Source organism: Octopus sinensis, linkage group LG2, assembly GCF_006345805.1.
Source record: "Octopus sinensis linkage group LG2, ASM634580v1, whole genome shotgun sequence".
Lineage (NCBI taxonomy): Eukaryota > Metazoa > Mollusca > Cephalopoda > Octopoda > Octopodidae > Octopus > Octopus sinensis.
This window is the reverse complement of record NC_042998.1, coordinates 125,326,665-125,470,843: the sequence shown is the minus strand read 5'-3', so window position 1 is coordinate 125,470,843 and position 144,179 is coordinate 125,326,665. Positions and strand designations below refer to the sequence as shown.

Sequence of the window (144,179 nt, the reverse complement as noted above, 5' to 3'; positions counted from 1 at the left end):
TGCTAACATAGGTTAAATGGTTTGACTGAAACTGGTAAGCTAGAGAGCTGCACCATGTTCCAATCTGATTTGGTATGGTTTCTACGACTGGATGCCCTTCCTAACGCCAACCACTCCAAGAGTGTAATAGGTGCTTCTTATGCGCCAGTTATGTGACACTAGCATCGACCATAACTACGATTTCACTTGGCTTGACAAGTCTTCTTACTTCTGCATATTGCCAAAGTTTGTTGTTATTAAAATTAAGATGTATGTTACATAAGGGTTCCACAATAAAATAACATCGGGATCCAAGGCACTAGAGTGTTGTACATCAACTCCAATTGTTTTAACCCCTCGTAAGTAAATTTGGGAGATCAAAATGATCCAGAAGCCCTTCGTATGTGTGAGCGCATTTGCACATCTCTGTCTCACACTGCCTGACAATCAGTATTGATTTGTTAACATCAACTTAGCAGTTCAGCCGAAAGGAACTGACAATAAAACCACCAAAATTAAAATAAGTTCTGGAGTCCATGTAAGATTTTGTTAGAACTTATGAGCAATAAATTGGTTATGCTCAAAATATTTTAACAAATCTTTTTATACAATTCCTAGTAATATTTAATTACAAAACTATAATAAGAATTTTTAAACATCGAATGACTACGAAGGACTACTCGAGTAAAACAGGAATCAAAGGAGTCCATAGGTTAAAAAAAAATGGGTGACAACCTCTGAACTAAAGCCTTTTAGGATGTGCCCCAGCATGGCCACAGTTCAATTACAGAAATCGGTAAAAGAGTTTTAAAATATATATATATAAAAATGCTCTCGAATATTTGTTGAGGAATACAATCAAAATTTGATTCTGGAAACGTTAAGGCCACTACATATCTCCAATTTTCTATCCCTGCAGTTGTTCCAGTACTAGTTAAAAGTTAATCAAACTAATGAAAACGAAAATATTGAAATAATTTTTCATTACGCATTAATCGTTATCGCATTGTCCTATCTTAAAAAATTGAAGTGTACATGTGTGTGTAATGTTCAGCAACTTAAAATGCTATTTCAACGAACAGGCAAATTCAGTTCAGTTGACTTTTCACTATTGTTTAGCCAAGGTCAACTCGATAGAGCAGAGCTTTGATTAAAAGCATTCCAGCTACGAGCATCCTATATTTTTAAAGTTATAACTAAAATTACATTATTCAACGAGTCCTTTCCTGATATAAGATAATATGGAAACTTAGCTGCTCTTTCCAGCAAACTGAATGACCATTCAGAGGTTTCTTCGTTGACTCGTATTTGTGATATATTCTGACTTCTGTTTGCATTTTCTTTTGAGTTCACGGCCATAATACAGGTGCTTAGCATAACAAGATTGATATGCTCAATTAAGACATTTAAAGATTTGTGTCCCAGCATGACTGTATTAAAGCGCCGTGAGGAAAATGCCTTGCAGTATTTGTGACGGTTGAGGTTCAAATCCCGCCGACACCAGCTTCGCTTTTTATCCGTCTGGGATCGGTAAAAAAAATGAGGGGTCATCCTTTGGGAAATGTGTTCTGTTTGACGTGTCGAAGTGGGTACCAATGTACAGAAGTCCGTCATCGACTAAGCCCTCAACCTCAAAACTGTTATTGTTCCTAAATTAGAAACAATAATCATTTTTTTAAATATGTTTTTGGAAATACCAAAATGTTCCATTCCATAACCTCCACTTTAAGTGCAAAATTTTTGTAACCAAAACGAACTTTAATCTTTATTATATTCAACTCTAGAGACACTACGCTGTAAACACCGTTTTCGCTCGTAAACGTTATTCCTGTCAAAATAAAACAGATTGTAAACAGAAAGACAAACGTTAACTGTGAGATAGAAAGAAAGACAGATAGAAGAAATCAGCTAACGAGGAAAAGAAAGCCATTAAACCTGATACCGCAAGATAGGCAAATCGAAGAGCTGCAACTCTAAAATGAATGAAACAAAAATAAAAGTAGAATAGCAGTGAAAGTGGGGGTTCCTCTTCAACAAAATATTTACGTTATATTTTGGTTTGTTTGCAGAAAAAAATGACATGAAACATAATTATTGTTAAAATCCGTAAGTATTTTATATTCACTAATAACACGAGTGCTGCTTTGTAACACGATGTGTTAAACACCGAAAATGTTTATTTCTCAATTGACAGACGACGATGTGAATGCCCGGCAGCATTTCTCTCTATATTATGGATGGAAATTTCGATTCCTTTTTTTGTTTTTAATATTTTTTCGGATTTTCTTTTCCAGTTCCAAAATTTAGACCAGTAAAACTTTAGAAATCGTCATAAACCATAACAAGGAGGAGGAAAAATAACAACAACAAAAAAAAACAATTCTAAAAATTTTTTAAAAACTGAAATTGAAAATCCAAATCGAATCGAACTTGAATGTATTGAAATTTGAATTTGAATCGATAAATTCCAGTTTTTAATTAATTTCAATTCCAGTTTAAATTTAAATCTAAAATTAGCTTTATTTTTTTCACATACTTTTAATTGTGAAAATGTTTTTAAATACCTTTTTAAATTTTCAAATTAACTAAGCTGCTTTAAAAACATGGAATGAAGAATGCAGGCTCTCTCTCTCACTCTCCCTTCCTCCTGACTCTATTAAAGAGGTCCGTCGCTAGATATATACATAAATTATATTCTTTAATTGACAGAAGCCTGTAAGTAATATTATTTCCAATCTGTTTACTTGGATTTCTTATCTGTTCTTTCATTTGCCTCTCCTCTAGCTTGCTTAATCCATAACGGAGTTGAACTGTTTATCACATATATTTGTTTGTTAGCCATTTTACTGAATTCCTCCGATATTTTCGAATATGGGGCGTCACAGAACTAATGAAGTATATTCCTACTTCACAATTGTTGGTTCTCACGAAAATGCAAAAGCGGCTTGTAATGTAATTGGTTGCACGATGGTTTTGAGACATCCTTGTGCTACTAATCTAATGAAACATCTAGAGAGACACCATAAAGCAGAATTCGAAATTCTTGCTAGAAGACGTGAAGCTGCAACGGGGAAAAGATTACTCCAGCTGGACGACAAAAAATCTCTTGATCACAGTCAAGCTAAAGTCACAAAAAATATCCATGACATATATTGTTCAACAATAAACATTCCAATGGACATAAAAACGTTTAACAATGCTATGATTGAGTTGGTGACCCTGAATGGGAGACCTTTTTTTGCAGTTGAAGATAGTGGATTATGTAAATTAATTGATCCAATTAAACGAGCACTCAATACAGTAATGAATCGGAAGACAATTTCAAATTTAGTTGATGAAAAAGCTGCAGAAATTGTGAATCAAATAAGTGGAGAACTGCAAAACAGAATGTTTTCATTGAAAATTGATATCGCATCTCATCTAGATAGATCTGTGCTGGCACTTAATGCCCAAGTTATTATTAAAGACTCTCTTCAAATAAGAACATTAGCAGTTACAGATTTCTCATCAGCTCATACTGGTGAAAATATCAAAGAAATAGTTATAAATGTGTTATCAAAATACAATTTAAGTTTAAATCAAGTATATTCTATGTCTATTGATTGTGCTAGAAACGATGAAGGTACTGAAATTGCTAGCGAAGAAAATGATATAAGCAAGGTGGAAGATATAAAAATAGGCAGTAGTTTTTTTGTGAAGTGTGCTGCTCACGCTTTACAACTTGCAGTAAAAGATGCTCTAAATGGAGAACTGTACGCAAACACGATAGCCCATGCTAGGAATATTTCTAAAAAGCTTTGCACTCCAGTTATAATGAATATTTTAAAGGTGCGTAAATATCACATGCCCATTGTAGACGTGGTGACAGGATGGTGTTCGACATATAAAATGATCAGCCGTTTAATGGAACTCCGGCCGTTTATTGAAGAGTTTGTTGAAATAATTGGAATCGATTTGAAGTTTTCTCTTCAATATTGGGTAGAGTTGCAGGAAATTATGCACGTATTAGAACCGGCTAAGAAAGCTATAGTAAGATTGCAAGAAGAAAACATGACTCCCGGGGATTTCTATAAGGTGTGGTTTGTTTGCAAAAGTGAAATTTCAAAAATCGATTGTATGTTGGCTTACAACATCATAGAAGCAATGAATGCAAGGGAAAGTGAACTTCTTAAAAATGAAATAATATTAGCATCATTATATCTAGATCCAAGATTTAGTGTTATGCTATCTGAAGCGGAAGAAGAACGTGCCATAAGTCATTTGATCAGACTTAATGGAGCTTTAAGTGCAATGCACCCCAAACCAGAACTTGAGGTAATTTCAGAACAAATGATATCTGCTACAACAGAAGATGAGTTGGAAAACATGCTTAGATTTGCTGCACAAAGCAAGAAAAATTTAAATGCCACAAAAAAATCCATCTCATCTTCTCTGAGGGATTTTTCAAATACTGAAAGAATTCCTGCAGATAGCTGTTTGATTTCTTGGTGGAACACAATGAAGATAAAGTATGAAGACTTATACAAATTAGCTATAGTTGTGCATGCTGTTCCAATGACACAAGTCAGTGTAAAACGGCTATTTTCTATTTTTGAAACTATCTTAAGTCCCCAGAGAAACAATTTAATTCATGAAAACCTTGAGAACATTTTAATAGTTCATTCTAATTTCAACATATAAACTTGTATAATATAGCCACGTAAACTGTCTTTGTGTGGTTAAATAGGAAAAACTCGAATGAACGATCCACATAAGTCTCATTCAACGCCAATTGCATCAAATCCTCAAAGTAGACCTACTTACTTTGCCAATTAAGCTAGATTCACTCATTTTTTATAAAATATTTTTCAATGAGGAAACGAGGTATTTTTTTCTTTTAAATTTTACTGGTGCAAAGTTAATGGTCACTTGGCTGTTCCATACCCTAACTATCAATCATGTGCACCCTCATCATAAATCAACTGTGAATCTTCATCATAGAATCGTGTTCATTTTACTGAGCAGTATGCACGAGCAATTTTAATGACTAATATTTATTCAGTTATCCTGGGTCTAATTCAACTTATACAGAGTAGTTTCTGAAACAACTACTCGTTTGTTAGACCCTTAACGGCGGAGGTGAAGAATACGTACACCACCCGTTTTCGGCGTAACAAATATCCAAACCCTAAACACCGGGTGTGCGTATTCTTTACTTTCGCCCGCCCTCTTAACATTTGTCATAAGTAGGGAGGGTGGAATTATCAGGCACACCGAGAAAAGATGATTGTTCCAAACATACACCTGTGAAAATACGATATCGAATTACCCTCTCCATACATACATATATTTTTGTTAGGCATTTCCTCCTCCATATTTTTAAGAGGTCTTGGACCAACGGGTTTTTTGGGTCTGACGATACGCCATAAAGCTAAACCCTTTATGGACGGGAAACCTAAGGTAATCCCATAAACCTGTCTTCCTCATTTTTAATAAATACTGCTCTACATCTTAGACTGTGCTTCTTTCAGATCTATGTTTTTTACAGACGATATATATATATATATGGAGAGGGGAAAATAATACCAATGAACCACCAAGTACTTCAATTGGTCACACATCACGAGAGTCAACGAAACCTACGGGAGTAAGTCGTCACGCAACATTACCACAGGCGATCTGGAAATTAAAAATTAGAATCGAATTAATAAAAAAAATCTATACACAGAATTAAAGCTTAAATTAAAACTGAAATCGTTTTTCGCGGTTCAAGTCGAAAATTCAAATTTCAATTTCTAGTTCCTGTCAGTGGTTTGTTAATGTTTTAGAAACAAAACACCTTTTTTTTTTCTGAACACTGAATCAAAACCGTAAAAGGCGGTTGATGCAGGAACATGCTTAATCGAAACTTTTAATCCAGTACTTTTGGTTAGAATAAACAGGAGTCTTTTGAAGATTTCGGTTCAGTTCTTTTGAAAAATCTTGGCTCGGTTTCGTAAATGATACCCCGAGCCTCTGAGCTAGCGTACAAATGAATTGTACATAGCTTAATCCAACTGTAATAGTTATGTTGATGTTTTCGTATTTGATGTATCAAAAAGCAAATTGGAAATAATTATGCAATGAAAAAAAGACATTAGACAAGTACGTGAAACAGCTCATGTTTAGGTTTTATTTGACCTCCTCAGTTATTCGTATTCACCGAAATGATGAGAATCACTAAGTCAATATGCAATTTTTAACACGAGCAGACGTCAAAAATTAGCATGAGATTATTAAAATAATACAAGTGATTAAGCTAATATCTTTCCTCTCCACATACTTATTTCTAATTAGCTTTTTCATGTTCATTAGATTGAAAATGTTGACAATAAATCAAATGTTTTTCATACGGAAGGTGTCTCAGTGATATGTTTTACAAATTTGTATTAAAGCAAACAGTGTCATTCCTCAAAGGTTATTCCCAGTGTTTCCATGTAGCAATGCTACAAACATTACTGAAGAAAAAAAATTAGTTTAAAATAGTAAATATTGTGCATGTTTAATAACCCGTGCATGTTTTGATAACCCACATTGTTAAGTTCAGATATCGGATCCCTGGTGAATTTTGTTTAAGAGTTACGTCCCTTATGGCATTTAACATAACTTCCTGGAAACGGTTTTTTGTAATTGAAAAAGAATTTTTAAAATGATCCGGAAGTGATATTCTTTATTTGAAAATAGTTTTCCTCAGCATTTCTTTTGTTAAATTTCTCAAAAATGAATGGCTACTCTGGTTGAGTATGACCCACAAATGTTACAATATATATATATTCTATGCCTTCGTTTTCTTGAGAGCCACTCTACATCCTCCAACATGCTGTGGTTTATTGGTAGAAAGTACTGTAGCAGTGTTGGTACCGTTACTGTTTCTTAGCTGCTTACTTTATTTTTACATGTCAGTGTCCCTGTGTGGTCTTAGAAGAGACATGTCAGATGGTTCTAGTCGAAATGAATAGTTGTTCTGTGCATGTTTCAGATTGTCTACATCCCAATAAAATGCTTGGGGACAACGATGCTACCTAAGCTGCAGTTATTTTAGTGAATAAATTTATTTTAGAAATTGTATAGTTTCTTTGGGTTTAAAAGAATGATTTCATTGCAATCATTTTCAGAATACCTCTACCAAAACTATTGCATGTCTGTTTCAGTAAAAGATGGTTATATTCTGAGTGACTTAAAAAACAAGATAACTGGATAGTCATCTCAAAATATTTGTATCCTAATTGCTATACCAAATGCATCTGTTTCTAAGTTGCTGTAGCTTCTCTGGCATTGGTTATTAATGAAAGCTGATTTTTTTTAAAAAAGATAGTTTTCTTGGAGTTTTATTCTATTTCAGTTATTAACCACACGTTAAGTCTTGTATTCAAAGAATCTCAAAACTCGTTGAAATTGAGGCCTAATGACTTGAAGTAGATGGTCCTTAAGTAGCTTTAATCAAATAGGATCGAGTTTTATCATTTTGCATTCAATTATATAACCAAAATGACAAATTGATGTTATTTCTGCTGTTTTCCCAGATTCTCAAGTTTGTACATTTTCTAGTATTTGTACTTCCAAACGATTATATTGTAAATCAAAATGATACTGTTGATTTCAAGCATGCTTAGGATTCTATCCTACTTGTATATTGGTAGTCTTAAAGAAAAAATATTCATCTGCAGCCTTATTGAGGATATTTCAAAGATCAGAAAATATATACTTTTCAAATAATCAAGCAAGGAGAACTGGATTCTAAATTTAGTAACCTTTTGTTTCTTCTTCAATAACTCTATGTCTGATTGGTGGATTAAAGGATTTAGTTTGGTTATGAGCTAATACACAGAGGGTTTGCAAGCGTGCACACATACACACAAATACGATTTAAACATGAATACTTACATTATTGTCACTATCTTGTCACAGTCTGAGTCATTTATCTGGAGTTACTGCCTTTCTAGTTGGATCAGAAGACCATGTCTTGGTTTATTTTCTATGGCTAGATACCCTTCCTATTACCAACCACTTTTCAGTTTGTACTGGGTATATTTTATCATTGCATCAGCACAAGTGAGGTTGCATTAAACTAAAGAGTCCTCATGCTCTAGAGTATATTATTTGTTCACTCAAAATATATGATCAAGAGAGTGAATAGAAGACCAGGGTGGGTGAATGGATACAGCAAAAGTATGATAGTATAAACTAAGTGATTATGGCAAAAAGGTGGTAGAGAGTGAGTAATAATAATAGAGATGGACAATAGTAAATTTAAGTGATGAGTGCCAATAACAAGTGGTTCAGGAAGGAAAGAGATAAGACAGGCAGTACAGAAAGGTTGATGATAGAGAATACCAGGTATTGCCAACTGTACTAACATCAGCAGCATATTACAGTGACTCGAAGCGTGGATAAGTAAAGAGAATGGAAGAAGGAGTAGAGAGATTAATGATAGCAAGATAAGTGGTTGGAGGAATTAGTAGATATCAAAGAGGTGGAAAGGTAACTGGATGTAAACTTTGCAATGTCACATTGGATGAGTAACCTAAATGTGTACACACACACACACATGTACTTTCCAGCCTCCATCACTACCAACATATATTAATGTTTCTTCACAAATTTAAGTTATTCTACTTTTTTGTTGATGTTGTTCCAATTAAACAACAATTTATACTTCCATATCACTGGTCATTGAAAATGGAGTAACAAAGTATAATCATTATTATAATTATTGCGAAATCTGTCTGTAATATAACTCCCAGTTTAGTTTGCAACTCACTTTCTCCTTTCTCTGTATGTATGTACACATGAACACACACACGCAATCATTAAAATCACTAAACTACCATTTATGAAAAAAAAGAAGTTTATCACAAAACGAAAAGAAAATGACGAATCTTCATTCTTTAAATTTCTCTTTAGAAAACTTACAAATGAATACCTGTTTTTCTGTTAAATTTTAATAAGTTACTTTCTTTACAATAAGAAATGCCATGTATTTATCTGACTGTCTATCTTTTACTGTTTTTACATTAATCTCTCACACAATATACACATAACCTAGGTAACTCACTAGCACTGTTTTTTCCTCATTTCCTCTGATAAACATGTAATTTCTTGAAAATAAGCAGCGATGCTGTGACAGCATTCTATCACAGTCTTTAACCCTTTAGTGTTTAAACTGGCCATACTGGCTAAAATATCCTACCTGCTTTCTATTGGAACTGGCCAGATCTGGCCCCTCACACCTATCCTACAATGTTAATCTAAAAATAAATTATTCCACCATAAAAAGCTCAAAGCTACAAAATAATGCATGATTAATTCAAAACAATTGTTTAAATAAGCATTACATCTAACAGAATAATTTGAATGCTAAAGGGTTAACCTCAATTTCTCACCCTCTGCTTTGATTTGTCTGTCTGTCTGTATGCATGCATGCTAGTATGTATGTACACAGACATATATATATTTATCAATATAATTGTTAAAGACATTAAGTTACTACTTTCAAAAATAAAAAAAATTTCTTCTTTTAAAAGAAATTTGTTACAAAATGAAAAGGGAAAGGTTAACTCTCTATTCTTTAAATTTCTCTCAAAGAAACTGTTGGATAAAGATTTTTCCTCTGTTAAATTTTAATAAGTTTTTTTTTACAGTAAGCAATCCCGTCTCTCTCTATCTCTCACTCACTGTGTAATATATATATATATATACATACATCACTATTTTTATTTTGGTCTTTCACTCAATTCACAAATAACCTAGACAACTCACAGGCACTATCCAGTTCAGTTTCTCTCATTTCATCATTTCAGAAAACACTTGTATTATTATTTTCTTACAGCCATTTTGAAATTAATTTTATTATTAAACAGTTTGTCAGGAATGAAGAACATATACAAGAGGATCGCACGGACATCTCGATTATGGAAATGTTAACATTGTACCGACAGAGATTGTTTGATTGTATAATTTCCTGCCTGTGATTTGTTGTATATAGAAATAAAAGCAGTAAAAACTAATATATGTATTTTGATTTGTTAAATGTTTCTTTTATTTCAATAGTTTTACTTCTTTACTTAACGCTTTCTTGAATTTCAATGAAACAAAAGTATTACTTATTCTAATGCTCTTGTCATGTGATAAAATCTATTAGCAAATCTTTTTCTTCTTTTTTTTTTGTTATAAGTTTACAACCACTAAGCTAACTACTGATAACTGCAGTGTTAAATATGCATGACCTTGACTTTCAATCTAATTATAGCTACACCACACCATATCATTTAATCATTGGTTTATATATGCTAGAGTGTATTTCTGCTTGGCATACTTGGTGACTTGTTGCAAGTTAAACAACGGATGATTTGAAAGACCAATATGTTTGTGTGAAATTCTGTTTCAAACTTTAATGAAAACTCTTCTAATGTTGCAACAAGCCCATAAGGAGGATTATTTAAGCCTTATTGAATGTCATGAATAGTAATTAACATTTCAAATTATAATTAACATCCATCTAAGCCAATTCCTAATGTGGAGGACTTCCACATCAATGGACAATGATGACATGAAAAAATGTGCTGTAAAGTTGTTGCCTGCCTGTCTTGGAAGTTTTTGAAGGGGTAGGCATCTTTAAAAGTTCATACTGTCCTATTTTAAAAGAAAAATCGATAATAGTGTGGGAGTGTGGTAAGAAATTTACTTCTCAAACACATAGTTCTGGGCTTAGTCCCACCGCACAGCCACGTGAGTGAATTTGGTAGGTGCAAATTGAAAGAATCCTGTTATATATATATATATATATATAAATGAAAAATGCATTAAATACTTCAAAATATACATGTAGGACAGACACCAGAACCCTAATACTTCATCAGTTATTGACTGAAAACTACTAATACCTAGTTTCATGCCTTTAACAATAAGACTAGGAACTTTGAGGAGTATTAGGACTCAAGCAAACAAAATAATACAGGGTGGATGTACAAAAGTAAACAACTGTAATTTGAAACAATAGATGGAGACAATAAATAAATATAGCCTTGGGGCCAAACACAAGAATGATGGATTAATGCCTGGGAGAAATCCTCAAATGGATATAAAGAAAAGAATTGGGAAGAGAAAAACAAGAACAGAATTGAGAAGAGAAAAAAGATTGACCAGCATGCTAGGCATTCAGCAGCAAGAAGGCAGAAGATAGAAAAACAGTCAGTGATCACATGTAGGTAGCAGATAGAAGGGAAGGAGGAAGAAAGAGTGGCATAGAGAGAGAGAGAGAACAGGGGAAAGAAGGGAGAAAGTCTACAATTAAGTGTAAGAAGACAAAAGAGAAGAAGTAGAGTTGCTAGAAATGAGGATGAGAGAAAAAGAAGGAAAGAGTCGCAAAAAATGTATACAAACTTACTGTTAACAAAAGTCAGGATGTGTGGCATTCAGTTATTCCATAAATTAAAAATGCATTAAATACTACAAAATGTAGACATAAAACAGACACCAGAACCCTAATACTTCATCAGTTATTGACCGAAAAATACTAATACCTAGTTTCATGCCTTTAAAGTATGACTAGGGACTTCATATATCGGTAGCATGAAATCAAATATATGTCCGGTCATAGAGTGATCAATGGTTTCACATCCCTAAAGCGTTTAGCTTTATAGACAACTTGTCAGACTTCAATGGCCAGGGGCATATAATCTTTCTTCAAACTGGAAGGAAAAAACCATGACAGTCAGTTAATTTGTAAACAAATGAATAATATACACTGTTAGAGCCTTAAATAGGACAAGTTATTGCCCTAAGACTTGCCCAGTCAGCAAATCTTATGGACTTAAAGGGTGAACAGGAAATCTCTACCCTTAAGCTGGTTTTGGTCTGCAAATACTTTTTACAGCCTTAATTGACAAACAGGGAATTCCATGCATGCAACAGGTAGTGTTTAAAATGGCAGCAGGGACTATTGTAAAACTTGCATCATCTGTTCCAGTTTATATTGAACCCCAGCTGCTCTATGAACCTCCATTAAGAGCAGCCGAGGTCCTGTATAAAAGGATGCGAACGATGCAAGCTTTGCAATGCATAGCAGAGTGGGCAAAGATCCTTAAAGACTTGCTGGACCCGAGGTATCTCTTAAACTCAAGACATGAGATCTATAGCTCCTGCCTCCATTTCAAACACTACCTACTGCAGGCATGGAATTACCCATTTGTTGATGAAGGCTGTAAAAAGTATTAATAGACCAGAACCAACCTAAGGGTAGAGATTCCCCATTTGCCCTTTAGTTCCATACGATTTGCTGACTGAACCAGTCTTCGGGGCAATAACCTGTCCTATTTAAGTATCCATGTAAATCTAGCAATGAACAAATTTCTCTGGCAGAGTGAAAGGCAAACTGTATGATGCTTGTGTGCGAATGGCAATACTCTATGGTAGCGAGACATGAGCTCTGAATGCAGAAGACTTGTAGACTGGAGAGAATTGAAGGTAGTATGCACTGTTGGATGTACAATAAAATGAAAATGTATTGAGAGAAAAGTTGGGCATAAGAGGAATCAAATGTAGCATGCACAAAAGAAGACTGTTGGTTTGGATATGTGATGCATATGAAGGAGTACAGCTGCATAAAGAACTGCCGATCACTGACAGTGGATGGTGCCTGTGGAAGAGGGAGACCCAGGAAGACATGGGATGAAGTGGTAAGGACCAATCTCAGGATGTTGGGCCTCACAGAGGAAATAACAATGAGCCAAGATGTCTGGTGATATGAGGTTCTTGAAAAGACCCACCCACGTCAGCAAAGCTGAGTTCTAGAAGTGTTGTGTGTTATATCCACACATAACAAGAGAACTTCTCACATACTCTACCACAACAAACCAAACTACATCTCTATATAACTTCTCTTCCTCACATTTCCACTTCATGCATTATGCTTACCTCCCACTCCCCAATCCTGTCTCACTGTATCATTGTTATCCACTAACCCCCAATAAGAAAACTTTTCACATATCCTACACTGACAAACCAATCTACATCTCTACATTTCTTCTCTTCTTCATGTCACCTTCATGCACTATGCCTACCTCTCCTGACCTCACAGCCCTGTTTCTCTGTATTATTGCTATCCAGTATCCACCCCAACTCTATATACCCAGGTTTTCATCACTCTCTAATCACTTCTTTGACAATATCCTGCCACTTATATCATAATCTTCAAACCTCAAGTACTTGCCACCATCTATATCTCTCTGACTTTACTCAACCATTCCATTTATATTCTTATCCCTGTCCCTTGTGAGCCCAACACTTTGCCACCATTTCTATCCTGATGTCTCCCACTCTCTTTCTCCTTCTCCTGCACTTCCCTCAGGTTGAATAACCATGAGATCTTTACCTTTTGACCAGCAGATTTAAAAATAATTTTTTGTAACTAAACACTTTCAAACTTCGTATACTGGTAGAATGTGTCATATAACCCAAACCCTAACCCTAACCCTAAAACCTTAAAGCTAAAACCAGTACAAACGCACGAACAATGTCATAAATAACAGTGACAAATGAAATATACACCACCGATAGTTGTTATTGACAAACAACAGCAGTAATTTTATTCAGCTGAATACACGTCATTGATTGGTTGAAATTACCGAAATACAAGAACTTTAACACGAAATAACTTTGTAAACATAAACTTTTCTCAAAAATGCTATAAGTAAAAGATGTTTTATATGACACGTTCTTCCAGTATATGAAGTTTGAAGGTGTTTAGTTACAAAAAATTATTTTCTAAATCTGCTGGTCAAAAGGTAAAGATCCCCATAAGTTTCTAATTCAAACTCTTACACAAACTTTCTTTAATTATCTTTAACCGTAAGGTATCATGCCCAATATTTGGGGATGGATTACCCAGTTGTTTGGAGGGTCTCACTCTTTTATTTCCTCATTCCTATATTTTCTTTTAATTTTAGTTTTTTCCTCCTAAATTTCATAGTTCCTTCACCCTTAATCTTTAGCAATTTATTTGTGAAATTTGTTTCTAAATTTCCTTTTGAGGTGTATTAATTTCTTAACCAATATCCCTTCACATGACTTTAATCATTTCTGGCTTCATCAAGTATTGGCTTTTGTTTTTACAGGAAGTCTGCAAACAGTAAGAACAAAACAAAAAGACAATGACCTCCAAGACATTCTTCTTCCCAACTCAGACCATTCAATGGTGGCGGTGACAGAGAATACAACAAATAGCACAAAGTAACAAACAAGAATAAAGGAAAAGAGAAAGTAATATACTGACAAAAAAAGAAAAAAGCTGGAAGGCTCACACTGATGGAAGAGACACTTCCCAACAATAATGCACCAACACCCATACTCTTAACACCATCATCACCATTAGTCTCTCAAAGCACAGACATAACCAATATCACAAACACCAGCCAATCCCATTCCACACTTAAACCAAGTACAAGAGCAAAGACACATCATAAACTTTACTACCATAAATACAAACAACAAACAATTAATGATGCACATACAACAATACATAGACATTACCTAGAGTGATTTCATCACACCAATACACACAAAAAAGGATCCAAATGGCATAAAACATATACAATGCTATCAAAAACAAATATCCTGATGGAATAGGAGACTTCAGAGGAAATATCAATAAAAAGTTTATAAAGAAGGACTTGTGGAAACACCCACACCTAACCATACTTGTCTTTCTCACTTCCCTCTTTCTATCAAACATAGTCTTTCTCAGAATTGGCTGCATACATACATGTGACCTGGTATTGCCTTGAAGGAGGACCACCTGCTTAATGACCTCACATCACTAAACACAGATGTAGTGGTCATCAGTGAGATCATAATTTCTGATCTATAAGTCCATATGCTGATTTTTGGTAGCTATGAGGGTCTACCTGGGATGGTAGGAGGAGTTGCTGTGTTTTGGAAAGATTTGGATCTCACAATATGGACCATCTTCTAAGATGCAGAAGATAAATTTGTAAGAAAGTTTGAACTAGTAGCCATCTATGATCCAGCAGGGGTCAGGCAGCCTGATTTCTTTAGGCATCTAGAGTGTTTCACTGGAATGTTATGCTTCCTAGTGTTAGAGGGTGATAAGACTGGTATCTTGGATGCACACTTGGGGTGAATGGGTCTAGCCAATAGGGGATGTGTGCAAAAGCTTCATAAACCTGCTCAGACATTTCTAGCTGTCTGATAAGTACCAACTGGATGGATTTTCTAAATGTGCCAGCATGGACATAGACAAACCACATCTGGTCATCCATATCATATCTAGATACAATATTCTGTAGGCCATTAGATAGGGATGGTATAGGTTGTTCACAATTTAAAATAATCAGCTGCACCGATCACAAATCTGTTAACTGTGTTGTCAGCCTATATGTTCAGTAAGTAGGGACCTGAGCTGAATGCATCACTCCCAGCTTGCCAAGCTTACAGAGAAGCAAACTAATTGAGCATTGTATGGTACAATCATCAACAAAAACAGTAGTATGACAGAAAAAGGGCAATTGGAGTAGAATCAACAAGGTGTAGTATTGAGAAAATAGATTAGAGAGCGACCTTAGGTATAAACTGAGAAGAGGCACTTAGGAAATGTATCGCAGCTTGAGGAAAAATTGACACTTGACTAATTTTTTAACTTAAAGCGCAAAGCAGTGTTGTCAGAGCTAAGGTACGTGCTCTAAAATACGAGGGGGCGAAGAACATCTGGGGTCCGGATAAAATCCCGCCCTGGGCTATGTGAATGAGACAAAGACCATGGAGGAATTTCTGAATGGCATAGGGTACAGCAACGAACTTAAAATAAACTTCAACATTTAATGACGTTTCCAATATTATGTTTGTTTAAATTTTTCGAAGATACAGTGTTCTTTTTATTATGTTTATTCTGCTTATTTTTGTGATTGGGATTATTATATAATTAATGTAATAGTGTATATCTTAGAAAAGTGGGTACTATTTAAGAAGAGTGGTCCCGGTGCGCGCACTCGCGTAAGCTAGTCGTTCCTTACTTTGTGTTTTATTTACTTTGTTTAAAAAATTATTTACTTTGTGTAAAAAAATTATTTATTTTATGTTTTATTTACTTTGCTAGGTAGTCGTTGTAGGATCGACTAGTCACGACTAGCTAGCGCAAATGCGCGAGTGCGCGCACCGGGACCACTATTCTTAAATAGTACCAGAAAAGTGTTCATAAACTCCAAATAATAAGGATAAAAATTGCTCGGTATCTTTTCGGTTTGAACGGCAGTTTTTAAAAATAATTTCCACGTAACTAAACACTTTTAAACTTCGTATACTGGTAGAATGTGTTTATAAAACATCTTTTTCTCTTGGCTTTATTGAGAAAATTCTATTGTTTGTAAGATATTTGTTGTTGTTTTTCTTCAATTTCTGCAATTTCAACCAATCAATGACGTCTATTGAGGTGAAAACATTCTGTGCCGTATGGATATGTCCCTCGCTTAAGAAACAAATTGGGTTTATTTACATTTCTGAAGAAAAAAAGATACCCTTCCCCCTAACCCTAAAACAGACTGAAATGCAATAGATCGATACTAGGGTCATAATTATGGGTGACAATTTCATATGACACCGCTAGAAAAACTGCCGTTCAAACCGAAAAGATCCATTGCTTGTTTTCTTCTTTTTTTTTTTTGTCCTACACTGAAGCCACCTGATCTATTCAAGCAGCAGAGGTGCAGTGACAATAAAGCAAATATACTAACTACAATGGGCATGTTACTCAAACTCGAGTACATGTGTACGGCTTTTTGATAGCGCTTCGCTGAAATTTTCTATAAATACCTTTCGAATGGTGTAGATTACGATTATATCAGAATTTAATGTAAAAAAAAAAAATATCAGCGTGCACCTATACATACCGACACACATCATATATATATATCCACAAGAGGAAATTTGAAATCTTGAAAAAAATTATTTGATGTGTCAGTATGTAATATGCGAGCAACACCCAATTACATGCATTTTGGGAGAAAAAACCCTGCGTTCACATACTCCCTCCACAACACTGATATCAAGAAATCCTCTTGCGAGCGTGACCTAGGCATCACTGTCAGCAGTGATTTGCATTGGTCAAAGCATATCTCTAAGATTGTCAGGAAGGCCGAGGGTGTCTTGGCATCACTCAGCAGGTCTTTTGTTAGCCGCTCTCCAGCCATCTATTTAAAACTGTATACAGCTATGGTACGACCACACTTGGAATTCGCATCATCAGTTTGGAACCCCTATCTTGCACAGAAGATTGACCTCCTGGAATCTGTCCAGAGACGTGCAACCAAACGCATACCCTCCATCAGACACCTACCATATTCTGAGCGCCTTGTTTCCCTGGGCATGGATTCACTGAAGCTCCGGCGTTTGGCGACGGACTTGGTAAACACCCACAAAGTTATCAACCACCTCACCAACAACAACACTGAACACCTTTTTGATCTCCATGTGTCTAACACACGTGGACATGCCTACAAAGTCAGAAAACAATACAGCTCCCATGACTTTCGGAAACATTTTTTCACGCTCAGAGTTGCTGAAGCATGGAATAAACTGCCTGCGTCAGTTGTTGACTGCCATGACACTGCATCTTTTAAGGCCCTCATGCTTTCCGAAATCCGCCGAAACTACACCTGATTATATATACACTTTAGATGAGTTGTAGTGCACCTGAGCACTGTACACAATTATTATTATTATTATTATTATTATTATTATTACAGGTATATGTGTGTGTAAGTGTAAATTTACGAAACTAAGAGACGTTATGGGTAAATAGCTTTATCCGAATTTTGGCGCATCTTTCATTAAATTATGAAAATTGTTCGTTTTTCTCTTATAATGGTGACATAAGTTGTTCCTTAGGAAGATGTTATGTAACGTGTCGGGTGAATTATGTCAAAAGAAAGCGACAATGACGATCTTTGGAACTTTACACCGCTACGTCGACTGAAAACGAAGTTGTTGCATTCAAGCGTTAACAATGAAACATATTCTTGTTCTCAAAATAAAGGGAAAACTGCTAATTATTTAGGCCCGAAACTTGAAACATCCAGCTTCGGAATTAAAAAAGAAAAGAAAGGTATTGTAAAAATTGAAGCAGAAAGTTTCACGAAGAATGAGTCTTGCAAAGTATCAGGTAAACATCAGTTGTTTAACCCTTTTTGGATATCTACGAACATTACTATGTGTATTTTTTTAAGGGATACAAGGGCCCTGAAATGTTGACTTAATACATGGGGCTCAAACTAAAAAAAAAAAGAAAAAATTACGAAACGTATTTAGTTTATTGTTTTATAATTATTTTTATCATATATTACAAGAAAATGAACAGGTACTACTTAAGAAGAGTGGTACCGGTGCGCGCACTCGCGCTAGCTAGTCGATCCTACGACTACCTAGCAAAGTAAATAAAACACAAATAAATAATTTTTTTAAAAGAAAGTAAATAAAACACAAAGTAAGGATCGACTAGTCACGACTACCTAGCACGGACACGCGAGTGCGCGCACCGGGACCACTCTTCTTAAGTAGTACCAATGAACAAATATAGTGAATTTTGTAAAAAAACTAGATTAAAAACAATTAAGAATTCACAGAGGATATTGTCGGACCCCTTGTATCGTTAAGTCAATAATTCTGAACCCTTGTATTCCCCTACTACCGAATTTGGTTAATGCTGAACTACCCGTCACCAAAACAACGACAAAAAAGTGTAATAGGTGTAAAAGAGTGTATATCCCAAGCCCCAGGCACGCAGCCCTCATCCTAATCACCCGAAGGCCAGGCAGATCAGATCACCACAAGACAAAAAACGCAATAGCAAGACTCGCGATACGATACCACCGCCATGGAAGTATGTTGACAATAAGCGCAAAACTCCTAGAGGGAGACAGATAACTGATGCAGTGCAGTTGGCAGCCGCTCAACAGCGGACTTTTTTGGAAGATGCGCAGAAAATTGTGGAACAGCTGACCTGGCTTCACCAGACACCCGACATGCAAGGTACATACCAATACCTGCGTCCACCTCAAACAACAAAGGAACCGGGGTGGCCACACCTGACACCTCCACGCATGCCGGGGAAAGACTTCTGCCCGCCCCCTCCTCATTTTCTTCCAAATTTGTTTATTATTTTTTTTGCCAAAAATCCCCGTTTTCCGATACGGAGGTTCCAGAAAATTGCCAAAAATCGGCAGTGTGAAAATTCCCCCCCACCCCCCCAATTTCAATTTTAACTTTTTTCCGCAACACTAACCCTAACCCTAAAACCGTAAACGTAACCCTAACCCTAAAATCGTAACACTAACCCTAAAACCGTAACTGTAAATACAGAAATGTTTTGAAATTTTTGTCTGAATCCTGATGTCCATATTTTCCGCATATTTAGAAAAGAAAAATTTTAAAAATTTTACAAAGATTTTTGGAAATTTTTTTCAGAATTATAATCTGCGTATTTTTCCACATATTTTGAGAAAAAATAATTCTGAAAAAAAGGTAAAAATGAAGGTGGTAATTTAGAAATGTCGATTTTTGCCAATTTTTTTGCAGATTCGTATTCCCCGGAGCTGAAAAGTGGGGTTTGTATCGAAAAAAAAAAGTTGTAAAAAAGAGTGGTTTTTTGGGGCGGGGACGGGCAGAAGTCTTGCCCATGCCAGACCCATAAACACCACTGACGCCCTGCTACTCACGCCAATATTCTCTCTGAACATCAGAGGCCTTATAACACTCCACCAACGTAAAACACAATGAGAGACCTTGTGACATGTAATCAAACAATATGCGTGTCACTAACAGAAACACAACTAAATGTGGGTGTATCGGTCGCCGCGATACACATACCAGGGTGTGTCATGCTACAAACCAACAGATGAGAAAGGTCTCATGGAGGAGTGGCAATGTACATCCGAGATGATGTCATGCCCATGGTACTCTTGTCGCACTCCAACACTGTATGTGATGCTCTAGTAGTACATATTAAATAGATGAGGTTGGTAATATGTACCACGCCCACCATATGCGCCAGATCATGAGAACTCATTTGAAGAGTGCCTTCAAAAAATGAGAGATGTTTTGATGAACCTCGACAATGATCTGCACATACTTCTCTTAGGGGATTTCAATCTCCCTCATGTAAAATGGTCAGAGGGTTGTCCCCTTTCAAGTATGTCACTTCAAAATCAGAAGCAGGCAGAGTCATTGCTTGACTTCACTGACGCACTCTTTATGGAGCAGATGGTGCATTACCCCACAAGTGGAAAGAATATCCTGGACCTATGTTTCACAAACAGCTAGGCACTCATACATGACGTGAAAGTGACACCGATGCTTTTTTCGGACCATAATTTAATAGAACTAGTGATGTATGGACTACAAAAGACCATGGACATACGAAATACTAGAAATGCTCATCTCATCTCTAGCCTGAATTTTCACAAAGCTGACTGGAAGGGCATTGAGAAAGAGGTCCTGAAATGTAACTGGTCCATGGCAACCATATATGATATCTGCAGTAAGTTTACCCCAAAAAGAACACCAAATCAATGAGCGAAGAAAAATATAATACCCAAAGATAAGAGGGTACTAATGAGATGAAGAGCAAAAATCTCAAGCTGTCTAAATGGACAGCTAAAAGATTTCAAATGACTCCACCTCGAATGCACCTTGCTTGAGATTGAAAACACACTCAAACACGAAAAGGAAAGGGCAGAAAAGGAAGCCAGGGCTATCAAAAACATTAAAGCAGACCCTAAGGCCTTCTATAGATATGTGAAAGAATCTGCTTCAATGCGTTACAAAATAGGACAGCTACTAAATGAAAATGGCTCACCAACTGTGGACCCCAGAGGATCAGTGAATTACTGAATGTACAATACAAGAGTGCTTTCAACATACCGCTGGGGAAGCTACAAGTGACTGTGCTGGATAGGTTCTTTGACTCCAGAGACACGCATTGTGAAATGGCAACTATTGATAACATCAACATAGAGGAAACTGATGTGATATCAGCCATTGAAGAGCTGAGTTCGAACTCGGCTACGGGCCCTGATGGACTCCCTGCAAATCTCCTAAAGAAATGTAAAAGAGCTCTAGCTAGACCGCTTCAAATCCTTTTCCAGGAGTTCCTCAGGATGGGGAAACTCTCCAAAAAGCTAAAAGAGGGAATAATATGCCCTATCCATAAGGGAGGAAGCAGGGCAGAGACCTGTTTCTCTGACCTCCCATGTCAGTAAAGTCATGGAGCGCATTGTCAGGAAAAGACTGATTGAGTTCCTTGAGGACAATGACCTGCTCTCTGACACCCAACATGGCTTTCGCCCAGGAAGGAGCTGTCTTACACAGCTTCTGCGACACTATGACTGGGTACTGAAGCAACTAATGAACTGCTCAAAGGTGGATGTGGTATACCCCGACTTTGCGAAAGCATTTGACAAGGTTGACCATGGAATAATATGCTACAAAATACGGGGACTCGACATCACCAGTAAAGTCGGAGAATATGAAAACAAAAATTTATGCCACCGAACTGGGAGGTGAGGAGAGAACTTTTGGAAAAATCACAAGATCTGATTTTTTCCCTCATAACTTTTAGGAAAATGGATATCTTTTAATGAAATTTTGGATAAATACCTTTCAAACAGCATAGATTATAAAGAAATTTGAGAATTTGTTTCTCTCACCGTGATGCATGGGATTTTTTTTAAAACCTTTTTTTATTAATCAAACTAAAAATAAATGAATCTAAAACTTTTTGGGTATTCTTTCATTACAAACAGCATAGTTGTCAAATTCGATCATATGGGATCATATGATTGTTCGTGAATTTCCGTGAAAAATTAGAATACCAATTTTTTTTCAAACTTTTTCTATGACATTCAAGCAAAATAATTTATGAATTTCTTTCTCTGTGAAAGTCCTCAAAAATTTTCTCCACAAATTTCTTTATAATTGTAATCTATGCTGTTTAAAAGGTATTTCTGATCCATTCCAAAGTAAATAATATCCAGTATTTATGTTGACTTATTTACGTGTTTAATATTCCTAAACTGCACAATTACCCTCCTCTCCCCACCCCCTGTTCGTTGGTGCCAATTTTTGTTTTCATATTTGTTTAATACATTTTTTACACCTATTACAGGTACTTTTTGGTTATCTCACCCCCATTAAAAAATTGGGTGATCCCCTAACTAAAAAAAATTGTTTAACCTCAATAAAACAAAAATGAAAAAAATTAATAAACATGAGAAGTGTAAAGAACTTATTGAATTAGATAATATTTTTATAACAATTCACACAAAACTGAAAAAAATTAATCAACATGAAAACTGAAAAAATTAAACATCTTATTGAATCTGATAACTACTATGCCTATTGAGGAGGCCCAAAGTCAACAATGTGTTGAAGTATTGAGTCAAAAGGATCTAACCCTTTTAACCCAATCTCTTGTCACCACATAAACTCAATTTTTTAGTGGGGAGGTAATCCAATTTTTTAATGGAGGTGAGACAACCAAAAAGTACCCTATTACACTTGTTTTTATTTGTTTTGGTGTCTGGGAGTTAAAGTAAACATTAACCCTGAATTTTGTTGCTATTTTTAAGAAATTTCATGTAGATATACATATGTGACGTGTCAGCAAGTATGCGTACGTGCCCATTAAATTTATATTTTCATGTTACATTACGATATAATTGTTATCTACTCACTCTGAAAGGTATCTACAGAAAATTTCATTAAAAAATTACCAATTTTTCTAAAAGTTATGAAGAAACAAAACCGACTTGTGTGAATTTTCAGAAACTCCGCACCCCACCTTCAGAAAAAATTTTTTCACCACATATTCCGATATCATCTGAAGCGTGTATGTAAAAAATCTTTTAAATATCCATTTTCTGGAAGTGAGACAACAAAGTTAGTGGGGTAGGGATGGGGGCACACACATGTTGAAAAGCCCAACTTTAAAAGAAATTTTAAAAAAGAAAATATATGAATTTCCAAATTTACAGCATGGCAAAGAATAAAATGAATACAAAAGATAAATTTATTCAGTGCAACATTTGAAAATGTTCTGTTACAATATGTGTTAGTGTTCAGAACAAAGAAAATATTAACTATTTTTCATTAACCTAACTTTGATAAAATAAGTCATCCTTGTCGTCTTCATGTATCGTATGCTTTTGCAGCATCTTGATGACAGTACAACAAAACTCGAGCATCCCCATCGCATGAAGCCACCACGTTACATTTTTCTGTTTTTTCAGATTTGGTTTGCCAAACCTACTTACAAGGCTCTGTAGAAGACAAAGTACTGCTCAGTGTGACTGATCTTGAAACCCCGTTGCAAAACGAATTTTTAGCCACTCAACGATGCCTTTCTTTGCCTATGCAATAAAAGTTTGCTTTTAAGAAATTATTTTGTTGTGGAAAAGAACTGAATGAAATTCTCTATTGTAGATGTATTAATCTTTTTTTTTTTCTTTTCTATATTTTATAGATGATGAGTATGACTGTACCTTTGACCATTTCAGAGGATCAAGTAATTTTTCCACACCGGTTAAAAAACCCATCAGCCTTAGTCAAATATTTAACAATAGCAAAATTAAAAATCAAAATAATTCTAAGTCTTTCAAGAAATCACCAAGTAAATTTAAATCTACACCTAAAGTTAGGAAGAAATTGTCTTCACTGTCCCTGTCAACGCAAGCAACATTATCAATTGAAAATCAAAAATTGATTATTACACCTCCAAAATCACATAGTTATAACACTTCCAAACAGATTACACCTATAAAACCTTTATTAAAATCTCCTTCATGTAGTTCTGTGACTAAAACTCTACCTTATTTTCACTGTGATAACTTGTCACCTCATACAGTTCAGAAGCATCTTAACACTTCATCAAAGCTATTGAATGCACTGGACAGTGAAAAAAATTTAACATATCAAGTTGAAAAAAATACCGTTTGTTCTCCTCAAGCAGTTGGCAGTGGCATTTCATTGGGAAATGTATCTAACTCATTAAGAAGGAAAGAGTTGGGAGAACCCAGCAAAAGACAATTATTTTTGTCAGATGACAATAAGAGTGTTTCAAAACCTTCCTCACCAGCCATTTCAGATATTGCAGAAACTCAAGAATTGTTTACACCAACAGAAGACAAACTTTCAACGTCTGCATTTTCTGCACATTGTTCATCTGACACTACTGAATCATATGAAGATAGTGATTTTGTTTCCCCAATGTCAGTTCCTGACTCACCATATTCCAGTACTTCTACTATAACTTTTGATATCCAGGAAGATGATTTCTATAACATTTCTTTATCTTCATCTCCTGTTAAAGATGTTGACACAAATCTTCCTTTTTCTGATTCTGGAGTGACATGTGAGACTCTGACAAAATCACAGAAAGTAAATGAATTTTCTTCTTTAAAAGATAATGACAAAATATTCTCCCAGGTTGTTAATGCTAGTAATAAAACACCTCTAAAGAAAAAACCTTTGGTCTTTCAGAAGAGGGTAACATCTAAAAGTAAATTACAGAAAGCAAATTTCTGCTCACCAAGAAAACTTTGTTCAACTTCAAAGCAAACTAATTTGAAGAATAAATCTACGAAAACTAGTCAGTATAACCAAACTTCCCTCATGTCATTTTTTCAGTCTAATATTTCTTCTAAGGAAATTAGCAAATCCGTGTCAGTTCCATTTCAAACAACTTGTTCAAGAACAGTCAATAAGTCTTCAGTTAATGAATCTTTTCTGGTAACAGATGACACAACAGTTAAAAAATCCCTTTCTTGTTCTTCCCCAAAGGAAGAAGTATCAAAAACTGCTCTATCCCTTGACCAATTCAAGCAGTTATTTCACAAACCACCTGTAAAACAACAGGCTGTTACTACAGAAAGTTCAACCCCAACATCATCATCATTACCAACACTACCAGTCAGCGAAAACTATCAGGAGAGAAAATTTTATGTTAGTCGATGCCCATTCTACAAGAAAATACCAGGTTTTTCTTTTCATTTTCATATATGTATTTTAAAATTTGGTTATCTTTTACTTGTTTCAATTATTAGACTGTCAGTATGCAAGGGCAACATCTTGAAGAATTTTTTGTCGAATGAATTGACCCTAGTACTTTATTTTTTTAAAGCTTGGTACTTATTCTATTGGTCTCTTTTGCCGAACCATTAACTTGGTGTAAACACACCAACAGTGGTTGTCCTGATTGTCAAGCACTGGTAGGGGACAAATACAGACACACAGACATATATAATGGGCTTTCAGTTTCTGCCTACCAAATCTACATATAACACTTTGGTCAACCTGAGGCTGTAATAGAACATACTTGCCCAGGTGCCATGCAATGAGACTGAATATAGAACTATGTAGTTGGGAAGTAAGCTTATTACAGAGCCATGTCTATATCTGTTTTCCATACTAACAAAAATTGACCTTTATTAGTGAATGGATAAAACTGTTTGGTTGGTTGAATTTATTGATTCAGACATTTGATAGTGTTGTTTCACTGGTTACTTTGATAATGCCAATCACTGCTCTCTTCTGTTGAAGAGACTATAGCTTATGTGAATATGTTTGTGCTTCAATATAGTCAATCTTGTAATTTCTTATGTTACTGTTCTTATTGTTGTATTGTAGATGTGTTACATCATTATTGAGTGTCTGTTATGTTTATACGTGATATTGATGTAAACATTGTATTATTACTTAGTCCAGTGTCTCATTGTTCTGAGTTCAAATCCTGCTGAAGTCAATGTTTCCTTTCACCCTTCCAGTTTTGATGAAATAGAGTACCAGTCAAGTACTGGAATTGATTAAGTGACATATTCTCTCCCCTGAGATTTTAGGTTTTGTGTCTTAATCAGAAATAATTATTATTATGATAATATATAGGCAGAATTGCTGGAGCATTGGAAGAATATCTTGTGTTATTTGTTCTACTTCTTTACATTCTGAGTACAAATCTGGCCAAACTTGACTTTGCTTTTCATCCTTGTGGGTCAATAAAATAAGGTACTGGTCAATACTGGAGCCAATGACCTAACACCCTCCCCTTAAAATTGCTGGCTTTGTGCTTAAATTAGAAACTGTGGCCAATAAAAGAATTAATTATTATTATTGAGTGGGAGAGCAGCGCATGCCATCAAAGTGACACTGGGGTACAAATATACGAAGCCCAATATACCCATCACGACTACCTAACTGATAAGGGTACATCAGGCACATGCGTCACAACCACATGCACACGGCATGGTGATCTCATATCAAGATAAACAGTGCATGACCTTGCAGGTGGAGCCCAGTTGGAATTTTCTTCATGTTGAGTAGCCCATCCTGATCAAAGGGTTCTTGAATAAGGTTTGTTTAAGCATGGTGACGGAAATGCTCATGTTCCCAGAGGTGACTTATTAAAACCTCAAAGAATTCCTCTCAACACATGGCTATGATGCTCTCTCTCTCTCTACTTCTGCTCATGATCAGAGACGCACATATCAGCCACTAAGGGACATGCTCAACTGGTTAATGTCAAACAAATGACTAGCAAATATGTGGTATTGAGCAGAATATCTGCTGTGTCCCATTTTTTACGCCAAGACAAAACATGTACAGGGTAGCACTTCCAATCAGCTAAGATCAGAAGCCATGAAATCCAGTGCCTGGTATTGTATCAGGGCATTTATTACCTCTGCCATTTGTTTGTTTAAGATATCTCAAGAACCACTGGATGGATTTGGATGAAACTTTCAGGGATGTTTGGCTTCATGACTGGCACGAACTGATTAGATTTTGGGATTGATCCAGTTCCGGACAAGGATTCTGGATTATTTTTGCAGATTTTTTACTTAATTTTTGAGAGCGGTCAGGTTCATTTTTAGCATTCTCGTTTGTGAGAGCAGTCGAGTTTATTTCAGATATTCTTATTTTAAAAATCATCTCTGGCTAATCATTAGGAGGATGTTGGTGTTGCCTTGGCGGAGGTTTGCGCTCTCTGAGTGCTCTTGTTATTATCATCATCATCATTATTATCAAAGTGGCTAACTGGCAGAATTGTTAGCATGCCAGGCAAACTGCTTAGCAGCATATCATCTGTCCTTAAGTTCTGAATTCAAATTCTGCCAAGGTTGACTTAGCCTTCCATCCTTTTGGCGTCTATAAATTAAGTACCAGTGAAACACTGGAGTTGATGTAATTGACTAGTCCTCACCCCCAAAATTACAAGCCTTGTACCTTTAGTAGAAAGGGTTATTATTATTGTTGTTCAAAAGCTATTTCATGCCAATTTAATTGACATGGTTTTTATCATGAGATTTGTTAACATGTCTTCTCAAATCCCAAGAATCTTTCTTAGGATTCTTGTAGAATACAGGATGTCACTTTTCTGCAAGTCAACAATACATGTTTCAATTCCAATATCCTTCAACTTTGTAGATAGAAGTTTTGGTGTTGTGCTCCGTGCACCAATTACCACCAGGATAGTTTTTTCTTTTATCTTCAATAATCTTTTCATCTCTCTGGTTTTGTTCTGTTGTTTCTCATTTTTCTCAATTTCTTTGATATGGTATTGAAAAGTCTATGTTCTTGCACTGTTTGGTTTTTGTTCTTTATGACCATATCTTGTCTCCTTGCTTCAATATGTTCAATCCTGTAATTATTATTCACTGTCACAGCTTCTGGCTCATACCACTTTTCCATTACTTCAAATCCACAAATTTGGCTAATGCATTCTACTGACACAATCACACCTGCATTTATACTCTTTTTGTGCTAGTTTAATGCACTTGCTTAGGAGATGGTTAATACTTTCATTCCCTTTTCCACTCATTCTGTATTTATTTAACTTGTGTTGTTTATGGATTTGAAGTAATGGAAAAGTGGTATGAGCCAGAAGCTGTGATGGTGAATGACAATTACAGGAGTGAACTTATTAAAGCAAGGACTTAAAACAAACAGTGCAAATTCTAATTCTTTGTTCTTGAGAAGCCACAATTAGCAATTGATTCTCATTTCAGATTTCCATTTGTCAGCAATAGCCGACATTCTTCACTTCCCATGTCCTCAGTTTGTTGCATGAATTGGTCGTGTAATTCCTTCTATCACCAGTTATTTGTTCTATTCTTTCTCTTCTTGAATCTCTCATTGATTCAGGGAATTTGTCAATATTTCTGATTGCAGATAATATTCTTCATTCATTATGTACATCAGTTTTTCAAACCCAATATCACAGCACTGATAGTGCCTTCTGTATTTAACAAACCTCTGCCTGCTTCACTTTTTAGTAAGTAGAGCCTGTCAGTATTACTTCTGGTTTGCTTTGTTTTGAGCATCTTCCTAATCCTTCTCTTGAGCTCTATGAAGAATTTCTTTCTTACTTCTCTTTCCTTTACCTTAATGTCCTGCAGCACTCTATCTCTCAGCAATCTAATGATATCATTTTATATCTTTATACCATCAAATTATGACCTTTCTTCATAATTAAGCTGCATATTTATTCACCCCAAACTGTATACTAATATCCTTACTAAATATTCTGACTGTCTGAACCAGAGAATCCAAATCATTTTCATTTTGATGAGGTCATTCATATATAGCAGAGGTTTCGTTTCCACCCTGGTTTTAGGAAGTTCATAGGCAAGTCCAGAGTTTTTCAGTATGCTTGTCAGAAGAATTAATGCAAATATGAAAAATAATGTAGAGAGTAAGTCTCCCCAAAATCTACCCCTCCATATTTTTACACTTCCAAATGATTCATTTTTTTCATATTAGCTTTTTTTTCCCATGATCTCATCACTTTTCTAAAAGAAAAACAATCTATTAATCTTCTCATTGACCACAAGTGTCTTCATGCATTCTAAAACCAATAGTGTATTATATTCTTGTATGTGTTCTAGTATCTGTTCAGTCTACGGCTAAGTTCTTATTCATATACCATTTAGTATCATGCAATAAATATACAATGGATCAGCAGTTCTGGTTGATTTCTTTCTGCATCATCATCATCATTTAATGTCCTCCTTCCATTCTGGCACGGGTTGGACAGTTTGACAGGAGCTGGCCAGGTAGAAGACTACCATACTTCTGTGTCTGTTTTGGCACGGTTTTTTTTTTATGGCTGAATGCTGTTCCCAACACCAACCACCCCACAGAGTAGACTAAGTGCTTTTTATGAGGCACCAGTACAGGCGAGGTCAGCTAGATGCTTTTCCAAATGCCAAACACTTTACAGTGTTGACTGGATGCTTTTTAAGTGGCACCTGCACTGGCAGGGTCATCAAGTAACTTTGCAAGACAAGGAATTTTTGAGAGGGGAGGGGGAATTGGAGGAGGTAATCTTGTGCCAGATGATGAAAGGTTAGAGTGTGACATAGTGACAGAAATAGATGTCTTACTGTAGAGGAGGTACATAATTACTCAGCCAGAGAGAGAGAGAGAGATCTTTTGTTTTTCAATTCAGTTAACTGTGCCTCCCCATTTCCTATAAATTAGTGTCCACATGCCAGTGTAACAAACCATTATTTTAATTATTTCAGGTACAAACATCACTGTTGATGCCTTCAAGTATGGAGTCATTCAAGGGTGTTGTGCATATTTTCTCACACACTTTCATTATGATCACTACCAAGGTTTAACAAAGAATTTCTGTCAGCCGCTTTACTGTAGTGAAGTAAGAATCTCTTTTTTTTTCCTCTAAATATTTCTTAATTAACAAGATAAATTTCTTGCCATTTGCGTCTTTAATCATTGTTTAATTCCCAATTAGAGTTATTCTATTTTTTCTGTTTCTACAATTGGAGATGATACAAATATTGCAACTGTATTTCCTGCCTCCTATATTGTTGCTATTGTTGTTGTTTGTCATCTCTGATTTAGCAAAACTGTAATCAAAAATGTTTCAGCTATAATTCTTCTAATTTTTTTTTTCAGTTATAGTGTATCTAAGCATTTGGGCAAGGCATTAAATTGCATCTGGTGGTGAGGCTCCAGTTTGAGAATATGGAGTTACCCCATAGTCACTACTGCTCCCATATCTGCTGTGGCCCAGGAGGGGGTGATACAGTCAAGGGCCCCAATTATGGGTCACTTAGCAAAAAATGGTTCTATGGCTAAGGCATACAGAATTAGGTGAGCTGACTCTTAGATATGTGTTTCACAGGCTCACTAGTGTATGGACATGTCCAGATGTCATGTGAGTTAGTCCCTGTACCTAAGAACTAAATAGTCCTGTACCTCAAAGATAAGCTAGGAATAGCAGGAGACTAACAGAGTAAACTGTAAATAAACTTACAGGAGGCAGTGGAAGATGGCTGCTATATTTTTCCTAAGAAAAATCCACAATACTCAGACTTTTACATGGAAGTTCATGATCACTGATGCTTGCAAAACATGTATTGCACACGAGAGAGATAGAGAAGGGAGGTGGGGTAGTATTTAAGACTACATCATACAGGTGTTTTTTTTTTTTTGAGGCAATATTGGTGTTATTTGCAGTTGTTTTTTTTTCCATACTATAGCCTTTTAAAATTTGAATATGGCTAATAGAGGTCCACTCAACCACCTAGTACTACCTTTGTGGACTGGCTGGGATCTGTGAGTCTCGGGTTGAGAACTGCTGATATAGAAGCTCCTTCACTGACTTGTTGACTACAGGTTCAGGAATGAAGAAGATGGTGTTTAACCATATTCTGTGAAAAAAACAAAAGTTAGTCAAATATGTTTTGATACTGGATGCAAGATGGGCAGGTTTTTATAGTTTGATCATATGTATACCCTAATGCGTTATATTTCAGATGAAAATCACTATTTTAAGTCAATTTATCTCTTCTGTTTTAGGTCACTGCTAATTTAGTGAAGCTGAAGATTGGTGTACTTAATCAGTACATTCACCCACTACCTTTATATTGTCCAGTTATTGTAGAGTCTGTTGAGGTCACTCTGATGGATGCCAATCAGTAAGTATTAAGAACACTGATTTTCATACTGATCAGTGTCTTCTATTGTAGCAGTAGGCCAACCAAAGCTTTCTGTGTGGATTTGTAGATTGAAACTAAAAGAAAGTTCATATATGCTTGACCACTTTATTTTATTTTCTCTTATTCCTTTCTGTTGAAGAGTGTAGGCTTGAAATGTAAAAGACTTTTTCACATTCCTGAGTATCTAACTAATACACCTGCTTGTTGTTCATACACCTGTCTTTGTCTTTTATTTTTCTATAAATTTCAACTTTATATATATATGTATATATATATATCATCATTATATATATATATATATACACATATATATAATGATGATTTGCCTTACTGGCACTTGTGCTGGTGGCACGTGGAAAAACATTCGAGTGAGGTCATTGCCAGTGCCGCTGGACTAGCTCCTGTGTAGGTGGCACATAAAAAGCACCATATGAGCATGGCCGTTGCCAGTACCACCTGACTAACCCTCGTGCCGGTGGCACATTAAAGCACCCACTACACTCTCGGAGTGGTTGGCATTCGGAAGGGCATACAGCTGTAGAAACTCTGCCAGATCATATTGGAGTCTGGTGCAGCCATCTGGTTTGCCAGACCTCAGTCAAATTGTCCAACCCATGTTAGCATGGAAAGCGGACGTTAAATGATGATGATGAGTGTGTGTGTTTGACATCGTGTGATAACTGTAAATGAGTGTCACTGTCACACAAGCAATGTCATTCATTTCCATTATTCTGCAAGAACATGTCTGACTATGGAAAATTTGTCTCAAATGAACTCCTGTCAGTGTCTCAAAAGACCAGTATTGAACTTGTAAATCACATCTTACTGTTTAAACAGAGCTTTCAAATATAATCTTGAGATATTTTACTATTTATATCTCATAGATGCAGGCTTGGCTGTGTGGTTAAGAACTTTGCTTTTCAACCACATGGTTTTAGGTTCAGTCCTACTGTGTAGCACTTTAGAAAAGTATCTATATCTATGGGCTGACCAAAGCTTTGTGAGTAGATTTATTTAGTACATGGAAACTAAAAGGAGCCCACTGTCTGTATGTATATATATATGTGTGTGTGTGTATGTATGTATGTATCTATATATATATTATTGCGTCTGGGGAGAGTCATTCTCTTTTAGTGCCTTATTAAAATATAAAATGGCGACAATTTACCCATTGCACCCTGTATATATATATATATATATATATATATATATATATATATATATATATATAAATACACACACATATATACATATATATACACATACATATGTGTTTGTGTGTGTGTTATCTTGACATTACATAATAATTGTAATAATTACAAGTGGTGTCATTCATTTCCAGTATTCTCTGAAAACATATCTAAGCGTAAGGAAATATTACCTTGCTTGGAAACAGGTGAAGGTTGGTGAGAGGAAGGGCATCTAACTGTAAAAAAAATACTGCCTCAATAAATTCTGTCTTGAGAAAATGGGTGTTAAAACAGTTTTAATTGGAATTCAACTCCAATTTTATGATGACATTTGCTAGTATCATGCAAGATACACTTTTGAGCTTCAGTCTTTATTTTTTCTACAACTACCATAATTAATTCTGTTTTCTTGAAATCAACTTTTATGCAATTGCAAAATATATCTATTTCAAGAACAAATTTTGTCTGCTCCTGATAAACTTCTGTACTTTATCTACATCAGTAATGGTTACATTTGTCTAAGCATACAGTTGCATGTAAGTATTTGCTACTGATGATGCTCAAAGAAACAGAAATCTGGATTTAATATTTCTACTGCTGCTGCTAGATGCTTTTTGTCTGCTACAAATATAGTTCTGTCTTTTTTTAGCATTATATGTCAATATGAACATTTTTCTTGAGATGAAGACTACATTTTCCTGGCTTTCTGCAGTATATCCATGTTAAATAAGATATACAGAATGCTATTTTAAAAAAAAAATCTGTTTTCCCTTTTTAAAAATATATTTTTTTATTTCAAGCTGTCCAGGTTCGGTTTTGATTCTTTTCAAATACTCAGACCAAAATAAGCAGAAAGTGGTTTTGCATACTGGAGACTTCCGAGCTGATTCAATCATGGAAAAATACAATGCATTGCAGAATGTCAAAATTAATCAATTATATTTGGATACAACGTAAGTTTGTGTTTACACACACACACGCAGAGTGAGAGTGTTGGACTCATGATTGCAAGATTGTGGTTTCAATTCCTGGAGTGGGTTTATGTGTTGTGTTCTTGAGCAAAACACTTCATCTCATGTTGCTTTGCAGCACATTGACACCTGATGTGTGCGTGGTATACTGTGCAAATGTGTTGATTTGCTGGGTGGGGGTATGAGTTAATGTACAGCACAAACATTTGATCACTATAAACAAGTCATTTTGTGCAAGTTGTTCAGCAAGAAATTGCAGAGCCATCTTTCTTGGACTGTGAGAGACTACTATCGTATATATATATATATATATATATATATATATATATACACACACACATTCATCAGTTCATAGAGCTCCCACCTCCTGATACATCTAAGTGATCAGTAACTCAAAAAAATACATGGACTGATAACTCATCTAACGAATGTCAGCATGGAAAGCTGCTGTATACAGCAGAGGCTTCTCCTCCTCCTCTCTTCCATCCCTTTTCTGATACTTATCTTAACATCATTTAACATTCATGTTCCATGCTGGCATTGGTTGGAAGTGATGGACCCAAGGACTGCATCATCCCTGTCTGTCTATTTTGGCATGGCTTCTACAGCTTGATATTACCAACCACTTCACAGCAATGTACTGGGTATTTTTTCTTGTTCCACCAGCACTAGTGAAGTTGACATGCAGATTGCAAAACTACAAACCCCAGGAGATGTGGATTTGTGCTTGGATATGAATGGTTAAAATATGAGAAGAAGCCAGGTAAAGAGGCTATGTGACTACTCACCTTTTTGAAGAAATGGTGGGGATGATCAGAGTGGAGAAGGGAAGAAATAAAAACAGTGTTGAGGTCGCTGGGTGGACCCTCAAGGTATGAAATGAGTAGAAATGAATAGGGGTAGAAGAACCAGGAGTATCGGTGGTTAGAAGCTGCAAGAGTGGGAAGAAGAGTGAGAGATGACAAATGGGTTAGGGGTTGGATATAATGAATGAAAAACATGTGTTGAATGGATGATAAGTAAGGATGGTAGGTAAGAGTAGGTGACAACTGCAGAGATGGAATAGGGTTGAGAGAGGGTTTAATGAATGGTGGATGAGGGGTGGGGGTGAAAAGTAGTTGAATGTAATACCCATACAATAAGCAGACAAAGCATGAGAAAGAGGTGACTAGTGACTTGGGTAGGTCGTGAGAGTGGTAGGAGAGGCATAGTGCATGGGGAGAGTGTGAGGCATGGTGGTGGGGAAGGTGAAATGATTTGCTGGCTCGGGCAGAGAGGGGTAAATGTAAAATGTGAGTGGAGGACAGTATTAAGGGTGGGAATTGATATCAGGTGAGATGATTCTGAGTAGTGAGAAAGATTAGTGATATAGAAAGCTACAGACAGAAAGATGAAAGGTAGTGGAAGTGTCTTGGAGAAAACTGGGCAAAGAGCCCAGATGTGCATTCACACAAACACAGCGCTTCTAGCTCTTAGTTTCATTGAGTTGGGTGGGTCTTCTCAACATATTGCCAGTCATCCCAGTCTCTTGTCATCTCCTTTCAGAGGTTCAAAGTCCTGAGATCACCCTTCACCACTTCATCCCATATCTTTTTTGGTCTCCCTCTTCCGCGAGCTCTACTCACATTAAGTAATCAATTTTTCTTTATACAGCTGTCCTCATCCATATGCATCTCATGTCCATACCATTGCTGTCTTCTTTCTTGCACTGTACATCTAATACCTCTTATGCTTAATTTTTTTTTTTACTGTATTTATACTGTCTTTCAGGCATACTTACATTAGACATCCAGTGGGGCATGCTCACTTCATTTTTTCCTAGTCTTCTCAAGTCCTGTGTTCAAGGCCCATGTCACAATCATGCAGTATTGCAGTTCTACCACAAGAGTCATGCACTCTGCCTGTCATGTTGTAGGAAAAGATCTTTGTTGACAGCAATAGTAGAAGTTCCCTGAACTTTCTCCAACCTGTTCTTACTCTGGCCACTATACTTTCAAAGTAACCATCTTCCATGCTAATTATCTCCTAGGTAACAAAATAGTGAGCCATCCAGGCATTTAAGAGAATCTTTTTCTTTTGGGTCACTCTCCTTACTAAGCAGGCTTGGTATGGTTGTTGGTTTAGTTGCTGACAAAGCAGAATGCGTTAGCCTAGAGTAAAAGACCAGCACACAAACCAAAATTAAGTTATAAGGGCTGTTTCAAGACCACTAGTAAAGATAAAAATTCAGAATGTAAACAGATGTAACTAAATTGGTGCAAGGCATTATAAGACTAGCTCTCTATTGATTTTACTGTCCACTACACTTCAGAGATTTTTAATAATGGCATATTTTTTAAATTCAATATTTGCAGATACTGTGATCCGAACTATATGTTTCCTGAACAGCAAGAAGTGTTGGATTTCTGTGTTTCTCTGGTGAAATCCTTTCTGAAAGAAAATCCCCAAACTTTGGTTGTTGTTGGGACTTACACAATTGGGAAGGAGAAAGTTTTCCTTGGTAATTTCATGCATGTTATTTATTTTATAAGTGTTTCTTTCCTTCATGTGAATTAAAAAAGTCAAAATGTTCAAGTGTATCAAGTGTTAAACATCCAATTTCTAGTTTGAGTGTTCCAACTTACTGCAGGTAATTTGTTGTGTTTCTAAATAGGTCACTTTTTAAGAATAGGTACTAGATCATCTATGAATATTACCTGCAATTAGTTTGCCATCATTTCCTGTGAGGTTGCCACGTTTCTCTTATTTGCATAGTATCATGAAACTAGAGCTAATCAGGAACTACTTCAGGGCTTAAGACATAGATTTAAACTTTTCTTATAATTAAGAAGAATAAAGCATTGTTATTAACAACTAAGACAAGATACCAAAATCTGAACCATTCTGGTACTGAGTTGTTGGCAGTCCAATGCCAGTTCCTCTTTCCAGTATGAATTTGATCTAATCTTTGTAAGTTAAAGAAACATTCATCAGTAACACAGTAGTTCCATTTCTTATATCTCTGACATCTCTTTATGGCATCCAAACGTGGCCGTTGCCAGCGCCGCCCCACTAGCCTCCGTGCCGGTGGCACGTAAAAAGCACCATCCAATCGTGGTTGTTGCCAGCCTCGCCTGGCACCGTGCTGGTGGCACGTAAAAAGCACCCACTACACTCACAGAGTGGTTGGCGTTAGGAAGGGCATCCAGCTGTAGAAACACTGCAGATCAGGCCCCAGTCGAACCATCCAACCCATGCTAGCATGGAAAGCGGATGTTAAATGATGATGATTTTAGAACTAGTTAACTTAGATATATTTCAACCAAAGATTGGTCCATGCCGTGTCTAACTTAATAGCACTATTAGTTTTTGCATTTGGAGTTTCTGAATGCAGAAGACTTAGCACTAGAAAACAAACAACACTAAAGTATTACTATTTTAAATTTGTTTGTATTAGAATTTTTCTAATTAACTCTAATAAACTGTCATCTAAATTATGCAAGAATGAAAATAACGTATCTCATTTTAATAGATATATTTACCAAAATTACATAAAAATATCTTGATATACTAAAAGAGTAAATTTATTCAATAAAATCGCAATTGGCTTCAACCACAGCCTCCAGACGACTTTGGAATCTCCTGCAACTCTTCTGGATGGTCTCCTTGTTTAAGTTGGTGAAATCTTGAAGCTACAAAATAATGCGGGATTAATTCAAAGCAATATGAATAAATGAGCTATACATTTGACAATCAAATCTGAATGCTAGAGGGTTAAGAATTATTGGAAGAAAGGTTGAGTAATTGATTATTCAGAAATCATTAATTAATATGCAATATTAATTGATATAACTTGCTGAAAGAGGAGTAGATTAAATGGTAGTGTAGAAGTGTCATATTTCAAAACCAAATGTAAATTCTATATTTTGTATAAGTAGATTAATGTCATGAAACACTGTTACTGTATTTTATGTATATTCCCTTATTCAGCTTTAGCTGAGGCTATTGGAAGCAAAATTGGTGTGACACAAGAAAAAAAGAAATTATTGGACTGTCTTCAGAATCTTACCATGGATAAGTTACTGACTTTAGATTTAAAAAGCTGCAGCATCCATGTTGTGAAAATGGGGAACTTGAACTACAAGGTAAATACCTTTTTATTTATCTTGACATTTTTTTGTATCTTCCATCATTGTAAATAACAGAAGGTACAAGGAATTGCATTATATTGCAGACCCAATCAACTATGTTAGCTTGATGAAGTATGGAATATTTGAATAATAATAAAAATAATAATAATAATGATGCTAGTAGGGCGCCAAGAGCACCATCTGAGCATGATAGTTGCCAGAGCAGCTAACTGGCTTCCGCGTCGGTGGCACATAAAAGGCACCATTTCAGCGTGATCGTTACCAGCGTCGCCTTACTGGCACCTGTGCTGGTGGCGTGTGTAAAAAGATTTGAGCGAGGTCGTTGCCAATACCACCTGACTGGCCCTGTGCCGGTGGCACGTAAAAAGCACCCACTTCACTCTCGGAGTGGTTGGCGTTAGGAAGGGCATCCAGCTGTAGAAACTCTGCCAGATCAAGATTGGAACCTGGTGCAGCCATCTGGTTTGCTAGCCCTCAGTTTGCATGCATGACAGCAAAAATGCCTCCCTTGTATTTATATTTGACAGCATCAGTTTTCGTCTATGATTACATCTTTTGCCAATATACTTTGGTAAAGAGATATACATATTTAGTGGGCTTCTACACAGTTTCCATTTACCAAATTCCACTCTGAGGCAATAACAAAAAATACATGGTGCTGCAGAAGCATCTGTTTGCAAAAAAACTCCTTAACTACACAACTATACTGTTTGCAGAATTCAAGTACTTTTACACTTCCACATCTGAAGCATTTGAAGAAATTAACATATTTTTTGCATGAAATGTGGCACATTTGAAGACAAGTTTTGTAATATGACAATGCTATATAAAAATATCAATACTAACATATTCATCTATTGTCAACTTTTTCTCTGTTTACTTTCTTCAAGAATCTTAATGAACATTTAAAGAGATATGCAAAATTTAACCAAATTCTCGCATTGAAACCTACTGGTTGGACTCATAGCAAAAATAGAACTTCCCTCTTTGATATTAAGCCCTCTCTGAAAACAGATAAGATTACCATATATGGTAAGTTCTTTGTTTTTAACAAAATATATGACATATTACCACAGGCTATGTAGTTTGAAGATTAGTTTGTGACCATCTGCTTCTGGTTTTGTTCTTGCACTGAGCTTTAGGCAGACATCTAGTATAGTCTTGGGTCAGTCCAAGGCTTCTTATGAATGAAACTGGGTAAACAAAAATTATTCTGAAGTGAAGTTGATGGATTGTACTTGTTTTTTAGCTGCCCAGTTTAACACTGTCACTAAGCATTTGAATGCTTTTAGTTGAATTTATTTTGTTGCAGTCATTTGAACTAAGTCCCCAATGTCTTCCTTCTTGTCTTCCATCAGTTTAGGTAGTCCTATGTAAAAATCATCAGTGCTACCTTTCCTTCTTGGACTAAAATATTGATGAAAATAAAATTTTCATTACAATTATCTTAACATTATCTTATAATTAACATTGTAAGTTATATTTTTGTAAAAATAATTAAAAGAAATAATGCTGATGTGTTGTGAGAAAGGAAATTCTAACATTGAGGGCAGAATCCTTTAGAGGTATTTAATTTGAAAGTTTAATCATATTTAATTTTGTTAAAGTAAATATGATTTAGTTTAGTCATATTTGATTTAGTTTTCTAAATAAGGTTTTAATTAAATAATTAAATTTTTAAAAAATTTCTTCTTGATTTATTTTTAGGTATACCATACAGTGAGCATAGCAGTTTTTCAGAATTAAAAAGATTTGTACAGTTTAGCCGACCTGATAACATTATACCAACTGTAAATAATGGCAAAGCTGCATCCCGGCAATTTATGCAAGATACTTTTAATTCTTGGCTTTCAGAATAATTGTGTGCACTGTGATTGGAATCAGTCCGTGGAATTGTTATCACTTTGATTTATAAAGTTAGAAACGTTTTATATATTACTTTAATATATTTTTTCGGAGGTCCCATGAAATACAAAAACATTTTTTTAAAGAATTATTTATATTTTATTACTTTATTTATTTTTTTTGTTAAGAAATCGATATACTATGGATGGTGCATTACCAGAAGTGCAAGAACCATAGTTTATGAAAGATTGTATTTTGTCATATGTCATAACATTCTGGGTTCAAATCTCACTTGTGTTAACTTGCATTTCATCTCTCCAGAATCAGTGAAACAATTGATTCAGTTGACTATATTCATCGCCGACAAGTTTTACACATATGAAATCAATTTTACCCGAAATTTTGTTTCTGCAAGAAACTTTGTTATTTTAGTTTTGTTTTAAAACTAATTATTGATTGTACACGTTTTATGTATACAGCATATACACAGTCATATGATTGTATAACACAAATTGGCAGACACTTAGAAGCTAAAATATTCACTTGAAATCTCCTTATAATTGAATAATTAGGTACACACTCATCTGTAAAAGCTATTTGTTGCTAAATTGAAAGGGAGTTGGTCAAACAACTGAAGGATTGATGGTTTGCTTCACATTGTACAGTGTCTATGACCAAGATAGGAAGTTTCTACTATTTGTTTTAAGCTCACTGTAAATAGGTTGTTGTCCCATTTTAACCAACTATAAATAGCTATATTTAAAACAAAAAAAAAACTAGTACCTGTTGAGTTACTTAGAGGTGCCATCCACATGAAAAGCAGTAGTTAAATTAGTGTTTATATATTTAATGGCAACCACTAAAAAGCTACTTAGCAATAATTATGTAGCTCAATGACTAATATTATTTAATAATTTTGGCAAGTATGGGAGATAGTTCCAGATATGTTTTAGTCTTATATAGCCTCAGCATAGTAAGACTTAACTGTATTGACCAAATAGCTTGCATGTTCACATGGTGGTGTGATTAAATTTTCAATTGTGTATCATTAAGTCGATATGGCTGTGAGGGAAGGCAGAGATTTTATGTAGATCAGACATGAAAATAGGGGTTCAATGTCTAGTGTATTTAGTGTAGAGTATAGACCAGTGGTCTCAGTCAGGGTTTATATGAACATTAGGGGTCCATGTCAGATTTTATTCAAATTGATGTGCATTAAATTGGTTATTCTACAGTACACAAGCTATTTTAGCAATTTTTAAAAATATAATTTCTTATAATATTTAATTCTAAAAATATAATAGGATTTTTTAAAGCATCAAATGGCTGTGAGGGTCCAGTAAAGTAAAAGAGGAATCAAAGAGGTCCATAAGCAAAAAAGGTTGAGAAGTACTGGTGTAGACAGTTAAGATGCAGTAATACAGATTTCCCCAGCCATATCAGGGATGCCAGATAAATGAGATGGTGAATTGAATAGGTTGTTGCACAGAAACCGTCACTCATAGCTCATAATCAGAACCTGTTTCCAGATTCAATATTCCAGCAAGCTGAGGTGGCTAGTGGACACTGATCTGAGGTAAAAGCATTGATTTCATGCCTATTTTTGACAGTTATGTGAACTGAAGCAATGCAGGATAATGTATTTTGAAATAAAGAATATAATGTTCATTCATCTATTTCTTTCTTATATAATTTCTGTTATAGTTCTTTTGGGTCCCATGTTGTGGGAATGGAGAATGTTGAAATAAAAGAAATCAATGTAAGTTGTGATTTAATCTGGCAAAATCAAGATATGATAAATCAATATTTTCTTTGAAACTGAAGATGTGTAGAATAGACAATGACTGATTCTGCTGGTTGATATTATGGTTGAAAAATGCTACCAAAAAAAAAAGGTGTTTTCTACTATAGCATGGAGCTAACCAAAGACTTGTGAATAGATTTGGTAAACAAGCTGGAAGAAGGCCATTATGTATAATATATGTGTGTATGTGTATTGTTTCCTTGTCTTGACGACATGTGAGAGTTGTAAAGAGTGTCACCATCATAGTGTGGGTTCATTTCCAATTTCCTATGAAAACATGTCTGGCCATAGGGAAAACATGTTAGGGTTTCAAACATGGAAAATGGACATTAAAATAATGATGATATATATATATATATATATATATGAATCTATTAAAAAGCCATTTTGTTTAACTCTATTTTAACTGGGTTTTTTTTTTTATAAATTATAACTGGAAATAAAATTTATACGATTTTTTAAAACATTTGTTTTTTATTGTTTTGTAACTCAACATACATCTTCACCTTTGTTTTAGGTTTATGAGAAAAATATACTGTATGTAATTGAGAGAAATTCTTGTTTCATACTTTAGTATTAACTGCAAATAGGTGAGTTGTTAAGGAGCTTGTTTCTCAATCATGAGATCCTTGGTTTGATTCCATTGTCGAACATCTTAAACAAGTTTCTTCTACCGTAGCCTTGGGTCAGCTGAAACCTTATATGTGAAATTGGGTTGCTGTTCATCCTTACATCAGTGCTAAATGAACAGACCTATGATCAGTTGAAAGCATCTCATCTTTTCCTTATGTGCAGGAAACTCAGGATCACATTCTCCAATGAGTTTTTTTAAGACAGCAAAGCAGCCAAATCCCCATAATCACACCCTAGTAATAGAAATTCTCTTGGAAAGCATGTTAAATGTACTGTACTAGTAACTCGGAAAGCCACTCTTGTCCTTGTCAGATATGGTCTTGCTGCTTGCCTGAGGAATACATTTAAGCTACATGTGTCTGTTGGATACTCAGCCTCCTAAAGTATAATATAATTCTATTGATCAAACAATATTCTCATTCATTGAAACCAACACTCATTAACTGCCAACGTCAATTAAACAACTGACTTGACCTCTCATAGTTAAAGAATACAGGCAGCATCTCTTCATCTTTGAGAACACAAATAAACTAGGAAGTAAATGCAAAAATAATTTGTTAGAATGAATCCTTGCAAGTGGGAAGAGACTAGGTTCTTTTTCTTTATTTCAAAAAGGACCCCCCTCCTTATGCCTCTGAAGAATCAATCATGTTTTGGTGACATGTCAGCCAATACCCAATGACAAAAATCAGGATTCATATAGATCAGCAAATTTTATTTTCTATGACCTTTCTATCAGTTATCCATACAAAAAGTAGCATGGGTAAAATATGTCTTCACTTTTAGAATTTTACTAATACTAATGAACATAAGATAAGTATTTTCTGATCATAGTTTCTAAACCCTTTTGTTACCATATGTTTCTTTCAATTAATTTTAAATATAACAAAGAATTTAGTAAAATAACTTAGTTATCATTAAGCTAGTGTTAAGAAAATAAATTGTGACTAAGGTTTAGTGGAAGATTTTAATTCAAAACTTATGAAAACAAGACATTTGTACTACAGAGCCAGAGCCGATTTCAACTGGGTTGATAACGAAAGGGTTAAAATTGGTAATGCATATCTTTACATCACACACGTGTGTGTGTGCTCATTACATATGGTCAGGCATTAAATCTAATGATGGCCACCTTCACTTGGGGATCTTTTGATGATTACATCCCAACCCATTACGTACAACTTCAGTCGCAGATGTGCCATGAAGAAATTTTGGGGGAGAGGTCAGGAGCAACTTGGCACATATGCATGCAATATGTGATAACTGGTAGTCTTCTACTCTGGAAGGGTGGAAATTACCCCTCTTCAGTTGGTCTTGAAGCTAGATGTAGAGAATCCTACAAAGGTAGTTACAAGCCAGAAATGCACACTATATGTCAGCTATTTCAGTTAATGTCTGTACAGATATGTTTATAGATAGACCTATTTCAACAGATGACCAAAGGATCTGAAAGTCAAGGCCCAACTCTGGTTTTAATGTGTTAGCTGTATGGAGTCAATATTGTGCACCAACACAGGAGAGTGGAAACCCTAGTGACTTCTATGCTGGTGAATAGCTGAGTTACAGGAGTTTGTTGAAAGAGTATACCAGCTCTGTGGAGTTGACAGTATATGGAATGTGGTTGGTGCTCTAGGTGATTGCAGCAGACCACATTGTTGAAGGGATGGGTGTAGTGATGGGGATGAATGTAATCAACATGCTGGGAAAGGTTAGGATTAATGAAGGAAGGGTAAAATTTGAAAGGGCACAATGTGTGGTGAGTGCAGCAGAAGAGCAAGAACTGGAATTATCACAGTGAGTCAGGAAGTGTTGGACATTCTTTGTAAGATTGAAGACAAGGATTTCTATATAGTATTTGATAGCATGTGACAGGCAATCAAATGGTTCTGGAAGGTTGAATCTCCATAAAAAAAATTTTTAAATGCCGAAGAATCAAGTAAGTTGCTACAAGGTCTCTAGGAGTGTGGGTTAGAGATAAGTATGAAAGGGAAGTGGAGAGATGTGTTAGGGAAGGTATTTTAATGTCTTTGTGGGGAAGAAGTGGAAGTTCGGTGCTGCCACAAATGATGGTTGTTCAAACCAACAAAGAATGAAGTTCAGCTAGAGATGAATTTTTGCGACTGAACTCTGTGTCAAAGATCATGGCAACAGTCCCCAAGATGATACTGAGGAAGGTAGTCAGAGTGAAAATATCCACTAAATCCTACATATATGACATGACAATGGACAAGACTGTGTTGAGGGCAGCAGAGGTTGTGGGTCATCCAAAGAGATTTGGGTTGGCTGTGAAACTACCAGAAGCTATAGTGGGAAGTGTGTTGGGATTGGAGCTGAGGAAAAGCATGTCAAGTGAGCTGGTGTTTTGGAGAGGAAATGAGACCCCAGACTTGAAGGATGATCTCATTTGTTGTGCACTGTTTTTGATCTGTGGGCGATTAGTTGGCTCCTTGCTGAATTGTTTGATAGCTCCAAATTGCAAGTAGCTACTTGAACCGGAGAGAGAAAGTTAGAGAGCAGACAGCTGGAATAATGATGGGCATCTTGGAGAGAGTGAGAAAATAGGATAAGGAGAGAGGAAAATTGTATGTTCCTACATCAAAGAAGAATGTTGGTTGGTGTTGTGCTTGTAGCTGTCCTGGAAATAGGTGAAGTTGAGGCAGAGGATGCAGCCTACCTTTGAAAGACAGCTGCAACTATATTAATGTAGCTGGACTGGAACAGCCTTTCTGAAAGAGTTCATAATATAAAATATCTAAATAGATGCATATTTGTCTGACTTCCACAACATATATAGTAATCAACAGATGGTCTCTATGTAGTCACTTGATCTGCTAGAAATAACAGCCAAAACTCCCTCAGATAACATCGTACGTTCTTAAATAAGAAAGGGACACATTGGATAATGTAGCCCTATATATCCCGAAAAAATATAGGATGGTCATAGCTTGAACGTTTTTGATCGTATGGCTAATCTGTATCTAAGCAATTTCAACTAGCAGTGGTGGTGTTTTTCTTTCCCTTGTGTACAGAAATAAAATAAAAGTATGAAACTATCTTATATTTTCGAGTTAAAAACCTTGTCAAAATAACATAAAAACAGCTTTTCCATTGACTTGCTAAAAAATTAAGTTATTTACTTGAAGGGAGTTAATTCTATAATTAGTTCCCTTTAAGCTAATTAAGGGTTTACAACTCTACACCAATACAATGTTAAGGGTATGTAACTTTTACCATCATTAAACGGTGATTGTTTTGGTAACATTCGTTTTGTTATTGTTTTCCTTTCTTGTACTAGGAAGAGTTCTGTTGATAGGTTTTATTGACAGAATAGAAAATCAAGCCTGTGATATATTTGTTTTTATTGTTTAACTCCACAGCACTCCTGATCGAGCGAATTTATGATCAAAGACATTTCGTTCGTGATTGTCCTGTCTTATGTTTTAAAATCAAATTCTATCTACCGGGTTCTTCCTTTCTTTAAAACAGATTGAGGTGCAATGCGAGGGAAATTTGGCTAATATTTCGCCGATTTAGCGGCCACTCAGAGGCACTCTCTTTGGCTCGGATGTGAGACAGTATTGTCAGTCGGCAGAGATAAAAATGCGGCTGTGTTATATTTTATGTTTTATCTGGCCTCATGTCTTTGGAACACGCTTTGTTAGAATCGATTCACGGAATTCCGGTGGACCTTTGAAACATTTCTGGCGAAGTACGGGCTTCTGGTAAGCTATTGTGTTCAGCTCTTGTTCTTGTCAATGATTGTTTTGTTGTTGTTCTGCGATCAAAAGCATTCCAGATGTGATTACTCCGTCTTTTACCTCCAACATAGCCAGAAGTACATTATCCATCAAGTCCTTTCATTTTTCTGAAACGGTAGGATATAATTTGAAGGAGATTTACCTGCTGTTTCTAGCATATCAAGTACCCATTTAGAGAATCATTGTAATTCCGTTCAGCTGGGTTGGTGACCTGACACGGTGTCTGATTTGGTACCGCTCTCCATTCCTTGAGTTTCTTTAGTACGCTTCAACGCCCAAATATCACATTTCCCCGCAGACATCGTGTCGTATATATGTTGTATTCTAAATAATTGCATTTTTTTCCAAATACCTGTTGTTGATACATAGACATTTGCAGTAAACCTTAGGCAAGAATGAAGCTTGCTTGGCCTTTCTATATGCAGAACACTTTTCAGTATGCCACTTGTATAATGTTGGTGAAAATGGTACACAACTATGACAGGCGTCTGATGATTTTAACATACACCTGATACTGAATTACCTACTTGATTCTCTGTTACTCTTGCCCTGAATTCACTGAATTAGATAAGTTGCCACTTACTGCTGTGGACTTTTTCAGTTATTGAAAAACAACATCGATTTCACTGACCACAGAAGGCTTTCAAAGATGAGGAGCATTGCTCTCCTCTCATTACTTATCAAAAACAGAAACACTTATTTTAGCCCTGAATCTTTCACCGGGTTAGTGTTTCTAACCAACAAATCTGTTTGCATTCTGACCTATGTTGATTTATGAACATGTAGTACCTATATTAAAATTCTCTAGGGAGTTCATTAAAGGAAAATTGGATGCTATTTTGAGTCAAGTGACCATGTAGGAGTCTCTCATTAGCCTGAATTGTTGATGAAGATGAATATTGTTTCTGCTGAAAGGGTTTTAAAGTTCTTACATAAAAACTACGAATTTATAGGGAAATGAGAATGAAACTGATGTTCATACTTTTTTCAAAACCTTTAACAATTAAAATAAACTGTACTGGTGTGAACTTGACATTGGAAAAATAAAAAAAAGGAGATATGTCTTGTGAGGAACTTACAGGTGTTTGGGTTAAATTTGACACTTTGAATAAAAGGAAAAAATACAAAATTCCATCCAAAAATAAAACTTTTAAAAAATTGGAACACATCAACTAGGTTATGGCTGAAAGAAGATAAGGGTTTACTCAAAGTAGCTTCTCTCAACTTCCACCATGATATCAAGAATGGCTTTGGAACCTGGTGCATACATTTCTCACTGTGTCCCTGGGAAAATGTTGGTGTTGCAGGCAGAGTGGTTGGTGTTTTTGCTATAGATTGCTTGGAGGTTGGTAAAATGGAAATATATTTCTTTCAAATTAACTCCCTTCAGGTAATTACATAGAGACCATCAGTTGATTACTGTAAGTTGAGGAAGTCAGACAAATATGCATCTATTTATATAAGAATTCTTTAACTGAAGCAAAACTCATGAACATTTAGCTGAAATATTTATTGCTGGTCATTGGGATACTTGGTGTCGACTATTTACAATTAATAACATTAATAATTACAGACTAGGAGAGAGACAATTGCTCTGAAATTACAGAAAGATATATGTGTGATGGCATGCAGTCAGCCCAAAATATACGTCAACTATGCTAACACCTGTGGTGACAGTGGTCCTTGTTTGTCTGCCTTTGGCTGTCTGTGTAAATGTCTGGAACCATCTAATATGTTTCCTTACTTAGTTGCTTCACCTGAGCTATATTTCTGCTCTTCATGGTGTTGGCTGTCCCTAAGTTTTTATTATACCAGTAGCTTATTCAGCTTGATGGGAGCTTGTGTTTATCTCCCTCTTTTGAAGAATATCCCATTCCCTATTTTGTTGTAGTTCCAAATTTTTATAATAAAATGTTAAACCTAATGAAATGGAAATGCACCTTTTAGTTTATTTGAAGCATTTTTAAATGAATATAAAAAGTCCCCAAACTACCCTAATGCTGAATAAAGATAAGAATAAATTTATTCAGAATTTTGGCCCCAACTGTAAGATATTTCAATGATTAGTATTATATTTAATGAAGCAGTATCAAACAGGATTTTATTAATTGTAAGAATTTTTTTTTTATATATATAACAGCCCTTCGAAACCACATGCAAAAGCTTATAAATATGACACGGGGTCTGACATGAATCAGAATTTGGCCTACATTGGTGCATTACCATTCACTGGCATTCAACAAGTGCGTATACACTGGTTGTTAGATCTTGTGCAAGTTACAAAGTGAGTTGAATTTTTATTATTGTCTTACATATATTTTTAATTTGTTTGCATCTATTTACTAATTTTTAAAAATTTAGAATTGTTTATATCAGAAGAGGAAAGGCCCATGCCCCTTTTCATGGCCCCCATCACTGGTGGAAGGAAAGTATTCTCAATCTGGAGATTGAGATGTTTTCAGTAGAATAGGCTCTGTTAAAGTTGCCCAAGGTATTTTGTAACCAGGCTATGGATTAAGTCCACCACCCAAGAACCATACACAAGGAAGAACAATATCTTAAAAGCCTTCTACTTGGTTTCTATCTTCCAAATTTCTCATTCAAGGCTTTGGTAGACCTGAGGCTGTGGAGAAAACTCTTGCTCAAGATGTTGCAGAGTAGGATTCAGCCTGAAACAACCAAGTTGTAAAGTGAACCTTTTAATCATGTAGATCAATATGCAACAAAATCTAACATAGGGTTTTTATAAGTTTTCTTTAAATATTACCCATAACTATCTAGCTTTCAAATAGAATTCATTCCTCTTTCACAGTTGACTGGTTAACAGTAAGAACAGCAAATGTCAGATTTTCAAAACCCTTTCTATCCACGTTAACAATGGGAACTATATGCAGGTAAAATGGTTGAGTGGATGTGGTATTGATTTAACAGTTCATCATGTTCTCTGCATTTATTTGAAATGGTTGTATATTTAACTGTATAAGATGTGTTCATTAAAGATTTCTCCTGACCCACTTTCCAAGAAGTGGGATAAATGAAACTTGACATAATTATTAGTCCTTCTATACATAGCCATCACCAATGGTGACACACTTCTTCCATTGCTTAATGCAGCTGTGAAGACTTTGTCTGTAGAAGTCAGTAGGTTGCGCTTGGAGCCAAGACTTTACCTCAGAAATAAGTTCATCATCATCTGAAAATGCTTCCCCTTCAAAAAAGACTTCATGGTTGGAAAGGGGTGGAAGTCAGAGGTGTGAGGTTGGGAGAGTAAGGGGAATGAGGAAGGATTTCATAACCACAGAAGTGTGCTTTCATCAGGGTAACATGTGCATTGTGAACTGGGGCGTTGTCTTGGAGGAGGTGGACTCCTTTGGTCAGCATTCCACGCCTCTCTGCTTTGACAGCATCCCGCAATTTCTGCAGCAGAGAAGCATAAAAAATCCATCACCACTACTTCAGAAAATCCGTCATCACTACTCTGCACTGGTCCCAAAAGACTGTGAGCATCACCTTGCCATTTGAGGGTTGGACACGAGCCTTCTTTGGAGGTGGTGAGTTATGTTTCCATTGCTTTGACTCAGGATTATAGTGATGGACCCATGTTTCATCCTGTGTGATAAGTCTGCTAAAAAATGTCCTCCCTGTTTTCTTGGCACCTTGCCGAAAAAGCCAGAAGCAGCTGACTCGTTCCTGCTTCTGAAAAGGTGTGAGCATCTGGGGAATCCATCGTGTAGACAACTTCTGCATGTGCAAATGGTAGTGAATGATTTTTTTTCCATGGATCCTACACTTACCTTCACTTCTTGGGCTAGTTGCCAAATAGTTATGTAGCAATCCTCCAAAATGGCAGCTTCCACTTTATGGATGGTGTTATCATCAATGGTGGAATGTGGATGTCCAGGAATAGGAGAAGTTTTTATCTATGTCTGACCACATTTGAACTGGCAATGCCAGAGCTTGACTGCATTGTATGATGGTGCATCATTACCATAAACTTCTTTCATCTCTCATCGAAAGTCTCTTTTGGTGTATGACTTTCAAGTATAAGAACCTGATCACTGATCTGCATTCAACTGCTTCCATAATAGCACCTTAGTCCATTTCAGCTGCCATAAAAGACAAACAAATACTAGAGACATATATGATTATACCTGTACAAGTTCCATTTCCTGCAATAACTGAAAGTGGATCTGGGGAAATCTTTAATGAACACCCCTCGTATATATATATATATATATATATATATATATATATATCTTACAGAGATGTACTTGCATAGCAAGTGACCTGATCTGAGATCGTGTGCTGAAACATAAACAAAAGGCTGCAATTGTATATATATATATATGTATGTATGTTTACCTAGCTGGGAGTGTTATCAAACTTAGATAAGCATTTTGTATAGGGTCATTTGTTTCAGATTGAGGAACCAGAGTTAAGCACTGACCCTTAGTTTCATATGTATTTTTTACAATATGGAAAAAAAAAAAGCATTAATATTTTGTTATATTGCTCTAATTGAATTTTATGTTCTGATTAAGTATCGAACTAAGTTTAGTGACTCTGCTTTATTTCGTGCATTCACCTCATGTCCTTTTAAACTTTTGACTACCTTCTAATTTGCATACTGGTTTGTTTCGTAAGAGGCGTGATACTTTTTGCATGTGGATCTTTAGGTTCTGCTTTTTTTTTAAAAATCAGCATGTATTTTTGAGTATATATTACATTGTATTTACTCACATATTGACTCCGTTATTGGCTTGCATTCGAGTAATGTAATCCAACTTAATAATTCTGTATTAGAACATAACATATTTTAAACATAAAACAATGGATGTATAAACAGTAAAAAAATTATCCACCTATTGTAGGAATCAGTATATATTTACTGAAGACAATATGTATTGGTAAATACTATTTTTCATTAATTGGCTTATATGCAAAATTTTTTTCAGACAACATCCACTACAATATGATTTCCATTGGCTTGATCAACTCATTGATAAGCTATATAAAAATGGATTAAAACCTGGGTTTGAGCTAATGGGTAGTTTGTCAAATTTTTTTACTGATTTTGAAAATAAAACTCAAGTGGTTTTCTGGCGTGATCTTGTGAAAGCTACAGCTGAAAGATACATAAGTAAGTACTAGTTATGTTTTTTTACACAAATTTAAGACAATAAATTCATTAAGAAAAGAAATGAGATTGGAAAGAGAAGTCATGTTTTCTTCAAAGCCATTGGTTGCTTAAGTGAAGTGAATTGTTTTCAACCAGGAATTGGGAGCTTGATTACAGTCTCAGCTCACCTGAGGATGATTGTTAGTCAAAAATCACCTAAGGATGATTGCTAGTCAAAAATCACCTAAGGATGATTGTTAGTCAAAAATCACCTAAGGATGATTGCTAGTCAAAAATCCAATAGTGCTGTAATTTGCCAATTAAATTATTGAATTTAATTAGTAAATTACTGTAAGAAAGTGTCAACAGAAGAGCATCAACGAATCATGATGTGGCCCAGCTCCCTTAGAGTGTCAGAAGTTAAGGGCTGAAATACTTGCTTGAGATGGGGTTTCTTCTCTGAAGCCCTTCTGCTGGTACTCATTTTATCGACCCAGTGGAATTTGAACTCAGAATGTAATGACAGATGAACTGCTGCTTAGCATTTTGCCTGGTGTACTCACAACTCTACCAGCTCACCACCTTATAGGCTACTCTAATATGACAACTCAGTAATTATTTTCTATTGTTGTACATTAATGGTTGTTAGGAACACAGTTATAGAGGAAATATTTACACTTAGATACACTTACTTGGGGGAAGATTTATGTAAAATGCCTTGAAATATGAATAACATTGTAGGGAGTGATATAGGAGACATAATCATGCATAACTTCAGAGTTAATTTGGAAGAATTTGTGATGGAACAGAAACCATGGAACTAAAACCAAACAATAACACTGAAGAACTTTTCATAATCTATGACTAAAACAAGGGAGTTTATCCATAATCGTCATCACCATTTTATACTGGCATGGGTTAGATGGTTTGACAGGGGTTGGCAAGCTGAAGAGCTGCCCAGGCTCCAGTTGTTTGTTTTGACATGGTTTCTACAGCTTGATGCACTTCCTAACACCAACCACTTTACAGAGTGTACTGGGTGCTTTTTATGTGCCACTATCCTTGAATGTTTTTATGTGGCACTGGTCCAGGTGTTTGTAGTGTAGACTCCATATATACATGCATGTGAACGTAGTAGGGACCAACTGGCCTTTGGTCGCTGTTTGGATTCCATTGTGTCCACTGCTCTGGTTGGTTGGTTTTAGCACAGTTTGTCTCCTCCTCTGTTGTACCAACTGACCATGGATAGCCAGTCAGAGATGGGATCACATGAACAACCTCTTTTAAACCCTTTCTGAGCTGACTGCTCCTTATAAAAACTCAGCTTTTTTCTTATTACATGTCTTTGGTTCCTGACCTTTTAAGGTCAAGTCACTGGTTATGTGGACACAACCAGTTCCAGTGCCGCTGCCACACAATACGCACACACATCCTGTACCCACATACACATTCTTCTCACAACAGCCTGTCTATTATTCTGTATATATGACGCACACACAGACACACGTTATTATATCAATAAATCTTCTCTTAATCATTCTATGCAGTTGTGTCTCCATATTCTCTCTGGCACTTATATGTACTATTCAATATATATTTATTGTATCGACTGTGTGATGTACTAAAGAGCTATTCTCGTCCCCATGCATACGTGGTCCTTACATGCTTTTCTTGTGACACTGGCATGGGGGGTTCTTACGTAGCATAGATACTTTTGTTAGTACACTAGCACTAACAAATTTTATTAACACAAAGGTTGTTTTCTACATTAAAAACTATTTTCTGAGTGTGAGGTTATTTCTTCATCTTGTTTAGTAGAAATAACACTTTTACTTTTTACAGATTTTTCATTTTTTCTTTTCTTTTAATAAGAAATATTATATGATTTTTGTATTGGTCAGTGGTTCCAAACTATTTACCATCACAACCCATTGTGGTAAATCAGCAATCCTCCATAGTGGATTTTAATATTTACATATAAATTTTAAAAAATTTAGATAAAAAACAGTTTTCAAAAACGTTTATGAATTTGTTAAAATAAGGACAATAATAATGAGTGGAGAACGAATATATAGTGCATGTGTTTATTTGGCAAGAAAAAAAAAAGTGACCATCCTGAAACATAACAATAATTTTCCCAAATTCTATTAAAGATTAACATGTAATACTTTTCTTGGGGAAATATTTCTGAGCTTTTGTTTGCAGCTAAAATTGTGTTGTAGACCTTGTATAACAAAGACATTTTACACTTTATCAAATATTTCAAAAGTAAATGGTTTTATTTTTGCAACTGTTATACTGCATTCCAATTTGGGCTGCAACTCATAAATGGAGAACTACTGTAGTAAACCCTGAGAAAATCAACTCTGCAGTTTAGATTTGATTGTTGGTCATTACTGTTTCCCTCACCTTTCTAATTAATGCCATTAAGAAAATATGAACATCACAACTTCCGTTCTAGCTTTTTCTGAAATCACATGGTATCTGTGATGACAGAACACTAAGCAGCTGACTTTATTTATCTTACTATTATTGCATAGGGTAAATAAATATTTGTCTTTTTTTGTCTGTGACTTTATACTAGAGAAATATGGAATAGACTATGTGAGACGTTGGAATTTTGAGACTTGGAATGAACCAGATTGTCATGATTTTGATGCTGTGAATATGACAGTAAAAGGTTTGTGGAGTTTTAAATACATAATCTTGATTTATTTAAAACAACTTTTGTAAAATTGATGAATGTTTTGTGAGATTGTAATTCTTCAAAGAATTAAGAAACACATGAATGGATCTGAAGAGAGATCTCTCTCTTTTCTCTTTTACTCTTTTACTTGTTCCTGTAATTTGACTGTGGCCATGCTGGAGCACTGCCTTTAGTCAAGCAAATTATTCTTTGTAAGCCTAGTACTTATTCTATCGGTCTCTTTTGCCAAACTGCTAAGTTACGGGGACGTAATCACACCAGCATCAGTTGTCAAGCGATGTTGGGGGAACAAATACAGACACAACCATACACACACACACACACACACACACACACACACACACATATATATATATATATATATATATATATACACATATATACGATGGGCTTCTTCAGTTTCCATCTACCAAATCCACTCACAAGGCTTTGGTTGGCCTGAGGCTATAGTAGAAGAGACTTGTCCAAGGTGCCACACAGTGGAACCCAGAACCATGTGGTTGGTAAGTAAGTTACTTACCACACAGCCACTCCTGTGCCTATGACTTAATCATGCAATGCAAATGTTAATTTTATTGTGGACAAATGACAAGAATACGATTTCAATTATTTTAATTTTCTCTTTCAGGATTTCTCAATTATTATGATGCTTCTTCAGAAGGACTAAGAGCAGCTGACAAAAGGTTGATATTTGGTGGACCTGGTGATGGATGTTTTTATAAGAAGCATCATAAAGGACACAAGAAATATGCAATTGGTCTTTTAGATCATGTGGTTCATGGCACCAACCTTTTTACGGGAAACAGGGAAACACGCATTGATTTTATTTCTTGGCATCTAAAGGTATTTCCTGGCACTAGGCTTTTCCTGATAGTTTATTACTTAATGGATTATTCTGCAAAATTCTCATGTTTGCTTTGGCTAAGAACTTAGTAAAATTGATTATTTGATGCATGCAAGCATATTTAAGTCTTGGCTGAAACAATCGAGTGAGTGAGTGAATGAGAGAGAGAGAGAGAGAGAGAGAGAGAGAGAGAGAGAGAGAGAGAGAGAGAGAGAGAGAGAGAGAGAGAGAGGGAGAGGGACGAGAGGAGGGGGGGAGGGAGGGAGGGAGGGAGGGAGGAGGGAGGGAGGGAGAGAGAGGAGAGAGAGAGAGAGAGAGAGAGAGAGAGAGAGAGAGAGAGAGTACTAAATTAGCAATTAAAGTATTAGCAATTTGATTCTTACTGCAGTCCCATTGGCTCCTGTATAGCTGGGTTTTGTGCTCTTTTGCTCAAGCATCAATGTTCACACCTCTAAGAGGTTTTGATGATAAATCTTCAATGAAAGTTAGAGAAAAGACTGAAAAGTATATGAATTAATATATTTACTCCATATTAACATACTTAGATTTGTGGTGAATGAATTTTAGAGGTAAAAACCTGAAATGAATATTCTCTAATTGTTGATCTCATGCATTCTCTTTTAGATTCAAAATTCTCTGTGGTGGTTTGCCAAAATATATTTTGATCCATAGGTTTCATGTTGTTAGGATATATATTATGGGACACACTCACATGCCAGCATGGAAAATGAACATTAGATAATGATGATATATATGCAGACATATCATGTAATTCTAAAATATCTTTTTGACCCAAGGGAGATGGAATGGCAAATCGTATTCTTAAACTTGAAAAACGTCTTTCTGAAGAAATTTATACCAAATATCCATCCTTACGATCAAAACCTTTCTATAATGAGTGAGTAATTTTGTTTTCTGTTTTTCATCTATATTTTCTAATCACTGTTCACTGTTTTGAGGGAGCAGGCAGTTTTAAATATTTATATCCTAACCAAGATATGATGGGGTATGTAGTCAGCAGTTTGTATCTTTAGTTGACAGTAAAGTGCTTCATATTCCATGCGAAAGACAAACTGTATAAAAAGTGTGTAAGTCATATGATTCTGACTGTGAAACATGGGTGTTGAATGTGAAAAATAGGTAGGAGCTTGGTAATTGGCAGAGTCAGGTTATGAATGGACAAAATCAAGAGGCAAATTAGCAGTATCTTATAAAATACCTTGCAGTATTTGTTTTGACTCTGCTCTGAGTTCAAATTTACCTGTCATCCTTTTGGGGTTGATAAAAAAAGTACAAATCCAGTATGGTTAATCTGTAGTATTTCTTGCAGATCTTTGCATTCTGAATTCAAATCTTGCTATGGTCTATTTGAGTGGAAGACTCAGTCCATTGCCTGGTTTAGCACCACTACCTGCCACCTTGGGTACCTTTAGTAGAATCCACTATCAGCATTCTTTCGGTTAAAGTATTATATATGTCAAAATGAACAGCTGATTGTTTGGCAATTTCCATAAAGAATTTTTATCTATTTACTTTTGTTTTCATGTCCTGTTGAAGCTGACATTTGCCTTTCAAGTCTGTGAGGGAAGTGAAAAGTAAAACACATGCTTGTATGTGCTCACATGTGTGTGCGTGCATGCACACACACACACACACATTATCGTTCATATACATGTACATACATAAATATATATATACATACATCTTTCTTGTATGTATGTGTATATATGTTTGTATGTATGTATGTATGTATATGTATTTGTGTGTATGTATTTATGTGTATGTGTTTATGTATGTGCATATGTAAGTATATACATGTATGTGAATGTGTATGTACCTTCTGTATGAGTCAGTAGCTGGGGATCATTTCTCACTCATGTCACCATTTTGTAGTTGGTTAATGTGCCTTGCAAGAGGATAGCTGAGTTTTTAGATTATTTGTCTCATTCCTTTTTGACTGTGTCTCAAGGCAAAGGAACTGAACACCTCTCAGTGACTCTGGAGAAATAAGCACCTGCAGTATATAGGATTCCTAAGAAATTATATAAAACTGAAATAACTGTGTGGATATGCTGTACTATCAGCTCATAGATTTTGAGCTCAAGTCCATTGCTTGTATTTCATTGTAAATTTGAACTAGAGATGAAACTGTATATATATATATATGGTTTTTATATTTGCTGAATCTGGTGAAAGGGGCTGTACCCATGACTGCTGTAAGCCCTCCAAGAACAGTGAAGTTGATGCTGTTGATGTTCTTTAAACTGTTGCAGTTCAACACCTGCAAGAAAGACATAAGCAGGGAAGAGAGTCAAAGAACCAATGTTTTAGGGAGAAAAGATTAGGTATAGTGGTTAGCGCAAATCCAGTGGGATTAGATGCAACAAGTGTAACAAGAAGTAGAAAGATATGTGGGTTGGAGATGCTTGAGTGAAGGTGGTATAAAACCAGCCATCTGTGAGGAGCAGAGACCATTATAGTAGTAGTAAAGCAAGAATCATGGGTATCACAATAAGCAACAAATATGTTAGGGTAACATTGACACTATCAGTGAAGCATGTGTACATCCTCAATATAAAAAAATACAATTCCAAGAATTCGCTCATTTTTCTGAAAATAGAATCTTGATGATAAAAACTGTTCTTTGATAAAAGAAGACTGGTTGAGTAGAAATAATGATGGACAACAAAGATTATTTTGGAGCTTGAATCCAAATACTTGTATGAGTGTTTAGGTGTGAAATTAGGCCTTTATTTTCTCTTAATTCTACACTTGCTTTTTAGTTAGGAATTGGTAGTTGTCTTCTAAGAAGAAGAATTATTAGTAATATAAAAATGGAGCCCAAAACTGTCAACCATTTAGCCCATAGACTGGTTCCCTATTGGTCTGGACTGCTGCAACTACTGTCAAGTGAAAGACCAATGACAATTATATATGTTGAGTTTGTTTCTGTTTGTCCATCCCTCTGCTTAAATGCAGTCTTGCCTGATTTAAATTTAAAATGTTACTAATGAGAGTTACGCAGCTTCTGAAGATTTGACCATAGAATCTACCAATAATTTTTCCTTATATAATATGGTTTTCATTGTTAATGAAATAGATGTAAGATAATGTAACAAAAATATTATGAACTAACTCTCCTGTTTTGATTTGCTATATATATTTGTGTGTATGTACATATATATATGTATATATGCATGTACATATATATATATATATATATATATATATATATATATATATGTATATATATATATATGTACGTATATATATATATATACATATATATATTTATATATACATACATACACACATATACATATATATATTTATATATACATACATACACACACATATATATATGTATATATGTACGTATATATATATATATACATATATATATTTATATATACATACATACACACACATATATATAAATATATTGTTTACTTGATTGTTAGTGAGGGTGATCCTCTGGTTGGTTGGAGCAAACCTCGGTTATGGCGAGCTGATGTTACATATGCAGCTTTGGTGGTGAAGGTAAGTTCATTTAAATATACGTATGTACATACATACATACATACATACATATGTATGTGTGTGTGTGTATGTATATATATATATATATATATACACACACACATACAGTAATCCCTTGACTATCATGGGATTTCTATCATGGTGTAATAGGTGAAAATCCATGAAGTAGAAACAGTACTCTACTGTATATTTAAAAAAATTATTTTTATAATCTGTATATATCTATTTTATTATAAATGCAAAACAACACCAAAGTGGAATTGAGGTAAGCTTGAATAATAAACCGTGATAGGTGAACTGCAATATGGTGAGGGACTACGGTGGGGTTTTGGAACAGTTTTATATTTAGCTTTAATCATAACAAGGTTTTTATAATAATTGTTCACTCCGAATTAGTTACATTATTAGTTAAGTTAAGTTCAATCGAGTTTGTTTTATTTTGGAGAGAGTAGAATATAAAAGCTTTCACTTTTATGTTAATAACTATGGAAGACTGGTGGAAATATTATCTGTATGGACTTCAAGGGCGTGGTCGCTATATTCACTTAGTGATATTATTAGTTAAGTTAAGTTCAATCCAGTTTGTTTCGTTTTGGAGAGAGTAGAATATAAAAGCTTTCACTTTTATAATAATAACTATGGAAGACTGGTGGGAATATTATCTGTATGGACTTCTTGGGCTTGGTTGCTATTTAGTTTGATAATTTAGGAGTTTATAGGTTTACTTATTGAATTTATTTATCCATACTGTTGTACATAGGGTGTATGTGTTTCTTTGTTGTAGTTTAATTAATAATGTTAGTGTTTAATCCTTCCTAGAATTAAGATTGAATGGTTGTGGTGATATCCAAGGTATGTTTGTTCTCAAACAATACTTATTTTAGTGCTGTTGACACTGCCGGATTGAATGGTACTACCCAGGTGTCGAAACAATAGCGACATCCATGGGACAGCTCATGATAGAGGTATGTTGGATTGTTCATATGGCTGTTATTGTATGGGCGGAATTATTTTATAACACATCCATTTAATATATATATATATAATATATATATATATATATATATATATATATATATATATGTATATGTTGTTTAACAACCACTTTCCATGCTGGCATGGGTTGGATGGTTTGACTGAGGGCTGGCAAGCCAGAAGGCTCTAATCCGATCTGGCAATGTTTTTACAGCTGGATGCCCTTCCTAACGCCAATCACTCTGAGAGTGTAGTGGGTGCTTTTTACATGCCACCAGCACGAGGGCCAGTTAGGCAGTATTGTAATTGGCCACACTTGAATGGTGCTTTTTATGTGTCACTGGCATGAGAGCCAGTCAGGTGGCACTAGTAATGACCACGCTCAAATGGTGCTTTTTATGTGCCACCGACACTGGCATCAACCACGCTTGAATGGTACTTTTAACATGCCACTGGCACAGGTGCCAATCAGGTGGTACTGTCGTTGGCCATGACAACAACTCCACTTGCCTCAACATGTCTTCACAAACGCAGTTTATTGCGCAATGATTGAAGGGTACTCTTAAATGGGCTGGTTATAATGCACAGGCATAGGCCACGGTTACAGTCACATTTGGCTTGCCAGGTCTTCTCAAGCACAGCATATCTCTAAAAGTCTTGGTCACTTGTTGTTGCCTCGGTGAGGCCCAGTGTTCAAAGGTCGTGCTTCACCACCTCATCCCAGGTCTTCCTGGGTGTACCTCTTCCACAGGTTTCCTCTACTGCAAGGGTGTGACACTTTTTCACACAGTTGTCCTCATCCATACACAACACATGACCATATCAGTGCAGTTGTCTCTCTCGCACACCACATCTGATGCATCTTACGTTCAACTTTTCTCTCAGGGCACTTACACTCTGTCGTGTATGCACACTGGCATTACACATCCAGCGGAGCATACTAGCTTCATTCCTTGCAAGCTTATGCATGTCCCACTGCCATGTAGCATGGCTGTTTGCACACATGCATCATACAGTCTACCTTATACTCTGAGCGAGAGGCCTTTGTCACCAGCAGTGGTAGGAGCTCTCTGAACTTTGCCTAGGCTATTCTTATTCTAGCAGCTACACTCTCTGAGTAACCACCCCTGTGACTGACATGGTCACCTAGGTAATGGAAGCTATCATCTACTTGTAGTTTTTTTCCCTGGAATGTGACAGAAGCTGTTTTCTGCACATTTTCAATGATATATGTATATATTGTAAAGGTAATAAACATTCAAAAAGAACAATACAGGAAAAACATAGTTTGACAAATATGGTGTTAGTATTATGTTTCATGTTATGTATTATGTTAGTATTATGAGAGAGAGAGTGTATAATCGTGTGTATTAAAGAGAAATAAAATGGGGAAGAAAGCAGATGGTTGCTGTTCTTTAAGTAGATTTAAGAAGGGAGGAAGTGTAGGCCCATGTATAAGAATGTATCTGCATGCAGAAGTAGGTATAACGGGAAGGGAGTTTTGTTTGTGTGTGTGTGTGTGTGTTTTAATGTGGTGCATGTTCGTGTATAGATGTGTAAAAGTGTGGAAGGATGGTGGTGTTGATTAGATGTTATCGCCAGAAATTCAGGATATAATGTGTGAGATCTTATATAGTAAAGCAGTATTGGGAGCTCTGAGGAAGAGTTTTGAGGTTTAATCCACGATATTCACCAAAGATTATGATGTCAATACTACCACCACTATTGCTGGTTCTATGATCATTGATTTTACACACATATTCATGAAATATTTCTATCATTGGTTTAATGCTTTTTGGACAATATATTAACGTTAGACCAGTATAATAGAGATATCTATGAAAGAATATCCTTGTATTAATTCAGTGTTTCTCAACTGGGGTCCATATAGGATTTTGTTGTTAAAATTTATCTCCAATAAATTGGTTATACTTCTGCGATACACAAAACATTCTAAAGTTTAGGGAGATGTACTTGCATAGCAAGTGATCTGATCTGAGATCGTGTGCTGCTCAAATGGGGTCCATATAGGATTTTGTTGTTAAAATTTATCTCCAATAAATTGGTTATATGTCTGCAATACACAAAACATTCTAATAATTACGGAGATGTACTTGCATAGCAAGTGACCTGATATGAGATTGTGTGCTGGAACGAAAACAATAGCACAAAGTTTTGTCAGTGAACAGGTCGCAGTTTCAAAGTGACGAAAATATTTTGACAAATTAAATTTAAATGTTGAAGTGAATCTAACGGTTTTTGTGTGTTTCTTAAATAGCTTATAAACACCTTCCACACTGCAATTGTATTATAATGATTATTTTAATACAGTTCCTAATAGTATTTAATCATAAAAATATAATAGGATTTTTAAAAATGTTGAATTACTATGAGATCCATCTGTGTGAATAGGAACCAAAAGGGTCCATATGTAAAAGATTGTTGAGAAACACTGTATTAATCTTTAACCACTTAACATACTATGTATTCACTCAGTATGCTTGTGCTTTTTTTTATATATATATATTCTTTTGTCAGGTAATTGCCCTCCACCAACAAAGAAAGTTTCTGAAACACATCAATTTCACTTTATTGAGCAATGATAATGCATTCTTAAGCTATTATCCACACCAGTTTACTCAGCGCACTCTGCTTGCCAGGTTCCAGATGAACAACACAAAACCACCGCATGTGCAGTTTGTGCATAAACCAGTATACTCTGCTATGATGCTGTTGGCTTACCTTGGCGACAGAAAACTGTATGTCAATATTACTAAACATCATGTCTATAGTATGTTCTTTCTTACTTTTATTTTAATTTATTGTGTAGTTCATATTTGGCTAATTCCTATCTAACACCCAAGCAATGAAGACAGGTCCTGGCAGTTGATTGGATTAGAACTAGCTAAGTATGATACACACCATGTACAGTGTGTGACCGCAATGTCATTACTTTACTGGCATTGTTTTGCCTATTTACAACAAAGCATAGCTGCTTATGCACATGTGTATATATATATCTATATCTATATTTTTTTTTTGGCAAAAGGATTTTTTTTGTAAAAGGATTCGAGCGAGGTCGTTGCCAGTACCGCCTGACTGGCCCCTGTGCCGGTGGCACGTAAAACGCACCCACTACACTCTCGGAGTGGTTGGCATTAGGAAGGGCATCCAGCTGTAGAAACTCTGCCAAATCAAGATTGGAGACTGGTGCAGCCATCTGGTTTGCCAGCCCTCAGTCAAAATCGTCCAACCCATGCTAGCATGTAAAGCGGATGGTAAATGATGATAATGATGATGATGATGTGTGTGTGTGTGTGGCAACAACATTTTATAAACAAACTTTAAACAAATTTTGTAAGCGTTCAATGCATTTTGTATTTTGCAGACAAGAAAGTAAATTTCGAATGCAGTATAGCTGTGAAAACAGTAGAAAGATTGGGTGTTTCACCCTTATAAGACCATCCTCTGACACAAGTTCCCCATCTCAAATGCTACTGCTTCTCTCATAATTCCTTGTCTTGTGAGTTACTTGGTTATCCTGCCAGTGCTGGTGCCACATTAAAAGCATCCAGTCCACAGTGTAAAGTGGTTGGTGATTGGAAGGGCATCCAGCTGTAAAAATCATGCCAAAACTAACCTTGCCTGTGTTAGTGCCACAAAAAGCACTGAGTCCACTCTGCAGAGTGGTTGGTGTCAGGAAGGGCATCTAGCCATAAAATCCCTACCAAAACAGACACAGTAGCCTAGGGTAGTTTTCTACCAAGCCAGCTCCTGTCAACCATCCTACCCATGCATGCATGGAATATAGACATTAAATGATGATGATGATGATTATCAAGAATTCACATGGACCTTGAACCCAAAAGAGTAAACAAGAGAGACAGAGAAAGGCAGAAACAAGGAAAATGCCACTTATATTTGAACACTATACAAATATTCTTTTAAAAAAATTTTTCTTTTAATTTTTCTAAATTTAATTATTTAATTGTTACAGTTGAAAAGGTCTCAAAAGACCGAAACCGGTACTGAAATGTTCTTTATAAAATTATTTTAGCATTTTCTATCTTGACTTGTTTTTTGATATATATCAACTTGTGTGTCCCTTTTCATCCTTATACATATATATATATGATATAGGCACTGGTGTGGCTGTGTGGTTAGGCTTTCTTCCCAGTCATGTGTTTTGGGGTTCAGTTCCTCTGTTTGGCACCCCTGGCAAGTGTTCTCTACTGTAGTCCAGGCTGACCAAGGCCTTGTGCTTTATGTGCTTTTTATGTGGCACTGTCACATGTGTTCCTTAAGTGGCACCAGCACAGCTGCTTTTTATGTGACACCAGCACCGGTAGGGTCACTGAGTAACTTGCAAGACAAAACACCCCTTCAGCTGGGAGGGGAGCATTAACCAAGGTGGCACACACATACACACACACCTGTCTATCTGTCTGTCTGTCTATCTGTCTGTCTGTCTATCTTTCTGTCTATGTTTGATGATGATGATGATTCATGAGATTTTTTTCCAGATATTTCAACTCATGATTTTGGAGGAATTGGCTCAATTCATTATCCTGTGGCATCTGCAGTGTCAGACAGGTGAGGAATTACATACATTTTAATGCATATTAGAACATTATGCTACTTTATTGCTGGATGCCTTACATGCTAAGTATAAGAAAAAGTTGTTGTTTATATCTAGGTTCACTTAAGAAATGTGAATGATGAAGATTTTCCAACCATGACCATTCTATTTTTCTAGATTACATTGTAACAGGATGAGAGGTCTCCGCACTAGATGGGTGCAGCTCGCATCCTTTACATTAAATATTAATCAAAGAAAGAGCCAAGAATTCTGATTAACTTATTTATTTCTTGATTTGCAATATATATATTTCTTCCTCTGGGCAAATTGGCAGCCTAGGAGCTTATCGCAGTAGTCAAGTGGAGTGAGCCAATCCTGTCCGTTCAAGCATAGCGGAGATACTCCACGAGGTAGCAGCTTGAGAGAGCTGATAAAACACATTTGTTTTGTTCAGCTGCTGGCGTTCTAAGAGGGCGATGCGAGGGAATTTTGCTGCTGCTGTTTTTCTGCGCATGCACATGAAGGAACTTTTGGCAGGCCTCCTGGAAGACTCCAACCCTGCGCATGTGTGCTGGAGATTTCCAAGATGGCGTCACTACAACATTATTCAGCTTTTGTCTTTTCATTTTCCAGACAGTAAGCTGTGATATAACAAATAATAACTTTTAAAGTCATTAAAGCATTATGTAGAATGCTTCACTGCATTCATTTTAATTCTTTGCACTCTTTGCTCAAATTCTGATGAGGTCAGTTTTGCTTTTCATTTTTTTAAGGTTGGCACATAAAAAACACCATCCGAGCATGGCCGTCTGCCAGCCTCGTCTGGCACCTGTGCCGGTGGCACATAAAAAACACCATCCGAGCGTGGCCGTCTGCCAGCCTCGTCTGGCACCTGTCGGTGGCACATAAAACACCCACTACACTCTCGGAGTGGTTGGCGTTAGGAAGGGCATCCAGCTGTAGAAACACTGCCAGATCTGACTGGCCTGGTGTAGCCTTCGGGCTTGCCAGACCCCAGTTGAACTGTCCAACCCATGCTAGCATGGAAAGCGGACGTTAAACGATGATGATAGTAAGTTTAAGAGTTATAAGTAATGATTTCATCTCTTTGCATTCTGAGCCATTCTAGCTAAGTTCCAATAGTCAGAGCTAGTCATATAACTGCAGGAGCATCCCATCCAACCTTTGATTGACCTGCATGAAGGTCAGACTGCATTCAGTATCAATATTGAGACTTCACCCAACAGTGGATAAAAAACTACTGAATGGGAAAAAGGTTTATTTTAGGGTTGTTTGACTGCTAGTCTTAACAGGTCAAGCAATTACATTAAGGCTTTTTTTTTCTTACCTGTTGAGGCTAAAGAAAAGGACCGCGTCTGTGACCTTTGAAAGTTCTCCAAAACTAACAAGACCAATGCCATTACTGTTCTGTTTAAACAGTTGCAGGTCAACACTTGCCGGAAAGACATAAACAAGGGAGAAGATTCCAAAAGACCAATGTTCTGAGGAGGAAAGACTGGGCATAGGTTTGGTGTGGACCCAGGGGTGAAGATTGGACATAAAAAGAGTGATGAGAGGTTTGAGGATACCTCTTTCCCTACCACCAGTCTTGAAAGTTCTGTAAATGGTTATGAGCACTGCCTTTCTAAATTCCATTAGAGGCAGATTCAAGTGAGAATTAATTAAATATGCACCAATAATGCACTGACATATATAAACAAACATAAGTATTGTGCTTCTGTATCAATAGAAATATGTGTGTGTGTTTGTTTGTGTGTATGTGTTTGGATGATAATATTTATCCATACATATAAATACAAACATACACACATATATGTTTATATATATATATATATATATATATCTGTGTGTGTGTATATGTGTGTTTCTACACACACTCATAATGCACATCAATATACATACATGTATACCTCTTCTCTCCACTCTGTCTCTCTCTCTGTCTCTGTCTGTCTGTCTGTCTGTCTGTCTCTCTCTCTCTCTCTCTCTCTTTATATATATATATATATATCTTATTAGCTTCCAGGTATGTTTATTGTTGTATAATGCCACTGATCCAGGACCAGGAGAGCTAGAAGAGAGAAATATCAAACAAGATGGAGAAAGCGTAGAAGTTAAAATATTCATTGATCCTCCAGTTTCCCAAAGCAGAGGTAAGAAATCATCAAAAAAGAAATAACAAGTCTAAACACACTATCAATTACTGTCACTGCTGCTGCTATCCCCATCTCTATCCCCTTCTCTTTCTTCTACAATATAACAGTATTGTAGTTTCCAAGTTGTACTTCTCTAAGCAGACCTTTGAGCTGAGACTGTGTATTGAAACTGAAGTAACTAATCAGTGAACAATCACTTTAGTCTTTTAAAATCATACAAAAACTCAAAATCTATCATTTATTTTTTATTTATTGCTTGAAATGTCAGTATTCACATTACACAACTGCAATCAGGTTACCTACATTATCTCACTGCAATAACTGCAGTTTGAGCACTGATACAATTTCATTGCAACTAAGCAGTTAGACTTGTAGTGGAACTATGTCAGAGATTAGGTCTTAGAAATGCAACATACATTTTGACACTGAGAAATAAATGGAAAGTGAATTTAAAAGTTATGTTTATGTATTAGTTTTGCAAGATTCCTGATGCGAAATCGTGTGCTGAAAGGGAGATTGTTATATTTCGGGATGATAAATTTTTTTTGCCAAATAAATTTATGCACTATATATTTGTGTTTTTTTTTTTCCTTTAATGTATATTTTTGAAGATCTCTACATGATAATATTCAAGATTAACAACAGCTATGGGAATCCTTTTATGCTATGGAAGAAGATGGGTAAACCTTCTTACCCAACCAAGGAACAATTTCATGCTATGCGTCAACAGGAGGTATTTCCTTCAATTATCTTTATGTGTCTTGTTCTTTTTTAACTAATTTTGCATAAAATAATAACAGTTTCAAAATTTGGCATAAGGCCTACAATTTTGGGGGAGCAGGTAAGTTGATTACACTGACTTTCTTCTATCGACCCCCAGAGGATGAAAGGTAAAGCTGACTTTGGCAGAATTTGAATCCACATAAAGATGGGTAAAATGCTGCTCACCATTTTGCCTGGTGTGCAATGATTCTGCCTGCTCACTACCTTTTTGCCAAAAATGATAATAAAAAAATGTTTCTTTGGTCTCTCATGTAGATAGGTAGGAGTTGTGAAACAATTTAATTGACTAATCATTCAACCCTATGTAACTGACACATTCTATTTAGTCTAACTATCTGATTGTTATTTCTCCTTTAATGTATGAAACTTAGCTTCAGTTTCATAGCATGAATTTGAAGAGAAATAAATCTCTTCAAAAAGAAGATACTATTTTATTACAGGTAGCATCTTCAAATTAATAGGAATCTATTTCAGACTGGCAGGTAAAGTGAGGTAAAAACACTTGCACCTAATAAATAATGAAAATAATGAGCAATTTATGTTTAGGGTTTAATAATATGAAACCTATATTATAAGGACTTAATATTCTAAACCCTATTAGCAAATCCCATGATTTATAGAGCTTTAAAACACTACTGAAGACATAATCTCCATGCAGTGTATCTAGACAAAGTCAGTTTAGTGGAGTCTAAATTATATTAAGTTATATTGTCAGAATTTCTGCTAATAATTCGGTATTTCAAGCTAACGAATCACTTGTTAGTTTTACAGAATTGAGTTGTTTTTCATTTATGGTATTTACTTACGCTAAGAGGAACTGGATCATTTTAAAGTTAAGTATCCTGCCTATAGATGCACAATATTTATTTCTTTATTGCCCACAGGAGGCTAAACATAGAGGGGACAAACAAGGACAAACAAAGGGATTAAATCGATTACATCAACCCCAGTGTGTAACTGGTACTTAATTTATCAACCCTGAAGGGATGAAAGGCAAAGTCGATCTCGATTGGTGGTGTTAGGATATAAACTGGTGAACTCTTGATTGGCTGTCTGGTGCTCCATCATCTTGGCCATCTGCACTCAAACTCTGCATTATAAGAAACTAATATACACTGCACTTACAAAGACTATGAAATAAAGGTATTTTTCAGTTAAGTCTTTTTATAGATTTTATTATAAAAGCTTATTGTTATTGTTTAGCCTCAGGTCTGCTCTTGTCAGTCAGATATATGACCAAATCATTGATCCTTCCTTTTTTAGGGTGTTATACAAGGGCGATTTGGCTGTTATTTCTTGCATTAACCAAGGGGGTGGGGTGGGGTAATTGCCCTGAGGGTAGTTGTCATCGTGGGGAATTGTCCTAGCAGGGTAATTGTCCTGATACAAAACAAATACATGTTCTTCTTGGTTTACCACAGCCCATATCATAATATGCTTAGTCTCCTACACTGCACTGGGCTTGTGTATTGCTCTTAATCATTGAATTGTGAAACCTTTGGCCTTGTAAGTTTGATTCAGCAGAACTGACTGGGATTACTCAACAGTATGACCAGTAATTGTAATTTATTTTCAACATGTTTTGTAACTACTTTTTTTTTTTTGACTGATATGTTGTTGTTTTATTTACAGGGACCGAATGTCATAGACAAAAGTGCTGTAAAGCCTGGAATTATCACAGTGAAACTACAATCCTTTGTGGCTCCAGCCTTACTACTTGTCCATATCTGTTCAAAAGCACCACACCCGCCAGGACAGGTAACTGTTACATTGAGATTTTGCACACATTATTTTCTTCTTTTCTGCATTATCACTTCAGTGATCATTACCACCACTATTGTCATTAAAATCATTATTGTCATTAATTTCATTGCCATCATCTTCACTGTCATTGCTGTCTTATCATCATTGTTATTGTCAGCATCATCAACTCCACTAATATAGTTGCTGTCATAATAATTATTATTACTACTGTTGCTACCAACACCATCATCATCCTTTTTGTTGACCCTAGCAGAATTTGAACCCAGTATGTAATAATTTGGAACAAATACTGCTATGCATTTCGTCCAATGTGCTAATGATTCTGCCAGCTTGCCACCTTTGTGATGAGGATAATAGTGAAATATAAGTAGGAGAGAGTGGTTGTGCTGTTGTTGATGATGGTGAAGATATTAGTGATGATAATGATGATGATGATGGTGATTATCATCACCGATATCTTCACCATCGTCAACAACAGCACAACCACTCTCTCCTACTTATATTTCATTATTATCCTCATCACAAAGGTGGCAAACTGGTAGAATCATTAGCACATTGGACAAAATGCATAGCAGCATTTGTTCCAAATTATTACATACTAGGTTCAAATTCTACTGGGATCAACTTTATCTTTCCTCCCTCGTGGATCAATAAAATCAGTACCAGTCAAAAGCTGAAGTCGGTGTAATGAACTTGCCCCATCTCCCCTCAAAATTTGCTGGCTCTTTATCAAAATTAGTAAGAATTATTATCTTTATTACTATCAGTATCAGGATTGACACACATGTCATTGTTGTCATGATCATTATGATAGTCATCAGTCTCACCACTGCTGCTTCCACCACCACTGTTGCCTCCATCACTGCCACTGCCACCACTTCCATTGCTGCCGCATCCATTGCTGCCACTGCCACCACCTTCACTATCTGTAACTAAATTTTTACCTAGTTACCATAACAGCAACAATTACAAAAACGAATCAGTAACATATTTTTAATATGTTATCTTTTATCTTTTACTTGTTTCAGTCATTAGACTTCAACCATGACGGGGAGGTGCCTTGAAGAATTTTTAGTTGAATGAATCAACCCCATCACTTATTTTTTTAAAGCTCTGTACTTATCATATTGGTCTCTTTTGCCAAACCATTATGTTATGGGGACATAAACAAACCGACATCAGTTCTCAAGCAGTGGTGGGGGACAAACACAAACATAGATGCATGCATGCACACATGGAAAATGGATGTTAAATGATGATGATGATGATGATGATGATATATATATATATTAGATAAAGTAATTGAGGTAATCAGAGTATGCGACAGAATACTTAAGATTAGATTAGCGCTTCATCATAGTGTAGCAACCATTATATCAGCCTATGCTCCTCAGTCGGGGCTACCTGATGGACAGAAAGACCGATTCTATGACACTCTACTGCAGACTACCTCGTTGACGAACGACAGAGACCTTCTCTTTGTGGCTGGTGACTTCAATGGTCACGTTGGACGACATGCTGGGGGCTTCCATGGCGTACATGGAGGCTATGGCTCTGGTTCCCGCAACGAGGAGGGAACCAGGCTGCTGGAGTTCTGCGATGCAAATAATCTTATGATTTGCAACACTAACTTCAGGAAACCTACCAGCCACCTAGTCACCTACCGATCGGGCCAACATACCAGCCAAATTGACTACATCCTTGCCAGGCAAAGGGAGAGATGGCTACTTATAAATGCCAAAACCTTCCCAGGCGAAGAATGTACCCCACAACATAGACTGGTAGTTAGTGACTTTAGGATCAGGAGTAGGAGGACAACCAGAAGACGACCAACATGGAGAAGAAGGATCTGGAAGTTTAAGGATCCTGCGAATGGACAGAGATTTAGAGAATGTTACTTGAAGCCTTTGACGAAGTAGAAGGGGATAGAGTATCACATGGGGTAGAGGGCAACTGGACGTTTCTAAGGGACAACCTGCTGAGAGCCACTGACCAGATCTGTGGCTGGTGCAAAGTCCCCTCTCGTCCCAAGGTAACGTGGTGGTGGAACAGTGTTGTAGACAGGGCTATTAGAGAAAAGAGACAGACTTGGAAGCACTGGAAGAATGGGGGTAGCAGGGAATTGTATCAGACTGCTAAAAGGGAAGCTAGGAGACAGGTCTATCTAGCCAGAGGGGAAGCAGATAAGAAAAAATTTGCCAATGTTCTGCGCCGTGAGGACCAAAGACTGGAGGTGTTTCGCGTTGCAAGACAGTGTGTGAGAGAGAATTGTGATGTGGTAGGAGAGAAGTGTGTTCGCATGGAAGATGGTTCACTTGCGCTAAACGAGGATGCAAAGAGAGAGGCCTGGAGACGCCACTATGAAAGGTTGCTGAATAAAGAAAATGAATGGGATAAAGAGAGTCTGCCGAACGTTGACCCAACAGAGGGACCAGCTATCAGGGTTGATAGTTCCATGGTAGCTAAGGCAATTAGAAGCATGAAGACAGGGAAAGCCCCAGGCCCATCAGGTATCACTGCAGAGATGCTCAAAATATTTGGTAGTGTCGGCTATAGCCTAGTCACCTGTATAGTTAATCAGGTGTTACATGAAGGAGTCATACCCAATGACTGGTGTAGCAGCATAATAGTCAACTGCTACAAAGGTAAAGGTGATGCCCTAGATACAAATAATTACAGAGGTATCAAGCTGTTGGATCAGGTGATGAAGGTTACAGAGAGGGTCATAAGCCAACTAATTAGAGAGAGAGTTAGTTTAGATGAGATGCAGTTTGGGTTCGTGCCAGGGAAAAGTACCACTGATGCTATATTCCTGGTAAGGCAGCTGCAGGAGAAATACCTAGCCAAAGATAAGCCCCTGTACCTGGCTTTTGTTGACATGGAGAAAGCCTTCGACAGGGTCCCCCGATCCCTCATCTGGTGGTCAATGAGGAAACTAGGAATAGATGAATGGTTAGTGAGAGCTGTGCAAGCCATGTACAGGGATGCTGCTAGTAAGGTGAGGGTTGGCAATGAGTACAGTGAAGAATTCCGGGTAGAGGTAGGGGTCCACCAAGGTTCAGTCCTCAGCCCCCTCCTATTTATCATAGTCCTCCAGGCAATAACGGAGGAATTCAAGACAGGATGCCCCTGGGAGCTCCTCTATGCTGATGACCTTGCTCTAATTGCTGAGTCATTATCAGAACTGGAGAAGAAGTTTCAGGTGTGGAAGCATGGTTTAGAATCGAAGGGCCTTAGAGTCAACCTAGCTAAAACCAAAGTCGTAATAAGTAGGAAGGTAGACAAATCACAAACGCCTTCAGGTAGATGGCCCTGCTCGATCTGTAGAAAAGGTGTAGGTAGAACTCTATAAGATGCACCAAGTGTAAGCTATGGACACATAAGAGGTGCAGCAATGTCATAGGAAGGCTAACTAGGAAGATGGTTTTTGTATGTGGCAGATGCTCGGGAGCATTAACCTCTGAAAATCTGCAGAAAACAACCTTCGTCACTTTCCAGGGGAAAAAACTAGAAGTAGTTGATAGCTTCTGTTATCTTGGTGACCAAGTCAGTAGTGGGGGTGGGTGTGCTGAAAGTGTAACAGCTAGAGTAAGAATAGCCTGGGCAAAGTTTAGGGAGCTCTTACCTCTGTTGGTGACTAAAGGCCTCTCGCTCAGAGTAAAAGGCAGACTGTATGATGCATGTGTACGAACAGCCATGCTACATGGCAGTGAAACATGGGCCGTGACTGCTGAGGACATGCGTAAGCTTGCGAGAAATGAAGCTAGTATGCTCCGTTGGATGTGTAATGTCAGTGTTCATAGTCGACAGAGTGTAAGTACCTTGAGAGAAAAGTTGGACCTAAGAGGCATCAGATGTTGTGTGCAAGAGAGACGATTGCGCTAGTATGGTCATGTGGTGAGAATGGATGAAGATAGGTGTGTGAAAAAGTGCCACACCCTGGCAGTTGAGGGGACCTGTGGAAGAGGTAGACCCAGGAAAACCTGGGTCGAGGTGGTGAAGCACGACCTTCGAACTCTAGGTCTCACCAAGGAAATGACCAGAGACCAAGACCTATGGAAGTATGCTGTGCGTCAGAAGACCCGGCAAGACCAGTGAGAACAATCAAAATCAAATCATATATCAGAAAGCAGGGGTTAAGTGATCCATCTGTTCGTGTCCACTGTCAGCCTCGTCTGGCACGTGTCCACTGTCAGCCTCGTCTGGCACCCGTGTCGGTGATACGTAAAAGCACCATTCGCTCGTGGCTGTTTGCCAGCTCTGTCTGGCCCCCGTGTCGGTGGCACGTAAAAGCACCATCCGTTCGTGTTCGTTGCCAGCCTCGCCTGGCCCCGTGCCGGTGACACGTAAAAGCACCGTCCGTTCGTGGCCGTTTGCCAGCTCCGTCTGGCCCCGTGTCGGTGGCACATAAAAGCACCGTCCGTTCGTGTCCGTTGCCAGCCTCGGCTGGCCCCCGTGCCGGTGACACGTAAAAGCACCGTCCGTTCGTGGCCGTTTGCCAGCTCTGTCTGGCCCCGTGTCCGTGGCACGTAAAAGCACCATCTGTTTGTGTTCGTTGCCAGCCTCGGCTGGCCCCCGTGCAGGTGAAACGTAAAAGCACTGTCCGTTCGTGGCCGTTTGCCAGCTCTGTCTGGCCCCGTGTCGGTGGCACATAAAAGCACCATCCGTTCGTGTTCGTAGCCAGCCTCGGCTGGCCCCCGTGCAGGTGACACGTAAAAGCACCGTCCGTTCGTGGCCGTTTGCCAGCTCTGTCTGGCCCCGTGTCGGTGGCACGTAAAAGCACCATCCGTTCGTGTCTGTTGCCAGCATTGCCTGGCCCTGTGCCGGTGACACGTAAAAACACCATCCGTTCGTGGCCGTTCGCCAGCTCTGTCTGGCACCTGTGCAGGTGGCACGTAAAAAACACCCACTACACTCGCGGAGTGGTTGGCGTTAGGAAGGGCATCCAGCCGTAGAAACACTGCCAAATCTGACTGGGCCTGATGAAGCCTTCCGGCTTCACAGACCCCAGTTAAACCGTCCAACCCATGCTAGCATGGAAAACGGACGCTAAATGATGATGATGATGTTGATGATATATATATATGATGGGTTTCTTTCAGTTTCTGTCTACCAAATCCATTCACAAAGCTTTGGTCAGTCCAAGGAAGATGCTTCTTGTTCAAGATGCCACACAGTGGGACTGAACCTGAAACCATGTGATTGGAAAGCAGAATTCATATTTTTCATGAAACAAAAACGAAATAGAAAAAACATATTTTCTTATCTTTACAGGTATCGGCTGTCCAAGTGTATAAAGTAACTTTTGGCCAGGTGTTAGTGGTGTGGTCTGATAAATTCATTGGAACAAAGTAAGTATGAAAGATAGTTATCTGATGGTTATTATATTTTTTATATTCTTCATTGTATTCTGTAAACTGGAACACTCCTGTTTACTGTTTGTTACACAGTTTCTTTGTGTAAAAGTTGGGATAGCTTTGGTTAGAACACCTTTAATCTGATTGATCAAGGTAGGCCTGGGACTAAGTAAAAACTGTGTCAAATAACTCATACATGTGTGGATGTATATATATATATGAGTGTGTGTTTCATCATCATCATCATCTTCATTTAACGTCCGTTTTCCATGCCGGCATGGGTTGGACTGTTTGACTGAGGTCTGGAGAGCCAGCAGCTACACCAGGCTCCAATCTGATCTGGCAATGTTTCTACTGCTAGATGCCCTTCCTAACGTCAACCACTCCGAGAGTGTAGTGGTTACTTTTTACATGTCACTGGCACAGGAGCCAGTCAGGCAGACCTGGCATTGACCATGTTCAGATGGTACTTTTTATGTGCCACTAGCATGGAAGCTAGTCTGTTTGGTATTGGCATTGGCCACCTTTGGTTGGTGCTTTTTATGTGCCACTGGCACGGGAGCCAGTTAGGCAGACCTGGCAACAACCACATTCAGATGGTGCTTTTTACATGCCACCAGCCACAGCTATGATATTGGTTTTACTTGACTCAAAAGGTTTTCTCAAGCATATCATATCACCTGACACATTAGGGGTATTCTTAACAGGGCCGGACATGCGTGGATGTGATCTCACTTTAGTTCAGCTCTATGTTTAAGAGATGAGGAATTATGTACATTATTTACATTATTTACAATTGATGGATATTTGTCCTCATATTGTTTGTTGTTAACACGTTTCGGCTTATATATCCTCCAGCTTTCATCAGGTGTCTTGGGGAAATTTCAAACCTGGGTTCTCATTCCTAAGGTATTTTTCATTGTTGTTGTTGTTGATGATGATGATAACCTCTCAAACAGTGGTTATCTTCATTACTTAAGAAAATAACCAGAGATGATGATAGAAAGAGAATCCAACAAGATCTAGAAAAGTCATACATGGAAGAATTTGAAATGGTAAAGACACGCCAGATTAAGAAGTTTATGAAACTCAAAGATCAGAGAATGAAACCTGAAGTCCATCACCCACCTGTGAAAGCAGTAATTAGTGTAAGTAGCTGACATCTAGAAAGCTCTGAAGAAGCAGTACTAAACAAAGGTCTCAACTTTGCGACAACCATCAAGTGCATAGCCCCTATTGAAGAGATAGCCATAAAGATGCCAAAAGCTCAAGGAAATGAACTAAGGTGGGAAATGAGACAGGTACTAGAAAAAAGTGAAACTTCTCAAACCAAACATCACTAGGGATGAAATGTTCGCTATCAAAAGACTACAGAGTGACAATTCCATCATAATACTTCCAGCAGACAAGGGAAATGCTACAGTGGTGATGAACAAGTCTGACTACTCGGAAAAACTGGCAAGTCTTATAAGTGATGGTAGCTACAGCAAAGTAAAGAAAGACCCTACTTTGAAAACAGAGAGGAAGTTGTCACAGATCTTGATCAAGAACAAGTTTAACTTAACACCAATGAAGTACAGATAACTGACTGAACACTACAGTAAACTACCACACATGTACGGTCTTCCTAAGATTCACAAGGATGGTATTCCATTAAGACCTATAGTGAGCTGTAGAGGTTCAGCATGTCATCCACTGAGCCACTTCCTTGTGGATATAATCATTCCATTAGCAGGAAAGTCAACATCGTATGTAAAAAATTCCACCCACTTCACAAAATTGATCAAGGATACCTCAATTGAATCTAGCCAGATGGTGAGTCTAGATGTAATAAGTCTGTTCACCAAAGTCCCAAATGGTGAAGCACTATTGGTGATTCAAGAAAAACTAGTGACAGAGACACATCTTTTAAGAATACACTAGTATACCAATAAGAAACTTGATGGAAATGTTGACCTTCTGTGTAGAAACTACCTACTTCAGTATGGACACTGATATATATCGTCAAGAAGAGGGTTTAGCTATGGGTTTGCCATTATCACCGATAATAGCCAATATATACATGGAATATTTTTAGAATTTGGCTTTAGGATCAACACTACTAAAACCAACCCTATGGCTTCGATATGTTGATGACACCTTCGTACTCTGGCCCCACCAGGAAGATGTCCAAGTGCTGTTAGATCATGTGAACTCAATAAAGCCATCCATGCAGTTCACAATGGAAAAAGAAAAAGATAATCAGCTAGCATTCCTGGACGTATTAGTAACACGCACCAAGTATGGATTCAGGACATCTGTATACTGCAAGCTGACCTTCATTGGACGATACCTCAACTTCAACTGTCACCATCCATACAGTGTAAAGAGAAGGATTGTTCAGTGCCTAAAACATTGAGCAATGAATATAAGTAGCAATCATGATACCGACCACGAAGAAATGATCAAGCTCAATAACAATCTATTTAGCAACAACTACCCCAAAAACATACTCTGCACTCCAACTATGAAGAAAAGAGAGGATGAAACCGATAAACTGTCCACAGTCTGTCTACCCTATGTGAAAGGCCTCTCCTATATGAAGTTGATACAGTTAGCCAAATGATCTGAATACACTACTAGAGTGACCAAAGCCAAAGTTAAAGCAAACTTCAGTAGAGTGAACACTAAATTCAAAGAGACAAAATGAAATATGGCACAGCATTTTGTTTAGAATCCCCAAAGTATTTTAGATATATAACAAGAAATGAAATATAAAAAAAAGCAAACATAAACATACTTTTTATCTTACAAGCATATTAATTTTTGGTTATTACTTTTGAGAAGAATATTTAGTCACTGGTTAGAATGGTTGTAATGATGATCAAAATAAGAGATGGTAACTCCCACCCTAGCTAGCTTTTGAGGTTATATCCACATGGAATAGTTGCTCAGTATTTTAACCATTCATCTTCATTCTTCAGTTAGTTATGCTATCAATAAACGAAGCTGAAAATTCGGAGATTATTTTATCTTTCCTTTCCAGAATATTTGAAGTAATCTATAATGTTATATGTATATTTTAAATTTTAGATGCATCTTGCGATATGAAGTAGAGCTATCAAAATCAGACACTGAAAGTCAGTACAGACGAATTAATCAACAAGATTCTGTGGTGAATTCTTTTATGTTTGTGCCTTCAGGTAAGTGAAATTTTTGTGACATACATAAAGATATTTTAATAATGAGCAATGAGAGCAAGAAGTTTCATAGCTACTTTTGGTATAATTTAATTTTGAAATCTTGGAGTAGATACTGATCCATAATATTGCAAAATATACAGTTTGGTGCTGCGTGGAGTGTACCTGATTTGTACTTACATATAACACACATATATATATGTCCATATATAATCATCCATCCTTTTGTTCATTAATCCAGCAATCACTTTATATCATTCAGTATTTGAATGGATGTTGTAAGTGTGAGAATTATAAAAGTATAAAAGTGTTGTGTCATATAAAAGTAATTAATTTTATATCTTGATCCTGTCACATTACTGCAATATATTTTACAATGAGACGAAATAACAAACTGTAGAACTCTGTTAATTATTATGCAAAAGTGCTTCAGTTTGTTATTGTAAGTAGCAGAGTTATAACATTTAGCTTGTAGTGCTGGGCTCAAATCATCTCTTACATCTTGAGATGACAACAAATTTCTTTTTGATGTGCTTATGCAGATGAAATCATCAATAGCAACCATTTAAAAGCTCAATGAGTTACAAAAATTTACTCATAGTGAAGTGAAAAAAATTAGTGGAGACTACTTTTTTAGCTAACAGACTCCTAATTAAACTCTGCTCAGACTTTTAGCTTGATGGCTATTGATGAAAAAATTTTGGATTTACTAATAGATTCTTCAACTCAGTAGATGAATTGTAGTTTAGTCTGGTTTGAGACTTCCTTGCTCATGTAGCATCCTCATTGCTCATGATGTAACATTGTATGCTGAACCGAATATGGTAGCAAGGTGCAGTATAGAAATTTTTTAGAAAATGGGGTTACATGTGTACTGTGGTCAGAGTGTTTTTATATTTTTAATGTAATATGCCTTAGAGAAATGCATGTAAGTAGTTACAGGAAAGGTAAAGTGGTTGAGTGGATGGAGTATTGAACTACTTATTCATGGTTATGAATCAAATCTACTGCAGGCATTTCATTGTATTTTTGATCAGAACACTTCACTCTATGTCACCTCATCTAACAGTTGAAAATAGGTATTAAATCATTTTGTAATGTAGAAATGTTTAAATATAAAACCACAGTGTATCATAATTCACCTATGCTGCATGGCAGTGAAGCATGGGCTGTGACAGCTGAAAGAAATGAAGTCAGTATGCTTTGCTGGATGTGCAATGTCAGTGTGCATGTTCAGCAGAGTGTAAGCATCTTGAGAGAAAAACTAATCATAAGAGGAATCAGATGTGGTGTACAAGAGAGATGACTGTGCTGGTATGGTCATGTGGTGCATATGAACGAGGACAGCTGTGTAAAGAAATGCCGATCTTTAACTGTGGAGGGAACCTGTGGTAGAGGTAGACCCAGGAATATATGGGATGAGGTGGTGAAACATGATCTTCCAACTTTGAGCCTCACAGAGGCAATGACTAGTAACCAAGATCTTTGGTGATGTGCTCTGCTTGAGAGGACCTGTCAAGCCAAGTGCACCTGTGCTGGTGGCATGTAAGGAATATCTTTCAAGCGTTGGGCCTCACAGAGGCAAAATGGCTGAGTTCCTTTTGAGCATTAGGCCTCACAGAGGCAAAGTGGTTGAGTTCCTTCTGAGTGTTGGGCCCCATGGAGGCAATGACAGCTTTTTGGCATTATGTTGTGCTTGAGAAGACCCATCAAGTCGAGCAAAATTGCAGTTGTGTCAGATACTAGTGTCATGCAAATTGGCACCCTGGTGTCACACAAATAGCACCCGTGCTGTTGGCATGTAAAAGCACCCTTTACACTCTCAAAGTGGCTGGTGTTAGGAAGGGCATTCAGCTGCAGAAAACCATGCCAAATCAGACTGCCTTCCAGCATGCCAGCCTGGTCAAACCATCCAATGCATGCCAGCATGGACAACAGATATTAAATGATGATGATGATGACCTTGCCATTAAACCTGAACTCATATTCTGAATCCAGGTTGTGTAATAGCTGCCTATCACACATCAAACTCATTCTTCAGACATATTACCCTCTTCCCATACACATTTGTGGTCAGTCACAACATACTATTCCCATATTTCCTACATATCTGGGCCATTTTTTTCCCTTATTTAAGAGGAAAGTAACATTTTCTAAATGTCATTGTTTGTGAAGATTCTTCACTGAAGTTTTATTTTATTTTATAATTTTTTCCAGGAAATAATTCTACATTGGTGACAGGATATTACCGTGTTAGAGCAGTGGACTACTGGAATCGTCCAGGACAATATTCAAAACCATTTTATTACCCTTCTTAAATTTACCTGAACCTTCATTTTCTCACATTTCTACATTGAATTTCATTGTCCTTACCTCTAAAATTATATTTCAAATGTATGAATAGACTTCAAAATATATTTTCACATTAAAAATCTATCAATAAGATTGAGTCATCTTGCTTCAGATCAAATGATGATGTCATTGAAAATGTTTTAATTATAATCAAATCTGGGCAAAGTTTTAAAAATATCTTCAATGTTACCTTGTAGGTTTTAGATATTATAAGTTGACACCCATTGCCTCTGATTTACTGTCTTTTGACTAGACAGTTCTGGTTGGACTGATTTATTTAACTTTAGAAATTAAGGATTAAATCTTAAAGTTAAGTGATAAGCAAGGTGAGATTTAAGTCTTGAGAAACCTAAGTTTAACATTGGTCCTATGGTGATCATTATTGAACATTGAATGATCCTCATTCCCAAGAAAAATATAACATTATTTAAAAAAAAGCTTTCATTCTGTAGCAATTTACAATGCTGTTTTATTGTTGAGCCATATCACTTTCCTGGTTTCTGTCTTCTACTGTTACTATACTGGTTTCAAATTTGGGCTCAAGGCCAGCAAGTTTGGGCAAGGGAGCAAATCGATTATGTTGACCTCAGTACTCAACTAGTACTTATTTTATCAACCCCAAAAGGATGAAAGGCAAAGTTGACCATGATTGAATTTTAATTCAGAACATAAAGATGGACAAAATGTTGGTAAGCATTTTGCCCGGTGTGCTTAAGATTCTGCCAGCTCACCACCTTGCCTACTGTTACTATATTGGTAAGGCAGCAAATTAGTAGAATTGTTAGAGAATTGCATAGAATGCTTTTGACATTATTTCTGGTTTCCATCTGTAATTCAAAGGTCAAGCATTGTCACATTGTCTCATGCTAAATTGGCTTGAGAATTACATAAATGATACACGTCTGTGGAATACTCAGCTACTTACATGTTTCATGGACAAGAATTTAGTCAAACAACTGAATACTCATCAACAAAGAATCCACCATTATATTGGTCAATGTTTCTCGACAATTATCTTTTCTACACCACTCATACCTAAACTCATTTTAAGATTTGAAATAATTATGGGCATTCTTGTTCATCTTCAGATTAACTAGTATAATTAGCTCAGGAGTTATACAGTTCTGATTTACAAAACATGTTTACCTATGTGGGAAACTAAGTATTCCCAGACTTGATTCAGCATACTCAACATGAGTAACTGTATCAATAACACTGACATATAACTTTAGGTCACTTCTTGTTTTCAAATTATGAAACAAATTGAATCTCATTGCAATAATATCAATGAATTATACTTGGTATGTAAATTTTATTCCTGTATGTATGTGTCTATTTTCCTACACATTTTAACTGCTTCAAATGTCACTTTGTTTTAAGTAAAACTCAACAGAAATGGTTTTCCTAAACTCAAAGAACCAACTACCCAGTGAAACATTATGCTGGCATAAATTGGACAGGATATTTTAAGGCTGTATTTTTTGGCTGGATGCCAACTCTTTTACTTATATCTTAAAAGAGTATTTTGAGGACAGTCAAGAGTATAATTCATAGTTTCAGTCAGTTTCTACTTATATAGGTCCTCTAACTATAAATCCAACAGTCTATAAAATCATACATGTAACAGACAAATGCCAAATAAACAGGTTGATTGACCACTTTAAATACAATTCCAGTTGACTAAATTTCAAGGATGATTCTAAACTATGATCAGTCTCTCATCTACATCCACCACTACCACCAACAACTATGTATATGCTAAAACAGTTGGACAACAAAAAGGTAGAACATGCCTTGACTGACTACAAGATATACAAAAGGGAATGCATGACATTAAGGCTCCCAAACCATATTGAATCAATGCACATTTCAAATGATAATTCTGTGAACCATTACAAATTACTTTCTCAGTTATCTGTTGATGAGGATAGAAAAAAATGACAATATTTACTTCTTTAATCTTTCAATGAAGTAATTTCTTATGCAGATTTATAATTGAATTTATGTCATTGACCACTTATTCTTAAATCATAGATTTCCTGTATGAAACAAAATTTGGTACAAGTCTATAAATTTATAGATGAGGAAATGCAATAGATTGAATCAGCCCTAATACATGAATTTGAAGGAATGAAGACTGAGTCAATAACTGAACTCAATTGTTGAAAACTGTAACATTCTTCAGTCTGTTGCTAGACCATTTGTCCTCACAAGAGCAATATGAAAGAGAATGTGTTCCAGATTGCAGGCTTCCACAATTTTACACCTATTTATCATAGGAATACATATATTCAAGCCAATTGCCATAAGTTATGTGACTTTTTCTCATATTTTCTGTAAACCCAGGCAAGTTGGGTACTGTTGGTAGCAGTACAGCAGGAAATAATTTCACATACAGGTGGAATGTTAAACATAGTTATTAATAGTGTACAATCATTCAGAATCCACACAGAAACAGCTTTAGTTTGGTTGATGACTAAACACGATTCTCTCTCTCGTTACTTACATTTCCACACAAATTGTTCCCCCACCCACAAAAGCAAGTTTTTAAAGATTGATGGCTTTTTGAAACATTAAATACCTACTTTATAGAGGAGAGAGATGAAAATAATTTATTTTATGTAGGATTAAGGCTGCAGTAGAATTGGGACTCATAATGCAATGCTTTAACTTTGTAGCCAATGCAGAGTTACTTTGCGTCAATAAATTTTTCATTTCTTTGATTTGGCACAAGGCTCTGTATTTATGGAGGAGTGGAAATGGTAAATTCTTGACTTGTATGGGTGTTTGTGTTTTCCCAAAGGATATAAATGAAAAGAGATAACTTCAAATGGGAATTGAAATTGTATTTAAGGATATAATGTTTTGTATTATTAACCTAATCTTTAGTGATGAAATTTTGTTTAACAACATTGACATTCACACAATTTATGTTCAAATCCAGTTTAGGATTATGCACACACTCAAGAATAAAATAGCTGATGATGATTGGCGATCAAGCAGATTGAAATAGTGGATTTGTAAATATTGTAATGCAATATATTCATCTCTAAAGATGAATTCAACAGTCCAAAAAATTACCATCTTATTAACAGCTCATCTCAGGCATAAATTATATTGTAATTCCAGTTTATATCTTGCTCAATGGTGTTTGATACACTTTAAGAAATTGAAAAAAAATGGACACAGAATAATTACAACAAGATTTTATTAAATGAATAGGCAATGTTTTGATTTCTATTCAGAATAGTTTTAAATGTCAATATTAAATCCATTACCTCAAAATAGCATTTATATCAGGATAAATAGTAGGGAAAAATTGAAAGAATTAAAATGAAGACTTAAGTAATTTTTACAGAATGATAAACAAATAATGAGGACATCAATGATAATAACAGGACTATGTTATCACCTAAAATGTATTTAAGTTTTCTTTATCACAATAATCACAGTTATAAAATTTAGAACAGAAGACAGAAAAAGTATACATCATACTTTTATCAACAAAGTTGAAGACTAATTAGTTTAAGCTGGCAAAGGGTAAAATATCACATACGAGGTTTTAGTTAATATCCATACTTTTGAGATGAGTTATTGTAAAGTATTTGAAGGCTTCCACCTATTCTTTCATGCTTCTATTTCTTACAGGTTTTACTCAGTATAATTCTCTGTTCAACTTCTATACACTCACACAAACACACATACAAACACAAATACACGTGTCTTAAGGTAATTGAAGAATATACTGATTAAATTTTAGCATAGAGAATAGAAACACGAATGGTGAAGCCATTATTTCATTGGCTGTAAACTTCTTGAGAAAATTTTCTTAAAATAACAAAGACTCATAAGATGCTGATTGAGTTTTGGTTGGTTGCGGACATAAACATTCTGAAGTAGTTAAATTGATTAAATTAATGTAGCTTTTCCTTAACTCTAAAGACTTTTCAATCATCCAGTTTCATGTCAGATAAACTGTCAATTGTAGTAAGAGTATCTGAATCAGAAACAATTGTAGAACTGCTTGTTGTATTGGGGTAAAGAGACTCTGAGATTGTTGTATTACTATCACTTTCATTTTTATAAGTATCATTCTCACTAGCAGTGCTTTTGTCTTCTTCAGAACAATAAATAATGTCTTCTGGATGGGGACATTTTGGATGAAATTCTTCACCAGGATACATTGTTTCAAATATGTGTTTAGCTTCTCCTGGATAGAAATCCAAGTCTATTTCAGATCCTGGTTGTGAGGTCACTAAAATATTATTGGGTAGGGACTGTTGAAGTTTGACATTGCGTTTGCTCTTTACCTGGAAAAAAAGTGACCATAAGACATTCGGTCGAGCGTCATTGCTTTGTTGGGTGTCACCTTCAGCACTCTCTGTATCTTTCTTATCTTCATCAATAGGTTCAAAATTGAACAAATATTTACAAGCATAATCAAGTTCAGTTTTGGGATCAGCTTCGCCTTGTCTAGTGAAGTGGATAAGACATAAACCTGTAGGACAAACCATAGCAGATGGTGGATATTCAAGCATCACTACAGGTCTTGAAGTATCCTCTGGTGGGTAAATATTCAGCAGTGACAGTTCTTCTTTAGGTGATTGTAGTAAAGTTTGGTCAGTAACTAATATGGCTCTATTCACTATTTGGGTCTCCATGGACTCAATAATATCATCTGGAATGTAACTCGGTTCTACTATAAGCCATTCACATTCAATTCGTTTACCATCAGAAGTGATAACAGCTTTTGCTTTTCCTTCATGAATAACTATTGCTTTAACTGATAAATTTAAACAATAAATTCCACCCCATACAGCACACATACGACTAAAAGCCTGTGGAAGTTCTCCAACCCCATAAATAGATGTTATAAAAGGAATGTCTCCATACTGCCCAACTGATGAAAAAAACTTCTGAGCTAAAGCAATCCCTTCTTTAGTTGTGGTAGATTTTTGTGCCATTGCAATTCCATGGTAAATATAATGTCTTGCAATTGGAGAAAACTTTTCTTCTAAATATGCTGAAAAAGGACGATCATAAAATTCTTTCATGGCTTCATCAGGACTATTTTCTAAGCAGGCTTTTACAAATTTCATCATTATTCGTTTCTCAAGCATTGATACTTCTCTGGAGTTGAAAATATGAGCCCGAGAACAGGGAACTTTTTTTAATTCATTCTGAAAAATAGTTAGAATACGTGACACAAGTTTGAATTCACAATAACGAGAAATATCAGACTGAATCAAGAGATGAACCATGTCACCATTACAAAATAATACTTTGGGAGCTGTATCAAAATTAAAACGTCTCCATTGGTCCTCAAACTTTTTAACAGTCCATTTTTCAGTAACCTTGTTATTGGTCACATTTTCTGACGTCTTTTCTGATGTGATATATACTTCAATTTCCTTAAGTTCTTCTGCACTGTCTGTAGTAGCTTCCATGACGGAATTAGAATCAAGTTGCTTATTTTCAGACGTCTCTTCCTTATTTTCAGACGTCTCTTTCTTATTTTCAGACGTCTCTTTCTTATTTTCAGACGTCTCTTTCTTATTTTCGGTTTCCTCTACCTCTCCAGTGTCTTCATCCACTTTATTTATACCATCATTCGCTTCCGATCGTTCTTCATGAATATCACAGGGTGATTGATCCTGTTCAGTTTTGATTACATTACTTGTAGTATTATTTGAGGCATCACGTTCGTCGGTGGTGTTTGTAGATATGTGATGATAGGACATTTGGATATTAGAAAAGCCTTCATCATGGGGCGAGAGGAGTATAAACGATTCTCCTTCTTGAAGATGAGGGTTGATATCAACGGAAGAATCAGGCATGTCACAAGACGTGTTTTGCAGTTTTAACTGTTCCTTTTCTTTCAGTGTTGATATCCATGTTTGGAGGTTACGCAAGCTGAATGATGCCCATCGGCTGCCATAATAAGCGTTCCTGTCTATGTGTAAGACTGTTTTGCCAATTCGTGATAAAGCCGAAGCAACGATACTTTCTGATAGACCAGTTCCAATCACTATAGCATCAAAACTCGAAGGAAGAACGTCGTCCATCCTATCGATGATGAAAAATCTAAAGAACAATAAAAAGAAGAAAACGTAAGATGAAAGAAATAAACTTAAGTACCAATAATATAACTTCTAATTTAAAATCATTCAGTTACTTACATCGATAAAGTATTCTATTAGCAGCAATATTTCTCCGATAGTTATTAAAGCGTCAACGACGAGCTATTCCCAAGTAGTTGATATATGGGAGTTATCTTTTCTTATACGAGCTCTTGTCAAATGTCGTGACAGTTACTTCCCCTAAGTATTAATTTATTATGCTGATAGGTGGCACTACAGTAGAAGTAATGTCGTGACTGCAGAAAGGAGTCTGTCTCTGAATTTGTACAATGTGAGTCGTGTGTTAATATTTGTGTAAATTATATTTCTTTTGATATAACTTATCGTTATTACTATCAAACAATATTCAACTGTGTTTCGTTTTATGTCGGTAAACTAAATTATTTTATGAATATTTTCACTTTTAATTTTCGCCTGTATCCACATATTTCCATAACAGAATTTCGAGAGGATTACGACTGAAAAACAGGACTCCCTACCTTATAATATATAGACTATATTAATTGAAGATTAAATAACTTACAATTTGCACACTTTAAAAAATACTGTTGGATTGAAGCGCTTGTACAAATGAAAGGTATTTATTCTTCAGTATAATGGAGTCTAGAAGTTTCTTAAGTAATATTAAAAGAATAAAATGCAAGTATAATAACGAGAAAGTAAATTCTGAGACACTGAAAAACCCTTTTGATACCAGCCCACTTGAGACAGCTCCTCACTCTATTGATATTAACTTCTTGTGAGCTAAATTTCAACCATCCATCAAAATTTCATGCTATTTCATGTAGCAAATTCCAAATAAGAGTTATATTATCCTATTTTAAATAAGGTGTGTCAAAATAATGCTACATGAGAAGAATAACTCGGGACAGCAAGGATGTTAATATACACAAATATTTAAAGTGAAAATGAATTATAAAATAATTTGACGTGAAACGAAATATACCCTAACATTGAATATGTATTTGTAACAATGTTTTGCTTTCTCTGGTCAGCAAACTGTATATTGACCCTTTCTCGATTATCACAACTTCCACAAACGATATCATTTTACAGTCGCCATGGAGTAACTTCGTAGAATCACTTTCACATTCAGTTTATTTTTGTTAGCGGCGAATATATAGGTGTAAACGGACCCTCCCCCCCTTATTTTATTTTTTTTACGGAATCCCACGTTTTAGGCCACGAAGATTCCGATTTGGAAAAAAACATTTCAAGAATCACAACTTCAAAGTTTTATCCCCGCCCCCCGATTTCTTCATTTTCTCCGGGATTTTTTTTCTTTCTTTTTGTCAGATACATAGAAAAATACGGAGATCATGATTCCGAAAAGAAATCGTTTGTAAAATCTCAATTTGAAAAAAAATAAAAATAACCCCCCTCCCCTCATTATTCTACGGCCTTGGCCTTCAAGCAGGCTATTCACTTGCTAGAAATAACAGCTAAATCTCACAAAACTGCGAACTGATATGTAATCAACCTACTCGCCTTACTGCAAATATTTCGTTCAGAGTAATTTCCTGCAATGATATGACAAAGTGAAATTAAAGTGTTAATTTCATTTTTTTTTTTTTTGAAAGTTACAAAAAATATGAGTGCAGAAATAACACCAAACTCTTTTGAAAAACGAAAAGTAAAAATAGCAAAGAAATACTGTGACAAAGTGAAATTAAAGTGTTCATTCATAGCGTGTGTGCAAACACACGTTTTACTTGTGGCAATAATGCCGTTTGTTTTCAAAAAAATCCATTATTTTCTGTGGAGCAAGCTGCTTCAATATTTCCTCAAGTGAATACTATCCGAATTGACAATACCTTGGTAGATGAAGCAATTAAGGATATGAAAACAGGGAAAAACCCCTGGCCCATCAGGGATCACTGCTGAGATGCTTAACATATCTGGCAGTGTGGTTATGGTCTAGTCACTCATATTGTAAATCAGGTGGTTCACGAAGGAGTCATACCCAATGACTGGTGTAGCGGCACCATAGTCAACTGCCCCAAAGGTAAAGGTGATGCCTTAGATAGAAATAATTATAGAGGTATCAAATTGTATTAGGTGTTGAAAGTTGCGGAGAGAGTTTGTCTAGATGAGATGCAGTTTGGTTTTGTGCCAGGGAGAAGCACCACTGATGCTGTATTCCTGGTAAGGGAACTGTAGGTGAAATACTTAACCAAATATAAACCTCTGTCCTTGGCTTTGTTGACTTGACAGGACCCCCTGATCCCTTATCTGGTGGTCAATGTGGAAACTAGGAATAGATTAGTGGTTGTTGAGAATTATACAAGCCATGTACAGGGATGCTACCTGGGAGCTCCTCTATGCTGATGATTTTATAGTTGAATCACTATCAGAACTGGAGAAGTTTCAGGTGTGGTAGCAAGGTCTAGGATCGAAGGGCCTTAGAGTTAACCTAGCAAAAACCAAAGTCTTAGTAAATAAGAAGGCAGACAAATCACAAATCCCTTTGGGTAGATGGCCCTGCTCAATCTGTAGAAAAGATGTAGGTAGGAACTCCATAAGATGTACGTGCTGTAAGCTATGGATACATAATAGGTACAGCAATATGAGAGGAAGGTTAACAGGGAAATAGCTTTTGTGTGTGAAAGATGTACAGGTACAATAAACACCGAAAATGTATAGAAAATAATCAACTGCCAGTGGGGTAAGCTAGAGGTAGTAGACAGCTTCCGTTATCTAGGTGACCAAGTTAGTAGAGGTGGTGGATGCACTGAGAGCATAGCTGCGAGAATAAGATTTGACTGTGCAAAGTTCAGAGAGCTCCTACCTCTGCTGGTAACAAAGTGCCTCTCCTTGAGAAAGAAATGCAGATTGTATGATGCCTGTGTGCAAACAGCTATGGTACATGGCAGTGAAACATAGGCCTTGACAGCTGAGGACATGTGCAGACTTCAAAGAAATGAAGTCAGTGTGCTTCACTGGCTGTGTAATGTCAGTGTGCATGTTTGATAGAATGTAAGCATCTTGAGAGAAGAATTGAGCTTAAGAGGCATCAGATGTGGTGTACAAGAGAGATGAGTGCACTGGTATGGTCATGTGATGCATATGGACGAGGACAGCTGTGTAAAGAAGAGCTAGTCTTGAAGCTTGGATGGAACCTATGGAAAAGGTAGACCCAGGAAGATATAGGACGAGGTGGTGAAACAGGATCTTCGAACTTTGGGCCTCACAGGCAATGACTAGTGCTTGAGAAAACCCGTCAATCCGAGTGAGATCGTGGTCATGGCTGATGCTGGTGTCACATAACTGATACCCATACCAGTGGCATGTAAACACCTTTCGTGTGTTGGGCCTCACGGAGGCAATGGCTGAAACCTTTGGCATTATGTTGTACCATAATGTCAAGTAAAGTCTATCAACCCTTCAAGCCAAATAAAACCACTGTTGCATCAGATAGCGCATCCCCTACACTGTTTTACCAGTCTCTCAATTTGCTTGTCCATATTCGGCCAATAAACATAGCTCCTCATGAGGCTCTTCATCCGGACAATCCCCAGATGTCCTACATGGAAGTCTTAATACTCTGTACTGCAGTGCTTCAGGTATTACCACTCTTTGTGCATATAATAATACCTCATCACATACTGAATAGTGCTTTGAACCTGTATCCCACTCATTAATATTTTTCATGCTACTCAACATTTTTATGAACCTATCTTTTCCTGATTCCAATTTAATTTGTTCCAGCATTACCTGTAAATCATGTACTACATTGCACAAAATGTTCTTCAGTTCCATTTCTTGTTTTAATGATACAATCACTGTAGTAAAAGTAGTTCCTTTGTCCCGTTTGTAGTGAAATTCTTCAATGAAATTTGCAACACCGTCCACTGAAAATGATTGTCGTATTTCTCGACTGCAGTAACAATTCTGTTAACTTCTGTAGTTGTTGCTTTTGTTGTTTGACAATTGCTTTCAGTAACTCTTCCTTTTCGGTGCTATTCGAAACCTCGTCATCAGTGTCCAATGAAGGGAAGGTACGCATAAGTGGGCTGGTTACACCCTTGGTATAGGCCACAAGGTTATGGTCTCACTTGGCTTGCTGGGTCTTCTCAAGCACAGCATATTTCCAAAAGTCTCGGTCACTGGTCATTGCCTAAGTGAGACCTAATGTTCGAAGGTCGTGCTTCACCACTTCATCCCAGGTCTTCCTGGGTCTACTTATTCCACAGGTTCCCTCAACCGCTAGGGTGTGGCACTTTTCCACACAGCTATCCTCATCTATTCTTGCCACATGACTACTAGCGCAGTCGTCTCTCTTGCACACTACATCTGATGCTTCTTAGGTCTAACTTTTCTCTCATGGTACTTACGCTATGTTGAGTATGCCACACTGATATTACACATCCATCGGATCATACTGGCTTCATTCCTCGCAAGCTTACGCATGTTCTCAGCAGTCATGTAGCATGGCTGTTCATACACATGCGTCATACAGTCTACCTTTTTCTCTGAGCGAGAGGCCCTTTGTCGCCAACATAGGTAAGAGCTCTCTGAACTTTGCCCAGGCTATTCATATTCTAGCAGCTACACTTTCAGCGCACCCTCCCCTGCCACTGACTTGGTCACCTAGGTAACGGAAGCTATCAACTGCTTCTAGTTTTTCTCCCTGGAATGTGGCAGAAGTTGTTCTCTGCACATTTTCAGTGTTAGTTAACTATCTTCCCAGTTGGCCTTCCTTTGATATTGCTGCACCTCTTATGTGTCCATAGCTTACACTGGGTACATCTTATAGAGTTTCTACCCATGCCTTTTCTACAGATCGAGCAGGGCCATCTACCTGAAGGGATTTGTGGTTTGCCTGCCTTCCTACTTATTAGACTTTGGTTTTAGCCAGGTTGACTCTAAGGCCCCTCGATCCTAATCCTTGTTTCCACATTTGAAACTTCTCTAGTTCTGATAGTGACTCAGTAATTAGAGCAAGGTTGTCAGCATAGAGGAGCTCCCAGAGGCATCCTGTCTTGAATTCCTCTGTTATTGCCTGGAGGACTATGATAAACAGGAGGGGGCTAAGGACTGAACCTTGGTGGACCCCTACCTTCACCCGGAATTCTTCATTGTACTTGTTGCCAACCCTCACCTTACTAGCAGCATCCCTGTACATGGTTTGCACAGCTCTCACTAACCATTTATCTATCCCTAGTTGCCTCATTGACCACCAGATAAGGGATCGAGGGACCCTGTCAAAGGCTTTCTCTATGTCAACAAAAGCCAGGTATTTCTCCTGCTGCTGTCTAACCAGAAATATAGCATTAGTGGTACTTTTCCCTTGCACAAACTCAAACTGCATCTCATCTAAACTGACTCTCTTCCTTATTAGTTGGGTTATGACCCTCTCCGTGACCTTCATTACCTGATCTAACAACTTGATACCTCTGTAATTATTTCTATCTAAAGCGTCACCTTTTCCTTTGTAGCAGTTGACTATAGTGCTGCTACACCAGTGTATCACCTGGTTAACTATACGGATGACTAGGCTATAACCGACACTGCCAGATATTTTGAGCATCTCTGCAGTGATTCTTGATGGGCCTGGGGCTTTCCCTGTCTTCATACTCTTAATTGCTGTGTATATATATATATATATATGTAGATGTATATATATGTATGTAGATATGGATATAGATGTTATGTGTAAGTATATGTGTATAGATATATATATGCCTATCCATATTTATATGTGTGTATATATATATATGCACACACATGTATATCAAGTCATACATACACGTATATATATATATATGCCTGGAGTGCCGTAATGCAGGAAATTCTTTATGAAGTGTTTGGGGTTTCAGAAGGTGTTTGTGTTACATTACACTGAATATTGTGTTAGGGTATTGGATTACTGGCTGAAGGCTCAGCAGTTTCTATCCTATCTAAGCAGTCTTCTAAATGTATTGTATCCAAGCTGACTTGTATAATGATCATGCTTTCTGTAATGCAAACCCGAAGCCAATGCATAAAAAAATTTCTTTTAGAACCTTCTGATTCTAGCCATTTCTTTTTATTATTCTCTTTCCTAAAATCCTCTGCCAAGCATTATAACCAGTTCTTTGAGCTTATAAGCGTGTGTCTATGTGATTGCATGACCTGCTAGAAACAATATTTGAATATTCAGATCACATAACTTCCGTCACCTCAAATATTCTAGGAATAAAAAAAAAAGGTTGTGATGGTCACTATTAGAATGTTGTTGGATCAAAGCTGACCTGCGATTCTCACAGCAACCTATACTTTTTGAGGATTGTTGGTCCTTTTATAGTTCCTTCACTTTCATATATTTTCTTTACAACATTTGCTAGATGAACTCCTATATGGTATATAGTATGAGATAATGTGACTCATTTCATGTTTATTTACTCTCAGGTCAGTTAATTACATTAGTCTGTTATGAAATCTTTATGTATTTTATCTGCCTTTTTTCTTTTGTTTCAGAATGGTTTTGGAGTTACAATTAGGGATATTGTAAAATATATTTTCATATAAATATATGTACATAGACATACATATATCTGAATAATCAGGACAAAGTGTGTGACTAGCAGTTCAAAAATGGCAGAAGATTGCTTAACACATGCCGAAAACAAACTTTCTTCTTTGTCTCTAGCTGACCAAGATGCAGTGAGCTGTCATCATTGCAACAATGATGAATATGATTCGAACTGCAAAAATTGCTGCAGTAAATTAGATGGCAGGAATGAGGAGGAAAAGTTGGACCATGTAAAGGAGACATACAACTCGGAGAGCGAAGATGACAGTGGTGGAAACTTTGAGGACACCGATGAACAGATTCACAAAGCAACAGAGGGTGCAACAGCACCAAGTACAGATGATGAATACCATTCTGCTGATGAAGGTGATATTCAAGTTGATGAGGAACTGTTGAAGAATATGGAGGAAACTTTATCAGATGAAGAAAAGAAGGTAAAGTGTATGTTTGTACTTGTGAGAATGAGAGTGAGTGCATGTACTCTTTATGACCTTTAATTTTGTGATACATTTTAAACTAAACAATCAGTCATTTGCCTTTTATAATTTTGGGGTTGATAAACTACCAATTCTGTATGGGGTTCAGTTCCTCTGTTTCTTTATCTTCTTGGAAGACATTGACTGTGACCAGATTTGGAAAGAGATAGACTTTACCAGAACTGAAAATGGGTGAATGAAAATTGCTCTGAAGGTGAACAAGATAGAAATCTTGAATGTTTAATGAGCAAAATCTACTTTGACACTGTCAAGCAAAGTGTAGAGGCCACTTCTAAACAGAGGGTTAGGGAAAGATATACATACACACTCGTACACATATATGTCATCATCGTTTAATATCTACTTTTTTCATGCTTGCAGGGGTCAGATGAAATTTGTTGAGGTAGATTATAGCTGGATGCCCTCTCTGTTGCCAATCCTCACCTATTTTCAAGCAAGATAATAATTCCCCATGGCTAGATATGTTTTTCATGGAAGACTGGATATGAACAATGTTGCTTGTATGACTTTTGCTTATTTACAACTATTGTGTGATGTCAAGACAAAGTACACACACAAGCACACACACCAGGCTTCTTTCCATTTCTCCCTACTGAATCCAGTCCTAAGGCTATAGTGGAAATTTCTTGTCCAAGGTGCTCTGCTGTGGTACTGAACCTGAAATTACATGGTTGGGAGGCAGACATAATAACACAGTCACATATATGTTTCATTAATTTATATCATATTTTATTATAGTTTGTTATTCCTCAGTACATAAGATTGTATTTCTTTATTGTACCTAAAATGCATTGTTTATTTTCAGACAAAACCATACTTAAATTCTATACTCTTTCTTCAACCAAAAAAGAAAAAAAAGTGTAAATAGTTATTTACACTTGCAGCTATTTTTAACCTTTGAACATTACCATTCCAACCACAGTTGTTGTAGATCAACACCTGTAAAAACCAGAAGAAGAAATAACATTGATCTTAAACTACTAAATAAATACAATGTGATTTGTTATACACATTCACCCACATGATAAACTCACAATCACTGTAAGGTGGTTGGCACTGGGAAGAGCACTCAGTCATAGAAACCATGTCAAAGCTGACATTGGAGATAGATGCAGCCCTTTGGCTTACTGGACCCCGTCAAACTGTCCAGTCTATGCCAGCATGGAAAACAGGTTAAATGATGATGATGATCATCATCATTGTTTAACATCTGCCCTCCATGCTAGTATGGATGGGATGGTTTCACAAGAGCAGGCTATGCGGAAGCCTGCACCAGACTTCTGTGACTTTTGGCAGGATTTTTACAGCTGGATGCCCTTACTAACACCAATCACTAAGTGATTCATATTTGTTAGTGTTTCTACATCATTGTCTTTCCTTGTCTCCTGATTTACCTTTTATATTTTTTTATTTTTATCCTTATACATATTTATATTTTGTTTTCATTTATATTTTCTCCATCCTACTTCTTACTCTTTTTGGTTTGATCCATCCTTAATTTTGATTTAATTGCCAAATTTTACTTGCAGATTCTTCTGCCCATACTGCTACTACTATTACTACACCCCCTCCTCTTACAATTCTGTCCTCTGGCAAACCTCACTCACAGCCATCTCCCCCAAACCTCCAACACCTCACTACAGGCTCATCCAGCTTTCTCTCACAATCACTTGCTATCTCTAAATATCTCCCCTCACACTCTTAAGATACATTTCCTCTATCCCCTCCTTACTACCTATACTCCCTCCCCAACTGTTCTATGTGGGTAGGCCCTCTTTTTCTTTTTATCTTTCTCTCTTGATTTCCCACCTCTTCTTCCTTATTCTACTGGGGTACTCAAGTATCTCTATAGTAAGACAATTCTCTCTCTCTCGTCTCCCTCTGCTTCCTTGTCCTACTCAGGTAACCAAGCATCTCCTCTGTAATAAGACTGCTATCCCTTATCTTCAGTCTTACTTCAGCTTCTCACCTGGCACATGTCTGCTTCTTTCAGTTCCTCTCCCTCTCTTAGCTGAGACATCCTTGTCTTGCAAGCCACTTGGTGATCCTGTGGGTACTGGTACCATGTGAAAAGCACCCATCCCAATGTCATGTAAAGAGCATCTGTGCCAGCGTCACATAAAGAACATCTGTACTGGCATCATGTAAAAAATACCCGGTACAGTCTGTGAAGTGGTTGGCATTAGGAAGGGCATGCAGCTTAGAAACTATACCAAGGCAGATGATTGAGGCATGGTGCAGCCCTCTGGTTTGAATCATCCAACCCATTCCAGCATCGACAATGGTTGTTAAATGATAATGATGATATGTATATGTTATATGGCTAAAAAGTGTACTTCTTAACCACATGATTTCGGGGTTCAGCTCCACTCTGAACAAGTGCCTTCTACTATAGCTTTGGGCTGACCAGAGCCTTGTGTATGAATTTGGTAGAAACTGAGAGAAGCCCATAGTATCTGTATGTGTAATCCAGCCAATGCCACCATAGAAAACATGTTAAATTATGATGATGTGTGTGTTTGTGTCTACTTGTCTTGAGTTTGAGGGAGAAATGTAAATAAGTTTTAGCATCATACAAGTACTGTCATTTGTTTTTAGTCTTATGTGAAAACATATCCACCTAGAAGAAATACTACCTTGCTTGGAAACAAATGCAAATTGGTGATTTGCAGGGCCATCCAGCTGTAGAAAATCTGCTTGAACAGATTCTGTCTAACTTACGCTAGCATAGAAAAGTGGACATTAAAACGATGAATTGCACTCACTTAGGCATTACACATCTTGAGGCTATAGAAGAGTAGTGCCACACAGTGGAATTGAATGTGAAACCACATAGTTGAGCTGCATTTATGGCCTTGCTTTCACAGTATTAATGTATGTGTGTGTGTGTAAACACATATACACATACAATATACATCATCATCATCATCATCATTTAGCAAAGTAGATCCATACTGAAATGCCTTATATGATGATGATCATGTAATGTTCTCCTTCCATGCTTGTGTGGATTGGACGTTTTGACAGGAGCTAGTGAGTCAGAAGACTGTGCCAAGTTCCATTGTGTGCTCTAGCATGGTTTCTGTGGCTGGATGCCCTTCATAATGCCAATCACTTTACAGTGTGTGCTGGGTGCTTTTTTACACGTACCAGCAGCAGTGAGGTTACCAGGAAGCTTATAAGACAAGACCCCACAACTGAGTATTGAGGGAGGTGGCCTTGTACCAGGTGATGGGAGGTTAAATTATGAACTGAGGAACAGAAATGGGTGTCTTGCAGTAAAGAAGATTTGTGGTTACTTCACTTAGAAAGAGAGATGGTGAAGATGACATGGGTGAGGAGTGAACACATGGAAAAGGGAGACCCAAGAAGACATGGGATGAAGGATGACCTCAGGATGCTGAACGTTTCAGACAAGATGATAAAGGATCGAGATACTTGGTGCCTTGTTGTACTCAAGGAGACCCATACTCCACAGCAGAAATGTTAAAGCTGCTTCTGTTGGTGAAGAAGATGTGGTGCCATGTAAAAGCATCCAGCACACTCTGTAAGGTGGTTGGCATTAGGAAGGGCTTTCAACCATAGAAACCGTGCCAAATCAGACTGGTGCTTGTGTAGCTCTCCATCTTATCAGCTCTGGTCAAACCATCCAATCCCTGCTAGCATGGACAATGGATGTTAAATGATGATGAGGAATCAGAGACTAGATTAGTGAGTGGGAAAATTTGCGACACTGCTAAAGGAGAGTGGGGACTGGAGTATGTGGATATAAGTAGGAGGGGCATTAGGAGTATATGTTGTGGAGAAAAGAATTGACAGGGACACATTGTATGCAAGAAGGTTTGCAAGGGTGTGAAGTGGGAGTGATAGATAGAGGGTAGGGGAATACAGCAGATTTTGAATACAGGTGGAGAAAGGGTTTGTCAGGGTCATGGACATAAACGATATACCTTTATGGCCTTGATTTTACTTAGCTGGATGGGTCTTCTCAAGTAAAGCAAATCACCAATAATCTTACTCCTCTGCCATCTCCTCTGTGAGGCTCAACATCTGAGGATCATTTTACAGTAAAAACCGTCTTCTTTGAGTTCCTTCCACATCTGGAGATCAGCACTTTATGCAGCTGTCTTCATCTATGCTCTTAACATGACTATACCAGTGCATACTACATATAATGCCTTTTATATTCAGTTTTTCTCTCAACACATTTACATTGGTCATCATTTAACATCTGTTGTCCATACTGGCATGGGTTGGACGGTTTGACCAGGGCCCAGTCTGATTTGACATGGTTTTCTACAGCTGGATGCCCTTCCTAATGCCAACCACTCTGAGAATGTAATGGATGCTTTTACGTGCCACCGGCGTGGGTACTATTTGCGTGACACCGGGGTGTTATGTGCTATGGGTACTGATGCTATTTGTGTGACACTGGTATCTGCCACGACTACGATTTTGCTTGATTTGATGAGTCTTCTTCTCAAGCACGACAATGCCAAAGGTCTCGGTCATTGCCTCTGTGAAGCCCAACACTAAATATATCTAAAATAATGAAGTAAATGTATAATGAAATACTTTGTTTGACAGAATCTGGATCCTAATTTGAGTGTTTGTAAATAGTTATTGATATTAAATTAGTTATTGCTTTTTCACTTGTCTATCTGTCTGCAGGAACGGCAAGAATGTGCACAACAGTTTAAAGAAAAAGGTAATCAAGAATTCAAAGCGGGTAATTTTCAAGAAGCTATGAAGCTTTACTCCAAAGCCCTCCAAACGTGTCCATTAGCATTTTCCAAAGACAGAGCCATCATGTATTCCAATAGAGCTGCTGCATTTATGAGAATGGTAAGAAAATGGAAATTTTTTTTGTTTCTTGTGTCTTTATTTTTATAAAGGTTTAAACTCTGTGAGTTTGTATCATGTAAAAGAATGTTTTTTATTGAAACATATGAAACCTTTCAATGTTTGGGACTTAATACTTTAGATTGAATTCTTTTTCCTTACATGCCCTATCTGTTGTTGGGTGGAAGTGAATCTAAAATATCAGTCTTTCATAAATCACTATTGTTATTATCATCATTATTTTAACATGTTTGCCATACTTTCATGGGTTGGGATAAATCTGCTGAAGAGCATGTCTCTTTCCACCTTGTCTTTCATTTCATACCTGAATCCCAGATATGATCTCAACTGTTTCTCATGTCTTCCTTGGTCTTCTGTTACTAAAGTTCCTTTCACTCATAGCATGGGTTTCTTTTTCACCCACCTCTCATCACCTATTCCCGTCGTGAGTTATGCCATTTCAGTTGTCTCTCCTGTGCATTTGGTGCTTTTAATTCTAGCCTCTTTCTCAGTTTTCTTGTGCATTCCTAACATTACAAAATCAACAGTTTCTACTTGCTTCACTTCTACAGAACTTCCACTTTCAGTGCTCCTGTCTTACTTACCATGCACCATCACACTGTTTTTGCATGCATCGTACAGTCTACCTTTTCTGCAAAAAATTGCTAAACATATAAGTCCATCCATCATCCTCAAGGGGGTTATTTAATGAATAATTTAACTTGTCATTATTGCTGTACTAAAAATATTGTGTAGAGAATTGTTGATTTTTACTGGGTTTTCTTTCCTCAGCAGATATTGGTTCCTGTTATTTCTTTGAATTTGAAATAATTTCAATATTATTTTCCAGCAAAAAAATAAAAAAGCAATTGAAGATTCCTGCTCAGCACTGGAATTGAATCCGGACTACTTAAAGGCTTTATTACGTCGTGCAGAATTATATGAGAAAGAAGACAAGCTTGAAGATGCCCTTCAGGATTACAAAAAGATTGTTGAAATGGATCCGTCTCAGCACGGTGCTCGTGCAGCATGCTTAGTAAGTAATTGTTACTGTTTATTACTGTCGATATAAATGTTTTCTTCATGATAGGAAGATAATGGTGTTAATTAGCTATAGGTCAGCTCTAATTGAATAGACCTATGATCAAAAGTGTTCAAGCAATGATCATCCTGTCTTTTAGTCAGTGTTCATACAAGACAGCATAATCTAATGTGTTCTTATACTTTTGCAGTTGGATGTGATTTGAGAGAATTCTAGCTGCTATTTTTAACCTGTCAAGTGACTGCATAGAAGTGCCTTTGTTTGCTTGAGAGTAAGGAAATGGGTGCAGATGGTAGTACTGGAGCCAACACTTTTATGTATCTTGTTTGGCTTGATGCCTTATTTTGTCTCTGTTCAGGTCTTGTTGGAGTTAACTCAGACAAGCATTGAGTTGATGCAGGTGTATAAATTACATTGTTTTTTCTGTACAAAATCATCATTTTTGCTTTGTTTAAAAAAACTTATTGAGTAGTCTGGTTAACTGTTCTCATACACATTGTGTCATCTAAATGCTTTTGGGGCACTCAGTATCTCCAGATTGAGAAACTTTTGAAACTTGATCCTTAATTCTACTTTTGGTATTAAGTGGATGAGAGTTAAATCTTGTGCCGTACAGAATGCTAGTCACTGCAGTGATGCTCTGGTACATTTCCCAACAATTAGCTAAACTGAATCAATTAGAATAAAGAACTGTGCCTAGAAACCCAGTGAAGTATCTATACTACATTTGAACTTGTAACCTATAGACTAGAAATCCAATACCTTATTCCATTTAGCTCTTTCACCTCTACAACAAATAGTTGGCCTGTATCATTATGTAAAGTATTTGTTGGCTGTAGTGGGGATGCAGTGTGGCATTGAGGACATGCTGCATAATTTGTTCTGATATGATCAGAAGCTGTAGTGGTTGATGCTATGGATGAAGGCAAAATGAACTTAGCCAGTATATATCAACCTCAGTTCTATAGGGTTTGTTTAAAAGATTGCTGTTCTTGTACAGAGTATAGGCTTAATAATGTAATTAGTGTTGTAACATTTTGGGGTGTATGTTTTCTTTTTGTCACAACCAGATACTGTTGTGTGACTGCAGTTGTAGGATGGTTCAACCTGTAAATGCAGGTGTAATGTGTTTAGGAGTCAACTGCAATTATAAACCAAGCTGCTTGTATGAGTGCTCTTTCAGTTGGAATATTTTTATTGTATTGGGGAGGCAGTCAGTGATGTTGTATGTGTATGTAGGCAACTTTTTTTTAGATAAAGAAATTCATTTTGTATGTTTTGTTATTTATTGGGGGTTTAAAGGAGAAAAATTTGGAGTCCAATTTGATTGATGGTTTAACTCATTGGTTCTCAACTGGGGTCCATACAAAGTTTAGTCACTGAAGTTTATAAGCAATAAATTAATTATACTTCTACAATACACAATACTTGAACTTTTTGTTATAAAATTCTTAATGTTTTTAATAAGGAGGTCTAGTAGAGTAAAATAGGAATCAAAGGGGTCCATAGGCAAAAAATGGTTGAGAACCACTGACTACTGACTGATAAATTTTAGGTGTTGTATGAAGACTCATGTTACATATTTTACCCTGATGTTGATCTCAACGTGTCTATGTAATTTTATCTTGGCTATTTTGTTCACTCTTTGTTATGTAAAAGCTAATTAGTTCTAATAACAACACTTGTATGTTGTATATGAAGCTTAGAATTTTTGTCTTTTTGTGATGCTATATTTGGGGTGTATATGTTATTAAGTACAAAATAGTGGAGTTGCTGAAATGGCAATGCAAGATTGAAATGCTTTGCAATATTTATTCTTCTCTCTACAGTTTCCACTAAAAATTTAGTCAGTTCAGTTTTTCTTCCATCCCTCCAAAGTTGAAGAAGTACTTATGTAAGGTTAATAACATTTTTTCTGATAGTATCTAATACTTAAAAATTGTGGGGTATTAGAAAGTGGTATGAATAAAAAAACAAACAAAAAAACCCAGTTAGGCTCTGTTGTACATCTCTGGTTTCATAGATGGCCTGAGGTGGAATTTTAGAGATAGTAATAGACCTCTTTCTGTAGGTGGTTTTAGTTTGTAATGTCAGTTTACAAGTACAACTTCCTAATGATTGGCACATTTATTTCTTTATTGTCCACAGGGGGCTAAGCATAGAGGGCACAAACAAGGGGATTAAGTCAATTACATCGACTCCAGTGCATAACTGGTACTTATTTAATTACCCCAAAAGGATGAAAAGCAAAGTCAACCTCGATGGAATTTGAGCTCAGAACGTAATGGCAGACGAAATACCACTGAGCATTTCGCCTAGCATGCTAACGATTCTGCTAGCTCGCCATCCTCCTAATAGTTGGCACATATTCCCAACAACTTCGTTAATTGATGTTATGTAGAACAAACTGTTCAGAAATTATGAAATCCAGCAGCAGTAGCTGCTACTGCTGCATGATTTCACAATTTATTGAGAAGCAGTTGCTGCAGGAGTAGAGGTCATGGTAAATGTTGAGAAGAATGTATGGATTGGGGATGTTGAGGATAATCTCTTCCAGAATTCTTTAGTACATTGATGAGTGAAGGTCTGTCTCAGTAGAGGGTTTTAGTTTGAGAATTAAGCTTTTTCCCAATTACTATTATCATAATGTATTTTTTTCAGTATTGGTGGGGAGAAATTGATGACCTTTTAGGGATGCGCATGTATCGTCTTTGTTGTGTTGTATGCATTTTTATCAATCATAATTGCTGTTAGTCATTAAGTTATTCCCCCTTAATTAGGCATGTAATTACAATAGATAGTTATTTACAACTATATAATGGAAGGGATACCTTTCAAATGAAGAAAAAAAATTTGATTTAAGGTGAGCCTTTCAAATTTTAAATGTTTGCTTTTTGATAAACTCTTTTCAATGCAGACCAGCATTTATCTCTTTGAATTTTAGTAAATGTATTTAATTTGACTGAAGGCTAAGAACCTCAACTCCAGTATTTTATTTGTCAAACTTTTTTCGGGAGAGCTCTTCATATTTGTTTTGCATGCTGTGTCATTATTTGACAAAATTCTGTATAGTCATTTAAATTCTACTTTATTAAACTCATCTACTCGGAGCATAGTAAATAACTCTAGGTTTGTATGTTGCAACACTTTATCTATTATCTAACCTGCTAGATTTCCCAGTTGTTACTATCTAATTTAACTTCTGCTTGCAGTCAAGATGTAGTCTTTGAGGTAAGCATCAATTCTATCATGTTAGCTTAATGTTATTTATAAAATTATATAGAACATCAATTTCATCTTATATTTACATTGAGCAGATAAATTAGTAGTGGTCTGCAATTGAGGATTGAATTTACAAATATAAATGTTAATGTGTGTGCACATGCATGTGTTAAATATAAATTTTTCAAATTTGTGTCTTAAATATAGAGACTTCCTGGACAAATAGAAGAACGAAATGAAAAGCTAAAAGCAGAAATGATGGGTATGTAAATGTAGAGTGTTACAGAAAGAGCAATAATTATATAATACTAAGTTTGATTGCTTTGTTGTTTGGTAAATATCAGTAATAGTTATTAATTGACATCTGATTCCTCATCATAAAAATGTCCATATCTCAAAAGTTAAAAGCAAAAGTACCACTTTTAGTATACACTTCTTAACTTATAAAAATCAAAAGCAATAAGAAAGGAAGTATAATGAACAAGACAAAAAAAAAATAAATAAAAATCCAACCAAGAACTCTAATGAACTTGCCAAAAAATAAACTAATGAGCATATTGTTGACTCTTCCAGAAAACATAACTTGTTTTCAGTTGTTCACAATGCTGCTATTTGTATATTGTGCTTCTCGTTTATCTTTGCTATGGCTATAGCAAAACCTCACTCGTATTCATAGAAGTTTGTATTAGTTTAGTAAATTTGTACATTGAATTTCTACATTTAACACCTGACTTTATTGCAATGCTAATTTCTCAAATTATTGGAAGGCAATCTTGATTGCTTTTCATACATAAATTGATAAACTTCTTTATAACATGTTTCTAAAATAAATTCCAAGAACTATGGATTCTCTGCTGAGGAATTTTACTGTTGTCTCGAAGTACTATCATTGAAAATTTTAGTAAAAAATAATTACTTTTAATGATTGGTGTCTCAGAATATGCTTTTTATGTCTTAGGATGAATGTCAATAAATATCATACTAGTTTTTCTGCTACCTAGATTCTCTCTCAGCAGTGGATGGAAATTTAAAAAAAAATTTCATAAAACATTCAAGTTATTCTTGTCTTTCATATCTACTTTTCAAGACTTGATTTAAAATATGATTGTAATATGGCACGTAAAAAGCACTCACTACACTCACGGAGTGGTTGGTGTTAGGAAGGGCATCCAGCCATAGAAACACTGCCAGATTTGACTGGGCCTGATGAAGCCTTCTGGCTTCACAGACCCCAGTAGAACCGTCCAACCCATGCTAGCATGGAAAATGGACGCTAAACGATGATGATGATGATGATGATGTTAACAGTAAATGTGTGTAGTTTAGTGGTTGGGGTGTAATATGGTTCCAATATGATTGTAATAGTTTTGTTACTAAGAATATATTTGCTTTTTCATGCTTGCATTCTCTTAGAATATCTTTGAAAATTAAGATATTTACTTAAGTACTAGTACTAACTCAACTATAACAGTAGTACCTTATAAGTTGAGAAGTCTAGGACCTAGCTAATCTGCATTAATTCATAAATAGTGTCTTCTATATCCCTTCTACAAAAATGTTAAAATTGTATGCATGTATGTATATTATCCATGCTTTTTCCTTAATCAAATCCCTTTTCTCCTGTAGGTAAACTGAAAGATCTTGGAAACATGATCCTTAAACCATTTGGCCTCTCAACTGATAACTTTCAGATGCAAAAAGATCCTCAATCTGGTTCATATTCAGTAAATTTCAAGCAAAATGTAAATGCTACTTGAGTGTTTTGAACTCTTTCTAGATATAATCAAGAACTGTCTTAAAAAACAAAGCAAGAAAACCCAAATACCTTTTTCTTTTCTGATTATTGTCCAAATATTTATCTATGAAGATGTTCTGCTTGTTTATATTTAATTATTGGTATGTCCAGAACTATTGGAAAGTATACATAAATGTATTATAATAAATTCATTAATTTTAAACATGGAAATTTTCTCTTATCTTTATTCTTGGTGATAACTGCAGTGAGGTTATCAATAATCTTCCTTTGTTTAAATTGTTGTAAGAATTATGCTTTGGAGATATTTCGAATGATGGTAGACCCTACTAGACTACAAACAACTTTAGTTTGACCTGTAATCTACTCAATCATAGAAAATGCAATAAATCTGGTCTTCATGTTGGTGTTTAGGCAACAGTGGTATAATTCCTATCAATTTAAGCACAATACTCATACTGTACTTCCTGAACTATGTACAGCTTGGTGGACTGGGCCATCAAGAATTGGGTTTTTCAAACTCAGTTTTATCCCTGTGCTACATTAATAAATTGTAGAAATCTAAAAGTTTAAGTGTTGAATTTTCTTTAAAAATTCCTAACCCCAAATTAGTAAATCATATCGTGTGACATTCTCTTCATAGTTTTATGTGGCTAATATATTCAAGTTAATGGTGTATCTGAGTGTACCACCTCCACAGGTTAAGTTAATCACTATTAATTTTATTGCTCTATACATTTTGAATGACAAAGACACTTATTGACACAAGACTCGTTTTAAACATTAGTCTCACATATACACACACATCTTGCTTGGGTAGTTTTCACTTAGTAAATAACGCTCACAAGATGGTGGTTCACCTGAGGATCTTCAGTGTGATATCAAACTTGAGACAGATTGCAAAGCAAACATCAATATACAAACAAGGAGAAAATGATCAATAAATAGGTTTTTTTTAAGTTCTAGTATTTGCAAAAAAAATATTATATTCTTCGTGAGTGTGTTATTCAAATTTCAATAACTTTACAACATCAGTTCGATGTTACAATTGGTTGCATGCAAAAAAAGTTATTAGTTCAAGTAGACAAAATTAAACATTGGATGCCTTTAGCAGTGTATACTCTGCTGTAAGCATTTAGTTAATGACCTATCTAGAAATATAAAAATTACATTGAAAGTCTTCATTCATTCCAGTACAAGAATATATTTCAATGTATTTAAATATTAATACAAAAATCAAATTATACGCATAAAAAAATCCTTTCTATTGATTATATTCCAAACTTAATCTCAAGATACTTAATTTGAATATTGGGTAAAACGTTTATCTCCCTTGGATTGTTACGACTCGATGTTGTTAACTACAAGGGAAGCAATTCTACAATCTTCTTGCTCCGATTATCATGATGGTCAATTTATTTAAGTATCCGCAGCATGCTTTAAAAAAGTTTTATCTAGAAACAAATATTGTTGTGAACATTTATTTCTAAACTAAAAAAAGAGTATATCATAATGGGAAGTTGATTTTACTATGTAACACCCTACTGAATGTGATGAATCTTTCGTTGATACAGCAATAAAATATACTGAACATTCTAAAGTTAGTGACAGGGTTAGCATCCAGAGAAGGTTTGTATATACACATATATGTATGTGCGGGGTGATTGGTGTTAGGCATCTAGCTGTAAAAAACCGTGCCCAAGCATGAAAATCTGCAGTCTTCTGTCTGGCCAGCTCCTGTCAAACCATCCAACCCATGCAGGCATGGAAGGCAGATGATATAATATACATATATTTATATCTATCTAGTAATAATCTTTTCTACTATACAGGGCTTGAAATTTTGTAGGAGGGGGCTTGTCGATTACATTGACCCCAGTGCTCAACTGGTACTTATTTCAGTGACTCCTGAAAAGCAAAGTTAACCTCATTGGCACTAGAAGAAATGCTGCTAAGCATTTTCTGATGTGCTAACAATCTTGCCAGCTCGCCACCTTACTTCTATAATAATCCTTTCTACTCCAGGAACAAGGCCTAAAATTTTGGAGTAGAAGGTATGTTGATTACATTGACCCTAGTGCTCACCTGGTACTTAACTTCATCTGAAAGGTAAAGTAGACCTAGGTGCAATTTGAAATCAGTGCTAATGTTTCTGCCATCTTACAATATAATAATGGTTTCAAATTCTGGCACAAGGCCTGCAATTTTAAAGGGTTAGTCGATTGCATTGACCTTAGGGACAACTGGTATTTATTTTATTGACTCTGAAAGGATTAAAAGGTTTGGTTGACCTTGATAGGGTTTGTGCTCAGCATATCAAGAGCCAGAAATGCTGCTGAGCATGTCTGATGTACTGCCAAACTGCTATGTATGAGAAAGATAGACTTCAACTTGTCTTGTAGGGCAGTAACTCAATATGAACTGATTTGATCTAGGACTACTCATCATAGAAAATTGGTTGTAAAGTGATTTATAGGTGGTGTCAGTTAATTGTTAATCTCATAAATTAAGTATTTATCACAAAATCCAAACTGCATGCAGTTTACTTGTGAGTGACCATATAACATCTATTGGTTTCCAATTTTAGCTCATGCAGTTTTAGGGGAAGAAGCATGTTGATTACATTGACCCCAGGAATCAGCTAGTACTTATTTTACCAAACTCAAAAGGATGAAAGGCAGAATCAACCTTAATGGAGTTTGAACTCAGAATATAAATACAGACGAAATGCTGCTAAGCAATTTTTGCCTGGCGTGCTAACGATTCTGCTTGCTCACCATCATTACCTTGTAACATCTATTGCCAATAATTCTTGAGGCTTCAAATACTACTTTTTTATGGGAAGAAAGTGACCAAATGATTAGTCTAGATATGAAGGATTGTTTTGGTATATTTTACTAAAAAATTGAAAGCCTTTGGATAAGAAACAAAATGCAGCTAGCTTGACTGTTTCCATGGTATTTGAGAAGAAACAAAGTTACCGAAATATTGGAGTTATTAACTAAATGCTTACAGTGGAGTATACATTGCTAAAGGCATCCAATGTTTAATTTTGTCTACTTGAACTAATAACTTTTTTTGCATGCAACCAATTGTAACATCTAATTATTGAAATTTGAATAACACACAAAGACTATAATATTTTTGCAAATACTAGAAAAAACCGTATTTATTGATATTTTTCTCCTTATTTGTATATTGATAATTAGGGTTAAAATGTTTATTTTGGACACTGCCCAAAAGAACTATACTTTAGTTAAATTGGAAATTTCACTTTTCTCTAAAAATGTGAATGGTGTTAGTGAAGTTAATTTGCTTTAATAAGGGAATGAGAATCAATTTGCAGACTTTGCAATTGGTAACATCCCTCTACTGGTTAGACCTTGTTTCACTTTACATAACAAATTTGAGAAAGTTATCTGGCAGAAGGGTATCTCTACAATTTATAACTGATTTTAATTTGACCCTAGAAGGATGAAAGAAATATGATATCATCAGAATTTGAACATAAAACTGAGAAAGGTAAGAAAAATATATTACTGTGGCACGTAAAAAGCACTCACTACACTCACGGAGTGGTTGGTGTTAGGAAGGGCATCCAGCCATAGAAACACTGCCAGATTTGACTGGGCCTGATGAAGCCTTCTGGCTTCACAGACCCCAGTAGAACCGTCCAACCCATGCTAGCATGGAAAATGGACGCTAAACGATGATGATGATGATGTTAACAGTAAATGTGTGTAGTTTAGTGGTTGGGGTGTTGGACTCCTCATGAACTTATGGATTCAAGTCTCAGACAGGTGGAACATGTCTTTGAACTGAGCATTTCATTTTAGGTTGCCTTAGTTACAATCAGCTGAAAATTAGTATCAGTGGAAAATTATGACAAACTGGCATCCTGTTCAGGGAGGAATTTTGTACTCTTATGCATCTGGATAAGTAGCAGCCACGAAAGTTTATAGGCTTGACACAGACTACCATCAACAGCATGGCCATGACTTTATCGAGTAGTCTTTTTTTTTTTTTAAAGCTGGATATTGAGAAGGAGCTTAAAAAAATATATCAATGGAATCTGTCCACAATATAATTATTTTATTGGCCTCTAGAGTAAGGAAAAGCAAAGTCATTTCTAGCAGTTTCCTCAGAATGAAGTGGTCTGAAAATACTCAGGTTCAGTCCCATTGTGCAGCACCTTGGGTGAGTAAGTGTCTTCTACTATAACCCTGGGCCAACCAATGTCTTGTGAATGGATTTGGTAGACAGAAACTGAAAGAAGCTTGTCATATATATATATGTACATCTGTGCATGTTTTCATGTTTGTCCCTCACAACTACTTGGTTTGTTTATGTGCCTGTAACTTAGCAGTTTGTTAGAAAGAGACCAGTAGGGTAAAAACCAAACTTATAAAGGACTGAAGTTGATTTCTTATAGTAAACTCTTAAAAGGCTGTGCCTGAAACAAGTAAAAGATAAAAGATTGTGTATTTTGGCACTAAAATATTTCCTCTCTCCACTATCTTGTCAGTTAAAGATTTAATGTATTGGAATTATTTCTTTAGAATATCTACTTCAGTGTTGCATTGAATGTATATCCCATAAAAAGGTGGGGTGCTAGTTATATAATAAAGTGAAGGCAGTCAACTAGTATTCTTTGAGGAAAGAGGATTAGTGTTGAGTTAGAAGATATTGAATACATACTTTTGTCAAAAGCACTGAAGTGCAAAAGATTAAATATATACAGAGTTTCCTACCTTTATTCAGTAGTCATTGTCAAGTGGCAAATGCAATTTTTTCAATTTGACGATTCATTCTATAGATTTGTACAAGAATAAACAATAGGAATCTAATAAAATAAATGGCACGGTAATCTACAAGGAAACTTAAATTCTGTTACATTATGCAGGTATGAAAATCATCTATTCTAGAACGTCTCCATTGGTCAATGTTGACAACATGTCTGCACATGTATGTGTAAGTCTAGGTAAGGTTTTTTTTCTTTTGAGTGAAACCAGCAGTTGGTCTTGCATGAAAATCTCCCCCTTCCATGTCACTGATGTTTATCTAAGAGAAAGACCACCAACTTGGTCAGACTTAGCTTAGTATATCACTGGCATTGCTGCCAAAATGCAAAGTGGTGGAAGAAATACTGCAAAGTATCTCACCTGGCTAATAATTCTGCTAATCCACCACCTTAGTTTGGTATACTTTTTATTAACCCTGAAAGGATAGAAGGCAAAATTGACCATGGTCAGAACAAACACCACAAAGCACTATTCAACATCTTAGTGACTGACAATTCACCATCTTCATCTACCCTAAATACAAACTACATAGTCACCCAACCTGCTAAAAATAGGAACTAAATCTTCAGGTCTCATCCATACTGTTTTGAAAATGGAAGGACAGAGGACAGCGTAATCGTAGATATACAAAAGATGGAATGGTCATGGATGGCATTGCTTTGATCATATGTCTGCATGTGCACTGTATTCATTGGCTGGCTTTAAAGACAATATCCACTGTCATCTGTACTGTTTTTATTTTCTAAACATTCTGATTGATAAATCTTAGTTGAGATATCTTTGCTTGTTTTTCGATTTTTAAATACTAGAGTGAGTTTTTTTTTTACCTAATTGTACAAATAATCTCAGTTAAGAGACATTCTTGAACTATATTATCATTAAACCTTTAGCATTCAGATTACTGTCAGATGTAATGCTTTCTTTTGTTCAAATTGTTTTGAATTAATCAGGCATTATCATATAGCTTTGATATTTCAATGATGTGATTGCTTATTTTTAGAATGTTTGTGCAGGGTAAGTGTGAGAGGCTTGATTTGGCCAGTTTGAATGTAAAATATGTAGAATATTTGGGCTGGATATGGACAGTTTAAATGCTAAAGGGTTAAACCATACTATATGGATGGATACAATCCTTAAATTAGAACTATTGGAAGTTGGTAAGATGTAAAGCTTGTGCAGGTCTCTAGTTCAATGTAAAGACATAGAAGAAAGGAAAAAGAAATTTAAAAAAATAAAAGCATATAACAAATATACAGGCAAATGACCAGAAAACAATATAGAATGACCAGAAAACAATATATTAGTGAAATGTCAAAATATTTTATTTATAAAAATAGATGTGAATTCATTCTCTCTCAGTCATTATTTCTCTGTTCCTTTCTGTACTTGTCTAAAGGACATATTTGAGTATATCACGTACTCATAATTGTAAATATAAGGGTTGTAGGCAGAAAGATAGTAACACATGGACAGAGTAACAGATGTGTGTGTGTGTATTGTATATATATATATAAAACTTGAGATATAGATAGAAAGAGAAATGAGAAGGTAGACAGAAAAATATGGAGATAAGCAAAAAAATATATAATGATGGACTGAGACAAACAAAAAGAAACAGAAAAATTTACAAAAAAGTTCATTAAAACATCATTCAAATAAGATAATAAAGGAAATGATATTGGTTCCTTACACAGGTATAAGGGGTAAATTTTCTGTACGGTGGGATATACTTTATATACAACTGGTTCTTATTCTAACAACTCTGGGATGCTATTTACATTATTTACATTTGACGGATATTTGTCCTCATCTTGTTTGTTGCTAATACAATGTTTCGGCTGATATACCCTCCAGCCTTCATAGACATATGGCTTAGTGGTTAAGAGTGCAGGCTACTAACACCAAGATTCCGAGTTCGATTCCAGGTAGTGACCTGAATAATAATAACAACAACAATATCAAAATATACCTTAGGAATGAGAACCCAGGTTCGAAATTTTCCCAAGACACCTGATGAAGGCTGGAGAGTATATCAGCCAAAACGTTGTGTATACAACAAACAAGATGAGGACAAATATCCGTCAAATGTAAATAATGTACATAATTCCTCATCTCTTAAATATAGAACTGTAACTCTGGGATGATCAAAAAGTAATTTTGAACTTGCAAGATAATGGTAAAGACTCATCATCATCATCATCATTGCTGTTGTTTAACGTCCTCTTTCCATGCTGGCATGGGTTGGACAGTTTGACTGAGGACCAGCAAGCCAGAAGGCTGTACTAGACTCTAATCTTATCTGGCAGTTTCTACAGCTGGATGCCCTTCCTAATACCAACCGCTCTAAGAGTGTAATGGGTGCTTTTTATGTACCACTGGCATGAGGGCCAGTCGAGTGGCACTGGCAACGACCCTGCTCGAATGGTGCATTTTATGTGTCACCAGCATGGGAGCTAGTCAGGCGGCACTGGCAACAACCATGCTCGAATGCTTTTTATGTGCCATTGGCATGGGAGCCAGTCAGGCGGCACTGTATTAAATCTGACATTACTGTTCCAGTTATTTCTAACATTGCCTATATTGGTTGTTTGTGAAGTTAAGATGACTATAAAGTTAACAGTGTTGATTTCTTACATTTGTACAAAACTATAAATTTATGAGGGAAGTGGGTTGGTCCTATAACATGACAAATAGCTATTTTATCTACTCAGAAACAAAGTTGACTATTTGAACTTGAAGCACAAACATCATCATGATTGTATGCTCAATTTTCAACGCTGGCATTGACTGGGCAATATGTCATGGTCCAAGTCGGATATTTGGAGTCATTGCTTTCCTAGACTGGTCAAGAGGCCACATCTTGCTCATATGTGCCTGTACTTATTTTTAAGTGTGGTACTTATTTCCTCAATATCTATTTCTTGAAGTAATAATTTACAGTACATGGAACACACACATGTACACAGTGTGTGTATATAATATATATATATATTATATATATACACACACATGTACACAGTGTGTGTATATATTATATATATATATATATTATATATATATACACACACATGTACACAGTGTGTGTATATATATATATATATATATTATATATATATATACACACACATGTACACAGTGTGTGTGTGTATATATATATATATATATATATATAAAAAGGCGGCGAGCTGGCAGAAACGTTAGCACGCGGGCGACCTGCGTAGCCGTATTTCGTCTGTCGTTACGTTCCGAGTTCAAATTCCGCCGAGGTCGACTTTGCCTTTCATCCTTTCGGGGTCGATAAATTAAGTACCAGTTACGCACTGGGGTCGATGTAATCGACTTAATCCCTTTGTTTGTCCCCTCTGTGTTTAGCCCCTTGTGGGTAGTATAGAAATATATATATAAGTAGATGTAAACATGGCTGTGTGGTTGGTAAGTTTTCTAATCACATGGTTTTGGGTCCAGTTCCACTGCACAGTGCTTGGACAAGTGTCTTTTACTGTTGTCCCAGGGGTACCAAAGCCTTGTGAGTAGACCTTGTTGGAAAATGAAAGAACACCATCCTATGTGTATGCATGCGAGTGTTTCTGTGTGGTTGTCTATATCTGCATTCCATCTTTGAAGCTGATGGAATGTAATATTTGGAAAATAGTTAACGGTTAGCAGCAGGAAGAGCATCTAGCTTTAAAACAATATCTCAATAAATAATATCTGCGTCTAACCCATGCAAGTATGGAAAAATGAATGTAAAACAAAATATATTTATATAGTTCATTTGCAATTTGTGACTCTGCCAGAAAAGGCCAGAATTGTCACTATGAAAGGCTGCTAAATGTAGAGAACACGTGGGAGGAGAGTCTGTCTAATGTGGATCCGACAGAGGAACCAGCTATCTAAATAGACAGTAGCTTGGAAGATAAAACCATCAAGGAAATGAAGACAGGGAAAGCCCCCAGTCCATCAGGAGTCACTGCTGGGATGCTTAAAATATCTGGCAGAGCAGGATATGGTCTAGTCACCTGTGTAGTTAATCAGGTTGTCTATGAGGGAGTCATACCCAGTGACTAATGTAGCAGCATTATAGTCAAAAAGGTAAATGTGATGCCTTAGACAGAAATCATCACGGAGGTATCAAATTGCTGGACCAGGTGATGAAAGTTACAGAGAGTTAGTCTAGATGAGATGCAATTAGGTTTTGTATTGAGGAGAAGCACACCTTATGCTATATTCCTTGTAAGCAGTTGCAATAGAAGTACTTAGCCAAAAATAAAACGCTTCACTTGGCTTTTGTTAACATGGAGAAACATGTTAACATGCATTGACCATCAGATAAGGTGGTCAATGCAGAAGCTACAGATAGACGAGTGGTTGATGAGAACTGCACAAGCTATGTACAGGGATACTGTCTGTAAGGTGAATGCTGGCCACAGCATTATAGTTTTTCTTGTAAGACTGATAGGCTTTAAGAGTCGCTGATGAAGGATTGGTTCTCAGCCTCCTCTTAAGGAAGGGCATCCAGCTGTAGAAACTCTGCCAGATCAGATTGGAGTCTGGTGCAGCCATCTGGTTCGCCAGACCTCAGTCAAATCGTCCAACCCATGCTAGCATGGAAAGCGGACGTTAAATGATGATGATGATGATATCTCTATATATTTAAAACTGAGAATCTGTGTCTGTCTGTCTGTGTGTTTCTCTAAAACTTGAGAACTACACAACCAATTTCATTCAAATTTTACACATGCCTTACTTAAGGTCCGGGGAGTGTCATGGGCAAAATCTTAACCTTTTCCCTAGGGCGACCCCACAGCAATATCATATCTTCTCCACTATTTCAGTATTACGTGTTAAAAGTGAAACAAAAACATCTCTGTTTCTGTTATGCAGACACTTTCACTATTAAAGTGAAAGTATTATATAACAGGGATGAACCATTAACAATGGTCATCCATTTAGCTAGAAGATCCGCTATGGTCTTATATGCTACACCACTGGTTTTCAATTCATATAAATCAAATTAATATTCAATTTTTCACCCTTATGTGTGTGTGTGTGTATTAGCAATTCGTATAAAATTGCATCAATGACTTCAACTTGAATAAGTGGTTTCACATAAATGGAGATATATTAAAAAGGTTTGTTGCTTTTATTATTACTGTTTGACTATTGTAATCAAAAATTTTTCACTAATTTTCCCCAAAATTATTGAAAAATTTTTTGAAAATTTTCTCCAAAATTAAAAAAACTTTTTGAAAATTTTCATCAATTTTTGAAAAATTTTTTGGAAATTTTCCCCAAAACTTTTTGAAAAATTTTTTGAAAATTTTCCCCAAAACTTTTTGAAAAATTTTTTGGAAATTTTCCCCAAAACTTTTTGAAAAATTTTTTGAAAATTTTCACCCAAAATTTTTCAAAATATGTTTTGAAACTTCTCACCCAAAATTTTTCAAAAAATTTTTTGAAAATTTTCACCCAAAATTTTTCAAAAAATTTTCAAAAATTGTTTAAAAAAAAATTTTGGGGAAAATTTTTCAAAATGTTTTGGTAAAAATTTTAAAAAGCCATAGCTTTTTGACGGCGTCTAACAAAAGAAACAAGATAAAGAAGAGAGGCAGAGAGTTTCACGGGAAAGACAAAGTGAGAGAGGGAGAGAGAGTAAGTGACGACGTTCATAAAAATCTATGTTCAGCCATAGCTTTCTCACGGAGTCTAACAAAAAAAACAAGATAAAGAAAAGTGGAAGAGAAGCAGAGTTTCACGGGAAAGACAAAGTGAGAGAGGGAGAGAGAGAGTAAGTGACGACGTTCATAAAATATAAAATTTAAAATGTTTTGTCTTTTCTTAAACACGAGATATAGTGTTCAAATTCAGGATGTTTTTGAAAGACACTATTTTATAATCATAGTATATATACTTTCTCACACAACAATTACAATATATTTATTTTAAATCATTTATTTATTTTAAATCGTTCATCTTTCTCTCCCCCCTCTCTCTCACACACATTACTTTGGGTGCGAAAGAGTTTTGTTCTTATTTTACGCCGAGTAAAAAAGTGTTTTGTTGACAATCCATTTATTTAACAACAAAGAAACAAAGAGGTGAGTAGCAATTTGTCAGTGAATTGCACAATATAGATGGGTACAATTTCCGAGGCTTCCACCACACCCACTCCGTTTTACGGACCACAAAAAGGGTTTTGTAGCATATTAGGAGGCCAGAGTAGTTGATTCCACGCAAAAAAAACCCAATTATGCGAAAATCGTGCGAGTGTTAATCTACAAATCTAACTACATTTTTCCATTCATTTCTGTTTATGAACATGTATGCATGCACAAAACATGCAATAGGTGTACGTACGTACATGTGTGTTCATGTCTGTTGCCCATATATATTTATATTATATTATATTATATAATATATATATATATAATATATATATAACATAACCAATTTCAACGGATTTTGCCCAAATTTGAAGTCGATATTACTTAGTTTGGTTTGAAATAAAGAACTTGATTAGCTTAATAATCGTAACTTAATCCCGGGCAAGGGATATACTGCTTGTATATATAAAACCAATGAAAAAATAAAAGAACGCTTTTTAGCCTTATGTCAGTCTTGATCCAATAGACCAATGATGAAAGCGATTCCAGCAGTGATCACCCAGTCTTTTGAAGGATATTTAGGACTATATTATTTGATTGTCCTTTAAGACAGGGATGGAGATTTGGCTGCTATTTCAAGTGGTCAAACAACTGCAATGATTTCTTTGTTCTAACATATGATGACAGAACTACTATCTATTTGTACAAAACAATTCATTTACTTAGGTGATATCTAAGACTGAATCAGGACAAAACTTAACAGTTTACTCAAATGCTGTTAGACTGATATTAACTGTCACAGACATGCTAAGGAATTTACATTTCAAACTAAATTTGTTAGTTACTATAAATTGACTCAGTAAACAAATTTTGGTTTTATTTATATTTCCTAAAACAATTTTGGCTACACAAACATTTTATTAGATTTTTTTCTTATGCTTGTTTAGTACGTTTATGGTAAATAGATAAAGCAATTTATTTATTGGTAGACCTTAGTGATGAGAGGTAGAGGAAGATTGCACAGATGAAGGAATCACAACAGAATTAAAAACCATTCAACCATTTATGGTTTCGATTTTTGTACAGTGAATTGAAAGTAAAATATTATGGTATATTAAATCTGAGTCTTGGCAGAGTTTCTTGGAAAAAGAAAACGAAAAAATATTACGCTATCGGAAAAAAAAAACAACAAAAAAACTATCCTATCAAAAGTGTTAGTGTGAAGAGGTGTATTAGGAAGCCTACCATTATAATTTGTCTTTAGTCTTCATTAACATATCACCATCTCCATTATGTAAAAATATCATATGAAGCTATTCTCCAATACCATTAACAAATTAGGGAAGGTTAAGTTTTTCTTGATATAATAAAACATGACTCAAAAACAACTATTGCATACATTTTGATTTTCAAAGTAGGTCATTTTCATTTATATAAAAATAAAAAAATATTCAAATTTCTGGTCCATAGTTATTTTACACTCATTTTTCTTTTTTTTTAAAGCACCCAGTTCACTATATTACATTACAGGACAAATTTGTCAAAGTTTACTATAAATCCCTCTTCATTAGTAGAAGAGTGAATACGGATATTAAAATCATGTTAAGACAACACCTCTAAAAACACAACAGGTACTGTTTCCTTCCAAAAGTGTTGGCCAAAGAAATTCCAGAATATCATCACTTGTTGAATCTGATGTATGGAAGCGTGTATGAAAGTTTGGATTGAAAGTCCGTGAATCATAGCTGATGATGTAGCGTGGATTTTGAACATTTAATGCCCAAGACACTCGAACACATTCTTCAATATACTGTCTTAGACCAGAACTTTGGCGGAGGCATGGATAATCATACAAGGTCAAATATATTTGGGAGCAAACTTCCTGCAAAAGAGTAATGATAGATGAAATTATATAAATGATTAAATGATATGAGTATGTGTGTGTGTGTATATATATATATATATATACTGCGGATGGATGAGGAGAGATGTGTGAAGAAGTGCCACTCCCAAACAGTTGAAGGTATCAGGGGGAGAGGTAGCCCCTGCCACCTGTGCTGGTGGCACGTAAAAAGCACCCACTGCACTCATGGAGTGGGTGGTGTTAGGAAGGGCATCTAGCTGTAGAAACACTGCCAGATCAGACTGGAGCCTGGTGCAGCCTCCTGGCTTCCCAGACCCTGGTCGAACCATCCAACCCGCTCTAGCATGGAAAACGGACGTTAAACGATAATGATGATGATGATATATATATATATATATACACACACACACTCATATATAGAAATGTATTTTTATGATATCTTTACTTGCTGGGAATGTAGAAAATACTGTGCCAGAAGGTGGAATGAAATGTCATATGAAGGCTCATTAAAGCAATATTGTTACACCTATTGCATGAGACACCCATCATTGCCACACTTGTAAAAAAAAGTGTAAGACCCCAGCAGAACTGAAAAGCTGTATCTGTGCTGCCAATGTTTAAGAGAACAATCATGTAATGGAATTACTTCCAGTCAAGTTACAGCCATCATTCATGTATGTACATATGAATGTCTGTAGATACACATACACACATACGTGCTAGTGTGTGTATAGTATACAGAATTAAATATAAATGTTCACCTTTTTATTGCAGAAATCAGATATTCACTCAAAATTTCATTACCCTTAACAGCAGAAGCATTTTTTCTATACCTATCTATCTTTTGTTAAAGAATGTCATGTTTGAAATTATTTTTTTGTTGAGATATGTCAAGCTTGAGGCAATGTGACTTGCAGAAAATACTAATTCTATTTTTTTGTAGATATTTAACAGCATTACTGCAATAATAATCATGAAATTTACTTTTGCAGTTAAAGGGTTGATAGATTTATTGGGTAATTACACATTTCTGCTGAGACTAGTCTCATGATATTGTAGTTTAGTTTTCCAAGTCTCTGTTTCCATTCAGTTGTTTTATAATCTATTGCATGATGAAAGTCTTAATATGATGTCACCAACTTATTTATGCTTGTTGTAGGCTCACCTGTACATGTTAACCACTGGAGCACTATCCAATCCACAATTGGTCAACTGAATTTTTTTTGTAGTCATTATACCAAATCAGAAACAAAGTTGACTATGCAAGAAGTTGAACTCAGAGTGCAGACATCATGGCTGAGCAGAGAAGAAGCTTGCTTTTCAATCATGTGGTCTTGGATTCAGTCCGACTGCATGGCACCTTGGGCAAGTGTCTTCTACTATAGCCCAGGGCCAACCAAACTGTGAGTGGATTTGGTAGATGGAAACCAAAATAAACCCATCATATATGATGGCCAAGCTGGTTGAAACTTTGAAGTTACTGTCAACAACATTATTGTATAAGAAATATATATGTGTGTGTGTGTGTGTAAACGTGCGTGTGTGTGTGTGTCTATGTACCCTTGTCTTAGATATCCCATAATGGTTGTAAATGAACATCACTCATACAAGTGAGGTTCTTTGTTTCCAGGCTTCCATGAAAAACATTTCTCACTATGGGAAATATCTTGCTTGAAAACAGATGAGGGTTGGCAACATGAAGGGCATACATCCATAGAAAATCTGCCTCAACAAATTCCGTCTGACCCATGCAAGCATGGAAAAGTGGACATCACAATGATGAAGATATATAGGGAGAAATAAATGGTTGGCTGTTATTTCGAGTAGATCAGGCTGTTATTTCTAGTAGGTTAGGAGCTGTCATATACTGTAGTAAAAATAACCTGGAAAGATAGAAGGCTAACATGAAATTGTAATAAGAGATTACCTATAACCCCCAAAAAAGCCAGGAAATCCTAATAAAGGGAATAGAAATAAATTGTAAAATAACCATGAAGTTACCTCAGCATTAGCTGAACAGTCATAACGGTCCACAGTCTTCCTTATGTAATCATCAATCTCAGCTTCCAGTGTTAAAGATGGCAGGTCATTACTTTGGTTGTTAATGTCACTGACTTGAATACGAAGTAAATCTCGGACTTTACTTTTTAAATCCAACAAAGAGTTGAGTGTTGAACGAAAAGCCAACTGAAAATAATGAGGTAATAAATATTGAAGCACACTTTTTAGGAGGTATAAGCAACACTGAATCTAATTTGAATATTAAGGGTTATGGCAGCAAAATTAGTTGATAAGGTGCAATTCCTTTTCATGAAATAGTGTAAGTAGAAAGGTTCAATGTCCATGATTATTGCAGACTCCCACAGACTTGATTACATTGGTGTGGTGGTTGTTCTGCATGATCTTCTGTGTGTCAACGTCTAGGGAGCCTATACATAGCCACTTATCTGCTAGAAATAGCAGCAAAATCTCTCAAATCACATTTTGCTCTCTAAAAATGAAGATAAACACACATATGTAGTCTGAAATAAACTATATCTACAAAACTGAGATGGCCTTTCTTGGAGTGCTTTTAATCAAAGTCTGCTCAATCTTGGCTGATCTGTGGCTAAGCAACAATAATAACATGAACAAGGAAATGAGTACCAGTAAACTGAGACAGTAGAGATAACAAAAGAAAGCATGGAAAATGTGTTATGTGAGCTGAGGTAGCATTTGGTAGGACATAATCTAGAATGTCTGTGTAACTGCAGCACCATCAAATAAGTGATCAATATTTTAATGTAATTCTTGAGCCATGTAGATTTGAACCCTCAAACAAATTGGATTAATGATTGATAAATAGCTAGGGATGGAGTGGGTCAAGGTAAATGAAAGGTGAAGTAAGAAATAAATATTTCTGTTCAATTATTGGTTGATGTAGCTCAGAGAAATGGTTGACAGGTTTGAAATGAGGTAAGAGGGGCTGATGATTGATGATAGCTGTGATAGAGGGGAAACCAAGGAAATAATGAATGTAGCATGATGGACAATGTTGTAAATGGCAAATAAGAATGAACAGAACAGATTGTTTATTAAGAGCACAAAGTTCTTAAATGGCTAGCATAGACACATCTGTCAATAATTACAATAGTTGTTAGAGCATAACCCCACTCCTTTTATTAAGGAAACGTTTCACTAATAACATCAGACCATCAAGCAATCTTATATAAGCGTGAAATACAGCCCTTATTAAGGAAGTATTTGAGAGCTTGCCTGAAGCTTCCCTCGGATCGTTTCAAGTCTAATAACGTTAGAAAAGCATGGCTAAGGTATAATTTAGGCCTGTAATACAGAAAAGATTTAATTTTGGAAGTTCTGGAAGCTTGTTATAAATGCTTAAGATATAATTATCACTCTGATATGAATAAGTTGCTCATTAATTTAGTTATACACAACTACAGATAACTGTATTCTAACTGTGCTTACATTGAAAGTTTCTTAACAATATTTAAACTATATTTGTAACAAAGTCACAAGTGTATGGACCATAACACTTACCACAACGACAGAGAATAGAATCTTTGTCTTGAGATTATCATACTGGGCTATTTCTGGAATAGAATCAAGATCATCAGCAGCTTCCACTCTTGTTTCACTATAAAGGTTACCATAGAGACGGATAAGTTCTGTTGGTCGTTTTTCATTCAAAGACAAATCTTCAAAATGGCTGTTTGTGATGGTAAACTGTTTCTGAACTTGTTCCGATAATCTTCAGGAGAAAAATAAAATCAGAGAAAGTAGTTAAAGCTACAGCCGACAATATCACATTCTTGAATGGGATGAACTGCTCATCATTGGAAGTTGCTAAATTAAACTGGACCTTAAACATTTTAAATGACATCACCACACTTTAGTGCAAACTGACTCCCCTACAAATACTTCAATTTCCAATCTTCTTTAATCTTGTAAAAGAAAAGATATAGGATGGAAGATTGGCTTGTTAGGGATCCTGCTAATTTCAAGAAATTTTGAGGAAGGATATACAGGATAGTTTCCTCTTGACAACTCAAGACTCCACACTGAACACTAGAATTTGATACTGTAAATTAGTGTAAACATGTTAATTGCACAATGTCCTCCTCACTTTTTACAACTGTGTGCTTTATCCACTCACAGAGTCTATTGATATTTAGAAGAACTGAGTGAATATGAATCAAATAAAGTACCAATAATAGGATACAAACTATCAAACATTCATGATATCATCTAGATCAGTGTCTCAATTTCATATTTACTATTTTGCAAGTTTCTGTACATGGACAGTAATCATGCTGTAGCACAGATTTGTATGGTTACTTATTCTGTCAGTCTTTTTTTTTCTTTTATCAAACTGCTAAGTTACAATGACGTAAAAAAAACAAAACAAGAGTGGCTGTGTAGTAAGTAGCTTGCTTACCAACCACATGGTTCCGGGTTCATTTCCACTGCATGGCACCTTGGGCAAGTATCTTCTACTATAGACTCGGGCCGACCAAAGCCTTGTGAGTGGATTTGGTAGACGGAAACTGAAAGAAGCCCGTTGTATATATATGTGTGTGTGTGTTTGTCCCCCCATCAACATCACTTGACAACCGCTGCTGGTGTGTTTACATCCCCGTAACTTAGCGGTTTGGCAAAAGAGCCCAATAGAATAAGTACTAGGCTTACAAAGAATAAGTCCTGGGGTCGATTTGCTCGACTAAAGGTGGTGCACCAGCATGGTCACAGTCAAATGACTGAAACAAGTAAAAGAGTAACCCAATATCATTTGTCAATTGATGGGAGGAGAAACACAAACACTATGTCATACATACATGCATACCATGGATCTCTCACAGTTCCTGTCTATCAAGTTCACTAACAAGACAGTGACCAGATCAAAATGCCACACAGTAGGACTAAACCTGAAGCCATATGGTTGCAAAACAGGCTTAATCTCTCAGCCATGTCTGTGCCTGTGTGTTAACCCTAAAATCCCAACCCTAAAACCGGTACAAACACACGAACGATGTCATAAATAACAGTGACAAACGAAATATACACCGCTGATAGTTGTTGTCGACAAACAACAGCAGTAATTTTATTCAGCTGAAAACACGTCATTGATTGGTTGAAATTACCGAAATACGACAACTTTAACACGAAATAACTTTGAAAATATAAACTTTTCTCTAGTTGTCAAATAATGGAACAAAATAGAGAAAAAAGGATTTGCCATTGCTACTACATGGGGAAGCTGAAGACTTAAGGACAGTAAACAGTCAATAATGTTTGTAAAAGTTAAGAATCCCTGCAAACAGCATTAAACAATAAAAGTGAGACTGACGAGCTAATGAGGGAGCTTATGTGGTCACCTCAGCTGCTAGAAATAACACTCAGGTTTCTCTCAAATCACTCCTGTCTCAAGAATGTGACACATTAAATTAGACTAGGGTAAACAATACTAAAGAAAAGACTGAGTCATCATGGCTGGAACGGAGTTCCGAAAGGGTTTACTCAGGCTCAAACAACAAAAAACAAGTGGAATACAATAAGGAGGCGATACCTGTCACGTAGTTGCTTTTCCCTATCTTGTAGCTTGCAGATTGTTTCTCTGGCTTGTCCCAACTCCATTCTCATGTTGTGTAGCTCCCGTTGTAGAAACTGCCGGTCTCTAGACTCGATCCCCATCATTCTTGATTGGTTGTCATTCTCGTCGTCTTCATCTTCTGAATGAAAAGTATTGTCCACTAGTACTTCTTCCTCCTCTGGGATTTCGCCAACGTCATCCCCACCAGTGCAGTAGCTACTGCAACTGGTGGTAGGTGCTATGAGCTCTTCAAGGTCGTCCAGGGTGCTTCTTTGCCGGTATCTTCGAGATAATCGCTTTCTCGGCGCTTGCCAACCAGCTGAAAGATTGAAAAGAAGATTGTTGCTGTTATTTAAGGTTCATAATTGCTTCCAAGGTCGTAAATATAATTTTTATATAAGCACAATAACTTCGACAGTGATCATTCCAGCTGTATTAGTCAGTAAGTTGTTGATTATTCCAACAACATGCATACCTTTATCATAATTTTCGGCAGAACCTGTGTGAACTAGAATATGACAAAGCTGACTTCTTGAACTACAAGGAGAGTCTGTCTGACTGATTTCTTCTCTATCTAGTTTCATGCAAAAAGTTTTGGATTGACCCACAAATTAACAGACAGATACATAGATTAATGCACAACGGACATCGTAGCCTACATGCTAAACTCCTGTCTAACAGTTTTCAATTCTCAGTTGTACTAAATTTATTTATCTGCAAGTGCATTTGAAATGCTGCAACTAAACATTTTTTTCTAAAATAACGTCAGTAGGGAAGATCACCTAAGAACAGATATATTTGATCACGGTAGGGTCAGTCATCTGGCACTTTCATCAAATTAATGTATGTCCGTCTCTCCATGTTTGTAACTGTGTGTGTATTATATATATATATATATATATATATACATACATACATATATATATATATATATATGATGACAGGAAACGAGATGTGTATATGCGAGAGTGCGAATAAAGATGGCTATACACAAGCAGACGATAAACAGTTTTGGTGTATATTTTCGAATAGATTGATTCGATCGTCTGTTGTTTGATCTTTGAATAATTCTAGTAAAATGGTTCACGATCAACTTGGTATAGAGGAACAAAATGAGGAAACTAATGAGATATTGGGGATGGCAGATGTCTAACAGAAGGAAATTCCCACACCAAAACAAGCCAATCATTAAACACTGACCAAGTTTCCTATCAATTAGTACAGATGTACCTCTGTGTGTGTGTGTATGAGAGAGAGAGAGAGAGAGAGAGAGAGAGAGAGAGAGAGAGAGAGAGAGAGAGAGAGAGTGTGTGTGTGTGACGTGCAATCGTCCGAAGAACTAGAACAGAAAAGTTTTAGGGCTGGTTATAGAGGTAATTTGGAAGGTATGAGGATAATTGGGTATAGTCGATGCAATAAAATATGCAGTTGTTGAAACTGACCCAATCACAGGGAATGAAGATAAAACACACACACACACACACACACACGCCTACATTATATAAATATACATGCGTTAAACATACATGTTACATAATATATGCGCGCGCACACACATGCAAGCAATCCCGGTCGTCAAATATGACTACTGTTTTATTAGTTATAATGCACGAGGTTAACGGGTAAAGACCGCCTCCGGTCATGAATGACCATGGGATTGCACCTAGAAAGTTGCCCTCCAAGGCACAGGCTAGCAGTCGCCCATGCATACCAGGTTCCCCTTTCCACGCCACCGATGTTATCCAAAGAAAAAGCAAAGACCGATACAGCTTGGTACCAGTGACGCCGCAGCTCATTTCTACATCTGAGTAAACTGGAGCAACGTGAAATAAAGTTTCTTGCACAAGAATACAACATACACCCCGGCGGAAATCGAACTCACTACCTCATGATTGTGAGCCCTAGCCATTGAGTCATGCGCTTTAACTAGAGCATGAAGCATTCTTTAAAAACGTCAGATAAAACAGCTGAAGACGGCACTTTGCATTTAATACTTAAATATTCGTTTCAAATTTTGGCACAAGGCCAGCAGATGTGGGGCAGGAAGTAAGTTGTTGATTCCTGTACTCAAATGATACTTATTTTATCAACTCACTAAGGACGAAAGGCAAAGCTGACCTCGACGGAATTTGAACTCAGAATGTAAAGACGGACGAAATGCCGTAAGCATTTTGCCCGGCGTGTTAACGATTTTGTCAGCTACCCGCCTTGAAATTTGATACTTAAATTACATTTTGATATCAACCTGATAAATAATTCGTAAATATAGTAGGATTTACTGCTCGCCGAAAATGAGGGATCACAAAGCACGTGGGTATTTAGAGCAACGTGAAATGAAGTGTTTTGCTCAAGATCACAACGCGCCGCTCTGTCCAGGAATCGAACCCACGATCTAGCAATTGTGAGTGCAACACCCTAACCACCAGGTCATACACACACAAACACACACGCTTAGCTGTCAATTCGCAAACGAATATGAACTGATAGCACGCTTTTAATAGTTGTTTTAGATACGTGTGGAATCGCGAGTAGACATTGATACGCTCTTGTCCTTCCCTCCCATGATTCAGCGGAACATCGATGATGTGACTGCTGGTGAAAGAGAGAACAGCACCAATATTCGGCTGGTACTCATTTTCAGCTGAATGTTTGGAGTATCGTGAAATGAAGTGCCTTGCTCAAGGACACAACACGACACATGGTCAAGGAATCGAACCCACTATTTTACGATCGTGAGCCCAACACTAATCACAATGTTACGTGCCCCCCCCCCACAACATACTAATTCGATCTACGATTTACTGGTATCGAATCCAGAGGAGTGAGTGATCCTTACATATACATGTTCATCATTAATGAATGAAGAGGAACATTTTGAATTTAATTCTTCCTCGTGAAGACCTATTTTGTTGGTTTGCAACAAATCGTTCGTAAAGGGAAGGAATATATCGTGCTGTATTGCCACCAATAAGTAATTGACACTTCTCAATGAAGTGGGATGAAATAAATGCTAAACAATTTCCAGCGAGGTTTGATTGTAGAAACGTTAACAATGAAAACAGATGCTAAAATTTATCCAGCACCGCGCATAATGTTTGTATCACTTGTAGCATCGTGCAAATGAACCATTTGTTAAAGTACATTTGGAAATGTAAAAAGTTTCTAACATTGGCACAAGACTACAAATTTTAGAGGACAGTGTAGAATATTATTGAATCGATCTCCGACTTTAAGTCACGACTTAATTTATCGACTACAGAAGGGTGAAACGTTAAAGCTGACTGTGTGGGATTGGAAATCAAAACCCAGGGAGAAAATACGAAATTCTAACAAAAATCTAGTAATCTAAAGTCAATAATTTCCTTACACGGGTTTCAAGTAAGGTTATTTATTTAAATCAGCGAAAGGAATAGCAATTTATTTATAGTTTGGTCATCCGATATCTCAGAGAAAGGAATGAATATCATGTTTTTCTATTTTGCTGTAAAATTTATATTAATATTTTTCTGCAAAATGTCTTTCTGCCCAATCAAAGAAAAACTAATTATGCCAATCCTTATTAAAAAAATAATAGTCCATTCATTTGGATAGCTGGTCTTACCATGTAACAGAATCTTCTCTTAAAAAATGTTGGTATTCAATTTATAAAGCTGACATTAAAGTTAATCAAGGTTGAAAACCTTAATAAAACAACTCGAGATGCAATCACGGTTGAGAACCAGATCAATTGGGAAAGGTTTCCAGAAAGTTCTTGCTTCCTATTTGATACCAATTAGATGGGAGATTAAATATTTATTTTTTTCTGTGCATCTGGTTTGTATTTAGTATTCTTTAACTTTTTCTATTGTTCAGCTGTTTTGTGTATCATTAGAACTACCATCCTGCATGTAATTTTAATAAAAGAAACAATTTCTCTCTTCCACACACACACACACACACACACATACACACACACACAAAGAAATAGCCTTGCCGATACTCGTTTAATTAATTGATATTTTGTTAAACCGAAACTGAGATCCCAGATAACATATAACATTTCGAACTGAATATTGCTTCAAGAATAGCGTTCCGAATTGTTCTGATAAGAAGAATGCAATCAATTTCTAGAGATTAAATAGAAGATAAAGAGGCACATTTTTATGTAGAAACAATTCAAAGTGAATGAACTAGTAGATAATTAATAAAAGGAAAGATAGTGTGCAATAGTGAGGAACAGTACAAAAAGACAAAAAACATAGCTGTAATTAAATAGAATGAAAATAAGACGGAAAATAGTAATCTGGTTTATATGACATTTTCTCCCTCTTCTCCACCTCTTGGTAATTTCAAAATAGCGTTTCATAAAAGTGGACACCGTCAAATAAACAAGACACCAAAAAAGGAGTCTCTCGTAGACGCATGATATACTAGAAATAGCAGCCAAATTTTCTATCACATCCCTCAATCTTAAATTTGAGAACGGACACTTGGATATCGTTAAAAAGCCAGGATGGTTATGGTTGGAATAGTTTTGATCACGGGTCAACATGATCATGGCTACCAGGGTTTAAACAAGTCGTCTCTCACTGTTGATTCAGAGAATAAGTTAATTTGACGGGGTCTTTAATCGTAAGATTCCTACTTGCTTCACTCTCATCACAGCAGTTTTCTTTAATTTCACTAATTTGCATATATCAACAAGATTCATTGCGACTTGTCATTTTATATTGCTCTTTCATATAAGACCACGAAGTGGTTAAGATCTTACTGTTTCCTGACTCCCGAACGATTTGACTAAACCTAAGAACTCCAAAGGCAACACATTGATATATTACGGGGTTTGCAATCATTAGTAGTAGGAATACCACTCAAAGACTTGCTCTTAAGGTAGAATGTTGAGCTTCTTGTGGAACTTGGTGTTTTTGCTTATAAAGACACTGATAAGAATGAGTGTGTGAACCTTTTGCTCGTGTGCAACTATTTACCTATCATATTTTGTGTATATGAGTGTGTTTCATAGTGTATGTTTAATTGTCTGCTCTAAATGTTATGCCAATTCATATATAAACCACAGTGCACCGAGCCGCTGCTCCTAGCTAACACATTTAGTAGAGTCCGCGGAGACGAAACTTTAGTTTTATTATATACGAGTCTATTGCAGGTTAATATTTTTCAGAAGATTAGGTGTTTATTTTTCATAAACACATGTACTGAAGTTCAATAAATAAGGTACATTCCCAGACACAGAACAAATATAGTATATGCTAAGCAAAAAGGGCCATAAAGCTTGATATAAAAAAAAAAGTCTGAAATGATTTGAAAGGAAAAGAAATGATGTATGTATCTGGAACACGAAATAACTGAGGTAAGTGTTGTCAGCCACTGCAGTAAATAATAAATATTCGTTTCTTATTGTATGTTAGACGCTGGAAAGAACTTTATGGACGGTAGAAAATGCAATGCTAAGAGGAGAAGCATTTGAAGAAAATAGGAAAAGAGTCAATGATGGCTGCATCGACTGAATTTAGATAGGAATAACAGTGTTTAGCAAGTGCGGTTAAAGGGGTACTCAGAGGACCATAAAACAGATGTTAGGAAAGTTAGGGATCGACTCACACAGGTCAGTAAGTAGACTTTTACTTCCAACTATCATTTTTTAAAAATAATTATCTTTAATGAATGTGATATATAATTTTATAGACATCACTTGTTTATATTGTATACAATTCTGAACAAAATTAACGACTGAAATTTAGAGTCTATCAATCTTCAAATTCCTTTATTCTGTAAGTTGTTTAATTAATTTATTGTGCAGTTCATTCAAATCCTGTATAATCAATATTTTTTATGAAGAAATAACATATTTTGATTGTAGACAAATTTCTTTCATACATTTCTGCTATAGGAATGTTAAAAGACGGGCAAAAGTGTATTTTTGGTTTATTACTGGATTATTTCTTAAATAATAAAACGGTCTTATCAATATAGGCATGGAAAAGAAAGAAGGATAAGTCATATTTATCAACTTAAGGTTGTACCGAGGCCTTTGTCGGGAATAGAACAAGTTGAACGTTTCTTTACTCTTTTTGACCCTATTGGACACAGGTATTTCTTATATGGAACAAACTGGAACGGATATATTAGATATTGTAGGCAGTCTCATGACAAAGCAGGAATGTCCGGTTAATATACATACAGAAGAGAATCCTATAATTAAATCTATGCGCAATGTTCATTGTTTTGATCATTATTTTAATTTGGCTTATAAAGAAGTAATCTTATACTGCTTAGGAGCCGCATATTTTAATTTAATTCAGGCACCGTCCTTTTTACTTTCTCAAAAGCGTGAGTGATTCTCAGTCCTGCGGATACGCTGCAGTAGAAGCACTCACAAAGGGCTACGAAGAAATAATCGATATACTGTTTGATATATTTACGAACAAAGATTGAAATACTGCCATTGTTCTGCTAAAGGGTTGTATGATCGAATGTACAAGTTGGAAACTGGATTTCTGCAGAGTTATGGTATATATTGTTGGAGTGGTTCAACCAAAGCAATGTAACACTGCAATTAGAAACGCTTAAATTAAAACGCAGCCTATGATGTATTACAATCCTTCACTGAATTTGTCAAACATTAAAGGGATGCTTCGGATGGATTTGAAAAGGTGTGATTTCACGTGTCACGAACGATGAAGTACACACCACAAATGGAATGCAAACGAAAGCGTAAAGATCGTGTGGATCTATTAGACCACGGCCATTTTGCAGAGATACCAAAAGTTTTATTCCGTGTACAGATTCTTTGAACGCTTGTCTACGAAAGCGCCTTACTATTTACGGTAGCTGTAAGATTTGCTTTCTTTGTTTATCTTCCAAACATAGTTCAAGAGTTTACTGAGAAAGGCTGTAATCAAACTGTCAAAGTTTAACTATAATGACTAAACTGGCAACTTCGCTTAAGTTGTACAGCATCAAATCTTAAGGGGTTTCTTAGATCAGAAGTGATTTTTGTTTTAGTATTTCACGTATGCATTATGTGTCAAGATGTAAAATCTGCATCCCGAAACACAACCACAACTATCAAGATCTACAGGATTAATTTTTCTGAGAAATGTTCGTTTACAAAAATGAGACATCAAAAACCTGAACAGAACATCGGCTGGACAAATTAGGCTCGCAGATTTTTCTTTTAGGAATTTAGATTTCAGTGACTCTCTTCACAACTTTGTAGTTGTAAAGTAAGGAAAATTCTTATCTGAAAGATTCATTTCATTATGTTTTAATTTGATTGATCATAATTATATACGGTATTTACATCAAATTAAATATTTTAAACCAAACTACAGTTAAACCAGAGATGCAGCACGGATTTTTGTCAGTGAACAGGTCGCGGTCTTAAAGCGACGAAAATATTTTGACAAATTAAACTTAAATGTTGAAGTGAATCGAACGGCTTTTGTATGTTTCTTAAATGGCTTACAAACACCTTCCACGCTGCAATTGTTTTCGTTTCAGCACACGATTTCATATCAAATCACTTGATATGCAAGTACATCTCCGTAAACATTAACTTTTTTGAATATTTTATTTACAGCGAGGGAGAGAGAGAGAGAGAAGGAGAGAGAAGACATATGAGAGAGCAAGAGAAGAAGAGAGAGGAATTCGATTTATTTAAAAATAAGAACTAAATGCAAAACTAGAAGGGCCTTTAAAAAGTGTTATGCATCAAGACCCATTAGCGTTGAATTCGTCCCTGGGTAGCAGAAAAACTGACAGCATAACAGAGTCAAAGAGCTAATGCATATTACTAGAGGTAAGTTTAGTCGTGCTGGAAAGAGCATATAGGAAACATAGTTTAACAAAGGTCAGTCGTTGGAGTGGATTTCTAAATGTAGAAGTGTGAAACGACTACATCTCGTTTTTAATTGTATTGCGATTGGTGTTGTATTTTGGCAGAAAAAATAATTTTAAACGATTGTAGCATGGAAAGCACTATTAAAAACACACAAAGACTTCTAAGTCTTTGCTTTTGAATGGCTAATACTTGTCTTGCAAGATGTAGTCGTTTTAGTTTCAGCATGCTGTGCAAGTATACCTCCGAAACTTAATTTTACGAGGTCTTACTTCATCTTACAATCGAAAGTAAACACCAGGTCTTCTGGGTTTCTTATTTGGAATAGACAGGTCAAAAGAAAGATTTATCACATTCTCTTAAAATGTATAGCTCTGGATTCATAACTTTAATTTAGGACATTTAGTAAATGTAGGTATAGAAGAGAACTTTTTTGTTTCTGTAGACTCAGCTTATTACGTTGGTAGAGAGTCTCCTGAAGTTTTGGTGGACACAATTATAGAGGAGTACGTTAATGCATCATACTGGCGAGTGAGAAAGAATGATAGGAGATACAGAGAAAAGAGCGGAGTACAAGATACTGGATAGGAGTGCAACAGAAGGGAGAGCGGGAGAGGATTAGAGAAAGAAAAAGCGAGGATAATAGAGAGAGAGCATGAGAGAGAGACCGAAGAGAAGGGATAGAGAGATAAGACAATTTAGAGAAAAAGGGAAAAGAGGTAGAAAAAAAATAGAGAATATAAAGAATGGGAGGAAAGAGAGTGTGAAGAGAAAGAAGAAAGGTGAAAGATGAAAAACATAAGAGGGAAGGGAACACACACACACACGAGGGGCTGTTGAAAAGTTCCTGGTCTTGGGTAGAAGAAAATATAGGAGGATCAGTTATGATTTTATTCAACATTTTCCCCTTTCAGATTCACACTCTTATTGCAGTGGTTCTAAGCCCTATAAAAGAACTCGGAAGGTTGGGCCTCCAACAAGGCCTTTCACGACACCCTTAAAGCCAGGAACTTTTCAGCACCCCTCGTATATAAGCAACTTATGCACATGTCTGTGTTTGCAAACGAGATATAAGAGACAGCACGTAGGTTTTATGACGCATGAGGAGCCAGTTTAGAGTTAAGCTGATCATGTTTTTACGTATCAAAGAAATCCTCTTTTTAAAATGGAGAAAAATTAATTGGTGTCTGATTTGCTGTTACACTAGAGGGAGAAAACATTGACTGGCCTAAGAGCGATGGGAGAGAAAAAGTATAATAAAGAGAGATAGGTGAGAGAGAGAAAGCAAGAGAGAAACAAAGAAGAGATATATATTTCTTTACTACCCACAAGGGGCTAAACACAGAGGGGACAAACAAGGACAGACAAAGGGATTAAGTCGATTACATCGACCCCAGTGCATAACTGGTACTTAATTTATCGACCCCGAAAGAATGAAAGGCAAAGTCGACCTCGGCGGAATTTGAACTCGGAACGTAACGACAGACGAAATACGAAGAAATATAGCTGAGATATAGCAGCTTGTGTAACAGACAGTTATACAAACAGAGGAAAAGGGGAAAGGCTCGAAACAAAAAGTATTGTGAATTAGTAAAAGGAGGCAGAAATATACTCCATCTGAGACTACGGATATTTTCTACCCATCTCGCTCTTGGTCTACCCTTAGACCTCCTGCTGGTTAACTCAGCTTGAAAAATAGAGAAAACCCCCCCCCCAAAAAAAAAACCAGTCGCTTTAGATTACCCAAACGACTAATAGGTAAAATCCCCTCTATGGATGTTTAAAATCCGAAAATAAGGGGCCACTCGACCCAAATCCATTCCACTCTGCATTGTCTAGCTATCTTCCTTGCCTGTTTTTATAATTTAAACAACAGTAGAAAGAACTTTATTCTAATTGATAGGTTAATATCAGTTGATCAAAGTTTTTCAAATCATTATATTACACATAACATATTACATAAATACTCCAACGTATATGTATTTAGCATGCAGAACGTTCCTCAAAGGTATTTCCCCTCAACCATATTGCTATCTGTAGCTTTGCGTTTGTCAGAAACCATTATTATTGTTATTTTTTTTTTATTAATTCTAAATTTCTATATATGTTTTATTATTTTTAGAATACAAGTCTAAATAAGAATATCAGCTATTTGTTTTCTTTCATTTCAACAACCCAGCCCTCAAAAAAAGAAAAAGAAAAAAATTCAAAAACAAAAAATGAATAACGGAAACATGACTCATGACAACTTTTGACAACACCAACAATAACAACAAACACAAAGAAAGGTTAAAGTAGGTATAATGTTCCATAGTTCATGCTCCACGCATTTTATGAAGACTAACGAACTTATGCAAAAGTTGTTTCATCTATATATTTATTCAGATTTTTTTAAAGTTCTTTTTTCTCCCTCAGAAAATCTGAAGCAACAAGATCACTAACAACAAAGATACTGATACCACCACTACCACCACTACCACCAACATATACATCATCATTATCAACAATAACAATAGAGCCATCATCATAATCCTTCTCCTCACCAGGAAGACCAGTAACTCGCATCAACAAGAGGAAAAAAGAATGAAAAATGCTGTTCAACAGAAAAACCAGATAAAATTTCAGTACTAAAGAAAAAAATACCATTGCATTTATTTTCTTATTCATTCTTAGATAAATTAGAGGTAACAGAGATGGTAGGGGTAGCGGGGTGGTCTTTTAAAAGTTTCTGAGATTAGCAACTATGATCAATACTTGTGTAACACATTCAAAACATCGTGGTAATAAACAAAGCTTTGTGTAAAATGCTGTGCAGTATTTAGTTTTGTGTTGCGAGTTCTAATCTCGCCTTGGTCAGTTTGCCTTTTATCCTTCCAGACAGTTGAAATAAAATACCAATCAAGTTCTGGGGATCAACTTAAATGACCGAATTCGACATTGAAATTTTTAGATATTGTGTCTGTCAGAAATCATCATAATCATCATCATCATCATCTTGGAGGATGGCAGAATATGTTGGGCGAGGAACAAAATACTTTGTGGTTGTTTATAGCCTTCCTTTACATAGTCATGCGTTCAAACCCAACTGATATCAACCCTTCTGTTTCCAGCTTATGGGGCAGATAAAATAAGTAACAGATTAGGTCTGGTATCTATTTAAACCACTAAGCATCAACAAACGTCCCTAAACTTGTGATATTACTATCATTGTAACAAAAGCAGTGAAACTGGAATCATTAAACACTAGATAAACACCTCGTATTTATGTTCAGAGTTCAAACACCATCAGGTTCGAATATGAGGGAACCTCTACATAGCCGCATGACCTGTAAGAAATAGCAACTCAATTTTCCTTAAATAACATTGTCCTGCCTTATAAAAAAATTACATGTTGATCTGGGTTCTTCTACATGAGAAAAAGACGGGATGGTCGTTGATGGAATCCCTTGGAACCTAAGTCTACTCGGTCAAGGCTGACCTAAATCTAAAGAACAATCACAACTACATATTTCATGCTTTCGGGGTTGAAATAATGACTATTAGGGTTGATAAAACGATTATTAGGGGGCGATAAAGCGACTCCATTATTTTCTTCACAAAATGTGTTCTTGCAGTGAAGTAGAAATCATTATTGTCGTTATTATTGCAAAAAGTAATATTAAAATAAAATATAAAATATATATAAATTAAAAATCACCGCCGGCCATAGCTTTCTGATGCTATGAAATGATCATTATCGATAATGTTGCTGTTGTTAGCGTTAATATTGTTATCGCTCTTTTTGGCTTCATCAAGTTGAATTTAGTTCAGCCTGCCAGTTCGTGACTCAGCAACAAATCCACAAAGAAAACAAGTCACATTGATTGAAAGAATGCGATGCGAAAGAAAGACCGTATTATGTTCAATGTAAAGTCCTCATAGAACTTAGCTTGGAATTAGTTAACAAATACGTTGTTTTGGCCGTTTCGATATATTACTTACTGAACATTAGTTACATAGAAAAATACACCCCCCCCCAAAAAAAACTGTTGTGTATCCAGCTTCTTCGCGCCATACATACTCTCCGTATTAGCTGCGAAACTCAAGCACTTCTATCTCTCTATATATAATATAGACACCATCTCTCTTTCTCTCTCTCAATACACGCACAGGCGTGTTAAAAATATGAGAATAATGTATATATATGATGAGTGTATTTGATATCTATCTATGGTTCTCCGTTAGTTTCGACAGCGAGGATTCAAAAGTTCGATAAACTGATTTACCTGCTCATTGAGTTAACATGTAAGTGACAGAGCACTCCACAGACACGTGTACTATTAATATAATTCCCAGGTAGAATCAGCGTGTGACAACGCCGTACTTCTGAATTACAGTGCAATCCTTCTACTGTAACTACAGTTGCCTCTACTCTTCGAGGCCAACTCATCTCTGCCCCTCTTATTACTCTTATTGTGGTCAATAACCCAGTCCATGTACTCACCACTAATCTCAGTTTTGTTTTTCCTTTTCATAATGTTGAATCTCTAAAATTCCCTCACTGCACCTATCTTTGCTGTAACAATGGTTAAAGTGGAACATTACTGGCATCAAAAGTCACCGGTCTAAGAAGGTCTGCGAAGGTAATGGGTACTGCTTCTTCCTCTATATCCAATAAATACACTTCCGCCTCCCACTCCATCCATCTTACAGCTTTGGTGAAAGAAAGAGCAGTGTTTCCGAGCCTGTATGCTTTTAATTTTTTGGTGAAGTTGAGGTCTGAGACTGACAGTATGAAAGCAGGAAACAATTCTCAAACCGGTGACCACCAAACCCAAATGCTTACAACAAAGTGAAATCTAAAGGCACAGAAAGACCAGGTGGCATGTTGACCATTAGCGAACTAAGAACGCAAAAAGCCGATTCCACAAGGAATTTCATCTGCTCACTTGTTCTTATTGGCGGGATTTGAATAGGGAACTGGTATAAATACTGCTCTAACGTCTCTCCTGTGTGTGTGTGTGTGTGTGTGTGTGTGGTGTGTGTGTAGCCAACACCTCAAGGATTTCTACGCACCTTGAAAAACCTCCATCGTAGCTACCTCCCCTCCTCCTATTTGGCATTTACCAACAACTATTATTCTCTACCCACCCATATATCCAGTAAAGTACTGACCCCTGCAAATCATTTTTGCCATCGATCTTCTCAGCCATAACATCTATTTTGATCAGTTCCATTCTTCTCTTAATATTGTATGATACTGAATCGTCATTACTGACCGTCAGTCTACTTACTGCTTGAACAAGCTCCCACTCCTATTGGCCAAACTTCGAAGTTTTTATCAAAACATTGTAGAGTGTTGTTTTTGATAAGTCATTTTTTTAAATGGGCTTCTCATAATTAAAGTTAGGTGGAACAAATATTTCAATTTCCGTTACTGTACATGTGTGTGTGTGTATGTGTGTGTGTGTGTGTGTATGCGTGCGTGTGTGTATTGGTAGGAATGCTTTATGGAGAGAGTGGGGAGGTGACAGAAATAAAAGAGCTTGTCCAATAAGTAAATGTATAGAAGAAAATGTGCTTCCTTGAAAAACGTGATTATGTATGAATACCTACATAAAATTACACATACATATATGCTGATTTCTATTCGTCATTCCCACCTCATTACACACACACGCGCAAATATACATAAATTGTATGAATAAAATATTTTTTTATTATAATCAACATCTGTACAAAAATCTAGGTATCATTTCATTTTGTTATTTTTGGATACTACCATAACAACAATAATGATGATGAAGATGAAGAGGGTGATTTCTTAGCATAATAATAATTGTAATAACACTTTTTTGCACTTCACAACCTCTCTTTTTAAAATGTGTAGAAACTTAGAAAACACCCATTAAACTAGGAAATAGAATATAACAAGAAAGACAAATTGTCTTCGAGTAATTTACTTCTCTGTATTGGCCATATCTAGTTCTGAAACGCCTTCCCACTTCATTAATTGTTCCTTGTCAGGAGGAAACACACAAACACATTCATACATACAAGCACATGCACACATACATATGAGCACAAGTATATGCATATATACGAATGTGAGCACTTACATCCATACTTACTAACACATGCACGTAACCGAACACGAACATACACAAGCATACGTACGAATACACATTGGTATGAACATGCGCACACATGTAGTACTAGTAATGCAACATAAAATGCTTGCTGATAGCAAACTCAGATTTTCGATAAAATCATCATCATCAAACTTTTGACATCAAGTCCATTGTATTAAAGAAAACGATGGACCAGACGATTAGATACGATATAACGAGCAAAGAGGCAGCCAGTTCCTATCCTGTCACCGTCACACTTAATTTCCATAACAACCCAATGAACATAAGCGTAAATAGATACCGCAGGTTAGGAATAATTAACCTCTATAAAGCAATAGCAGCGCTGTAAAACTGATGTGTTCAGTTAGTCTTGATAAACAACAGTGTCAACATTAAGACTAACGAGTGTTTTAGTTAACTTGCAGTGTTGAATTCAACCTCACCTGTAAATGTGCATATACCTCGGATTCTACGAGGCTGATTTTGCTCAATTTTGCAATATTTGGTTCGTGGCTCTCGAGTGGGTTACTGAGTTGCTTTCTGAGGGCCTCGGAACTTTCGTAAAAAATTTTCAAACTGAATTTGTAGCTATTGAGTAGTTAGTGGATTTTCGATAGTCTTTTGTTTTACGATTTGTTTAATTTTAGCTTACATAAGCATTGCTAGTGATGGAAATGGGGCAGGAATACGCGGGGATATTTTTATATGCAAAATCTGATAAGCATGTTGGTCATGGACATATGTAACTCCCTCCCCTGGAAATAATGGACCATTACAAAAAGAAGTTGCTAATCGTTACCCAAGAACAACTTGTTGAAAGGGAAATCAATCAGTTACGGAAATCACTCCAGTGAGAAGTTTGGGTAGTGGTGTAGCCATTAGCATCTTTCTTCAATTGTTTGGGATTCAACTCGAGTTAAAGAAAATACTCGAAGGTACTGATGGACAGGAGCTGGCAAGCACTGTTGTTAGTCAACTGGCATAAGCAAATCCAGGGTCTTAGTTATTTTTGATGATTAATCTAGGCACATAGCCAACAATATAAAAGGGAGTGGTGTTAGCCGATACCATCGATCTCGGAGTGATGAAAGGCAAAGTTTACTCCGGCGGAATTTGAACTCTGAACGTAATGAATCGGGAGAAATACCGCTAGGCATTTTGTTGCTCTAACGATTCTGCCATCTCTCTGTCATCTCTATCTATAAACGGCAAAATGTCTGTGTATGTGTGTCCTTAATAGAAATCCAGTTTTTCACGTAAAAGGTTCGCATTTTCTATGGACTTTCAAAACTGTCTGAGGGTGGTCGTGAAGATCTTTTCATTTTCCCAGTCACCCGAGAAAGCCATTAAAAAAAATCGACACCTTATGTCCATAAGTTATGGGCATATCCATTCAAAATCGCTAAAACAAAGAAATTTGTACGCGGTGCGTGCGTACAGCTAGATACACCAATAGACTGCCAGCTATTTTTTGATTGAACGGAGATAATTTCACCCTTGACAGTTGAATGCGCGTGCGCATTTGCAGACAGTTTGTTTGACTCAGCGCATTTTTGTGTTTTGCGAAGACGCATTATCATGTTTTGGCTTTCAAACGTGCACGCTATTTTGATTTGAGAAATGCAGGGAATAATTAACGAGTTAGGATCTCCAAAGCTACATTCTTCAATGGTCCTTAATCCAATGCAGTCGTCCTCCTCCGAAACAAACCCACTATGCACATCTCCACAGCCATGTCATTTAGAACCCCTAGGATGGGTTAGTGATAGATCGGGATTAGAAGCTGCCTATTAGAGGTGCCCAAGTCCCCTTCCGTAAGGTTAGTCTAGGTTTTAGTTGAAGGCTTAGTTGTGTTCCAAACCTAACCTCCTCCGTTTCAGTGGATCGGGAGCCCAATTAGCCTTCAGGCGAAAAGGCATACCTATTATTTATACCTTAGTTAACCTTGATGTCTTACGTGCTTCTATGCGTCATGAACTTATAACTATTGACCTTACTGTATGACTTGCTTCAATGCGTCATACTCATAAAATCACTTTGAATGCTGTTTTTTGTGCTCTAATTGATCTGCCTTTTCGCCGGAATCAGCATTTTTCTTTCCACCATTGCTATTCACTCATAGGACAAGGGGGTTAGGTGAGGTGTCAAAAGGGTTGGTGTCGAAAGGGCTGGCATGTACAACTTGATCACCTCTGCCAATCAAACTCCCAATCCATGCCTTCACGTCGCGACACTGATTGCACAGAACTGGGTTGGGTGTGAAACCAAAACTCAACAAACGAGATTTATGTGTATTTTCAAAATCATGCTATTTTGCGGCCAAATTCGAGTTTTTCGCTTTCTTCTGCCTCCTTTTTTGTCCGATTAATGGCATGTGCACAGTCCCGCTAATTTTCCATGATTATGCCGTTCCAGGTGTGAAAACCGAAGTCCAATTAATATTAATTACTCTCGTAAAAAGCTCCAACTAGTTCATAAACAACAAAACTGGCCCGGGCTGAAATGTGATAAGAAACTTAGCTCTTGATTTAGTGAGAAATTTTTACTGCGACCCAGCAACGAACAACAAGCACTAGCACTAGACCCGGCGACGCCTGGTCATAGTGCTAGTAATTTATAAAGGTCATACATTTCGGCTTGGGCAGTAGATAATTTCAACTTATTATTTTTTTCGACTCTTGAAAGGTGAACTGAAAAGCTGGCTATTTTGTACGTTACTTTATTAATTTTGTCGCCCATTAGTCTAAAATGATTTCTAACGATGGCATAAGGTCAGAAATTACTTGGTTAAAATTAAATTTCATGGGATGGTGGGTATTATCAATTAGATTGACACGAATACTTGATTGGTACTTTATTCTATCGACCCTTGAATGATGAACGGTATGATCTGAATTGAGAATATAAAGAGACTTTCAGTTATTTAGTGTTTGTGATGTATAAGCTTACGAGAGAGCCGCTAAATGGTAAGTTGATATGCTAGAAATAATAATCACATCCTGTTGTTTTAACGAAATATGCATGGAGAAATGCAGTCCGCGATGTACAGTAAAGATCGGGTGTTTACATTTAGTAAAAGCAGAGCAAAGGAAATTGTTCCCACATCAACTTCGTTCCAGTATTTAGAAAACTTATTTTACTACATAATTTAAGTAGAAGAAGGGTAATGCCGATTACTTTTCCAGGTCTTCCCACAATGGTGTGAGATCGATACTGCTAACAAACATCCAGCCTGAACAAATGCACGTTAAAATCTGAGTGGAAAGTGACTCGAGCGGTTTCGTTCGAATACTCGAAACAAATGCAAACGATGAGAGTGAATTTACTTCAAAATAATCAAAGAATGTCTCAAATTTTGTAATGTGATTCTGTTAGAAATCATTTAGAGAAACACTGTATGCCATCTTGTGGTTTGAAGATGTTGAAGCACTTTCTGCATCTCTCTCTCTCTCTCTCTCTCTCTCAAATAAGCAAGCGTATTGAATTAACCATCGAAACTCTCAGAAGACTTAATAAATTCGTTTATATTCTTCCAAGGCTTCTGGAACATTATTTGCGTTATCTCTAGCTCAAAAAAACAAAACAAAAACAAAACAAAAACAAAACAAAATAATAATAATAATACGACATGATAAAATTTTCAAGAGCATTATATTCCGTTTCTCTGTCTGTCTTTCTCCAGAAATGGAAAAGCAGTAACGTTGACCATAGTAATGTGTAAGAAGAGAAAATAAAGGAAAGAAGTGATAATCTAAGACAATGTATTTTCCAAAAAGAGAATCATTTCCCGGGGGTATTATTTACTGAAGTACGTCCAGGATTTATTGGTCTACTTCACTTTATAGATTTTAAATTAGAATAACACAAAAAACACCCCCGAGGACATGATCAACAAATATATTTTGACCTTTATATATATATATATATATATATATATATATATATATATATATATATATGTGTGTGTGTGTGGTGTGTGTGTGTGTGTGTGTGTGTGTGTGTATGTATGTCCGTCCGTACGAGAGTGTGTTTCTGTTATTAATTATTAGATCCCTTGTTTATTTTCTCTAGTCGACTATATAGTAAATTGTTCCTAAAACCCCGTTGTGAATAAATTAAGTTAAAGTCACTGAACATGAAGTCTCTTTCAGATAACAAGTACAAAAACTTGCATTAATGAGTAAAATTTATTTGGAAAGAAGTCATGCTGGGAGTTTGATGTTAACCAAAATCAAGATAATTGGAACCTAAACATTTACATGTCCCTTGTTCCTCTTCTTCCCATCTCCAATACATCAATTTTTATTGACCGAGTATGATTTATTTTTGCATATGCAATAAAATGAAACCGCACGCATACATTATACACACATACACACACAACTACATATCATATAGAAGTTTAGCACACGTGTACACACACACACACACACGCACACACAGAAACATATAATCATGCATATACATACAAAAAGGGAGACGAGAAAAGATTTGTATTTGGAAATACAATTGAAATAAGAGTTATGTTATTGGTATTCACTGATTTCTTTTTTCTCTTTTAGATAGAAAGGAAGACAGTGTTCATACCCCTTTATAAGGCTTTCGAGATTAGTTGCAGAGTGGAGGAAGGTATTCTGAAACCAGAGACAAAGATACCAAGTGGTGATGTTAAACCCGGCAAACGATGAAATCTATCAGCCAAGTAGGCCATGGCGGGATTTGAACCCAGTGCACAAAGAGCTGGAACAAAGGAATCTGGTCGACGTTCCTACAGTCCCGCCAATGCTCTGTCCTGGACTGTTTTTCTTTTACATTGACTGTGAAAGGGTGAAGCGTAAAGCTGGCCTCGGAAGGATTTGATCTAAGGGTTCAAAGAAACGAAACACTGTGAGACAATTATACAACTCTCTAACGACTCTCCTGATTTGTTGCCTATGATTGACTAGTCTTATTGTAAAGCATTTTGTCCAGCACTAACAGTTTCAGTCAGTAACATTATCATCAGTAAGGACTTCTTGCACAGGCATAAACCTACAAGTCTTTAGGGAAGTGTTGAGATGTATTAAGAGATGGAATGAAAAAGGCGATTCGGGAAAAATTTGAACTTAGATCCCCGAAGAACGAGAACAAGGGCTTACTCTGATACATTTAAACTATGATGTCTTGTTTCTACTGACCTAAAGTTCTAAAGAGATGTGGATTTTTAAAGAGATAAAGTTATAGTACATACATTTGGAACAATTTCTAATTTTTATTTTATTTCGCGCAACTGGAACAATATCTGCATAAGAGTTCTGATCTATTGTATGGGTCAAAATATTGTTGTTAGAGATCTTAAAAAATAAATATAAAATTACAAGTGGCAAGCACAGAAAACGTATATGGATAGAATGAAGAAGTTTACAACGTTCCATTATTCTGTTAGGTTTCCAATTAAAACATGTCCAAAAGTTTGTCTCACTCGTGTGACTATCTCTATGATGGTCAGATATGAAAGCAAAATCAAGACTTGATAATCTATACTGTTCAGTTAAAAACTATTTAGCCAAGGATGGGTTCATTATTACTGATGGAGATATCTATACTTTCACTACCCTGTATTAAGTTTTGATTGGTGTAGTAAGATCTAAAAACCAATGAGTTTTTAGAACACCCTCTCGAACCCATCCTACTCTCATCTTTTTATGTTACTCTAGGTGAACTTGGCTATTGAGAGTTAAGGTGTTTGACTTTAAAATATTCGTAGAATAGCTGACAGGATACGAAGCTCCAATTCCTCAACTAAGAGTCGCAAAACTTAAGATAAATATAAACATCCATAATTCTCACGATTCCTATCAGCTATAGTAATCATATCCATTTATAACTTTCACACAGTGGCTGCATAATATTCATTGATTACAGAAATCAATTATACCACGCAATCTGACTATTATTTTGTATTCTGTGTATCCCACTTCTGTCAAGTTTTAGCTACTTACAAATCAGCAAACATTATTAATCTCTCTGGATCTATGTTAGATACTGAGGTTAGTAAAGGCAGGAAGATAATATTTATATTTAATTCAAACACGTCAAAAACGAAGCCTTTATGCAGTCTACTAGAACAGTCTCTAAATCTCTCAAATCACACGCGATCATCTTAAAAGATGTAGAGCTTTGTAAGATCAGGGCTGACCCGGAGTTAAACAGTATCTATAACAACTGAATACAAATTATCAGGCACTCATCCTTACCTTTCTTGTTCTATAAAATATTCCATTTTCAGCAGTTTGATCTCCGTTATTTGTCGGATGTCATATCTGAGATGTTTATTTATATGTGCTCAGGCTAGGTCTGGATCTGAAACTCACGAATCTTTATTATCCGGACTGTTACCTAATGTATAAATGAGTGGTGCTAAGAGTTCGCCAACAAATAATTCAAAGGTTTGCAGCAACATTAGAACATAAGAGGCACTCAGACATTCAGATGTGCACTGCCGAGAAAGAGCAGCAGGCAACATACAGACACTTCTTCAACAATGTGGTGCAACACTAGCACTGCCAATTTAACAGCTACATACCATAGCATTACCTTTGACTTGCTATATGGCAGCCTAGAATAGAACTGCAACTAACCAGTAAATGAATCAGTAATACAGATCATATCATTCATGATGTCAAATACATCAGGAGGCAGCAAACAGTAAAATGCGTTGGAAATCTTGAATCCAATAGAGATGTTTCGTTGTACATATGAACATTATACTCAATTCTACTTGCTCCAATCTACCTAGCTGTGGAATTACCTAATTGTGAATGTTACTTGAAATAGACGGGATATCCAGGGATCAATGATGTCAGAAACAAGCACGCATCTTTGAAAGCCATTCCAGGTCCATGAGACGCTTACAGATTTACATCTTCGACCGGAATATCGCGATTTAAGTGTCTTCAATAGAAAAACAACTCAATACTGGTGCCAACCTTTTAAACCAGCAAGCTAGTATCCTGTTGATGTACTCCGAAGTTCCACAGTACATGTTAATGTCTATACAAGAAAAGTATACCACCCCATGTAGAACATTCTAGTTGTGAACTGGAGGCGCATGTTACAAAATAACTTGAAACATTTACTGATATACGAGACTAAATTTTTTAAAATTCTATTGTAAACAAGAAAAAAATGATAATTCAATATAATTTAACAAATTGTATTATAAGGAGACGGTTTCTGATATTCTTCGGATTGTATTTGCTTTGAAAAGTTTGGACAAGTCTGGTAAAAAGACCGTGAAAAATCTACAATGTCAAAAAGAAACGAAAATTTAAAATAAAATAATACTTTCATATTACTATATTAATTGGGGATAGTTGAAAATATTCTAACGTATTGATCTGCTTAGTTTAATCGATAATATAAGATGTTTGTTGCCTGTTGACAGATCCCAATAGATAACAAAAATCATAAAAATCCGCAAAAGGTCAACATCCGGGAATCTTATTTAATGATCTTTGGTAAATATGAAAATATCAAAACATGTTTACTACGTACAAACCGGATATTAAAACAAAAAGAAACCACGAAATTTCTTACTTAAGCCCGTTTGACGACATTGTATACACAATGGTAATTGAAGTAATAGTAGCAATAACAGAGGTGAAAGGTGTGGTACACTAAAATTTCAAGTGACGAAAATACCATTTCCGTAGATGTTAAAGCAAAAACGTCGCCGCTCATTGTTCTCTGAAGAAGCAGAAATTAATATCGTGTTTTTGTGTCACCAACACACTTGATTTATAAAGGAAAATTCTCCATCGTATTATATTACACAAATATACGCTATTTGGATAAATGGGCAATGCGTTTGCAATCCAATTGTTTTTTAGAAAATAAATATTTGTTTATCTGACAAATAATGACTGTTGTGGGGAAGATTAGGAAAATAAATTATTAAAGGTCACTTTTGACTGTTCATTCCACTGAATTCTGAAATTCAAGTGGAGTCCATTATACTAGTCCGCAGAGATTTATCAGCAGATAGGGGAAAATTACAAAGCAGAGGGAAAATTTCAAATGGGAATGTTCTGGTAAAGGATTGAACAAAGTATTTATAGGAGGGGAATAAAAGCAAACGGTAGGGAAGAGCTTTTTGTGAAGCGCTAGGCTACTTCATCTCACCAACAAATATCATACATATAGGTTTATACATAACAACATAAACTAGATAATTGTTTTCTTTTTTGTACTTTCAATAGGATTCGAAGTGCTGTAGACCGGTGCTTCTTTATAAATTCTATTGCTCATTTTCCCTCGGGAATGTAACTTGTCGATAAGACAGAATAGAGGAAGCAAAATGTGTCTGGTGAGTTTAGAAGAAAAAAAAGCGTAGTGTCAATATATCTGAGGAGCATAGACCGTTATAGAAGCTGTTGAAGGGATATAGACAGAAGACCAGGAGGATGGGAGAGAGAGGGAGAGTGAGAAGGGAGAGAGAGAGAGAGAAAGGGGGGAGAGAGAGAGGGGGGAGAGAGAAAATTGTAGGAATATCTATCAGATAAACTGATTTTTATGAATATGGTATAGAACAATAATTCTTAAATGAAAGCTATCCTAACACTCCATCCTTTGTGGCACTGGAATTGCTTAAACTTGATTTATGAATAAAGTTGAACAGCTAATATACTTTAGTGCACTACTCACAAATTTGGGGGTGAGTACTCGCTGAACAAATATGCAAGTGATTCATACGTTTTTCGGTCTCCGATTCACTTTACATTTCATTCTCAGTATCCCGTAAAAGAACGGTGGGGTTATGAAAATTCACGTGTCTTGACTGGCAGGCAAAGAAAACAAAACGGAGAATCAAGGGGATGATGGATAAATATAAAACAGGTGAATCACCGATACAAAATGTGTGTGTGTGTGTGAGTGTGTGCATCTCTCTCTCTCATATATATATATACTCTTTTACTTGTTTCAGTCATTTGACTGCGGCCATGCTGGAGCACCGCCTTTAATCGAGCAAATCGACCCCGGGACTTATTCTTTGTAAGCCCAATACTTATTCTATCGGTCTCTTTTGCCGAACCGTTAAGTGACGGGTACGTAAACACACCAGCATCGGTTGTCAAGCAATGCTAGGGGGACAAACACACAC

The 144,179-nt window shown here is 36.2% G+C and overlaps 5 protein-coding genes and 1 long non-coding RNA gene across 9 annotated transcripts in view; 4 read left to right on the top strand and 2 right to left on the bottom strand.

The window, feature by feature from the left end:
- Nucleotides 1-17,799: 17,799 nt before the first annotated feature.
- LOC115232648 (DNA cross-link repair 1A protein) lies at nt 17,800-41,106 on the top strand. 3 transcript variants are annotated; one of them, XM_036499180.1, is made up of 9 exons: nt 17,801-18,107; nt 23,523-25,036; nt 29,577-29,710; nt 30,877-30,995; nt 33,007-33,159; nt 35,532-35,677; nt 37,147-37,301; nt 38,198-38,339; nt 39,015-41,106. In XM_036499180.1, the coding sequence occupies exons 1-9, from the start codon at nt 17,926-17,928 to the stop codon at nt 39,164-39,166; spliced, it is 2,697 nt and encodes an 898-aa protein (XP_036355073.1). In that variant the 5' UTR covers nt 17,801-17,925; the 3' UTR covers nt 39,167-41,106. The 3 variants fall into 3 exon arrangements, with proteins under 3 accessions (XP_036355076.1, XP_036355073.1, XP_029658508.1); XM_029802648.2 differs by having other exon boundaries at nt 17,801-18,169; nt 23,525-25,036; XM_036499183.1 differs by lacking the exon at nt 38,198-38,339 and having other exon boundaries at nt 17,800-18,169; nt 23,525-25,036.
- Nucleotides 41,107-44,802: 3,696 nt separating this feature from the next.
- On the top strand, nt 44,803-78,808 carry LOC115229948 (alpha-L-iduronidase). Its single transcript, XM_029800205.2, has 15 exons — nt 44,803-45,311; nt 47,488-47,631; nt 50,303-50,487; nt 53,051-53,146; nt 53,802-54,016; nt 54,815-54,915; nt 57,479-57,557; nt 61,071-61,323; nt 63,056-63,125; nt 65,149-65,282; nt 65,897-66,018; nt 67,701-67,826; nt 73,107-73,183; nt 76,262-76,371; nt 78,586-78,808. The coding sequence occupies exons 1-15, from the start codon at nt 45,190-45,192 to the stop codon at nt 78,684-78,686; spliced, it is 1,935 nt and encodes a 644-aa protein (XP_029656065.1). The 5' UTR covers nt 44,803-45,189; the 3' UTR covers nt 78,687-78,808.
- Nucleotides 54,925-56,859, top strand: LOC118761343. Its single transcript, XR_004997305.1, has 2 exons — nt 54,925-55,062; nt 56,509-56,859. It is a non-coding gene; the product is annotated as an uncharacterized LOC118761343 (long non-coding RNA).
- A 3,020-nt stretch (nt 78,809-81,828) lies between the features above and the next one.
- On the bottom strand, nt 81,829-85,014 carry LOC115230378 (rab proteins geranylgeranyltransferase component A). Its single transcript, XM_029800586.2, has 2 exons — nt 84,900-85,014; nt 81,829-84,804 (listed from the first exon to the last, which is right to left on the bottom strand). Exon 2 carries the CDS (start codon nt 84,783-84,785, stop codon nt 82,668-82,670), a length of 2,118 nt encoding a protein of 705 aa, XP_029656446.1. The 5' UTR covers nt 84,786-84,804; nt 84,900-85,014; the 3' UTR covers nt 81,829-82,667.
- Nucleotides 85,008-102,943, top strand: LOC115230416 (tetratricopeptide repeat protein 1). The gene is made up of 6 exons (XM_029800614.2): nt 85,008-85,131; nt 91,320-91,808; nt 96,543-96,716; nt 97,564-97,749; nt 101,185-101,239; nt 102,604-102,943. The coding sequence occupies exons 2-6, from the start codon at nt 91,437-91,439 to the stop codon at nt 102,732-102,734; spliced, it is 918 nt and encodes a 305-aa protein (XP_029656474.1). The 5' UTR covers nt 85,008-85,131; nt 91,320-91,436; the 3' UTR covers nt 102,735-102,943.
- Nucleotides 102,944-114,510: 11,567 nt separating this feature from the next.
- The window catches only part of LOC115225809, a 363,608-nt gene continuing 333,939 nt past the window's right edge, over nt 114,511-144,179 (bottom strand). For both annotated transcript variants that reach the window (XM_036499165.1, XM_029796783.2), the window contains exons 6-9: nt 121,067-121,409; nt 119,041-119,251; nt 117,502-117,687; nt 114,511-115,518 (exon numbers count right to left, since the gene is read on the bottom strand). In XM_036499165.1, coding sequence (XP_036355058.1) covers nt 115,234-115,518; nt 117,502-117,687; nt 119,041-119,251; nt 121,067-121,409 — 1,025 coding nt within the window. In that variant the 3' untranslated portion in view covers nt 114,511-115,233. The remainder of the gene's footprint in view (nt 115,519-117,501; nt 117,688-119,040; nt 119,252-121,066; nt 121,410-144,179) is intronic.

What these genes read in the sequence shown, in the direction of transcription:
- LOC115230416 (XM_029800614.2), top strand. Translation starts at nt 91,437, where the DNA reads ATGGCAGAAGATTGCTTAACACATGCCGAAAACAAACTTTCTTCTTTG. An exon ending in GTGCTCGTGCAGCATGCTTA is followed by an intron (nt 97,750 to 101,184) that starts GTAAGTAATTGT and finishes TCTTAAATATAG; the next exon opens with AGACTTCCTGGACAAATAGA. An exon ending in GCTAAAAGCAGAAATGATGG is followed by an intron (nt 101,240 to 102,603) that starts GTATGTAAATGT and finishes TTTCTCCTGTAG; the next exon opens with GTAAACTGAAAGATCTTGGA.
- LOC115229948 (XM_029800205.2), top strand. Translation starts at nt 45,190, where the DNA reads ATGCGGCTGTGTTATATTTTATGTTTTATCTGGCCTCATGTCTTTGGA. An exon ending in TACTAAACATCATGTCTATA is followed by an intron (nt 61,324 to 63,055) that starts GTATGTTCTTTC and finishes ATTTTTTTCCAG; the next exon opens with ATATTTCAACTCATGATTTT. An exon ending in GCATCTGCAGTGTCAGACAG is followed by an intron (nt 63,126 to 65,148) that starts GTGAGGAATTAC and finishes ATATCTTATTAG; the next exon opens with CTTCCAGGTATGTTTATTGT.
- LOC115230378 (XM_029800586.2), bottom strand. Translation starts at nt 84,785, where the DNA reads ATGGACGACGTTCTTCCTTCGAGTTTTGATGCTATAGTGATTGGAACT.
- LOC115232648 (XM_029802648.2), top strand. Translation starts at nt 17,926, where the DNA reads ATGTCAAAAGAAAGCGACAATGACGATCTTTGGAACTTTACACCGCTA. An exon ending in AGCCGCTTTACTGTAGTGAA is followed by an intron (nt 29,711 to 30,876) that starts GTAAGAATCTCT and finishes CTTCTGTTTTAG; the next exon opens with GTCACTGCTAATTTAGTGAA. An exon ending in CAATTATATTTGGATACAAC is followed by an intron (nt 33,160 to 35,531) that starts GTAAGTTTGTGT and finishes CAATATTTGCAG; the next exon opens with ATACTGTGATCCGAACTATA.